A 121896-nucleotide genomic window follows, 5' to 3' on the forward strand; every position below is an offset into this window, starting at 1 on the left:
TTATGAAAGTTTGCAATTGTCGATTTTCTCAATATTATACAGGGCGAGTCTTGAATAAGTGCAAATATTTTCAGAGCTGGTAGAACTCGATAAAAGAAACATATTTTCTTTTTACCGTTTTTCAAATAACTCCAAAATAACGGAATTATTTTACTTTAAAATTTTCCCAATAAAAATAATTTTTGCTTAAATTTTGAGAACCACTGGATCTTACTTAAGACTCGCCCTGTATATCTTTTCAAAAAAATTGATTTTGATATTTTTGACTTATTACACATTTTTTACTTAGGAGCCGTCAATAGAGTAATTTCAAGAGCAGTTTTATTCTCTTTAAATATTATTATGTATTTAAAAAAAACCGATTTTTATTTTTTCATCCCCTGTATGACACACTTTGTACACCAGAAATAAAACTTTTAATTAGACCCGTCTGAAATAAATAATCTTAATAATTCTAGAGGATATCGAAAACAAAGTATTTCAAAAAAGTTCAATTTTGGTTCCAAAATGATTTTGAAATCTTGCTTTTTAACACTTTTTTTTCAAATTTACGTTGACTTCACTCATTCAGCTACTTCCATTGACTGAAACTAATTATGTATGTTTGGATAGAGGGTGGATTGCGCCCTTCTGTGGCGGTTTTTTATTTCTTAATTATGTATAGGGTGTTTTAGAACTCGAACCAAATTCGAAATTTTGCCAAATCTGAAAAAAGAAAATCTCTCGAAAATAATAAATAGTGACATGGCTATTTACCCTCTGTGGATAGAACCCTATTTATGGCCCCATATAAACTGTATTACTAAAATAAATAGCTTTGACATATAAAGTTTTCAATTGAATATTTGAAGTTTTCAATTGTCGCTTTTCTTGATATACTCCCCTAATTTTTTTAATTTTTCCAGAGCACTAAAACTCTCTTTATAAGCTATTTTTTATTCCTAGAAGGATGATTTGAAGAAGAAATATTTCGTTCATATTATTGATATCACTAAATAAACCTTTTTGTAAAATGTTATACTTCTAGATGTTATAGTAATGCAAATTCGTACAGCAAACTTTCATTCCCTATTCTACTCCCTAAGGGTATGAATTTCATAAATCCGCTATATCCAAATATTTAACTGGTGTCTTTTATTAAATGATCCTTTGTGCAAATTTGTATGTGTATAATCCCGAGGTTATGAAGGTTTATAGAAATTTTTACTAACTTTACCCATTTGGTTGATGAATTTCAAAAATCTCTTCTAATTCTTTCTGTAGAATTTTATTCTTCTAGACCAGATAAGTAAGGAATTTTCATACAACAAATTGTTCGATATAATTTTACACTCTAAGAGGATGAATTTTCCAAAATCGCTTTGCGTAGCTAATTCACTAATTTTTGTTCTGTTAAAAACCCCTTGAAAATCCTAAGATTGTTCTTAGACAGTTGGAGGATTTCCACTCCAGATCACGGATGGTGTCTTTATTCTTGAGTTCCGCCCTAAGTTCGTTTCTACTTGGGAAGCAGAACGGTTCTGGTCGAGTTAGTGAAGTGTTTTTTTTTTCCTTTTCTAGCCAGATCGTTTGCTATTTCATTGCCTTCTATCCCTTGGCGGGTTGGCACCCAGAGTAGAAGGACTTTATTTTCTATGCCTAATTTGTTCAGATCCTCTAGGCATTCTTTGACCAACTTCGAATTGATGGTTACTGAGCTGATCTCTTTTAAGGCTGCTTAACTATCGGATAATATAGCTATTTCTTGTTTCCGATAGTACCTATCTAAGATAAGTTGTACGCATCTTTCGATGGCGTAGATTTCTGCCTGAAGGATCGATGCTGGGGTAGGTGCCTATTGGTTCGGAGTATTTAGTTTTCGACCCAATAATTACTCCTATCCCTGTCTGATTTTAGAAGCATCAGTATACCAGGTTATGGTATGGTCTTTTACCTGCTGAGTAAACGTTTCTTTCTTCCAATACTACAGTGAGGTGTTTCTCAAAGATGTACATTCTTGGTATGTCATCCACTGGGAGTTGGAGAAGTAGGTATAGTCTGTGAAGCGAATAACTTTGAATTTGACAGTTCCCGCGGGCTTTTCTAGTGTTAATTTTATTAGGTTAGCAACTTGCAGCCCTTCTGACACAATGCCGTCTCTAATAAAACAGCCTCACTTGACTATGGCTGAAATCGCACATCATAGTCAATATAGATAGTTTTAGTGTTAAGAATAATAATTTTAAAAAATATGTGGTCATCTTTTGACAAGTTTATATTAGTTTATTAATTGTAGTAAACATTATGTGGTGTGTGGTGTGAATATTTTATATGTAATTTTTTGGATTATATTCGACACTATTTTTTTCATATGACACAACACTTATGAAAGCTATAATGTTACCCGAAACTTTTTTTTAACCAAATAAAAATAATGAAAAACTAAATCCCAAGAAAATCAAAAATTTTAGAATAATTTTACATATAAAATGACAGCGATCTTTATTTCATAGCTATCACTGACGCCTTTTTTTCTATGATATTGTATTTATTTGCAAATATAATTTTTCGAACATTGATACTTACAATATACACATACTTATACAAAATATACATATAAATTTTGAATGTGAATGCAAATAATAATACATCACTATTAGTAGATATTGAATGTTTTTTGTTAAATTAGATCGATATTCAAACCCCAAAATTTAAAATATATTTTACATTTTATCCATTATCTGATGTACCTATTCATTATTTGTATATTGTAAAACATTTGCTGCCTTTGTTTGGTTCATAGTTTATTTGCCAAAGTATTTATTACTATAAATAGGTATATGTATTGTATTTATTAATTGTATATTATGTATATTTCATGTAAACTATATCATTTTTAAAATACAGTGTTTATGAATGAACATGTATCAATAATAATGTATCATGAATACATGTTTTCCATGTATTCTACAACATATTTATTAATCCGTAGTATCTAACTGGCGTGACGTCATCAATCTCTCTCCGAGGCTGTTCTATTGGAGACGGCATTGGTCTGATATTTAGAAATGTCAAAAGCTGATGACATTTTACTTTTGGCAATTATGACATTTTGTGTTGATTTTTGCAAGAAGAGGAAGAACTGTCACTTGTTTTATTATTTTCCTTTTCTATTTCACGAAAGTAAACAGAGTTACCTATCTGTCAGTATACCACGTTATGGTATGGTCTTTTACCTGCTGAGTAAACGTTTCCCTCTTCCAATACTACAGTGAGGTGTTTCTCAAAGATGTACATTCTTGGTATGTCATCCACTGGGAGTTGGAGAAGTAGGTAGTAATAAGGTCTGATACATTGATGTTAAGGTTTTTTAATGTTAACAATTTGCAGTCGTTAATAGTTGTGATACTAAATTTTTATTTTAAAACAAGAAAATTGTATTGATACATATTGTCATATAATTTCTTTTTGTCTGCATCAAATCGGAGTGAAGACTCAACAGCATTATATCTTCTTGCTTCTATGGATACTTTTTAGAGCCTTAAAACTACCTGGCTACTTCCAAAGAAGTATATTAATTATGAAAGGATCGTCGAACAGCATCCATTCGTCATCCACGACGATTTGAAAGTCAAATGGCGCGTTTGACTGATGGTCGGAGATTTTTCTAGCGTCCGATCGCCGCGGAGTGCAGGGAACGCTTTTGACAAATAACCCGCGCCTCTACTTAACATATTTTTCAATACAGGTACTCCAAACGATCAATATAACAACGCGTTGAGTTAATGGTGTAAATACCGTAAGTGAAAAGCAGTGTAGGAAACTAGGAATGTTGAGAAGAGATTGAAAATACCGACTACCGTAATTAAAGTAATAATAAGAACGTAATGACACTTACAGTCGAAATATCAATTCCGGATTAGAATAATCCACTGGACTATTCTCCACCTTTTTACAAACTATGCACTGGCGAACCATCGTAGATAGTTAAAAACTACTTTAAATAGTTTTCTTTGCAATAAACACTAATAATTATTAGAAAAAAATTGTTCAAACGCTGCAAAAACTTTCAACTACCGCAGAAAACTCACAACCGCGCCCTGTCAAATATAAGTTGAATGAAAACAAATGAAAACGTCAAATGTCAGCGTAATTCCTACAGATTTCGACAATTTCTTAGTAAAGATGAATCCACAGCGATGCTGCTAGTTATCATTGTAATTTCCCTAATATAATTGAATTAGAAAACTAAAATTTCAAAGGTATAATCCTGGCACAATCTATGTATATTAATTAAAGTTATACACCTAAACAAATATTTAGTTTAACGTTTCTATAGGTACCCAAAATACATTAATAACAATAATAACATTTGGAACTCGAACCGTATTCTATCACATATACCTCGTAAACCTGTCATCAACGATTTTTGCGGAACACGGTTCGTGATCGCGATAAAATGTAAATTCTTTTATCCCCCTTTATTTAGATGTCTTTGGTAAAGACGCTAAGTGTGTCAGATGAGGATAGCCGTTTAATTTTAATGTGTTTAAAAGTTACAGAATTCGAGCCCAGATTAGCCTTATAGCAGCAAAAAGGAGACGTTAACTAAGATACTCTACTCTATTTTTCCTAACAGAAAATAAATGATTAGCAAAGATACTTTCTAATAATCTAACTCGTAATTTACCTTTAAATAGTTCAATCTTTTATTAATTCAACGCATAACTTTTTAATTACGCATAAATATCTACGCCGGTCAAAATCATATATTAAACGCTGCCATACCATAAATCATCGGATGTAAACTGGGGTTTACGCATCAAATATGACCATCGTCGGTCGTGACAAATGATTATTTCGTCTTCGATCTGACATTGGCAATAAAGTAATCCTAGTTATAAAGATGGCGACGTCGCCGGTAAACGGGCAGTCTTAAAATCGCATAAAGGCAGTGGCGGATTAGCGGGCTTTCTCACGTGTAGGTTGCGTAAGATAGTAATTAAATGTCAGTTTCTCACCAACAACTAAAATCGTAAAAGGAAAAAGTCGAACGTACTGTTTCTAGGTTTGTTAATTTATCGGTGATCTTATCAGCTCAAATATCAAACGTAAAATATGGTTTCAGTATTTTTAAATTATATTATATATGGGTTCTTACTTTCACGTTTAAGGATTGTAGGTATGTTACCTCGAAACCGCTTCAAATAATAGATATTTATTATAAGATTTAAAAATTTAGAAAAATATTCTAATATTTAGAATGCTCTACGATTTCTCCAATAATTAAAGCAAGCCAGTCACTAGGAAACATGTGGATGAATGAAGTTTTTGTCAATAAGTTTGCTAGCGTATATGTTGGTTGGTCAACATGTTGCTAAGTTGCATAATGGTGTGTGTGTTGCTTCGTCAACATGCTGTTAAACACCTCTAGTGAGTGGGGTGCTGAAGAAGTGAGACTATATTAATGTTTGCATTAGGTCAGTAGCTGTATAGTCAAATTCCACAAAGGCTATTCAGATATATCAGAGATATCCATCCTGTCATTAGACCAAAATATTTAGTTATATAGTCATTTCACTTTAAAAAAATATGTTTTGGGTACACTAGAGGGTGTTGGAGTATTTGATTACTCTACAACACCAAGATGTTAATCGAGTAATTTCAAAGGTTATTTGAATCGAGTACATTATAATCTAGGAGTATATCTCTTTATACGCGAGGAGTACGTTTGGAAGAAACTCAATCATATTCAAATCTAAAATGCCACATTGGAAATGGTTAAACAGAATTATGGTAATTTACATATTATTCTAAGTGAACATTTGATTTAGGCACGTATATACTAATAAGATCCTGTCAATTTGAAAGAGGCAAAGAAAGTCCCAAAAGAACCGTTTTAGAGAAAAAAATCAAAAATAGAGATAGTGTACACACTGTATGATGCTATAGAGATAGTGTACACTGTGAATGCGGTGAGTCGTACACTGGAGAGACAATGCATCTTCTAAACTACGACTTAATGAGGGAATACTTGTACATCTAAAATTTGAAACATTAACGTCGGGTATTGCAGACCATGTGTGGGTCAAGCAGTGCAACATAAAGTGGTTGCAAACCAGCTGTGTCTACAAGGAATCTCATTAGAAAAGCGGTTTTTATAACAAACTATAACAAAATCTTTAGCAATCAGGTATGGAAAGTTTAAGATAGGAACTATCGAAAACAGGAAACTGCCATCCTATCCGATAGTCAAGCAGCACTAAACGCGATCAACTCAGTAACCATCAATTCGAAGTTGGTTAAAGAATCCCTAGAGATGCTCCACAAATTAGGCAAAGAAAATAAAGTCTTCCTACTCTGGGTACCTGCTCACCAAGAGATAGAAGGCAATGAAAAAGCAAATGATCTAGCTAGAGGAGCGAACACTTCACTAACTGGACCAGAACCGTTCTGTTTTCCAAACGGGAACCAACTGAAAGCGGAATTGAAGAATCTGGAAGACTCCATCCGTAACTTGGAATGGGTGTCCTCCAACGGTCTAAGACACTCGAAAAAGTTCCTCAGAACTTATGACCGAGAAAAATCAAAGGTTTTCCTTGATTTAAGTAAAAACAATCTTCGGATTGTCACGGGGTTTCTAACAGGACACTGTCTCCTCAACGAACACTTCAGTAGGCTGAAGCTGAGAAACAACGACGAATGCAGATTATGTGGGGAAAATGGAGAAACACCAGAACACCTTATCACTGAGTGCGCCGAGACGACGACTATTCGTGCCATGAACTTTGGTATGGCTGATGTCGAGGATGGAGAGCTGGCCTCTGTGGAGCCGTCTCAGATACTGGCTTTTGTTAAAGCGCTGAGACTGTATGATGAGTTATAACTCGTTATAACTGAAGAAAGGGGAACACACAATAGACATGTAATTTCGCAGTGATTAACTCTCCCCCTAAACATTCTACATGGAATTTTAGCAATTTTGCAACCACTTATAAACCCACCAACGCTGGCCGTACACAAATCGCCTATTATTACATGACCGATAGAACTTGTTTCTCTTCTTAAACGACCTAGAAGGTACCCAAAACTCAAGCTACCTCCTGTAATCCGCTTCGATTTCTCACCGGACGGCGCGGCGCTATCGATCGTATTTTTCGATATTAATCCGTCCCCCTTACCCCCCCCGACGGCGCTGCCCTGCCTCCACTCGCCCATCCCTCAGTCGATAAAGTGCATAAAAACAAAAACTTTTATGGCGAAATTCTTCTAGAAAATTACGAACCGTTCCGACGACTCGAATTCATAACGTCGTTAAAACGGAGAATTTTCAATAAATTCAATAAAACCGTCACAACACAAAGTACTTAAATTCTGTTATTAAGTAAGTAAGAACGTAATTTTCCAATGAAATGATGGCTTTGTAGGTATTCGATATGGGGTATAGGGAGTTGTTGCGTTTTAAAGTTGGAGAAATATCGGTTAGAATATGCGCCCTATACGAAAAATGTGCTGGGACTTACGAAGTCAATTATTGTCAATCCTAGTATAGAAATTACAATATTTTTTTGTTTTCACTCTTGGCTTTAGGTCGTTGAGAAGAGTGAAAACAAAAAAATATATAGTATACAGGTCAAACGAAACGAAACAAAAAAAAAAAAAAGAAATTACAATATTGCCACCACTTATAAATATACCACACATACCAATGCTCGCGACCTCAGTGGACAACGTCACACTTGATTGCATCCAACTCCAAAGTATCTATAGATAATACATCAGTATCTATACAATGTTCTAGTATCTATATAATATCTGATATCTGAAGTAAATTATTTTCATATCGAAAATAGATTAGCTGTGCTAATGACCAGTTCTTTTCATATATGTCAAAGACAGGAATGTATCAAGGAGTATACATTGTGGATCTAGTGAGTGAAAATGAGTCTAAGAAGTTTCTCTGAAACTATAAACCCAGAAGCAATCTAAAAACCATTCTTTGAATGTAGTAGACAATGATTCAGAATTGAAACTAAAAGAATTTTGGACTTCCTTGTCTTTATTTATTTTGACTTGCCCATTGTTTCGGTTCAATTATTCACTATCAGTATGCTGGCATATACAGGGTGGTCCGAACTGTATTCCGGAAACTTCGGCAGCATATTCTGCAGCTAAAAATAAGTAAAAAATGTTCGTATAAAGGTATGTCCTAAAATGCTTACATACTTTCGGAGATACCGGGTGTAGAACTTTCATTTTTATTACGATTTTTTTCAAATAATTTCTGAAGTAACGTCAATATTTGGATGAAAATTGGTGTCTGTGAGTTTTTTTGACATGAGACATTTGATTTTGATGTCAATATGACTCCTATTTGTAGAGGGCGCCACCAACTCTTTGTCAGTACCTGTATAAAACTACTGAGTAAAAAATATACATTTACGACGCTTTTTATGTACAAAAGGTCTCTTAGTAAAAAATTGCTACGAGTAATGGTTCTCGAGATATTTGGAATCGAAATTTTCAATACCAGATATTCAATACCATAATTGACATAAATTGAACATATTGACTAAATAGTTATTAGACTGAAATCACAAATTTGAAATGTTTTTGTGCCAAAAGTTCAATAGAAACTGGTCCATCGCCATTTTTTCGCAGAAAAAATTATGATTAATTAAAAAATAAAACTTTCTAAATTCATTCTTTTAGTCAAATGACTATCTTACTTATCGTGTTTATTTTTTGTCAATAAATGACATCTATTGACATTTCTATTCTAAATATCTTGAGAACGGTTGCTGGTAGCGATTTTTACCAAGAGACATTTTTTACGTAGTTTTATACAGGTACAGATAAAAAGTTATATATTGACATCAAGATCAAATTTTTCATGTCAAAAAACTCCCAAACATCAATTTTTATCCAAATATTGACGTTACTTATATACTTTGGACCACCCTGTATATTTACGATACTTTTATAAACTGGAATGGAACTGATAGACTGTTGGATTCGTTTCTGAATCATCAAAAATTGACTCTATCAAATTTACGATTGAGAATGAGCAAAACCTCTGTCTATCGGTTCTAGATCTTTTGATTAGTAGAAACGGAAGATCTACTAACGCTTCTGCGCATAGAAAATCGACATATAATGTGGCAGTATTTAAGTTTTCTCTCAAACCATCCTCAAGCCACATCAAGCAAAAACACCATATAGACATGCAGCGACCAAATAACATTTAATGCTGAATTAAATAATATTAAAACGAATCAAAATGGTTACTCTGAAAAATCCGTAGACAAAGGTATATCGAACTGTAACAGACTCATTAGTCCACCAGCCTGAAGTTCTTTCCCAAATCCTTCTCTCTTGACTATTTCATATGCAAAAGTAACATCAAAAAAGATCAGGCGAATAGCCAAACAATATGACATTAAGACTGTCTTCAAATTTTTTGCTGGAAGTTAAGAACATAACCTGGTCAGGAAACAACTGCTCCTATCCAAAGAAGGCAGCTTTTGAGGAATAAAAGTTCATATGAGTACCTACTCTTTCTTATTTTCAACAACAACAGGCCCATTACAGTTTAATATATATTTGATCAATCCGCGATGTTTTAAGCTTAGTAGCTCCCTAATCACAGATTCTGCATTATAACATAATAAAACCCAAAGCCTCGTATATACAAAAATAATCGTATATACAAAAATGAAAAAAAATCTTAGTGAAGTAGTTTAATTGACCAGCAGGACATCGGATATGTTTGAACCGTGATTTTACGATAACGCAAACTTTGTAAAAAAACAACAAACCAATCCAACCTACCTATAAACAGAGAACTACACAAATAAAATACTTTACGATATAGCCTGAACGTAGAACACGCCTTATTTTTACATTTCAATAAAATAAAATTCATTTTTCTCGTACGGAAAGATTATATTTAGAAAATTACCATTTTTGTGGGCATATATACAGAAAGATCAGGAGATCTTTATCACAAACGAGCCGAAGTTAAACTAATGTTGGAAGGAAAGAAGGAACAAGCTCAGAGGGATAAATGATGGGACAATTTCGGGTAAGGTATCATAAATATCGGGTTGTGTCACCGAAAACAGCCATTGTGTGGTTTTAAAACAGAACCTTAATAGCGTCGGAGGGAGATAAAGTTACCTGATTTATAAATATTTTTATGTAGTTATGGACTGGAATTACTAAAACGGTCTGTGTTGGGTTTCATTTAGTAATTAGGTTTCAGTTTATACTACATCCAATTAAATCCACTACGTCTTGTTTTCAAAATAATATTATTTTAAGATTACAAGCGGTTACTAACTTAAAAAATGATAAATTGTATAATATAGTAAAGTATTTTTTAAGATAAAATAAGTATCCATGAATTGTTTTTCTTAAAAAAGGATATCTGAACCCTTTGATGCAAAAAGTAGGCTTGTGTGTGCCCTTTGTTCTAACCTTTTGTGATGTAAATGATGTAGCTCTCAAAATTTGCTTGCTTCCTCTACAAAGGATCCTTCCTGGGCGGATATGTTTTAATTTCTCTAGTTCCAGATATTTGTCGCCCTAGAATTTTAGTCTATTATGAACAAGGAATGCTAGGTATGTCTTTTTTGGGAAGAAGACGTTACGTTAAGTTCACAGACTATATGTATGATCGACTTACTGTCTTCGTCACAAGTAGTGATGAGAAACACCGATTAATTTCAATAATCGAGTACTCGAGTCTCAAGCGATTTTAATATTCGAGCGAAATTTCACTCGTAAAAATACCGTTTTTCGCCCGTCGCTTGTTGTACTCGGAACGCCAAGCAGTAAGTTGATGTTTGATTTAGTTTAAAGCAATGTCGATGTTTCTTTCTTTGGGATTTTTAGCCATAATCTTCCACGTTGACCAAACGTCTTGGAAGATTGGATTTGATACAAACAGGGAAATTTGGACAGATTTGGATAGGGACTTTGTTTCCCCTGTATGGAATTAGGAGATAAACCAAGGCTCATGTAGGCAGGGGCGCATCCCTGAAGTAGATCTTTCACCTATCGGGATCATAAATGAGTATCTACTCGCTACCTTCAGAAACAAATGGCTGCACTGTTCATTAAAATGTTGCATCCTATGTTATAGGGCTTGTTTGTCTCTACAATTTCCTGTCTCACAATGTACCGTTTGTGTCCAGGAAGGGTTCATAGTTTCATAGTTGTCGATTTTCGAAAGAAATCAGTACCTGTACAATATTTCCTATATTTTTCATTTTATTGATTTTATGGAAAGCACTGTTCATTAAAATCAAATCCTATGTTATAGGGCTTGTTTCTCTCTACAATTTCCTGTCTCACAATGTACCGTTTGTGTCCAGGAAGGATTCATAGTTTCATAGTTGTCGATTTTCGAAAGAAATCAGTACATGTATATTATTACATATATTTTTCATTTTATTGATATGCACTGTTCATTAAAATGTTGTATCCTATGTTACAGGGCTTGTTTCTCTCTACCATTTCCTGTCTCACAATGTACCGTTTGTGTCCAGGAAGGGTTCATAGTTTCATAGATGTCGATTTTCGAAAGGAATCAGTACATGTATATTATTACATATATTTTTTAATTTTATTGATTTTATGGAAAGCACTGTTCATTAAAATGTTGTATTCTATGTTATAGGGCTTGTTTCTCTCTACAATTTCCTGTCTCACAATGTACCGTTTGTGTCCAGGAAGGATTCATAGTTTCATAGTTGTCGATTTTCGAAAGAAATCAGTACTTATATATTATTTCCTATATTTTTCATTTTATTGATTTTGTGGAAAGCACTGTTCATTAAAATGTTGTATCCTATGTTATAGGGCTTGTTTCTCTCTACAATTTCCTGTCTCACAATGTACCGTTTGTGTCCAGGAAGGGTTCATAGTTTCATAGTTGTCGATTTTCGAAAGAAATCAGTACCTGATAGAGTTAAGGGAGGCTTTTGTTCAGCAGTGGACGGTTAAGCTAAATGATGATGATGATGCATGTCGATGTAGGTCGTACATTTTTTGTCACTCAGATACGCAACGGATAAAGTCGTATAAATTTACTACCTGCTATGGAGGCGCATCAAATTTGTTATGCTCTTAATAATCTAGTAGGCGAAAATATGGAATTTTACGTTAGTATCACAAATTATATTTGACAATAAGTTTCATAAAACTTTAAAATCATCAATAATTTTAAAATTAATTAAAGTTCTGGTTTATTTTTGATTGATGGCCCTCTAACGGACAAACGAAGCACTTTTGTATACAGTAAAGACGTGGTGGGTGGTTTGATTTAAGTAGGAACAATCTTCAGATGGTCACGTGGTTTTTAACAGAACACTGTCTCCCCATGAATAATAGATAATGTAGAATGAGTAAGAGGGGGGTTAATCACTGCGACCTTAAAGATCTATTGTGCCCCCCTTCCTTGAGCCATCACACAGTATATAATCCATCATACCCCTGTTGTAGAGGGGACAAGGTATTTCCCATTCTCCTCTGACAACAGTTCTTCCTCCGAGGGTACACACCCTTCTACGGTTGAACTTTGGCCCTCCGTGCTGCTCTTCACAGTCGAGGAGCTTGCCTCCGGCTGAGGAACCCGTGAGGTGGAGGCTGGAGAATCTGTCTCCATTTTCTCCACCTCTTTAACTTGGTCTCTCCTTAGACCTGATACCGGTGTTGTCCCGTATCTATAATAGAGGATATGTTCCTCTTTCTCTATTGCCTCCTTGGATTTGAGGTCAATTCTTATTGTGAGGACCTGATCATGACCCTCGTCCCTCGAGTTAATGACTCGCCAACTCGATGTCCTTACATTGAAGTTCTGACCTTGGATAAGGCTCAGCAGGTAGGTGGTGTCTCTCCCCTTGCTCCTCGGCAGAAAGACCGTTATTGCCGCCTCTTTAGGGATATTTCTCCCTTTACTGCAACCAGTTCCGGCCCTTGTCAATTTTTAAGCTTAGGTGCGACTTCCATCAACCAATTCGCCAATTATTGAGATACACAATCTATGAGGGTCATGCCCACCCGAAAGTGTATCCCCGCAAAACGCAGCTGACCCATATTTTGTAGATCGTTGTGTTGCATCCGATCGCCACTACTTCGTCCAGTAGCGCCTCTTCTGGAGACGTTTGCTTGTCGGTGGTCAGAGCAACCTCTGGAAAATCCTTTGGCAGCACCGCCATTTTCACTTGTCCAGCAATAGCAGCAAAGCTGGTGATACGTCCCTGCTTGCCTCCCGATGTTGGACGGCTTTCCATCCTGGCTTTTTTTCCCTGTCGGTGAAGAGGTGAGAGGTTCTCACTCCCTCTCTTGCCCTTTGATGCTCCCATGAATACGTTCAGCAGATTGAAGCGAATAGACGACGAATGCAGATTATGTGGGGAAAATGGAGAAACACCAGAATAACTTATCACTTATCACTGAGTACGCCGAGACGACAACCATTCGTGCCATGAACTTTGGGTACGACTGATCCGGAAATGGAGAACTAACTTCTATAAAACAATCGCAGATACTGGCTCTTGTCAAAGCCCTGAAACTGTATGATGAGTTATAGCTCGTTATAATTCAAGAAGGGGGAGCACAATAAATCTGTAAGTCGCGGTGATTAACCCCCTTCTAATACATTCTACATTCTACATGAAGTAAAATAAAATCTGAAATATAATATTTGATATGGAGCTGGTGCAGTTGTCCACCCTGTATAAATAGAAATTTGCTTTTCTCTGTATGATATTCGGAAACATTTTTGTTTACCGGTTTTCAAAACGTCACCAACATAAAGCCAACCATAACAAATATCCTGTGCCATAATGACTGTAAAGTTTCGTTGTATCTTCATATCTTCAAAGGCACGCCCCCAGCAGGTACGGTCGTCCCTATAGGGCCTTATCGAGCGGGACATCGTCGAAAATTGATGTTTTGCCAGCTTTTTAGGGCCCCATCTCGTCCCTTTCGGCCTTTGGATAAAGGATGGCGCGCGTTTTTTACACCGATTTCACTGGAAATCATTATAACTCATTCGGCGGGCGACAGCGGATTTGAATTTAAATCGAAAAATTTTTCGTCGTTTCGGACATTTTCGAACAAACAACCGCGGAAGATTTTGGGGGTTGATAAGACGGAGAAGATGTGGTTTCGGAATTGCCGCACTAATTTAGTAGATACCTTGTAAGATATTTTATTGTCATCCTGCAGCGTTGACATTAATTTATTTGAATCGAATAATGCGCTGTTAAGAAGGAAACAATTAAAATGCAATATTGGAAATACTATATATTAGAACAGAATATTAAAATTGTAAAAAATCTAGCAGACGCCTGTTAGCATTTTTTGCCACCTGCATAACTTAAAATCTTTCTTCGAAATTAATAGTTCTGGTCTTATACATTTTTCATTATTTTCCTTAGTAGGAAATGTATAGATCATACCAAATGAACTTTTAGTCACGTGATTAAGCTTGACCGGCACAGCGTTGCCCACTTTTACATATTTTATTTTAATCAAAATATTTTAGGAAACAAAAATAAACTAATTATAAATATATAAACAGTTATTATTTACATCAACAAAACTCACCTCATTAACAGCACTTAAGAGACATAAAGGGTCATTATTACCTATTTCCCGTTCAAAATATTCTAATAAGGTTGCGATGAGTTTTTTGCAACGGCTATTAAGCTATCTTGTACACTTCGCACTAGAAGAGGTTCTAAAAAGAACAGTGTTCGACTGCAAGGTCTGCTAGTAAACATTTTTAAGCTTAATCGGAAACACAATTCATTTAAGCCAAAGACTAGTAATACAAAACTAAAGTGTCAAACCGAATGACAAGGTCATGAAATAAATAAATAAATGTAGCAACTTGACATTTTTCACAGCATAACTACCACCTGAATCCCCAGCGGAAAATTTAAATTTCAGTTAGTCAGCTCGGCGCCGAACATGTCTATGGTTGGCAACAATGAATTTAAAAATCGCGCCCTCGATTACATAACTAAAAGTTTAATTAATTGTTATCGCTTATACTTATATATCTTTATAAGGTACTAAAGTATCAATTTTTTAACAATATTTAAATTATTAACGATAGAACCATAAATCTGAGCTTAATAAAGTGAAAAGGAAAAATCAAAAATAATTAAGAATAAAAAATGTATATCACCGGGTGAATTGGGATATAAGTTTCTGTTTTGTAGGCCATTTAAATTTTATGATCTTCCAGATAGGTTCATTCATAATGCGCCTGGCGTATATTAAACCGCATTCAAAAGTCCGTATGTAAATATTTGGTTTTTATAATTTGTTGAGGTTCTTTTCAATGTTTGACTATTGCAGTGTGTAGAGTCAGCAACTTATAATATATTAGATGTGTTACAGTAGACTGTGACCTGTTTGCTATATATGCTTTATTCACAACTAATACACTGTGAAATTAAAGAAAGCTATAGAAAAGAACAGGGTTGGCATGATATATATATATATATATATATATATATATATATATATATATATATATATATATATATATATATATATATATATATATATATATATATATATATATATCAATGATAAAAAATAAAAAAATAAAAATATATAAATGATATATCGGATATATATCATTGATATATATCATGATATTTATACTCTATGAGAGACGAAATACGGAACAGCCATATACGTGAAAAAACAAACAGACAGATGCCGTTAAAAGAGTGGCAAGCCTGAAGTGGCTATGGATGGGACCTGTTGCGCGACAGGATCCAAACCGATGCCGATGGCTCCAAAAAGTCATATTATGAAGACCAAGGGGAACCAAAAAACATGTGGGCCGACCAAAAAAGAGATGCATTGATATACATTACGATATACAGCTTGCTAATTTGTTCATTACTCGCGGCAAGAGCTTTATGGTTGAAATATGGCAACCTCGGCCCGCTAGTCGATAGACGACACGACGGACGGGACGAGTCGGCAGAAAAATCAATAATGCATGCGATCTCAATAGGCAGTGTTGCCATTCTGTTCCCCTATAAGTAACTGTCGAGTTAACAACCTGTATATACATGTACGATGTTATAACAGTAGCAGGAAGACAATGGAGGAGATTGGCTAGAGATCGCATAGCATGGAAAACCCTAGAACAGAACTACCTAGTGCGTCTCAAAAATGGTTCACCCCCTATAACTTTTTTATTTTTTCAGATAGAACATCTAGATTTGGTATGTTAATATATGACATAAATTGGAATTGATTGACATATTCATTTTTTTTCGGTCACTTCCTGTTTCACCGGAAATGATTCCAACTTTTTAATATTTAAATGGCACTCTCGGTATTTTTTTACTTTATTCGATAGAAAATGACACTGAATAGAATGACATATCGTATGTCAACTTTTGACATTTTCGCATATGGTTTATTTGAAATTACAACATGCGATTCATAACGACAATTTGACTCGAAATACTAAGTGTGTGGTATCAAATTATTCGTAAAAAATATTTTTTCCAAATATGCTAATGAACCATCCTCGTTCCCTTTGAAAAAAGTGAGATATGATCAAAAATACGATTTAGGCATCTTTTAACCGGCCAGGACAAGACACTAAAACATTTGACTATCAAATCTATTTTTTCAAGGCTCCTTGATTAAAAATTATTGTTTTTAACACAGCCATGGCACTCTAGATTGAAATTTAAAATACAATTTGTTTTTGACATATGATATGTCATTCGATTCAGAGTGTCATTTTCTATCGAATAAAGTAAAAAAATACCGAGTGTGCCAAATCAAAAGTTGTAGTCATTTCCGGTGAAACAGGAAGTGGTCAAAAACAATAATTGAATACGTCAATTATTCTTAATTTATGTCATATACTAACATACTAAACCTCGTTTTCTTTAGCTGAAAAAATAAAAAAGTTATTTCAGACGCACCCGGTATATCCAACACTGGATGGAGTGGATGAAACCAAGCTGAGAAAGAAGAAGAAGAACGATATTCTCAAATTTAAGATATTTTTCGGAAAATACGTACGCACACTTACCGATTAACAATCATTGAAGGAATATCTTCTCTTAAAATGTTTCTAAACCAGTTTAGTTCTGTGCAACAGTTTCTGGTCTACGAATTCCAATAGTCTATGGTTTACGTTTCAGATTATAATTTTTTAAACGTTGTTATGTGATTACGGCTGAAAAATACGACCAGGGTCTATCGTATAATAAAAACGAAACGGCTCCAAGGACCGATTATGATTTCTAAGCCGCTCGCTGCCATTGCGTTAATGACAAATTAATTTTTTCGGTGATTACATTAAAAAGGAATAAATTGGAGAATTAGACGGAAAATATCCAAACACTATGAAAATATTTTACGGTATAGATAAATTGATATTTTTCTGAAATAGTGATTTGGTATTGTCTGGTGAAATGCTTATGCTTGACAGTTAGGTTAGTTTGACATCTATACAGTGGCGGTTTCCAAATAACTGCACTTTATGATGCCGATTTTTTTTTTAAATGTACGCTAGCTTATTCTGTAATAGTGATCCAGGCGGAGGCAAGAATGGGCCTCTCTATATGGACAACAAAGTGTGTTGTCTCTGGGAAATATGACAAAAACAAGACACTTAAAGTTGGGGGATTCTATCAGGGGACTTCTACTTCAAATGAGATCGGACCAAATGACTCTTCTTTATCACTACAACGAAGCCACAAACAATTCGAGGTGAACAAAATGGATCGAGGAATATAGACAGACCCAATAATTAATCAGGATGGACTAACCAGGTAAACAGACAGATCAAAGAGCGCTTGCAGAACAGGAACTGGATTTGGGGAAAGATCAAAGGCAATTTTTTTCCTTGGGTAAATACTCAACCGTATTCCAGAAAGAAATCTTCATCATTCTACAATGCGTGAAAGAAAGCAACAGAAGAGCTTACTCATCAATATATGCTCAGATAGTCAGGCGACACTTATGAACTTATGAGCCCAAAGGTATCGTCGAGACTCGTCAGACTCGTCTGGGAATGCCTGGGTCAACTATGGGCTCTGGCAGAAAGGAACAGAATTAAATTATTCTGTGTGCCGGGCCACAGAGGCATCCAAGGCAACGAAAAAGCCGATGAACTAGCAAGGCAACGATCAGCTAACTGACTCTAGACCAAGATAGGATCTTGGTCCAGAGCCAGTACTGGGAATACCCATATGTATAACCCGTAGTGCAGTTAACTCTGGATCTGGGGAAAGCAGAATGTCAGCCATAGCCATAACAAGGCCTTCATCCAAGGACCTAACTCTAAAACTACAAAAGAATGCTAATGTTTAGTAGGAATAAAGTGAAGCTGAACCTGTATCAAGGAATTCTTTGCTGCAGACTCTGCGATAATGATCCTGAAACAACGGAGCACATAATATGTCACTGCGAGGCTCTGGATCGCAAGAGACACTTTCTATTTGGGAAAGCAAGGCTAGAATCGGAGAAAGTATGCTCCCATCGTATTAAGAACCTGCACAAGTTGGTGCAGGGACAGGGATAGGAGAGTGGGTACAGACATAGAAACAAAAGGGACAAACAAAATAAGCCGTACAATTCGCAGTGTTTTCTTACAGTGATGCCAACATCGTGCCATTCGTGGGAAATTCTAAATTAATGTATTATTCGTAAAAAGTAGTTATCGTTTCTCAGCAAATTCACTAAATTCAAACTATTACCACAGATTAGGTATCCTATAAGTATACAGATAAAAATCTTGTCCCTAATTTGTGGTACGAAAATTGTTTTTTATGACGATGTGCAAACAAGTAAAATTAAACTCGCGTAAAATAACATTAAACAGCGTAATAGAGAGATATCGCTAAACCGAATAGCGTGCATGGACGTTAATAAGGCCAGGTGTTATTTCCTTTACGTGAGGTGGTATTAATTCTCTTCATTTATAGTTATCGGATCGGAAAGAATTCTGTACGCGTCACGTCCGCTATTTAAACTTAACCTAACTTTGAATTTAAACGTTTGAAATTGTTTTGTTTACTAGGTATTTTAAAACTAAAGGGCTAAAATGCTTATTTCCAGTGCTTTATTGTTCAACGTCTGCCAGTGGGTTTAGGGCAACAAGCAACAAATTCTCTTAGAAGGGCTAAGTCGTCATCTGCTGTAAACCTAAGCCTCTTTATAGGTTCTTTAATATTGGAAGAGGTGGAATCCATATTTTGGGCCATATTTATTTAATTAAAACTAATCCCAGCTATTATAATTACCTAATAAAATTACAGTAATAATTCAAAACAATTCAAACATAACCTAAAATAAAAGATCTCGCCGGCTGGCCTCGGTTGTCAAATACCCGCACAGGCCCATTTAAGCAATTTTTAAACGTTATTTAGAAATAGCGCTTGGTGTAATTGATGCAAATTACGTCCGGCGGTAACGTTATTAGCGGGTGTTGCGTTAAAAATTGACTCGCGCATATCGTAACCATTATAAGGTACGCGTAAATACTGCATGACGCTATTCGGTTTTCCGATATCTCTCTAATAACTGTGCCGGTCAGGGTGCGGTCAGGCGCTGTGCATAATTTTACAGGCCATAAGTGGGCGTGATATGTGCGCAAACTAGTAACCTAACTAGTGCCCGATTCCGAAAATTGAAACCACGAAAAACAATAAAAAAAACAAAGTTTATAATCTGTATAATCTGTGCTATTACCACACGTTTTCGGTTAGCATCAGACATTATTCTTGTACTCCTTTTCTCGAATACATGGTAAATTTTAAATAAGTGCAAATATTTCTAGGGATATGATATGTACATTTTGATTCCAGAAACACGCCTATGAGGTTTTTAGCGAGAAAAAAATGAAAATATTTCGAAATTTGTTTTACGTATTTTGTTGACGACACTAATATAGGATTTGAGAACTTGTGGGAATTTTTAGAAAAAAATAGGAAATTTTGACCGTCTTTGTTGGAAATTCTATTTCAGAAAGTCGGCAACACTGACCCCTTATTACTCAAAAAAAAAATTCTGTAATAAAATTGGAATAAAAATCTCAGAAGACCCTGTCTTTGTAATGTAGTCAATATTTTGGATCAGACATGTATAGTCAATGTTACGATATTGTCACTATTTATTATAGTTCTAGATTATAAAAAATGAACAATCTTCGTGTCTATACATTGTTCCTTCTCTGCTAGTAATGGCTGTCCAAACCCGTACCGGCCGAATAAAAAATGACCGCGCTCGTATAATTTAATAAAACAAAATTGTTGTTTGAGCTCCGATAGATATTTTACCTGACAGGGCTCTCCGACTAAGATTAATGCCGCAATTTCTGGAAGCCATTACCAGTAAATGCAGCGGCGGCGCCAATGACAATGGCCGACGTCGAACGCCCCGGAAAAAAGGGGAAAGCGAGGAGAAAAGCCGTGGAAAAATCGACGCTCGTCTATTTAAGTGGTGGCGGAAATGTACGAGCAAAACTGGGATATTTTCTTTTTTCATCTAGTGTGAAAATTGAAACAGATGTGTACAGGCCAGAGTAGTAATAGTAGAACTCTTTTTTGTGATTTACTCAATTTAAAGATTGACTACCTGTAAAGAGATTAGTCGTAGACTGGTGGAAATTTTTACACTAAAACTTTAGAAATTTTCTTGTCTGGAGTATTATTTAAAAGAAGGGAATTTTACAAACCATCTGTTTTCAGTCGCTCTGCAAAATGCCTAATCCGAATTAGGCATATTAGGTAAACAGTGATGATATTTGCTGTACATTTCAGCAAAAAGACCGCTTGTTGACAAAGTCATTCCTCAAAATGCCAACTCATCCCTAGTTGTCATTCCTCAAAATGCCTAGTAAAGACTAGTCATATACATATAGCACTAAATATTTTACGCGGTATTGGATTAACTAACCTAAATTTATCCAAGAAACATTTCTTGGACGCGTCTCTTTCAAATTTAAGAAATAATAACAAAAAAAAAATTTCTTCGAATTCTAAGGGGGTGAAACCACCCCTCAAATATTAGAATATTTTTATTTAACAACCGGTGAGTTTTTCGGAAAAACTCTTAAACACGTATATTTTATTTTGTTGTTTTACATATTTTAAGATTTTTTAAAAATGTATACAGGGTGTTTCATAAAATATGACCATTGAGTAATCATGATTCTGCTTAAACTGCTTGACGTTTAAAGCTGATTTTTGGCAAACGGATTGACTGTGGGGTGTAGAGGTTCGATAAGGAGGTGTTTCTCGAATCTCAAATTCCAAGAGGGTGAAAACGCCCCTTAAATATTACAATATTTGTTATTTAAAAAACGGTTAGTCTTTCGGGAAAACGCTTGGATACGCATAATTTATTTTGTTTTTTTACATATTTTGAAATTTTTTAAAAAATCATACAGGGTGTTCCAAAAATTGGGTAATTGATTAACCACGATTCTGGTTAAACTGCTTGACGTAAAAAGCTTATTTTTGGCAAACGGATTTTTCGAAAGTCAAATTCCAACGAGATGAAACTACCTCTCAAATATTACCAAGTTATATAATTATTTATATAACTTTATCATCACCATTACAAATGATTAATTCGACGCGAACGAAGTCGCGGGTACACGCTAGTATGCTATAAAAATAAAATCGTGAATATTCGTTTTTGTTCAAAAATCTTCGGATATGTTCGGAATTTTTAATTTTTAAACTTTTAAGGGTGCTATCAAAGGGTGGTACACTTACTTATTGATTAGCAACAAATTGCGCGCAACTTTGCCTCCATTTAACCGACCTCGTATCTCTTCTATCTTCTATCCCAACGATGAAGCTCGAATTTGCAACAACCTATACAAACAAGTTTAAGATTGCCATTCCTAAGTTTTCATGTATCTAGTTCTGTGTTTCTTTGCTGCAATTCAATTCTTTTCTTAACAACAGCACCATAAATATAGGGTTATATATAGGGTATATGTCAAAAAGAATCTACGCATCGTCGATAAAAGCGCAATCTTGGCAGGTCGGATTTTCTTCCTGCCGGAACAAGCTCCTTAATTAAAGTTTTAATTACGACATCCCGCTCGTAAATAAGTAGCGAAATTAATTAATTTACGTCGGTCGGCCGACTGAGACAATACCGGCGTTCGTCTAATTAAGTTATAAGTTCCTCCTGTTAATTACGAATACAGTTTTTGTTTCGGGCCGTCGTGGGGCGTTTACCGATCACCAGTGGCGCCCCCCGGTACGTTTACAACGGCTATACACGTCGAATACAATGACGCTAATTTATTGTAATTGAGAAAAATATGCAGCTAAGTACCATATCATGTCAGTCAATTGAATTCAATCAATTCAAAATTATGTTACCTTAGAAAAAATTGAGTAGACCTTAAGGCGCATTCTCACGACTGGTGTACTTGACAAACATTTGTTATGGCGGATTCTCACGACTGGCGTACTTGACAAACATTTGATATTGGAATATACTTGCCATGTCGTGAGAACGGGTTCCTTGGTCACTTGTCGCGTCCCCACTCTCTGTCGGTAAATATAGCCCGAGTCAAACGATTAATCGTACACTTGCCAAGTATACTTGGCCAGCCTTGTTTACACTTGCCGAGGCGCAAAAAAACGACTGCGCAAATAATGTTACTGTTATAGCGTATGTCCGGTTTATTTCCGGATCGTACTGTTTTTCGAGTTAATTGCGGATAATTTAAAACGTTAAAACAATAATAGTTTATGTAATATCAAATTTACATTAATAACTTCAATATTGGCGGCATACCTAAATCGTTTTCACAGCAATAAATGGAGTGGACAAATGAAGACTACACGGGAAAAACCAGATATGTCACATTTTCATAGAAATTAAGATACAACTTTATAGACAGATGTTAACGTCATTCGAAAAAAGAAAGCAATAATACGCTTAGTCCCAGAGATATTACAGCTTGGTTATGTTGCCGTACAAAAGAAAAACCAGAGTAGTCCACGCGTAAATGGCAAAAACCAGAGATGTACTTACGCATGGGCGACAAGCATGTATCTTGCAATTAGTATTATATTATTAAAACAAGGGATATTACAGAAAATAAACGTCGAAAATCAAAAACACAAACAAATTTATTCCGCTCGAAACTTGCCGAAGCTTACAATAAACAACAATAATCTCGACTGACCGAAAAACATAGATGAATCAACAAATCTCTCAAAAACATCATCTGACACGATCGATAGAAAAATATTATCCTTATGTAACAATCTTAAAGGTATACACATACGTAATTAATTTATGTACGCATATACGGAATATTTTTTTCGTTATCAATATGGTTATAAATTTATGTATGGTAATAAAAACCTACTTAAATATAAATTTTCAACAAAAAAAATAATAGTTTAGATTTAGGTTTTATACAACCTTTAATTAATTGAACATCTCTGGTTTTCTGCTGTTTTGTTTTGCATTTTGACTATTTTTTTTAGATTATCTATTTAGATTTTTATTTCAATATTTCAGAATATGGCGATAATTCACAATATTAATAATTCAGAATTGGTAGTAATATAAATATTTTTCTAATTATTCAACCGAAAATAACATATTTCCTTAAAAACACTAAATTGCATTTTTCTCGGCTCCAATTAAAACGGACAAAACTGGGTTTTCCCGTGTAGTCTTCAAATGATGTTGTTTTGGAATTTATGGATTTATACGAAAATGAGCCCTTCATATGGATGGCCAAACATAAAGAACATAGAAATCGTATTGCAGTGTACAGTAAAAGAACTTAAAAAGAAAAAAGAATCACTAGCAACGACAATTTCCGGACGACCAGTATCCATCGATGCGACTATACTGTTTACTTGCCAAGGATTGTAGGGGTACTTGGCAAATACGCAAATATTGGCGTACTTGCCAAGTACACTTGCCAATGTAGTACAAAGTGGAGACTGGTGGGGATACTTGCCAAGTACGCAAATATTGGCGTACTTGTCAAGTACGCCAGTCGTGAGAATCCGCCTTTACTGGAGTATACTTGCCATGTCGTGAGAACGGTTTTCTTGGTCACTCGTGGCGTCCCCACTTTCTGTCGGTGAACATAGCCCGAGTCAAACGATTAATCGTACACTTGCCAAGTGTACTTGGCCAGCCTTGTTTACACTTGCCGAGGCGCAAGAAAACGACTGCGCAAATAATTGTACTGTTATAGCGTATGTCCGATTTATTTCCGGATGGTAGTGTTTTTCGAGTTAATTGCGGATAATTTAAAACGTTAAAACAATAATAGATTATGTAATGTCAAATTTACATTAATAACTTCAATATTGGCGGCATCTAAATCATTCCTACAGCAATAAATGGAGTGGACAAATGAAGACTAAACGGGAAAAACCAGATATGTCACATTTTCATAGAAATTAAGATAGCGACGTTGAGCGATACAACTTTATGGACAAATGTTAACGTCATTCGAGAAAAAAGACAGCAATAATACGTTTAGTCCCAGAGATATTACAGCTTGGTTATTTTGCCGTACAAAGGAAAAACCAGAGTAGTCCACGCATGGGCGACAAGCATGCATCTTGCAATTATATAGTATTATATGTTATACATTTATGTATTGTAATAAAAACCTATTTAAATATTAATTTTCTCCTTACAACAAAAAAATAATAGTTTAGATTTAGATTTTATACAACCTTTAATTGGACATGGTTTTTCCCTGTTTTGTTTTGCATTTTGACATTTTTATTTCGGTATTTCAGAATATGGCGATAATTCACAATATTAATAATTCAGAATTGGTAGCAATATATATTTTTCTAATTATTCAACCGAAACTAACATATTTCTTTAAAAACACTAAATTGCATTTTCTCGGCTCCTATTAAAATGGAGAAAACTGGGTTTTCCCGTGTAGTCTTCAAATGATGTTGTTTTGGAATTTATGGATTTATACGCCCTTCATATGGATGGTCAAACATAAAGAACATAGAAATCGTATTGCAGTGTACAGTAAAAGAACTTAAAAAGAATCACTGGCAACGACAATTTCGGGACGACCGGTATCCATCGATGTGACTATACTGTTTACTTGCCAAGCATTTAAACAATGTTTGTGCTGACGTACTTGTTGAAATGGACACGTCGCGTCGTGTGAGCACCACACTTGCCGATGTTGTTTACAAAGTGGGGACTGGTGGGGATACTTGCCAAGTATGCAAATAATGGTGTACTTGCCAAGTAGACCAGTCGTGAAAGTGCGCCTTTAGAGGTAAAAAACGAGTAGAAGCAATATGGTAGTGAGGGAATGTCGAGCTGAGCATCAACTCAGACAAATCTGGATTATAAATTTTGGACTAGTGAGCGGCAAACGCTCTCATGATATGCGGAAGACTGGCGAAAAATAGATGGGACTGTACCCCTAGCATTTTGCGCTGCATGCATACCATCATAGCAAGACCCTATGATTACCTATGGAGCAGTTGCTTGGTACACAAAACTAGAGCAACATACAGCAACGCAAAACCTGTGCAAAGAACAGAGACTGGCATGCATCTGCATCACAGATGCCATGAGAACATACCCAACAGCAGCAATGGAGGTCATTCTAGACTTCCTTTCTAGACATTGTATTACGAGTTTTTGGTTCAAATAAATAGTGTTGTGATACTTTGAGCTTGAAAATGTTTACTAGCAGACCTTGTAGTCGAACATTGTTCTTTTTAGAACCTCTTTTAGTGCGAAGTGTACAAGATAGCTTAATAGCCGTAAAAAACACATCGCAACTTTATTAGAATATTTTGAATGGGAACGCGGTAGTAATGGCCCTTTATGTCTCTTAAATGCTGTTAAGAAGGTGAGTTTTGTTGATGTAAATAATAACTGTTTATATATTTATATTTCATTTATTTTTGTTTCCTAAAATATTTTGATTAAAAGAAAATATAGAAAAGTGGACAACGCTGTGCCTGTCAAGCTTAATCACGTGACTGAAAGTTTATTTGGTATGAACTGTACTAAAATTGATGTAGAGGTGAGGGTGAGGTGAAAGTCAAATGTTAAAGCACTTAGCAAAACATAGACACCAAAAATTTCATTCAAATCGGAATAATGGTTCTTAAAATATCTGAAAAATGTGTTTATTTTATAAAGTTTGATGCCCTCTAACGGAGAAACGAAGCAGTTTTTTATACAGGTAAATTGTGTCCAATGAACTTATTTTGATTCCAAAAATACGTAGTAGTTCTATGTCCACAGAATATTGGAACAGCCTGTATTTGATGCCTTTATTGGCTTATTGCCTTTTTCCTTTAGATCGTTTATTTAAATTGCAAAAAATATGAAAATTTAGAGTAACAAAACTAATACTATTTAGTACAAACAACTAACAGTAATTTATTTAATATTTTGTCATATTCTGGTTGTTATTAATGTTACGCCTCTGCTTTTATGCAAATTTTTGTAGCACTGTAATTAAAACTCTAAAATAAGACTTTGTTAATCTTAGCCCGCATAAGAAGCCATTGTACGATATTCTTTATAATTAGAGGCTCTAATTTGTTTTCGTCCTTTTATTTATCGCACGTAGGCGAGATTTGGGATTAAGAAAATTTAACGCCGGGGTGATATTATATTGTCATAATTAAAACATAAAATTATAATTAAGTATTCAAATTAAAACAGCCTTTACGTATTTACGTTTATAAATAGATTTTATGTAAGGCTCGTAAACATGGTACCGTATGATCGAAAAAAAAACAGCGTCAAAGTCAAAGATGGCTGGGGAATTGGGGAATGACAATCGATGGTAATTTTAACGCGGTCAGTCGCTAGACGTCAATTGCTAAAAATTGATATAAAACTTAACACTAATTATAGAAAGATTAAAAAATTATAGAACGTTTATAGACACCACAAATCTATTTGCAAAAAAATATTTCTTCTCGAATTTCAAACTACACCATTAATGAGGCTGATAAGGGGCGGCATTTTTTAAATTTCAAACTTAAACTTGAATTTTTATTAGTTGAAGGGGGCGGCAAAATAAATGGCGCCTAGGGTACCAAATCACCTTAACGCGGCCCTGTCAGAGACAATTCTTCTGAATTGGTCGATGACATAGAATTTTTGATTGTTGTCGCGGAACAATATTTATATGGTGGGAGTCAACAAATGCATCCCCTAAAACGTGAAATATTTTTACTAATGATTCAGATCTATACTATCTATACTAATCTTTGAATAAGAAGACTAAGGAAGGAGCATATCAAAAATCTTAGGTACACCGCGATGGGCCTCAAATATGGCCGACTTAAATTCCGGTTTATCAGTGTCGTTCTAATTTTATTTAAAAAATGTAAAACTATGATGTAGGGTAGACGTGGGGTAGACTCAATAATTTGTTGTTTTATTTTACGTTGTGAATAAATGTTGGTAGTTATTAAAATTGTTATAAAAATATATAATTCTAATAAAAATAGATAAGTTATAATAAGTATTTATTAACACAAACATCCGATACGCTACAGAAGCAGGTAAGTCAAATTAACGTATCTAAATTCTTTGACATCTAATCTTTGACAAGTAATAAATAAAAGCTAAAATGCAAGAAAAATATATAATTTAGTTAATTTAAGTGAATTTCATAAATGATCGGTTTACTACACGTATGTATATTATATAGTCACTTACTAGCGAAAAGTTGTTCCATTATTTCACTCAATTTTTGCCGAGATCTACCGCACGCTACACAACCAACTATTTTAGAGTCTTTTTCGATAAATCGCGATAGTGTCACTGTTAATTTAAGTTCTGCCACAATTTCCATCTAGATTTACTACCTTTATACAACTATCAGTAGTAGAATAAATAATAAATAACATAAAATAACCTCCATAAAGACTGACAAATCCACAAAATTTCAAATCAAATTCAAATGTGTCAAATGAATCGTTAAACAGAACTGTCAAGGATCCCCACCCTAGAGAGCTTTTATGGTGCCTTTTCCGCCCACCATGCATGAATACATGGATAGCATTATGCTCCTTCCTTAGTCTTCTTATTCAAAGATACTAATATATAAAATCCTTAAGTGACTGACATACTGATTAATCACGATCCTGCTCAAACCACTCAACGTAAGAAGCTCAATTTTGGCATACAGGTTGATTCTAGGGTGTAGAGGTTGGTGGGAAGAACAGGGTGAAACCAGCCCTTAAATATTACAATATTTTTTATTTAAAAGACGGTCAAGTTTCCAAAAAACGCTTAAACACGTATATTTTATTTTGTTTTTTTACATATTTTAAGATTTTTTAAAAATGTATACAGGGTGTTTCGAAAAATCTGATGATTGATTAATCACGATCCTGCTTAAACGCTTGACGTAAAAAGCTGATTTTTGGAAAACGGATTGACTTTAGGGTGTAGAGGTTCGATAAAAGGGATTTTTTGAAACTCGAATTCTAAGGGGGTGAAACCACCCCTCAAATATTCGAATATTTTTTATTTAAAAACCGGTCAGTTTTTCGCAATAACTCTTAAACACGTATATTTTATTTTGTTGTTTTACATATTTTAATTTTTTTTTTAAATGTATACAGGGTGTTTTATAAAATATAACCATTGAGTAATCACGATTCTGCTTAAACTGCTTGACGTTTAAAGCTGATTTTTGGCAAACGGATTGACGGTGGGGTGTACAAGTTCGATAAGGAGGGGTTTCTCGAATCTCAAATTCCAAGAGGGTGAAAACGCCCCTCAAATATTACAATATTTGTTATTTAAAAAACGGTTAGTCTTTCGGGAAAATGCTTGGATTTATTTTTTTTTACATATATTGAAATTTTTTAAAAAATCATATAGGTGTTTCAGAAAGTTGGGTAATTGATTAACCACGATTCTGCTTAAATAGCTTGACGTAAAAAGTTTATATTTGGCAAACGGATTTTTCGAAAGTCAAATTCCAACGAAATGAAACTACCCCTCAAATATTACCAAGTTATATATAATAATATCACCATATTGTTTTTTCTCACGCTGACATAAATGTGAGAAAATTGTATCCAGTTTGTATGTTAATGGAAATTCTTGCTTTGCTTTATCATCACCATGACAAATGATTAATTCGACGCGAACGAAGTCGCGGGTACACGCTAGTTTGTTTATAAAACCACTGAGAAGTTGGTTTCTAACCCATCAGTAGTCAAAATTAGAAAAAAAAGCAAATTAATAATCTCATACATTTATTCTATTATATTTTTTATGATACAATAGTACCACAATTCCCCCCTCCCATACTCTCTCACTCTACGAGCCTTATTTATTTATGAGCAAATTATTGTTTAATTTATCAGCGACCGCTGGACGTGGAGACCAAGTGATTTATGTGGAGGCCCCGGGAGGCGGGCAGGAGGCGGTTCGGACACGCCCTTTCATTCCCCCCTCGATACCACACACCCCCGCCTGGGTCCGGCAGTGTAACGGAAGCAGGAACAGCACGCAACACGTGAAGAACAAGGGTGCGATCGACGGTAACACTTTGTTTGTGTTAACAGGTTTGAATATGATGTTATTTTCGTTTACTTGTAACGCTCTGGTGAGTGATCGGTAAAGGTTATGATCACTAAATTTTTTAATTTAAAATACTTGTGGTCGGTTTTTCTTCTCAATGAATGACAAAAGTTTTCACCTTAAGGCCGCTTTACAGTTTGCAATGTTAGTTGTATGCAAGAAAAATTGCCGCAGTTAAGTTGCAGTTAACTTTACAGTCAGCAATTTTTATTGGAATATTTTTTTGCATACGTATGACCGACCAACTTAAAGGAAATTAGATGATTATTAGCTGCATCGAGTAATTTGTCAATTTCTGTCAGTCTGTCCTTTCTGTTAGTTGGCTTATTTTTGGTTGTTTGAATTTGATATTTATTGTTTGTTCGTTTATTAATGATAATTAATTAATTAATTAAAGTAACTTACTACAATAAACTAAAAATATAAATATGAGGATATATTAAGCAACTGGCAATCTGAAAATATCTACAGAAATAACTTCTCAGGTCGATAAACCAATGAATCAGTTAAAGCTCACATTTGGCATACAGGTTGATTCTAGAGGTTCGATAAGAAGGGATTTTTCGAAATTCCAGTTCCAAGGGGGTGAAACCACCCCTCAAATATTACAATATTTTTTATTTAAAAAACGGTGAGTTTTTCGGAAAAAACTCTTAAACACGTATATTTTATTTTGTTGTTTTACATATTTTAAGATTTTTAAAAATTTATACAGGGCGTTTCATAAAATATGACCATTGAGTAATCACGATTCTGCTTAAACTGCTTGACGTTTAAAGCTGATTTTTGGCAAACGGATTGACTGTGGGGTGTAGAGGTTCGATAAGGAGGGGCTTCTCGAATCTCAAATTCCAAAAGGGTGAAAACGCCTCTCAAATATTAGAATTACAGTACAGAGTAGTTGTTATTTAAAAAACGGTTAGGTCTTTCGGGAAAACGCTTGAACACGCATAATTTATTTTGTTTTTTTACTTTTTACATATTTTGAAATTTTTTAAAAAATCATACATACAGGGTGTTCCAAAAAGTTGGGTAATTAATTAACCACGATTCTGCTTAAACTGCTTGACGTAAAAAGCTTATTTTTGGCAAACAGATTTTTCGAAAGTCAAATTCCAACGAGATGAAACTACCCCTCAAATATTACCAAGTTATATAATAATATCGCCATACTGTTTTTTCTCATGCTGACATAAATGTGAGAAAATTTTATCCAGTTTGTATGTTAATGTAAATTCTTGCTTTGCTTTATCATCACCATTACAAATGATTAATTCGATGCGAAGTCGCGGGTACCTACACGCTAGTTTGATATAATTTTATCTAGGAGCTTTCCAGATCCATCATTCTATTTAAATGTGAGAGCCATCCCTATAGGGTAGAAGCACCGGTTGTGGACAGGTTAAGGGATTTTTAGAGTTTGACTTATCAGAAAAAATATTTCTAGTTAATTTTGGAGATAAAACAAAATTTTTGGTGCTTCTCCAAACATTTTTCTTTCAAAGTCTGCTTTTATTGTAAAGATCTGTATTCTTAATAAACAGAAAATAAGCATTTTATGAAAATATGCGATTTTTCCCATTTGTGGCCACCTTGTGCCAAATGTGTATTCTCTATATTGCATTTTGCAGATAACTAAGCAAATAATATTATATTTTATTTATTAATTTCTTTAAAAAAAGACAAAAGGCAAAATAATATACTGCGTTGGTTTCTGTTTGTCATTCCTACTAGGAGGATCTTTTTATTTTCTTTAAATTTTATTTTAGTTGTTTTCTTTTTTGTAAAGTTTTCATTGCCAGTTTGTGTTTTTTTCTCCTTTCCCTTCATTAATTCAATTCACTTATCATAGGTAATGACTGATGGTAGATGTAGCCTCTTTCTTTTTAAAGATGAACATCTTCCCGGGCATCATCCTTAGGTTCACAATTATTTCTAGTCTTCTTTTCCTGCATGGTTTGGTCCTGAATCATCTTCCTCTGAATTCTCATAATTTTTATTTTCATTGCATTCGTTCATATTTATTCCATTTAGTTCTATATATATCTATATTATTTTCTATATTCGTTTTCTCATCTGAAGGAAAACTTGATGACGGTATAGGTTCAGATTGGTAATCTTGGCCGATAATTATTGTATTTAGGATATTATTATATTTAGGTCCTATTATTCAGCATTTATTAAAATATGAATAATAACAAATAAAATGTTCTTCATATTATGTTGTCCGTCGTTTGCACTTACATTATAAAGCTAAATAATATGTGGCCACAACTAGATTTTGATTGCACTATTTTTGGCCATAACCTGGCTACAAGTAGAACATAATTAAAATGTTATTACACCTTTTGTGGCCACAGAAATAATTCCTAAATATTAATTATTTAAATATAATAAATTAAGAAAATAGTTGTATAATATTTCAGATGTATAATATTTATAAAAATCATGGAAAATTAAACCCCAATAGAGATTATTGTTAATAATTTGAGTTCTACTTACCCAGCTATCCTTAAGAAATGGGTTAAGAAAACAGCATCTAGTAAATATGTGGTACTACTTTTTGGTCTAACGGCCGACTTTTACACCAAATTTGAATATTTTCTATTGGATATGGCGCAGGATATATCCATTTAGAAAATTATAGATGCACGGTTGTCACAACGGCGCGAAAAAGCTTAATTTTTAAGATTTTTTAAAGAAGTGGCTACAACAGGGTTAATGGCCACAAATGGTGCGTCTACCCTACTCTTCATTTGTTCAGAAGAAAACAATAAACTTTCTACTTCTTTCTTTTCCGAATAGGAATAAACTAATATTTTAACGGGAAACAAATTACATCCCCGTCAAGCCCATTTAAATCGTATCTCTGCCAACTGCGATTTCTATACAAACTTCTTCTCGGAACCGAACTATTTGTCCACTTCTTCTTCTTTTTTATTTCTTATTCTTCCGAGCGTATACAAATACTTTACTGCCGATATATCTATTTCCATTGTGACAGGTCGAGGGGTGACACTTTCGTACTCGGGGTTGTTTATACCACCCCATTTCATGGGTGGTCACAGTGCATTCGTAGGTCGATTCGGCTTTACGATCCTTCGTATTGTGACCAGTCGAAAACTTAATGAACGCGTAACGCTCCGCTGACGGATTTAGGACTGTCATAAAGCAATTTGGCCGTGATTTATACTAGACTTAGTTTTCACTATTTTTGGAATCGAGGAATTTTGATTTACGGACTTCTTGTTCGTGTCGAATCGATTGAATAATAATGCTAAGGAGGTCACTTCGCATGGATTCCATAAAATGTAAAAAAAATCTGTAAAGATGTTAACCCTTTTAAATTCTAACTGTATTTTAGTAGGGTTGTATTTTTTAGGATCTCTCTTGTTTATATCATTATCTATTTGCTTGTTGTTTTGTTAAGTTGACTTTAGTTGCCTTTATTTCTTGCTGAATTAATATAAGTTTATATCGTTTTGGATAGGTTAGGTTCGGTACCAAGAGCTACATCTTGTGTTCGTTTAGGAAGGACCTGTAGAAGACATACGACAGCGTTCCACTTGTGAGACTTTGGGAAGCTATGAAAAAAACAATATAATCGTGAAGCTAATAAAAGCAGTAAAATAAACAAACAAAAACTAAATGAATGAAAGTCGGCAAAAAGTTAACAACAGGATTTAATGGAACCAAAGGTCTGAAACAAGGGTGCTGTGTTTCACCAACACTGTTAAAGATCTATCTCGATAAATTTGAGTGTTATTACAGAAGTATATACCTAAAAAAATGAAGAGTAAATTTTAAATTTCGATAACAGCTACCTAAATTTTAGTTGACCTTGTTTAGCTTGATATTTATTTAACTACAGTAACCATTGTATGTTAAACCAAATTGAAATTTGACCCTAAAAGTTATACAGGGCGAGACAAAATAAATATGGAACATTAGTCACTTTTAAAAGCAAGTTACTCCTTTATTTTAAACGGAACACTTAGTATATTATTTCGGTGTTCAATGGGGAATTTATATATCTTCAAAATATTATTAAGGTTGCCTACCCCATGTGACAAAAATTAGCTAGATGAAATCAAATGCTCAAAATGCTTCCTTTCCTGTTAACTACATAAAATGATTGTCTTTTTACAAGGATCTTTTCATTTTAAAAAGCATATGTATAGTTCTACCTCGAAAAGCAGCTACAATAATTTCTCTCATGTTGTCGACAATACTTGGTCAAGTTTTGTAAACACTGTCTTTAACATATCCCCATAAAAACACCCAGACTAGACAAAATCAGGAGCATTTAAGTATTCTATTAATTGGTGAATGCGCACTGCATTCACCAACTAACAGAATCATATCAATTCTCTCTGATGTAGGATAAGTTTACATTTTCGGCAAATTTCTGAAAAATGTTTTTGTTTTAACTGATACAAAAAGATAACTAGTTTTTAAAGTTGGACTAATTAGACAGCTATGTTGAAGTAACGTTAGACATATCACAGTCACCTAGATTTCATCAAATAATAAAGATCTACTCAGATCAAATCATGTAAATAAAAATATCTAGGAAAACGTTTGTTTGAGGGGTAGGCAACCTTAATAGTATTTTAATGAATTCTACATTGAATATCAGAATAATATACTGGGTGTTCCATTTAAAATAAAAGAGTAAAATACTTTTGAAGGTGAACAATGTTCAATATTAATTTTGTCTCACCCTGTATAACTTTTTGGATCAAGTTTTAATTTGATTTAAAGTACAATAGTTAATTTAACTACATATTAGGTTATACCGGGTAATTCCAATTTAGGTAGCTTTTATTGTAATTTCAAAATTTTTAGAAAATGTTAAATATGTCACAAACCTTACATTTTAGTCATATACTTCTCATATCAAACTCACCTTTATTTTTCTCCCAGAATGCAAAAATCAATTAATATATGGGGTGATCCATTACAAAAAACACAACTTTGATATGTAACTTTTTTGGGGGACACCCTGTGGAACTCTCTATATTTTTAAAAAGTGCTCTGAATTAACCTACATATGCTCACAAAATTTCATTTCAATACAAACTATCGTTCCCCTTGGAGCCTCCGCGTATGAGAGGCGCCACCCTGTATAATTTAAATAAAACTTTAAAATTTACTATGTTAAAAGCTTATTTGCATATAAGAAACATTAAACAAATTTGCAAAACTGGAGAAGGGCTCTATTCTGTAAATGTTTCTAAAATAATAATTGTACCATACTAAAACAATTCATCAACATCTTTGGCCACATTACAATTAGAAACTGAACAACAGATACAACAACGAAACGAAACAGATCTTTAATTAGAAGACAGAAAAAATAATCGAACAATAATAACAGATCACCACCTTATGTTCTTCCTCTCTGCCATACCAAATTAATTCTTTCCATTATCACCGTTGTCGGGCAAAAAATAAAGAAGAGAAAAAAAAGAAACTACATTAATTCGCATTATCAAGAAGAAACGGGGCAGATGTTATGTCACTGCAACCCGCGGTGGCGGCCGCGCCCCCCGCGTGCTCAAGGGTAGTTTTTATTGTGGGTCCCGACAATGGGGCCCTTTGTCATTAATATTATTTTTATATAACACGAATATCGGCTTAATTTATAGCGCGCTTTATCTTCGTCTAAGATCGAAAGCGGAATAATCGTAATAATAAAAAATAAAGGGAATGGGGAAAGACGATGGACGCCTATGGCGCGAAATGTTTTATTTAAGTAGTTTTACTTTTCCAAAATTAGTTTTTTGTAGTATTTGTTTATAAGTTGTTGGTGACAAACAATTAAAGATTTAAGTAGTAGGTAATACAAGAAACGTTGGCTTAACTTCTTCTTCTTCTTTCTCGGTCTGGTTCCATGCAGTGTTGGATGCCTCTTCTAGGTTTTTCAATGCTACGCGATCTCTAACCAATCTCATCCGTTACCTTTCTGCCACTGTTTTGACCTCATCGACCCATCTCTTTTTGATGGAGCAATATAGTTCTTGTAGTTTCTCTTGGCCTCCATGATATGACTTTACCTCATCGACCCATCTCTTTTTGATGGAGCAATATAGTTCTTGTAGTTTCTCTTGGCCTCCATGGTATGACTTTTTGGGTCATTGGTCTTGATCCTGTGTTGCCACATGTCCAATCCATTGTCGCTTCAGACTTGCGACTCGTTTAACAATATGCATTACTTTTGTTTTTATCACGTATGTAGGTGTTAGGTTAGGTTGCAGTATTTTTTCTCTCAGGCTGAATCCTAACATAATTCTCTCCATGACTTTCTATGCAACTCGTAGTTGTTCTGATGTTTTTCATGTAATTGATGCCATAGTTTCTAAGTCATACTTAAGCACGGGTAGAATGCAGCTATCGTATGCCGTTGTCTTTAGGATAATGACCTCTCATTTTAAGGGCTATTTTCTGGGATTGACCATTTAGCTTCTTTAGCATGGTGTTCAGTTCTTGAATGTCGGTGTCCAGCAAGATTATATCATCTACGAATTTAAGATGGCTCAGACCTCTATTTTTCCATTCAAGTTTCTTAAAGACATTTTCCAATGCCAGAGTTAATAACTTGTGAGAGATAGTATCCCCTTGCCGGCACGCGATTGCCTAGTTGTTGTTTTTTCTGTTTTCAGGTTATTATCTAATTTAACGTGGAAGGTTGCACTATCATAGATATTCTTAATAATGAAATAATATCTGGAATCGATTCTCGCGTCCTCCATTGCTGCTGGAAATGACCAAGTTTCGATGCTGTCAAAGGCTTTCTGATAGTCTATAAACGCCAAATGTAGCGATATATTGGATTCAGTTTTTTTTTCTCAATGCCAATATCAAGCCAATACAAGACCAAGACCAAGACTTCCTTGGGCTTGAAGTCTAATAACCGGTCTTGCAGGGTTCACTTCTGGTCTTGGTCTTGCTGTAAGTTTTGCACTCTTTTAACACATTTTTCCTAGAAGCACCTTCTACATAAAAAATCATTAAATAAATAATTTTTTAAGTAATTTCATGCAAATATAACTTTAAAGAAATTCGGCTCCTTTCTGGAAAAAATAAAATTAATGAAAAAATTAAATTAAATTTTTTTTTTCTCAACAAGTTAAATTAAATTTGGGGGTTAACGTGCACATGTGCATTTATTGAGGAATCGCCACTGCTTCCGATTTATGAGACGCACACATCCACAGTAATAATTTAACATTTAGTTGAAAAGAGAAAGCGGAAGTAATGACCCTTTATATCCCTTAAGTGCTGTTAAGAAAGTGAGTTTTGTTGATGTAAATAATAACTGTTTATATATTTATAATTAATTTATTTTTGTTTCCTAAAACATTTTGATTAAAAGAAAATATATAAAAGTTGGCAACGCTGTACCGGTCAAGCTTAATCACGTGACTAAAAGTTTATTTGGTATGAACTGTAGTTTTGGTACTTAGGTCGACTCAGCCTTAAATGAGTACACGATTAGTAAACTTAGGATTCACAATCCTAAGGTAATGGTAGGCGGTTGAAGCGTTAGTGCCTAGCCATATTACATTACCCTTCCTTGAATACCGAATATCACTGTACCTTGCTACTCCCAGGGCGTTAAATGCCATATACGGGAGCTGGGGAACTGTTATATTTTTTTCATACGAATTCGTAATCCATCCAGATCCATTTTTAAAAACGATGTTACTACTTACCCGATTTCTAAATTACCAATAAGCTCATTTTAATACAGTACCTGATGAATCATTCAACTGGAAACGGAAAAATCTATTTTTCTATTTATAAGGTGGTTCTTTAGCGATTTTGTAAAACATTAATTTAAACCGAATACGATTTGCCTATTTAAAGTTCCAGACCTCCGGGCAGCGTTTATTCCCGTTTGATTCGATTACAACCCGACCGAAAACCATTTAAACACGTTTTTCCGTTTATTATCCGTACGCCCCCTTGTACCCCACACGAACCGCGCCATTCAAACGCGCAGCCCTTAACCGCCAATTACCCCGGGCCGCCGCGACAAATTCCACTCGTTATTGCGAATCGCGCCCCACAGGGCACTCGTAGGCCCTGACATGTGGGTCTTTTTAGGCCCGTGCCCCCTTCCACGCGGACCTTTCTTCTGGCTCAGGGGGCGCAGGGACTCCCCACGTCGACCCCCCACGCGGCCTGACCGGCTGCGTCGCTGGCTCGTCTTGTTTAAAGTCGAAAGTTCGAGCCCCCTCGTGTTGACAAACGGACGTCAAGGCGGGCGCGCGCCCCCGGCCGGCGATTATTTGCCGTGAAATCGGGCGCGAGAGATGTCGAAAAGCGAGACAAACGAGTTCGGATTCGGGAGATAACGAAAAATTTAAACGTTTAAGGGGGACATATCTCTCCCACCGCCGTCGTCAAAAACAAAAAGAATTAAAGAAAAACTGTTTAAAAGTAGTGATGGATAACTCGAGCGAAAATTCGCTCAAGTACTCGATTATTGAAATAACTAACATCGCTCGATTATGAACGATCGATGCAAGGGACGAGTTAGAGCGCTTGCACACACACCGGCAAAATCGCTGCCGGAGACGGCGCCGGCTTTGCACAGGTTCCGACAGTTGTATTTAATTCTATTGTATTTGCCGGTCTACGACTACTTTACCGGACCGGAGTTTATGTGAACGAGCTAATTTATTTATATTGCAATCGATTTCAGGACCGGCACCGGCACCGATTTTGCGGGTGTGTGTGAAAGCGCTCTTACGAGCGACGAACGCAAGCGATCCTAGAATGAAATAAATTGAAATCCGATTTTAATGTGAAATACTCGATAAAAAGCCGAGCAAATTTTCTACATACATAAATATATCAAATGTTCAAAAATGAAATGTATCGATTTGTTCGCACATTTGCTCAAATTACTTGAAATCTATTAGAGATATCATTCTGCGGTTTTTGTCAGTGGATTCTATGTAAATTATTATTTATATATTATACATATATTATAAATTATATATGTCTATTAGCTATCGGTAAGTATATTATAGTTGCAATCTGAAACATTTTCCTATTTCACAAAATCGACAGGGGGTGTCGAGATTTTGGAGAACTGTTTTTGATTATTTTATAATATGTTGTAGACCCAAACTCGTACTTTACTAAACTGTGTCGTTTTTGAGATTTGCACATTTTGTTCTCGAGGTATTCGCTGCTAAATGCATCGATTTGTTCGCACATTTTCTCATATTGCTTAAAATCTATTAGAGATATCAATCTGCGGTTTTTTATCAGTTGATTCTATGTAAAATTAGCTATCGGTAAGTATATTTTAGTTGCAATCTGAGACATTTTCATTTTTGACAAAATCGACAGGGGCCGAGGAAATTTTTCGACGAAAAAATTTTGAAGAAGCGATTTTGATTATTTTATATTATGTTGTAGACCCAAACGCGTACTTTACAAAACTGTTTCGTTTTTGAGATTTGCACATTTTGTTCTCGAGATATTCGCTGCTAAATGTATCGATTTGTGCGCACATTTTCTTTATTTCGTACTGAATTAATATAAGCTTATAATATCATCTTTGTTACGCTAACCATAAATAGAGTGATAACTCCCTTGAAACATTATTAACGGGAGTTAAAACGCCATCATTCCCTTTACCTTTTATAGGTAACAACCATGAAAGGCATTAAAGACATTCATCTAACTACTCTAATAATTTATTTAGGTACATCATTAATGGCATATGTTACATATAAAGGTGCGTCCAGACCTGACGAGACGAGAGCGAGACGAGCGCGAGACATCAAAGGCCAATTAAAGAAAGCTCGCGGCACAGTCTGGACGTGTTTATGATAGGTTCGTTCGACTGCGAGATATTAGCTCTGACTTATGAATTACGACTATTTAAAATGAAATAATTTCAAATTTTTTAAATGGTACGACATATGTATTATCATTTTTTCCGATAAAATTTACAAATTTTCCGTCACTGATAATTTTTACCGTACCGAAATCTTTAAACAAATTAAATTATTACAAAATCTATTAATTTTAGATATACAGGGTGTCCCAGAAATAAGTGCAAGTATTTTAAGGGGCGGTAGATCTCGATAAAAGAAACATATTTTCTCTTTATCGTTTATCAAATAAGTCCAAAATAACGGAGTTATTTTACTTTGAAGATTTCTAATAAAAATTATTTTTTGGTAAAATTTTGAGCACCACTGGATCTTTTCTGGATTTTCTTTCTTGTAAATTTAATTTATTTCCTATGTTGCCATATTATCCAGAAATTATGTTTTTAACTAAAAACTAAAAAAATACCAAAAAAATTTTCGAAAAAAACCTCATAGGCGTGTTTCTGGGGTTGAACTATACTACCAGTTTATACCATGATAGTAAGACCCATGATTACTTATGGAGCAGTTGCTTGGTATACAAAACTAGAGCAACGTACAGCAAGGCAAACCCTGCGCAAAGTACAGAGACTGGCATGTATCTGCATCACAGGTGCCATGAGAACATGTCCAACAGCAGCAATGGAGGTCATTCTAGACCTAACACCACTGCATATTGTCGTCGGCAGTTATGCCAATGCGACAATGATTAGAATGGTCATTGACGGAAACAGTACTGGGAGAATTTTCAGGTCGGGGGCTTGGAACACCCTCAAAAATAAAATTCCACTTCTCCACCTCCCAGTGGATGACATACCAATAATTTACAACTTTGAGAAACACCTCACTGTAGTATTGAGTAATAAAAAGAATTGGAAGAAAGAAACGCTTACTCAGCATATAAAAGACCATACCATCACTTGGTATACTGATGCTTTCAAAACCAAAGCAGGGACAGGGATAGGAGTATTTGGGCCGAAAACTAAATACTCCGAACTAATGGGCACCTACCCCAGTATCCTTCAGGCAGAAATTTACGCTATCGAAAGATGCGTACAATTTATCTTAGATAGAAACTATCGAAAACAGGAAATTGCCATCCTATCCGATAGTCAAGCAGCACTTAACGCGATCAACTCAGTAACCATCAATTCGAAGTTGGCCAAAGAATGCCTAGAGAAGCTTAACAAATTAGGCAAAGAAAATAAAGTCGGTGTAGTTTGGGTGCCTGCTCACCAAGGGATAGAAGGCAATGAAAAAGCAAATGATCTAGCTAGAAAAGAAGCGAACACTCCACTAACTGGACCAGAACCGTTCTGTTTTCCTAACGGGAACCAACTGAAAGCGGAACTGAAGAATCTGGAAGACTCCATCCGTAATATAGAATGGGTGTCCTCCAACGGTCTAAGACACTCGAAAAAGTTCCTCAGAACTTACGACCGAGAAAAATCAAAGGTTTTCCTTGATTTAAGTAAAAACAATCTTTGGATTGTCACGGGGTTTCTAACAGGACACTTTCTCCTCAACGAACACCTCAGTAGGCTGAAACTGAGAAACAACGGCGAATGCAGATTTTGTGGGGAAAATGGGGAAACACCAGAACACCTTATCACTGAGTGCGCCGAGACGACGACCATTCGTGCCATGAACCTTGGCACGTCTGATGTCGAGGATGGAGAGCTGACCTCTGTGGAGCCGTCTCAGATACTGGCTTTTCTTAAAGCCCTGAGACTGTATGATGAGTTATAACTCGTTATAACTCAAGAAAGGGGAACACACAATAGATCTATAAGGTCGCGGTGATTAACTCCCCTTCTAAACATTCTACATCTACATACTACCAGTTAAAATACTTGCACTTATTTCTGAGACACCCTGTATAATATCATATGCAAAAAAAGTTACCGAATTGTACGTAGAATCTAATAATAAAATAAAAAAATGGCGCCGGGAGGCACGTAGAGCCGCCCATACTAAAATAATATATGTTAAAAAAAAAAGTTGGTAGGCAGTTCTTTTAGTTTCAAAGTATGTAAATGAATTTTTTCAATTTTTTTTATCTCAAAAACTGCGACTTTGACTGATTTTGATGTTATTACAAATTTTGTTGCGAATATTATTCCTAATCTTAAATTGAAAACCGCGTTTCGTTAGCTACTGTAATTTTGGAGTTACGATTTTTTTAAATTTTTAACACCCTCCCATACCCCCTACCAACCCGCCACCCCCACCAAAAATTAATGGCCAGATTCTCGGGTGCCACAGTATTTTTGTACCAAATTTGGTTAAAATCGGTTTAGCGGTTTTTGAGTTATCGTGTTACAGACGGACAGACAGACAGACCATGAAAATATTTTGTATTTAGGTCATTTATGATCCAAATAACTCATTTTGAGTGAAATTAAAAAAAAAAATTTTGTCGATCTTAATAGCCTACCATACCTGTTGGTATGGTCGGCTAAAAATAGGATATTCCCATTAAAAAATATGTTATATCCGCAACACTTTTTTGAAGTGTACTCTACTACAGTAATGTTGCGAGCCGGTGTGGACTCGACCTAACCTCACAATATGGCCCGCCCTCGGATGACCTTAACATCGCACAGACACCGCAATGATTCATTCGTTCGAGAAGAATCGAGACCCACTAGAATGGACTCGTACATACGAGAACATTCGAAAACCTTCTCTGCGCACCTAACGATCTATGGACTATTCTAGATTTCTTTTGCTGTAGATATAAAAGCCGGCGGCAGTGGCCTAGAGAGGGCAGTTATAAATATACCAGTGCAGTTGACGCGCTAAAATTCAAAATAAATTCTTAGTTATAAATCGTTTGTAAATAGTTCTATAAGTCTTTTATCGTTATTGTTTTTGTTAATTAGTGTTAAATAAATAGTGTTTAAATAAATTGTGACTTTCTATCCACACGGAACCGACGAAAAACGTAACAGTAATTTTAAAATGTGTTTCTTAAGTCTTCCTATAATTTTGCTATTTAACATTTTGTTCTAAAAAACATTAAAAAACGCATTTTTTAAAAAACGTCGTGTCTCGAAACACATGAAGGGTTAAAAGGGAAAACAACCAAAAGGGAAAAACCGACGATGAATAAAATACGACGAACCAAATAACATGTTAAACATACAAAAAATTATTACTGAATGCGTTATTATTTGGCCATCGTTTGATATACATTATTCAATTGTCTCGTGGCAGACTTGCCTCAAAAAATGGATAGAAGATGTCTCGCTCTTGTCTCGTTCTTGTCTCGCTCTTGCCTCGCTCTCGTCTCGTCAGCTCTGGGCGCACCTTAATAAATTAACAAGAGAACAGTTTCATCGACATCCCCTGCTCTTATATTTTTCTATCCCAGCCACTGAAAGTACCGTATGATCGAGAAAAAACGGCGTCAGCGATGGCTATGAAATGAAGATCGCAGTCATTTTATATGTAAATTTATATGGGAAAAGTCATCGATCGTCATTTCCCGGCCAACTGGACGCCGTTTTTTTTTTCGATCATTTTCCAAATTTGGAAGTATTGGCGGAAGTAACGTTTGTCGTGCTTCTTCATTTTTTTCTTCTGTTTTAATCGAAACGGTACTCGAACGTGTGCAAAATTGGTGCACAAGGCGTTTTTTGGACAAAAACTGAACTCGATTGACAACCTTATTTTTTAATAAATAGGTAATTTAATAAAATAGTAACCTGGCAACAAACACAGTTCCTATCAGCAAAAAAAATAGAAATATCGGCAAACAATAATTGTTTATATAGTACAATTCTTTTAAAAGTTCCTCAATATGGCCGACCTAGTTAGGAAAATTGGTAATTTTTTTTTTAATGAAAAATAAGTTGGCGTTAGCGAATTAAGAAATTGATTTAGTCTTTGGTTAACAATAACATTTTTCAGGATTGTCAAGTTGACGTTAAAGTTAGGTTATTAGGTGGTTGTCATAAATAAAACATAGATTATTGAAATTATTTAATAAGAATAAAGGTATTTTACAGCAGATTCGAAGAGATTTTACTTAAAGGTATTTTATAAACTTTCTCAGTGAGAATATTAACTCCCCTGTTTCTTATATTTCAGTTAAAGGACGTAAGAACTATAGGAAGTGAATTTTTGTTTTCATGTTTTGACGATATCTGAGAGTTCCTAGAATTATCAAGATTATTGAATAATTATAGCTGTTTAATAAGTGAAATTAATAGAAGACTTGGAAATAGGATGATTCGTTTCATGTTATAGTTTATAGATTACCTCATTTCTCTTAATTTGTTTTTATTTCAGTACAGTTAATCACAAATTGAATTGATGTGTGCAATAACAGCTATATATTTTCAAACATCTTATTTAAATAGTTCTTTTATATACTGTTAAACTGTTTCAACTACAAAGTCTTTAGCAAAAGTTATAAGGTAATAAATTTTGTAGATATAATTTATGAAAATTTATATATAAAGTTTAGAACACAATCCTCTGAGGGAAAAAGACATACTCAAAACTCATTAAATATACTTTATTAAAAATAACAACATACAAAAACAGCCATGCAAACTGTAATAATCAGAACATTATCCACATACCTTTATTAAATATGTTATGACACTCCTGTCAAAGAAAGCCAGAAATGTTTGTTTAAATATTAACTTATTTTAAATTGCCAGAAACACATCAGAATATGTCACAACCACAACTATAGGTTTGGAATCAGTACTAAATTTTATACCTAGTAAGTAATGTGTGAACTAACAAGTATAGGATAAAAAGAATTATTAATATAGGTGTACTATACAATGTCCTGCTTATTTATGAAATTACTTTCCTTTCAAATGCGAGGAATACCAGTAAAATAAAACATAATTTTTGATTTGGTTTGGTGTTTGATATTCTAACTACATCTATTACAAACCTTAAGTGCTTTTAGTGAGTAACTGTATTTTTTATTATTCTTTGTGCATCCTGTAAAGTAAAAAATATATATTTTAAGAAATATATAAAAACAATGCAATAGATATCAAACAGATTCATAAAAAACTACTTACAATTATTGTACATATTATATATTTCAAGTGTTATTTGATCTTTGGTCCCATTACCAACATTACCTTATTTAAGTCTTCTCTACTAACTCAACTTTTAAACCTGTTTTAAACCTTCTTTATATTTTAAAATTGATTTACAACAATCTGTAATGCCCGCGCTGTTTCCTGAAATATAAGTTTTAATCTATTTATTATCATATACATATTACAAACCTGAAAATTACTGATACGAGGAAACTTCTCAAAATAATTAGAGACCTTTTTACAAACATCTGGACTAATTTATTTTCACGAATTTGTGGACGAGTCAACATTTTCTAATACGTTTTTAAGCGTTTTACATTTTTGAATATCTTCCAGCCTATTCCTCAGTTCTTGATCGGTGAAAAGATTATTTATAACTTATAACTATATAATTAGTACTGCAGGCTGCACAAAGAACAAAATCAAGTAGAAATTGTGAATAAAATCTCAAAAAATAATGAAAATATTTAGAAAAAGGAACCGTAAACGTCAATGTCTGTCAATGTCAGCCAAGTGTCAGAGGTCAGAGTTCAATTGGATTTACCACAGATTATCAATTTGAACGATTTGAACTACAGTCTTATTTTTTAATAAATAGGTAATTTAATAAAATAGTAACCTGGCAACAAACACAGTTCCTATCAGCAAAAAAAATAGAAATATCGGCAAACAATAATTGTTTATATTTATATTTGTTACTTTTTATATTTGCAGTGGATGAAAACTTGAGTTTAGATGGTCTACTGCCATAAACAAAATATACAGCAAGCTCTACTTAACCTACTCTATCTCTATGACTTCGTCGACCAACGTCCTGTGGATAGAGCCATCATGATAACAATAATTACCGTCATACGACAAACGAAGTGATTTGTTAGCCAAGTTTGCAAGATGTTTTCGGTTAAGCTGCCCCGGCCGGCTTTCGATTAATTTCGTGTTTTACGGTCCTAGGAGTTCTTTATTTTCGGACGCAAATGTCCGGAAACTTTTTGACATCTTTTCAAATGGGACGCAGTAAATTTTGATGCGCCGTGTGGCGTGCCCACATATCTGTATATTACGTACGGTGGTCGGTTTGAGGGTAGTTTATGGCCGAAAGATGTAAGTTTCTATATAAATTCTGATCTAGGAGGTCTAAGAAAGATGTTAGGAAATTCTGCGGGTGGTATATGGGGTACTATTGTTATCTGTCTTCGAAGGATTTTAGGGTTATTGTTGGATAGCAAATTGAGATTTCATGGGCGTATTATAGAAATATTATTAATAATTTAAATTATTGTTATTTTAAATTCAGGCCTATATACAGGTTGAGTCTTCAATAAGTGCAAATATTTTTAGGGGTAGTATATTTCGACCCCAGAAACACGATTGTGAGTTTTTTTCCGCGAAAAAAAAAATTGTTTAGTTTTTAGTTAAAAAACACAGTTTTTTTGATAATATGACAACATAGGTAGAGATTAAATTTGCAAGAAACAAAATCCGGAAAAAATCTAGTGCCAGTGGTTTCCAAAATTTAAGCAAAAATCATTTTTTCTACGACTAGCCTAGAAAATGCAGTTTGACACACGGAAAACTCGATCTGAAATTGGCGTTTTGTAAACTGTTGTGTGCTAAGGATTTAGGGCACGACATGTGTCGTCTTAGTTATTCTATGTGTGTCATTTTGCACACGACATGTTCCAACTTTAACATTTTTAACCTCCAATGTTTAGCTGAAACGCCAAACGCAACGCAGCCATCAGAAAAGTGTCATGCTAATTTGTAGTCGTAGAAAAAATAGCGTAAAAAACTCGTTCGAAAACTTCTTTGTACACTCGTTCGATTTGTGGCTCTTGCCTGCGGCTCGAGCCAACAAACTGTCGAACTAAATGTCGTTTTTGAAACTCGTTGTTTAATATACTATTTTTTGGAAATTTTCAAGGTAAAATAACTTGGTTATTTTAGACTTATTTGAAAAATGTTAAAGAGAAAATATGTTTCTTTTATCGAGATCTTCCAGCACTTAAAATACTTGCACTTCTTTAATACTCACCCTGTATATTATTTAAAAAATCGAAACCCAAATAAAATGTTCCTATATCTAAACTTTCTGGTTTCTTCGGTAAAGCCATTTAAAAGAGAATAATTCTATTATAATCTGTAAATATTGTAATCACCCTATACAGAGTGGTCCAAACTGTATTCCGAAAACTTTGGCAGCATATTCTGCAGACAAAAATATATAAAAAAGTTCGTATAAATATATATCCCAAAATGCTTAGTTTCGGAGATACAGGAAGAAGTTTCATTTTTATTTCGATTTTTTCTAAATAATTTCTGAAGTAACGTTAATATCTGGATGAAAATTGGCGACTGGGAGTTTTTTAACATGAGAAATTTGATTTTGATGTCAATATGACTCTTATTTTTAGGGGGCGTCACCTACATGTGTTTTAACTGTTTTGAAGAGTAATAACTTTTCGTCCGTACCTGTATAAAACCAGTGAGTGAAAGAATATACATTTTCGTGATTTTTTACGTAAAAAATGTATCTTGGTAAAAATCGCTACAAGCAACCGTTCTCAAGATATTTAGTATGAAAATAGACAATACTTGTCTTTATTGCCAAACTTTTTATTCTATTAAATTAATAATATTTTTCTTCAAAAAAATGATGATAAAACAGTTTCTGTTAAACTTTTGGCACAAAAACATTTCAAATTTATGATTTCAGTCTAATAACTATTTAGTTAACATGTTTAATTTATGATGACCGATATTGATAATTTTGGTTCCAAATATCTCGAGAACCATTACCCGTAGCGATTTTTACCAAGAGACCTTTTTTACGTAAAAAACGGTGGAAATAAATGTATTTTTACTCAGTAGTTTTATACAGGCACCGACGAAAAGTTATTGCTCTTTAAACCAGTTAAAAATATGTAGGTGGCGCCCTCTATAAGCAGAAGTCATATTGACATCAAAATCAAATTTCTCATGTCAAAAAACTCCAAGGCACCAATTTTCATCCAAATATTGATGTTACTTCAGAAGTTATTTGAAAGAAATCGAAATAAAAATGAAACTTCTACACCCTGTATCTCCGAAACTAAGCATTTTAGGACATACATTTATACGATTTTTTTTACTTATTTTTATCTGTAGAATATGTTGCCAAAGTTTCCGGAATACAGTTCGGACCACCCTGTATATTGTGTATTGTCATCATTGTGTGCATTCTGACCGAGGAGTGTCTCACAATTGGATTACATATACATTTTCTTGGCAGTCGCTGGCAGTCATTGGCAGTCTTACGGCAGTCACCCATAGGTAATAATTACATGGCAGTCATAGGCAGTCTTCTTCACAGTCATTGGCAGTAAAATGATATTTTGGCAGTACATGTACATTTTTTACCCAAGTGAGACACCCCTCGATTCTGAACCCAGATGGTTTGGGTTTTGTATTTTCTATACAAAATACCATGGTCTTTAGTTAATATTCGGTGACCATGTGAATATAATAAATTTTATACTAGTGAAACATCTAGACCAATGAAACATCTATTTTGACCGATGAACACAAGTTTTAAAAGGAATATTGTATTGAGTTCAAACCTGCCGCAAATCTGAAGCAATTAAAACTTGACAAAGCCCAAATCGAAAGAAAAATTACCTTTGGACCGACAAAAGGATTGAGTGTTGCTTGTATTCGTTCGTCAAATAAAAAAAAATCTTTGTCGGCTGCTCGCCTTTAATAACTCGCGTAGAATGAACGCGCGAATCATTAACAACAGTTTCTATTATTGAATAAAAGTCGAAGTCGGCGGGGGATCCCAACCGAGGAACGCTTCGATTGAGATCTGTTTTCAAAGGGCCGCCGTCACCTGACCTCCACTACTTTCCATTAGGAGGAATAATTAATAAAAGTTGGAGAATCGTCGCTGAAAGCTTGCACCTGAAACTCGGTTGGAGGTCCCGACAGAGCAGGCGCAACAAAAAGGAGTGAAATTGAACAACAAAATGAAGACGTAATCTAAATTCTATACAAACGTCTCAAGTCTCAAATTAAACTATAGGATTGGTGCATTTCAGTTGATTTCAACAAATTGCGATCGCAGCGCTTCAACGACAGAAATCAGAAATTATCAGTATGTATTTCACATAAAAAATAAGTGGAAAAGAATTTCAACTAGACGTCGCAGTCGTGTTTGTGACAATTTCAAATATTAATAAAATTGCCGAAAAAATGTTAACGCATAAAGGAGAACGTAATTACGGCGCAATAACATTCAATAACTCAACTTTCTCGGATATTCAACTCTTCCGAAACAATATTACTATTTATTAACAATAAACTTATTTATTTGTCATCAGGCATCATAGATCGAGAATTTTGTCACACTGTATTTTTTATACCGGGTGCGTCTTAAAAGTGGCTCACCCCTATAACCTTTTTATTTTTTCGAAAAACGGGATTTGTTATATGACATACATTAGGATTGATTGACGTATTCAATTGTTTTCGGTCACTTCCTGTTTCACCGGAAATTACTACAACTTTAGATTTGTAAATGGCATCCTCGGTATTTTTTTACTTTATTCGATAGAAAATGACATTCTGAATAGAATGACATATCACATGTCAACTTTTGACATTTTTGCTTACTAAAAAATCGTATTTCAAAATTCAATCTAGAGTGCCGTGACTATATTAAAAACACTAATTCTTAATCAAGGAGCCTTGGAAAAATAGATTTGATCGTCTAATGTTTTTAGTGTCTTGTCCTGGCCAGTTAGAAAATGCTCAAATCGTATTTTTAATTATATCTAAAATGTTTCAAATGGAACGAAGGTGGCTCATTAGCATATTTGGAAAAAAAAAATTACGGATAATTTGATACCACACGCTTGGTATTACGAGTCAAATTTTTGTTCCGAACCGCAAGTTATAATTTCAAATAAACTATACGCGAAAATGCCAAAAGTTAACATATGATATGTCAATCTATTTAGAGTGAACTAAAGTTGTAGAAAACAATTGAATACGTCAATCAATCCTAATTTATGTCATATACTAGCATACCAAATCTCGTTTTTTTTTTATCTGAAAAAATAAAAAAGTTATAGTGGTGAGCCACTTTTGAGACACACCCGGTATATTACCAAATACAAAAAAATAATTGAACGGAAATAAAACAGATAACTAGAGATTTAATGACCAATTTTAACAAAAAAGTTATTAACAAAAGTGCCAAGTAACCGTAAAAATATAAAAACCATTTTTTAACGTAATAAAATGTATCATTTGTTGAAAGCAACCCTTTATCACAGCATAGAGCATTTTACACACCTCGATACATCTAATGTATACACAAGTTTCTTTGTCTAGAACACTTCAAAGCTTACTGATGTAAGAAAATAAGCTCAACTAGCTACTTGAATTTTTATTACAGTGTATTTTTTCCAATTTCTGCACCATTTGTTCTCTGAAGGGGTCTAGTTTTTTTCTTTATAAACTATTATGATGAGAAAGTACTTCATGGCATTTTAATTGTTTTTATTACAACAACCAATGTAACTAATTTCAGATAATTACTACAGTAAAAATATCTGCCTTCATTTCTAATTATTGATTTACTTACATGGCTTTATAATTTCACCCCTTACTAACCAGAGGACGCTAGTGGTATTATTATAGGAGAAATAAATTATTAACTAACTACTATTCATATAATATATCTGATTGGAAAATTTAAAAGATTAAAATTTGCTCTATTTTTAGTCTTCTATTTTTTCATTATCTATAGTATTTCCTTCTACAATATGAATAACGATATAGCAATAGAACTAATTCTAACGACATAGCAATAATAGGTACATTTATGCGAGATTAATATTCATTAATAAATAAAAATAAAGTTCATTAATAGAAAATACCTGAAAGTTTAAAACAGTATACTTAATTTATGTTGCTGGTGGAAACTTGTTGAAAATATTTTCAATATTCTTATAGATATTTCTGATTATGCTTGAAGTAGATGTCAACTTGATTATTTTAAATAGATCATTTATTTATTGATGCACACATATTTATAGATATTTTTTTAATTATACGTTAAATATAAATATAGTATAATATATTATTCCTAAGTTTAACTGATTTTAAATTGTTTTATTTAGAGCAATCTACGTAAGCTCAATTTCTTTAGGGGGCTAATTCATTATTCATCATATTTTCGTAATCATAATTTTATTTTTGTAACATTATTATGTCCTTACGTTTTTCAGAGTTACATATCATAGGGATTCGATAATAAAAAGGGTGGAAAGCAAGCGCACCAACTTTTAATGATAAAAATATTATTCTTAACTCAATAATTTCCTGATATTCCTTCTGATTAACGAATATAAATTTTGTTATTGTTGTGGAGCTTCCGGTGTTCCATTAAATCATCGAGTTATTATCCTTACACAGGAAATAGGCAGAGCCGGATTAGGCTGCAGGAGCTAAGAACCATAAGATAAAAAAAACGGCGTCAATGACGGGTGGGGAATGATAAACGATGATAATTTTGGCGAGGTCAAATACTAGACGTTATTTACTTGGCCCGTAATATTTTTATTTTTTATTGGCGCTTACTGCCAGTTGTCCTTATTGATTATTTTTTAAATGGTGTAGTTTAAAATTCGAAAAACAATAATTTTTTGAAAATAGATTTTTGTCTGGAAACTTTCAATCCTTTTTTAATCTTTCTATAATAGTGTTAATTTTTTGAAATTTTATGTAAATTTTTAGTAAATGACGCCAAGAGACAGACCTCGCGAAAATTATCATCGATTTTCATTTCCCAACTGTCTTTGACGCGTTTTTTTTTTCTATCATTCGGTTTATAACCCTAGTAAACTATCAGCAAAGTATCAATAACTATTAAATAATAAAATATAATATAAATATAAACTGTATTTTTTTGGAAAGCTGTCGCAATCTTTCCTGGCTTGTTGGACTGACTCTAGTATTTTTGAGTTTATTTTTTTTTGAATATATGTTTTCCTTTTTTTCTAAATCCGGATCTGGAAATATCATGTATTTAAAGGATCATTAAAAGACAATTCATTTGAACCAAGGACAGTTACCTTATAATTAATGTCTAAGACAGATTCGATGGTAATCAGTCTAAAGATTCCATCTAATAAACACTGAATTTTGAAAAGACATTAAAAGTATTTTATTCGTATCCAACATATAGGGTGAGTAATGTAATTATATACCTACTATATAAAAGACGTTAAATTCCAGTAGAACGTTTTACTTTTACTAAAATTTGATAAAACTTTGGCATACTTGGTCAATTATTAAGAGTTAATATAGTAAGTTTATAATTTAAAATCTGTGTAGTATACTCTAAATAGATAGTTAAACTCTTTTAATTATAAGAATAATCTCTTTAATACATAATTAAATTTTATACCAATCCATTAAATTATAAAAATTTTATTGTGTATTGTGAAAAAAAATCTAGAATCAATCTGAATTATTTGAGCCACTCTTTATATTCACCGTAATGCTATCTAATAATCAACTGACCATACATGCCATATATTTATCAGAAAAGATAGATGAAACGATTAAATAATACTAGTTTCGACTAGGTCACGCATATATGCTGGCAATTACTTGAATTTCCCTTAATTCTTTTACAGCAAATGATCCACAGCGAGGGCTAATTGAAAAACGACTAATACAATAGAAAGTTACTTTCGAAAAAAGGAAAATTCAATCATAGAGTAAGAAGACAAAAAATTACAAACCCGTGCATTATAACAGTTCATTTCATTCATTTTAGAAATTATAGGACAATCTCTACAAATAATATTAATGAAATATGACGTCTAACGAACATAATATGAATAATAAACCAAAACTTCACAGTGGATGGGCTGTAGACCAAATCAGACCACAACGAAATGCTGGTTTTAAAAGAAAACAAAATGATTTTGGATTAGCGTTTCCTGTAACAAACTTAAGGTATACGATTTTTTATGTTATTTTATTTAATTTAATTAAAATAATACAATGTATAAGTAATTAAATACATAGCATAATAAATAAAAGAATCTATACATTTTTGCATAAATCAAGAAACAGTAAAATAGTTTTTAAAACTATGGACCTCAGTATACAGGGTCCGGCAATAATGCGTCGGGCATCCTTAGCTTCTAGAATAATATATGTACAAGGATGTATTTCAGGAAAATATGTTAACTTCTATAGGATGGCTCAAAAAAAGTGTGCGTGAATAGGGATGATTTTTTTTTAAATGGAACACCCTGTATATTATTGCATTTTTAGCTTCCTTTCAGATCATTTTACATAATCCTAAGATATGATTAAATATATTTTGATAGATTCAGAGATATTAATAAATAAATAAAAAATATATATTTTCAGCATTTCTTAAAAAAATTGTTATAAATACAAGAACTTGTCCTGAAAATAAAAACTATATTAGGTATTTACTTTAGATAGTTTGCACATATTGTGGTATACATATGGTAATCGTAAATCATACAGGATGTTCAAAATTCTATGCCAAACTTTGTAAAATATAAAATTTTCTTCGTTTTTTTTTTAATAGGAATACCCTGAATATTATTTTTTCAATAGATGGAGAATTCAAAAATGAACATTTTTTGTACTTGGAGTATTTCAAAATTTTTAACGATTTCGCAGATATTCGCGGTTTTATATTTCATAAGGCATTTTCTACAGTAAATGTTTATCAAAGCCACCCAATAATTCTTCCCTCGTATTTTACCGTTGAAGGAGCCATATGAAATAATACTGAGTGTATCTACCATGTGTGAAACCATATAATAATATACAAGGTGTTACATTTAAAAAAAACAAAGAAAAATTACTTTTTATTTTAGAAAGTTTGACGTAGAATTTTGAACACCCTCTATGATTTAAGATTAACATAATTATAGAAAAGTAAGTATAGACCATCTAAAGTAAATACCTAATATAGTTTTGATTTCATTCTTGTATTTGTAATATTTTTTTTAAGAAAGGTTGCAAAATATATATTTTTTATTTATTTATTAATATCTCTGAAATTATCGAAATGTACTCACTTACTTTAGGATAATGTAAAGTGATCTGAAAGGAAGTCAAAATGCAATAACATACCGAGTGTTCCTTTTAAAAAATTATCCCGAACGAATCATGCACGAACGATCCCCAGAAATGAACGAGTCGCATTGTGATCCGATTCAATACTTACAACTCTTTTTTACGACTCGTTCGTTTAAATTTTATGGATCCGTGCTGGCCACGATTCAATTGAACGAACCGTATTGTAAACAATGAATCAATTCTCACGACTCTTTGAACGAACGAGCCGTAGAAACGAACGAGTCGCATTGTGATCCGATTCAATTCTCACGACTCATTCGTTTCAATCTCACAATTTCGAACAAATCGAATCTCACAATTTATTTTTAATACTCATTCAAATTAACGACTCGTTCAATCTTTGCCTACCTCTAGTGTACATTCTTTGCATACATGTTTTTTATTAGTATTATTACGGATTCCGTGGGTCCACTATTTAAACTCACGATAAAATACTTAACGAATTTATTTGTCTCACTCTGTACACAGAACTTATACTATTTACAACACAATTTATGCAACTACTATTACTCTAACGGTATTTCGCGGTATTATCAAACTTCAGACTTCAGACTATCTTCAGACTATCTTCAGACTGGTCCAACTGTCAAAGCGCGGGCCTTATATACCCCCTGGCGATGGTTTCTGGAATTTTCTAAAGAATTCTGTAATTTTCTTTTACTTTCTGGCGAATTCGCCAGGTTCCTCAATGCACGTTGCGGTTATGTAGCAGTAATGCAGTTATGCAACCAGTAATACACCTTGACCTTGACAGTATTTTACATAAAAAATATTCATAACGCATGAAGGTACCCTATGATAAAAAACGACGTCCAGTTGACTTGGAAATGATTCGAGCCATCTCTGACGGAGTTTTTTTCGATTGTATATGTTTGACGGAGTTTTTTTCGATATTGTATTTCAATACTTTCTATTAAATAACTGCAAATATATTAAAAAATTTAATTAATAAAAGTCTTTTATTCTGTAATATAGTAAAGATTGTAAAACATACGATAACAGAGTAAACGTTTTAAAATATATTATGGTTTCTTTTATGAACCGATGATGATATCGTCGTATTAAACTATTTTCTGGAAAGCTATTTTAATGTGCATAAGAGCTATAAAAAGACTCATATATAAACAAAACAAACTCATTTTTTTATAATGTGTAAACTCCAAGATCAAAATCTAAGCACGCAACTATAATAAAATTAGAAGAAAAAATATCTGCCTTATTTAAACAATAGATAACACATCATATATTTTTTTATTTATAGTTACAACATACGAAATATAGAAGTATCTCAAAAACATATCGAAACTCAAGAAAAGAAACATTCAAAGTTTCGTAAAAGTGTGGTAACTCAACTGGAGAAATACTGCGAAAACACCACTTTACATGGCTTGAGATACGTAGGAGATTCCCATTTAACCATTGGTGAAAGGTATGTTCTATAAGCTATTCATTTCAGCCGGTCATTTTAACCTCATGAAATATTGAATGATATAAAAAATGTCTATAATGTGACGGATTCATCTGCAAGAAAATCTACAAAATAAAATAGAACATAATAATATAATAATTATGTTCTTTAAAATCAAAGAAGCGATTGTCATATATTACTAACATCTCAGATGCATGAGAAATACATTTATTTTTATTAGAATGTATTAAAAAAGCCTCTTTTATTTTTCTTTTAGAGGCTAACGCTTCTTTCATTATAATTTTGGCGTTATTAAAATTTATTGTTATTGCCCCCTAAAAATCTCCCTTTCTGTTTGTTGTTTCACCAATGTAAAATTTATCGCATTCACATGGTATTTTATATATTACATTTTTTGTTTGTTGTTCTGGGTATTCATTGGTTTAGTATGTAATAAAATGGATCTAAGTGTATCTTATTCATATTTTTTCTTAGTAACTTTCAAATTAACATTATGTTGTTTTGTATATATTTAAGCTATTTCGTTGTAACAATATTCACTTTTACTAAAGAAAATTTTTCTAGGATTTTCTGGTTTATTTCATTTTCCCTGGCCATCATCTTTGCATCGTACTACATTTCCAACATCTATGCAAAATGGAAGTCCAGTCCTGTCATCATCAGTTTCAGTCCTTTCGATGCGGAATTGAGTTCGATTCCCTTTCCAGCCATCACTATTTGCAATATGAATCAAGCTAAGAAGAGCGAAGCAGAAAGGATTCTTAAAGAAGGGTATAATTATAACATTACTAGTATTAGTATTAATATTACTAAGAATATATACATGGTATCTCTTTAAAACTCAACTTACTTATCGACAGTTATGAGACAGTCGGGAAGTGCTTTTTGGGTTTACGATATCTTATAAAGCTATTACTCCTATGCAACTTATTACCTATATGCAACCTTAAAACTAAATAAAAAGAAAAGTTGGGCCAGAATTTCTAAAATTGTAGTATAAAAAGTTATGTTTTGAACAACATTTCGTAGTTATTAGTCTATTTATTAAATAGTATTAAATCATTAAAAAAGAATTGCGAATCATATCAGCTTCAGTTATGAACGAATTTAAAATGAAATTTAAATTAAAATATTTATTTTATTTTCTGCTAAACCTGGTATGTGATTTAGAGCGCAGTATATTTAATAAATAATTCAGTTTTAATATAATATTTTAACCATACAAAAATCCTAAACGTTTTAAATAAGTCATATTTGTTTACGACCATAAAACTAGTATCGTAATTGATATTAAAAATATATTTAAAAATGAAAATTTTTTCTATTAAATATTTTCTATTTAGCAAGAGGTTTCTCTAGACTAAGGCTGGAGGAGAACGAAAAGAGCAAAACACTTTTAAGTCAAAAACGTTTTTGCATAAAACAGTTCTGGTCTTTCTCTATGCGTCCAGTCGTATATTAAACTATCCTTTTCAGATCAAGTATTGAAAGAAAACTATTAGACGATTCTTGCAATGGAAACACGTCGTTTGATAATTCCGAAAATATCAGCTGGGAATCCCTAAGAGATTTTCTAGTAAAAGTAAGTTGTTCTCTTACACACATATGTAATTTTGATGATGTAAATTGTTTCTCTACAGGTTGGCAGTTCCTGTGCCGATATGTTGCATTCCTGTCAATGGGGCAGCGAAAAATTGGACTGTAATGATGTGTTTAATAACGACTTGACCGACGAGGGATTGTGTTGTTCTTTTAACAGACTACCGCCTGAAAAGATTTTTAGGAAATCGTACGTACTGCAAAATGCATTTTAACAATATGCATTAAGTAGAACTTTAGTAACTATGGTCTGTCCAACTAGAGAATAGTGAATAGTATATAACTTTCGACATTGACAGTTGTCTGGTTAGCTATCTCTTGACTTACTGGACAGATTTTAGATAGATAGTTCTCATTTCTAATTGATAGATGTGTGATGCAAATGTTATTTATTAACTACAACTCTGTTGATTTTAGAAAAGATATCAGTATATTAAACCAAACTTATCCCAGTAATGTATACGACTGGAATCCAGAAACAGGGTTTACTGAAGCAGACACAGGAGACTCTATTCCAAGAAGACCATTAGGTAAATATTTTTTTTTTATTTAAGCTCCTACAAAGTTTACTAAAAACGTAAATTAATTTTAAGGTGCTGGAGCACATTTAGGTCTATCAGTTATTTTGGATGCTAATATCGAAAACTATTATTGTTCTTCAACACATAGCACTGGTTTTAAGGTAACAGAGAACCTTATTTAAACAATAAAATAGATGTAAATAAATAGATATAATAATATTCGTTCAAATTTTCTCTTCCAACTGCTTTAAGACAGATATAAACTGATGTCAGCAAAATTCTAGTTCTTTATTACCAAATAATGTACTGTATGATAAAAAAAAGTGGCTTCAAAGGAGGCTGCAAAATGACAATTGATGGTAATTTTGGCCAGATCGCCATAAGCGCCATTAAAAGTAAAGAAGAGTATGGGCTTAGTAAACGATGCCTAGGGCTTGACCTCGCCAAAATTATCATTGTCAATCCTCAGCCGTCTATGACGCCGTTTTTTTTTTCGATAATATGAGATAATATGTTATATTTAAAGGTTATACTTTCAAACCCTATTGAGACTCCGAAAATGGCCGATTACGGTTTTCTAATAAGTCCAGGATTTGAAACTAGGATTTCTATCGATCCTTCTGTAAGAGAAGCGACTAGTGCTCTAAGAAGTATACCTATAGAAAAAAGACAATGCTATTTTTCTAATGAAAGGCCGTTACAATATTACAGGTAAGTATGAAAACATAACCAAAATATGATACATAATATAGGTATTAATAAGAGCTAATCAGAAATAATATAGACCGTATATCTAATATTTTTTAATAATTCGTCATTCTGAGTTTCGGTTATTACTATGACTGTTATTTAGTTAGTTAGTGTTATTTAGTTTAGTTAGAGTGTTATTTAGTTTAATTAGTGTATGTAGTTATTTAAATATCAAAGAGCTTATTGCACAGAATTGTCATGCAATGATCTACCCGTTGCAAATCAGCAAAAATGATGCAACAGTCAAACCAATACACTACGAGACTTGTTGTCAAGCCGTGTATGGACTATTTTAATCTCGTTATTAGGGTATTATCTCCCAGTGGCGCACCAGAAAAAAATACAAAATTTAATTTTCATCCAGTCAATAGTGATCATAAAATTATAATAATATTAAGGTAAGTAGGTATAGTAATATAGTATTTTTATAAACATATTTTTTAGAACATACACCAAGATGCACTGTAAATTAGAATGCAACAGGATTCGTTCTTATGAACGATGTGGATGCATACCTTATTTTCTACCACGTAATAAGCGAAAATAAATAATTTAATGGCTGGTTCATACTTCCTATCTTTACTCTAACACTAACGTGGGTCTTAATTTAAGAATACGAATGAACGTAAATAAATGTACAGTGTGTCCCATTATTCATGTCCTTTCTAGGAATCTTCGTTGTTGAATATAAAGGATTGCCGAGGTAGTCGCAAACGTTTGCTACATTTTCGTCAAATCTATTATCATGAAATCAAAGTTGTCGTACCCTTCGTTTATAAGATACAGTTAAAAAAATTTAAAAGTTTGCATTTTGATCCCTCGTATCTCGGTTATCAACTTATATATTTTTTATTTAATAAATAAACTTATCATTATTTAAGATCAAAATATTTTAAGTTACTGAACGTTTCTTTTTTGTTGCCAAGGCTTACCTACTTTGTTTACGTCGATTTCAAACCGCGGTTCTCGGCCATATCATTGTCAATAACCTACCGACTTGGCGAGTATCTAAATCTACTCTTACTCACGAGATATCCGATCTCATCCGGCCAAGATTGAGCGGTGTGTGTCAATATATTTTGCACTCTTGTAGTGGAAAAACAGCACAATAGAGTTTCCAGATAGTTATCCGTCCATCCACTCGCATCGTCTGAGGTCGTTTAACTTCGGTGATCTATAGGGAACCGGTATTTTGACGTAGTTGCCCCTTATTAATATATTTTAGACGAAACTTTAAAATATAGAATAAATGATCATTATTTGTGTATGATAACTTCAATAAAGATATGCTAATCATATACAATAAAATTATGCTATACAGGGTGTCCCAGGCTGAGCGTGCATTAGAAGTTTCTAGAGAACTACAATATCTAGATCGGAGATTTTTTGCATATCATTGTTTCACAACGAGATCTACAAATTAAAAATATTTTTAATATGGCGGCACTTCCGGAAATACCGTTATTTATATATTAATACAGGAAGTTGACAGTCTTATATTAAATGAGTATCCCAATTTTTTATTACATACTTAATTCTCTGTAAAATTTTATGAATTTTGATATCAAACACTCTATACCTAACATTAACCGTTTTTGAGAAAAAAAAATATTTGGAAAAAAATTCCCTTAACGCTTACAAGATCGTAGGTGTCACGAAAAAGTTTACAACCAGCGAAATCCGCAATCCTTTAGAATCAACGACGGAGATATCTGAAGGCTAGGGGAAGAACGGCATTATTCCATTTTTGGGAGAAATTAAGCTTATAGTTTATGTTTTATATAGCATATAGTGGATATTATCATGCCCTTCAGTGCACAAAACGATGAATTCCATAAAACAAAAAGTGGAGAAATGCAAATAATATACATTGGTTTGTTAAAATTCCCTGTATAATATAAAGTCAAACAAATTTTGTAAAATGCTTAAAAACAGTTGTATTTTAGCTTTCATCTAAAAGTAAAGACTGTTCAGGCATCGTTCAACGTTACGTCAGCATTATTAGCCAAATATGAGTTGTAGGGTGTGTCTGAGATCAGTTTATGTTGTTTAGAAAATTTTAAGTAAGTTCCTATATTACTGATTGAACGAGTTCCATTTTTTTCGGCATTTATTCATTTTTTCCTAAACTCTTCACCAGTTATGATCCCTTTAATTCCAATCCTTTGGACTGTTGAAATTCCGATTTCTAAAGCATCAGTAATTTGCTACATTATGTAAAAACGCTACCAATTTTTATTGTACATAGGAATATTACACATTCATTATTATTAAAATAATTTATATCCTTAGCAATGAGCTCTTGCACATTTTGGTTAAATATTTGAGGCATTTTTGCAAAAAAAAAATGTGTTTTACAGTAACAATCAAGTTGTAATTTTGACATTGATCCCCGTTGTCAGTCAAAATTGTAACGCTAAATCAAATGACAATGGCGATTACTAAAAAGAATATGCAATAATTTACGAAATGCCGTAATGGCGTCACGAATCTCTTCCATCTGGTAGGCACTTTGAATAAGAAGACTAAGGAAGGAGCATAATGCTATCCATGTATTCATGCATGGTGGGCGGAAAAGCCACCATAAAAGCTCTCTAGGGTGGGGATCCTTGACAGTTCTGTTTGACGATTCATTTGACACATTTGCATTTGATTTGAAATTTTGTGGATTTGTCAGTCTTTACGGAGCTTATTTTATGTTATTTATTATTTATTCTACTACTGATAGTTGTATAAAGGTAGTAAATCTAGATGGAAATTGTGGCAGAACTTAAATTAACAGTGACACTATCGCGATTTATCGAAAAGACTCTAAAATAGTTGGTTGTGTAGCGTGCGGTAGATCTCGGCAAAAATTGAGTGAAATAATGGAACAACTTTTCGCTAGTAAGTGACTATATAATATACATACGTGTAGTAAACCAATCATTTATGAAATTCACTTAAATTAACTAAATTATATATTTTTCTTGCATTTTAGCTTTTATTTATTACTTGTCAAAGATTAGATGTCAAAGAATTTAGATACGTTAATTTGACTTACCTGCTTCAGTAGCGTATCAGATGTTTGTGTTAATAAATACTTATTATAACTTATCTATTTTTATTAGAATTATATATTTTTATAACAATTTTAATAACTACCAACATTTATTCACAACGTAAAATAAAACAACAAATTATTGAGTCTACCCCACGTCTACCCTACATCATAGTTTTACATTTTTTAAATAAAATTAGAACGACACTGATAAACCGGAATTTAAGTCGGCCATATTTGAGGCCCATCGCGGTGTACCTAAGATTTTTGATATGCTCCTTCCTTAGTCTTCTTATTCAAAGGGTTGGCAAGTGATTGAGATAGTTCGACAAAATATATGACGTGACGTTGAAGGATGGTTGAACATTCTGTATACCTATAAGATCAATAAGAAGGAATAGTCAAAAAATGATCATCAGAAATGTTACAATTTATGTGACTGGTGAGATTAATTAATTTGGTGAAGTATGAATCAACCATTAAACATTCCCTTACAGAATGTTTATTTTTTTTAGATAACACATCCCATAAAATATGTTTATTTCGGAACAGGTGTATAGAAAGAACAAGAGGTAATTAATTAATTGTGTTTTATGGGTAAACTCAGCATCATCAGAAAAACATTTATTTAAAGTGCAGACACTAATAACATCAATTTCTTTCTAGATATCCTAGACAAGAAAAACCATTTAAAAATGTTCTTTAGGGGTAAAAGGTAGAACATAGATATTAGTTATAATTTATCTTACTGATTGTCTCTTTTGATCCAGTTTTAATTGCAATTGTCTTCAAAGCTGCGATCACATTCACTATTATTATTCAAAAACAGCAAGCGTTGCTTGGCCAGCAGGTACTTTCCGGATACCTAATCATACAATTGAGGAAATCAGGTAGAGTGATTATTAAAATGTTAGAGAAGATAGAAATAAGACGTGCATTTTTTGCAGAAATAATTTTGCAGTTATGAATATATATTTTTCGTCTACCAGGTATCCGAAAATTACCAAAAAGTTGATATATCTTTTCAACGATTTACTAGGTAAGAATAATTAGGTTAGATCATACAGAGTATCCATTTGTGTTCACATTCACACCATATGCGTTTTCAACAACTTACCGCTCAGTTTTTTTTTATACATATGTATAATTCGACTACTCTTTTGTATTCTATTCGATTTTAGCAAACACTGGTGGACTTTTAGGACTCTTTGTAGGCTTTAGTCTTCTTAGTGCTGTAGAATTGTTCTTCTATATGTTCTGGTTAATATGGAAATCATATTTAATGAACAACAAAATAAACAACAGATTTGACAAGAATAATGACAGTCCCATATACCCATATATTAATTAGAAATTATAACACACTGGTAAACTGAAAAGATGATCTGCTTAATACAAATTTAAATATTCAATAAAGAAATTGAAAAATGTACTATTTTTTATTGACCGTTATAGTTACTCTTTTGAGTTTGAAATTTTCAATCCAATTTTTTTATAAATTACGGTTAAAAAACACACGTTAAATAAGGGATTATCGTACTCGTATTTTATCCAAAATGCGACACTCTGGCCTCATATATTACCTATTATATCTTACACTATAAGGAAACAATTTTATCGAAGCCATAAATTCTGCTTCGTTCTCCCATAAATCTGAAAATGAATAATTACGAACCCCATGAGGTTCGTAAACGAAATTCGAAAATTTATCGATCGTACTAAATTAATTTTATTAAGTAATTCGATTTTTATTATACAGCGCTTACCATTTTAACGCAATGATATATTGGGATGTGATTTATTATTTTAGAGCTTATACTCAAACAAATTGTTTTTACGAATGCCAATCGAACTATACGTTTAAGAGTTGTTTCTGTGTGCCATATTATCTACCAAGTAAGTACCACTGCTTTATTTTTTTCGTGTTTGCCCTATAAGGACCATGAATGTAATATTTTTATTTATTTCGACGTTCAAATGAGAATATTTTCTAGATGATATAGGAATAATATTTTTTGAGGACCCTAAATATTAAAAAAATGTTCTTTTAAAATTTCTTAATATTCACATTTAGTGAATTTTGAACAGGGATGTAAGTGTGCCTCACCAATGCACTTTTTGCCTATAATGTTAGGTAGAGATGTTCTGCAACAACACATACAGGGTGGCATCTCTCATAAGACGTGGAGGCTCCAAGGAGAACGACAGTTTGTATTAAAATGAAATTTTGTGAGCATATGTAGGTTAATTCGGAGCACTTTTTAAAAGCATAGAGAGTTCTACAGGGTGTCCTCAAAAAAAGTTACATATCAAAGTTGTGTTTTTTGTAATGGAACACCCTATATATTAATTAATTTTCGGATTCTGGAAGAAAAATAAAGGTGAGTTTTATAAGAGAAGTATATGACTAAAATGTAAGGTTTTTGACATATTTAACATTTTCTAGAAATACAGAACAATTTTTAAATTATAATAAAAGCTACCTAAATTGGAATTTACCCGGTATAGCCTAATGTATAGTTAAATTAACTATTGTACTTTAATCAAATTAAAACTTGATTCAAAAAGTTATACAGGGTGAGACAAAATTAATATTGAACATTGGTTACCTTTAAAAGCATGTTACTCTTTTATTTTAAATGGAACACCCAGTATATTCCGATATTCAATGGAGAATTTATGTCTCTTCAAAATACTATTAAGGTTTATCTTTAGTGGTTTTCTACAAACGATGTCTACTACGGTCTAAGTAATATATAAGGTGTTCCATTAGAAAAAACACAACTTTGATGTGTAACTTTTTTTAGGTACACCCTGTATAATTCTATGTATTTTTATAAAATGCTTTCAGTTACATATGCTGCCAAAATTTCATTTCGATATAAACTACCGTTCTCCTTGGACCTTCCGTATGAGTGGTGAGAGGCGCCACCCTGTATACGTATATCTAATGTATCTCTTTTGAAAATTTTATAGTCGAAATACTAAAAATATTAGGGAATATAAAACTTTATTTTATTTATTATTAATTTTTAATATTTTTATATATTTTTTCCCAAACGTTGCTGAGGAAATATATGTATGATATATTTTAGAAAACACGCACGTCAACGTTTGTAATAAAGCAGATGATGTTTGCACTAATATGGCCAAAAGAGAAGTAGAGGATTTAAAAAATGGAAGGCAAGTAAATAATATGTTGTTTGTATTATTTATTGTTAGATTAATATTAACATACCAAAATATCTATTTAATACCATACCTAGTGAAACTCATGAAATAAAACTATGATATACCTAACATCATCATCATCATTTTCAGCTTATTCAACCATTTCCAATTATGGTGTGGCCTCTCTCACATATTTAGATAATCTTTGTAGTTGGGCCCATTGTTGTTTATTGTTGGCTATTGCCAGTTGTCCTGCCCATGACATCTATTATCTGGTCCATCATGACATCTATTATCTGGGTCTTTTGTCGTATCCACTCTATTCTTTTACGGTCTTCCTAGGTTATTTCAAGCATATTTTCCATTGAGCGTTGAGCGACCTGCAGTTTCCTTATAATGTCTGTTTTGTGTCCAGATTTCGCACGGATAGGTCATGACTGGTAGTACCCATTGGTGGAATGTTTTCTTGTTTAGATATAGATAGAGACGATAAATATATAAATAGATATATTTAAAGGACAATATTTTTTGTATTTTCTAGTTTTTTAGATGGTGAATGTGATTGTAAACCAGGTTGCTTCGAGTTGAATTACGAGAACACACACGGGGGTGCCCCAATCTGGTCAAAAATGTTACACAAAAACAATATAACAGCTAAACGTACACCAAGGTATTTCATAGATTATCTAAAATTTAACTAGTACATATCATGATTACAATATTTACCAATCAGTGTTTCTTATGTTCATACCTTAATAGAGAAATAACAAAATAAATGTGAACATTAGGTATATACCAGATTTCATACCGTACGACAAAAAAAAGCGTCAAACTACCTTAAAAATTAAGTTTAATGTCATTTGATGTTTTAAATTTTATGGTGAATTTATTCGATTGTCATTTCTAAGGTAACTTGACGCTTTTTTTCGATTATACGATACATATATCAACAATTAAATATTTTTTAGTCTCGCCATTGTCCATTTTTATTTCAACGAGGAATCATATCCCAGACGAGTTAAGAGCTATTTATATGGATTTTCAGAAATTTTATGTAAGAATATTCGTTATTTTAATATAAATATTAACGTGTATTACGAATCTAAAAAAAGCATTAACTAATTAAAATAAACTAATAATAAATATATTTTTAAAACTAGGAATCCTTTATTATAACTCGTCAAATATAAGATATCCAGTGGCGTAATCGAATCCAGATCTGTCTCCATTTTCTCTACTAAAATTTTCAAAACAAAAATGACCAAATATCATCCTATGTTTGACGAGATATACATACTTGGCTTAAAGAGTAACTGGTTTCTATTAATACCCAAAGTTCCACAAAAGTGGTAACCATGTGGAAACTGTCAGGTTCATAACTAAACTTTGACAGTTAATACATGCAGCAACAGGCTGGATGTAATTGACGATCGCCAATGAAAACAAAAGGGTGTACCATTTTTTAACCTTTATCATATTTAACTTGAAACTTGATTAACTTCCAGTGCAATGCTTTAAGCACAGAATATACCGGGTGCGTCTCAAAAGTGGCTCACCCCTATAACTATCTTATTTTTTCAGATAAAAAAAACGAAAAAAGTTATAGGGGTGCGCCACTTTTGAGACGCACCCGGTATATTAGTATATATTCTGTGCTTTAAGGCTGGATGAAATTTGGGTCGTCAATACTTCTAGCTCTGATCATTCATTACATTTTTTTACTACGTTCTTTAACACCTTGTAATTAATTTAAATATTTTTTTTTGTAGAAATATTTATGATTAAATTTTAATTTACTCTTGCAGCAAATTTCGGAGGAATACTAAGTCTATGCTTAGGCATCAGCTTCCTCAGCGTCATAGAAATGGTCTACCACTTATCTTTGAGATTATATTGTGTCTATCGCAATGATTCTTAAATTTAATTTCAATTTTTAAGTATCTTTCTTAATATATTAAATATCTGCATTGTGTACAACTGTAATTATAAAATAAAACATTATAATATTCAAGGCAATTTGAATTATTTAATATTTAACATAAGGGAACTACTATACAGGGTGTCCCAAATTCGTAATATGATCACCCACGAATTCTAGATACATCTGGGATAAATCTAAAAATAATGAAAGTATTTTAAAACTGATAAATTTAAAATGATTTTTATTAGTGATTTGTGTTTGAAAATCGAGAATATATACTACAGCTTTATGGAAAGTCTGTATCAGCTGTAAATCTGAGAAACTCAAAAAATTTGAACAAACGCTTAAAAATAAACATCAAAATATCTGTTCCTTCCTATTAAGTAGAAAGTCACCAGATTAGGAATACATGGGAGACAAAAATGGTCAGTAGCTCTTTATTTATACTTAATATACAAAATTTTCTATAAAAAAACATTTAACGTCAAAAAGGAATATAAAAAATTGCACGTCTTAACATTGTAAGTTAAATAAATGATTTTTTTTTAATAATCCTATTCCTTCTTCTTCTATGCCTATTTACTTGATAACAAAAACCTCCTAGAACAAAATAAAATACTATCACACCACTATACACCAAAACACTACTTTTAGCATCACCAGCAGATGATTAAAACTCAAACAGCTCAAACTCACCTCCAGTATTAAAGTGTTTGGTATATAACTCTACTAAAAACTTTCCTATGCCCATTAAAATAAATACTTCTTTAACTGACATGTACTTTTATGCAATTTTTCCTCTTATGCAAACATCTACCTATTTCTTCTTGAATTACAGTATTTGACAATGTTATCGCTGCAATAAAAAATACTGAAACGACAATTAAATACCTTATCAAGATAATTTATATAACTGCACACAAAATGCACATTTACTACGCATCGGTTTAATTTTTTTAGTTATTAAAAAAAATAATTTCTTTGTTAAATAAAACAACTCATGCATTTTTACTTACATTTACATACAAAATGGTCTACGAGACTTCTAGTACCCTTATAGACTAAAAGTATATGATATACTTATTTTCAGTTACAAATCGTATCGATTGTAATTCTGATTAGCTCTTATTATCTGCTAACGATCATTTAATATCCGGTTTGGAATATAATTATTCAGACTGACAATGAAATTAAAGAAAATTTATTATGTGTTACAAGTAATTTCTAATAATTATACTTCTAATTTTCAGGTCATACTCTCAAAGAAATTGTTTATTGGAATGCCAATCAAATTACACTCTAGACCAGTGTGCTTGCGTACCCTATTATTTACCAAGTAATTTAGTTAAATATGAAATTCATTAAGAGTCCGATTTTAAAAGTGGTTTCAAATTGTTCAAATTATTCTATATACACCGGGTGTTTCTCAAAAGTGGCCCACCCCTCTAACTTTTTCATTTTTCAGAGAAAAAATTAGCGCCGGGAGGCACGTATAGCCGCCCATACTAAAATATGTTAATAAAAAGTTGCTAGGCAGTTCTTTCAGTTTCGATTATCTCAAAAACTGCGACTTTGACTGATTTTTATGTTATTACAAATTTTGTTGCAAATATTATGCCTAATCTTAAATTGAAAACCGCGTTTCGCTAGGTACTGTAATTTTGGAGTTACGATTTTTTTTAATTTTTTACAAAAATTTACCTGTTTGGTATGGTCGGCTAAAAAACGAGATTTGGTACGTTAGTATATGACATAGATCAGGATTGATTGACGTATTCAATTATTATCGGTCACTTCCTGCTTCACCGGAAATAACTTTTAATTTTTAAATGGCACCCTCGGAATTTTTTACTTTATTCGATAGAAAATGACACTCTGGACCGAATGACATGTCATATGTCAAATTCCGGCGAAACAGGATATAACAAAAAACAACTAAATACGTCAATCAATCTTAATTTATGTCATATACTAACATACCAAATCTCGTTTTTTTATTTGAAAAAATACAAAAGTTATAGGGGTGAGCCACTTTTGAGACGCACCCGGTATACTCATTTTGGTGTAAACAAAAGTTTGCTGAATTAGATTTTTTGACATATGGTAGAATTATACCCATTTTTACAATAATGAATAATCCTTTTTAAAACATTAATTTTTATAGATTTTTGTTTTTACTCATTAATTTTTCAGAGGATAAATCAATAAAATATTGTGGAAAGACAGAGAAATCCTGCGTATCATCCGCAAAAGAAGATATGGAAACTGAAGCTGGAAATGGGTAATAAAAATATTAATATCAGGTTTACGTATTGCTAAGAGCTATTTATATGGATTTTCAGAAATTTTATGTAAGAATATTCGTTATTTTAATATAAATATTAACGTGTATTACGAATCTAAAAAAAGCATTAACTAATTAAAATAAACTAATAATAAATATATTTTTAAAACTAGGAATCCTTTATTATAACTCGTCAAATATAAGATATCCAGTGGCGTAGTCGAATCCAGATCTGTCTCCATTTTCTCCACTAAAATTTTCAAAACAAAAATGACCAAATATCATCCTATGTTTGACGAGATATACATACTTGGCTTAAAGAGTAACTGGTTTCTATTAATAGCCAAAGTTCCACAAAAGTGGTAACCATGTGGCAACTGTCAGGTTCTTAACTAAACTTTGACAGTTAATACATGCAGCAACAGGCTGGATGTAATTGACGATCGCCAATGAAAACAAAAGGGTGTACCATTTTTTAACCTTTATCATATTTAACTTGAAACTTGATTAACTTCCAGTGCAATGCTTTAAGCACAGAATATACCGGGTGTGTCTCAAAAGTGGCTCACCCCTATAACTTTCTTATTTTTTCAGATAAAAAAAACGAAAAAAGTTATAGGGGTGCGCCACTTTTGAGACGCACCCGCTATATTAGTATATATTCTGTGCTTTAAGGCTGGATGAAATTTGAGTCGTCAATACTTCTAGCTCTGATCATTCATTACATTTTTTTACTACGTTCTTTAACACCTTGTAATTAATTTAAATATTTTGTTTTGTAGAAATATTTATGATTAAATTATTAATTTACTCTTGCAGCAAATTTCGGAGGAATACTAAGTCTATGCTTAGGCATCAGCTTCCTCAGCGTCATAGAAATGGTCTACCACTTATCTTTGAGATTATATTGTGTCTATCGCAATGATTCCTAAATTTAATTTCAATTTTTAAGTATCTTTCTTAATATATTAAATATCTACATTGTGTACAACTGTAATTATAAAATAAAACATTATAATATTCAAGGCATTTTGAATTATTTAAGATTTAACATAAGGGAACTACTATACAGGGTGTCCCAAATTCGTAATATGATCACCCACGAATTCTGGATACATCTGGGATAAATCTAAAAATAATGAAAGTATTTTAAAACTGATAAATTTAAAATGATTTTTTATTAGTGATTTGTATTTGAAAATCGAGAATATATACTACAGCTTTATGGAAAGTCTGTATCAGCTGTAAATCTGAGAAACTCAAAAAATTTGAACAAACGCTTAAAAATAAACATCAAAATATCTGTTCCTTCCTATTAAGTAGAAAGTCACCAGATTAGGAATACATGGGAGACAAAAATGGTCAGTAGCTCTTTATTTATACTTAATATACAAAATTTTCTATAAAAAACATTTAACGTCAAAAGGAATATAAAAATTGCACGTCTTAACATTGTAAGTTAAATAAATGATTTTTTTTAATAATCCTATTCCTTCTTCTTCTATGCCTATTTACTTGATAACAAAACCTCCTAGAACAAAAAATAAAATACTATCACACCACTATACACCAAAACACTACTTTTAGCATCACCAGCAGATGATTAAAACTCAAACAGCTCAAACTCACCTCCAGTATTAAAGTGTTTGGTATATAACTCTACTAAAAACTTTCCTATGCCCATTAAAATAAATACTTCTTTAACTGACATGTACTTTTATGCAATTTTTCCTCTTATGCAAACATCTACCTATTTCTTCTTGAATTACAGTATTTGACAATATTATCGCTGCAATAAAAAATACTGAAACGACAATTAAATACCTTATCAAGATAATTTATATAACTGCACACAAAATGCACATTTACTACGCATCGGCTTAATTTTTTTAGTTATGAAAAAAATAATTTCTTTGTTAAATAAAACAACTCATGCATTTTTACTTAATACAAAATGGTCTACGAGACTTCTAGTACCCTTATAGACAAGTATATGATATACTTATTTTCAGTTACAAATCGTATCGATTGTAATTCTGATTAGCTCTTATTATCTGCTAACGATCATTTAATATCCGGTCTGGAATATAATTATTCAGACTAACAATGAAATTAAAGAAAATTTATTATGTGTTACAAGTAATTTCTAATAATTATACTTCTAATTTTCAGGTCATACTCTCAAAGAAATTGTTTATTGGAATGCCAATCAAATTACACTCTAGACCAGTGTGCTTGCGTACCCTATTATTTACCAAGTAATTTAGTAAATATGAAATTCATTAAGAGTCCGATTTTAAAAGTGGTTTCAAATTGTTCAAATTATTCTATATACACCGGGTGTTTCTCAAAAGTGGCTCACCCCTCTAACTTTTTCATTTTTCAGAGAAAAAATTAGCGCCGGGAGGCACGTATAGCCGCCCATGCTAAAATATGTTAATAAAAAGTTGCTAGGCAGTTCTTTCAGTTTCAATTATCTCAAAAACTGCGACTTTGACTGATTTTTATGTTATTACAAATTTTGTTGCAAATATTATGCCTAATCTCAAATTGAAAACCGCGTTTCGCTAGGTACTGTAATTTTGGAGTTACGATTTTTTAAAATTTTTAACCCCCTCCCACACCCCCTTACCAACTCCCCACCCCCACCAAAAACTAATGGCCAGATTCTCGGGTGCCACAGTATTTTTGCGCCAAATTTGGTTCAAATCGGTTTAGCGGTTTTTGAGTTATCGTGTTACAGACGGACAGACAGACACCATGAAAATATTTTGTATTTAGGTCATTTATGACCCAAATGACTCATTTTGACTGAAATGATTTTTTTTGCCGATCTTAATAGCCTACCATACCTGTTTGGTATGGTCGGCTAAAAAACGAGATTTGGTACGTTAGTATATGACATAGATCAGGATTGATTGACGTATTCAATTATTATCGGGTCACTTCCTGCTTCACCGGAAATAACTTTTAATTTTTAAATGGCACCCTCGGTATTTTTTACTTTATTCGATAGAAAATGACACTCTGGACCGAATGACATGTCATATGTCAAATTTTGACATTCTTTTGACAAATGTCATTCTATTCAGAGTGTCATTTTCTATTGAATGCTTTGAATATCGAATGAAGTAAAAACATACCGAGAGTGCCATTTAAAAATCAAAAGTTGTAGTCGTTTCCGGCGAAACAGGATGTGACCAAAAACAACTAAATACGCCAATCAATCTTAATTTATGTCATATACTAACATACCAAATCTCGTTTTTTTATTTGAAAAAATATAAAAGTTATAGGGGTGAGCCACTTTTGAGACGCACCCGGTATACTCATTTTGGTGTAAACAAAAGTTTGCTGAATTAGATTTTTTGACATATGGTAGAATTATACCCATTTTTACAATAATGAATAATCCTTTTTAAAACATTAATTTTTATAGATTTTTGTTTTTACTCATTAATTTTTCAGAGGATAAATCAATAAAATATTGTGGAAAGACAGAGAAATCCTGCGTATCATCCGCAAAAGAAGATATGGAAACTGAAGCTGGAAATGGGTAATAAAAATATTAATATCAGGTTATAGGTAGTGATGGGCTTATGCAGGGCGAGTCTTAAATATAAGTACACATATTTTGAAACGTGGTATATTTTAATCTCACAAACACGTCAATGAACTGTTTTTCGCGAAAAAAATGAATTTTGAAAATATACAATTTTTTGAAATATTTTTATAAACGTATCTCGATAATAATGGCAACATAAGTAAGTAGATCAAATTTACAAGAAATAAAATCCAGAAAAGACCCAGTGGTTCTCAAAATTTAAGCAAAAAATATATATTTTTTTTTATTTTCAAAGGTTAACTCGCTTATTCTGGACCTTTTTTTTTAATTTGAAAAACGGTAAGGAGAAAAAAATATGTTTCTTTTTATCGAGATCTACCAGCCCTAAAAATATTTGCACTTATTTAAGACTCGCCCTGTATAGACTGGGATGCAGAAAACGTATTCTAAGAATAATAATTGTTAAGGAAGAACTAAAACTTTTATACCATGTAGGTATGGTGTATGGTAAATGTTCAAAATCCTTTTTTTTTGGATGTACGGTATTGTCTATCTACCTGGTCATTTCTGAAAAAAAAACAGAGTATTTCGCCTCCAAGAAAGAATTCTAAAAAATAGTTATTTTTTGTAGGATATACCACTACTTAGAATCCAAATGGAAACTATAGTTTCTTGGTAATCTTAGATCAAATATAATATTTTTTTTGTATATGTATTCTTATACAGGGTGAGTCTTAAAAAAGTGCAAATATTTCAGGGGTATTATATGTCGACCCCAGAAACACAATTATGAGTTTTTTTCGTGAAAAAATTTTGGACAAGAAAACAAATTACAAGAAAGAAAATCCAGAAAAGATCCCGTGGTTCTCAAAATTTATGCAAAACATTTTTTTTGGAAGTTTTCAAAGTAAAATAACTCCGTTACTTTTTTATTTGAAAAATGGTAAAGAGAAAATATGTTTCTTTTATCGAGATCTACCAGCCTTGAAAATATTTACACATATTTAAGACTCACCCTGTATAAACAAAGATTGGGGGGAAATAACTAACTTAGAATAGTAACTGAAATTAAAAATTCGTTGTAGGTCCAGTTGTCACTGTTTGCCTTCATGTTTTTCAGTCAAATTTTTCAATATGATATCCTTCGCTCAACTTGCTCCTCAAGTTAGTAGCGACTTACCCCATTTATCTCCCAAGTATATAGTGTAAGTTTTTAGATATTTTACTAGGAAATTCTTCTTAAAATAATTCCATTTTTTCATTCCATCATAATTTCACAGGAACAATATGGCACTTCTTCAATTTTACTTCTACGCTAGTAAATTTACGAAAGAATTAAAAAGCGAACTATATGGTTTTACAGAAATATTGTGTAAGTTGATAATATAGCACAATGTCGTTAAGTTGTTAATCTGTTTAATTGTCTTTATTTCCAGCAAACATTGGTGGATTACTAAGCTTATGCTTAGGCTTCAGCTTTCTGAGTTTTATAGAACTGATCTATTTTCTAACTCTTAGGGTTTCCTGCGATCTGGCAAAGCGACATACATCAATTAAACAAAAAATGAAAAATTTCAGAAATAGATCACCACCATATCCGTTTTTAAGATAAATAATTAGTCCAAGTTTTTTAAAACTACATAGCATTTATTAAAATGTAAATAAATTTTGATAAATTTAAATAAATACAGTAGATGTACTATAATCTGAGTTAATTATTTCATGTTTAATTGGAACTTCTGTAACAAGCGAAAAATGAAGATTATACACGGTGTCTCAATATTCCGTGGACTTCGAGCTACTAGCTACTACGTATTTTTATCAAAATAAGTTCATTGCACACAATTTTCCTCTATACCATAAAGTAACTAAAATATTTTAATTAATAATTTTATTATTTTATATTTTCTCTATGCTAAAGTGCTTTGTTTGTCTGTCAGAGGACATCGGGACTTTTAAAAAAATAAACACATTTTTAAGATACTTTAAGAACCGATAATTTGAATGAGATTTGGAAATGGATTTGGAATGCCTATGATTTGCGCTTTATCATTTGTTTTTTTTTGCCGCGCTTGAGTAATTCCAGACAAAGAGTAAATCCCAAAATCCCCGCTTGGGCCAAGGATTTAGGCTCCCTTACTATGCTATGGCCCTTCTATGGGTCACACCATAGATAGGAGGTGAATGGATCAATGAGTCTATAGTCTATAATCTGTGGTTTGCTAAATTTTTAAATATCCACAGAAGAAAAACTTGACCTTTTTTCTGTTAATCTGTGGTAACAGGGTATAACCTAAAAATAAATTTATTGTTTGATTTTTAAGAAAAGAACATGGAAAATATGGAAATTACATTTTTTAATTAATATAGTGGCTGCATTATATATATAAAAGAATATTCTTTTGTGACTTAGTTATTTCACTAATAGACTACGTACTGGGACTATAAATTCGCCATGTCTGAAGCCGGTGTTTGCAAAATTAAAACTCAGTATGTTGAGATTTTTTTGAATTTTAATTATATTTAATTACCCATTTATTAATCCTTCTTAGATACATTTTACCAGAACAAACAAGAACGGCAAATTTGAATTTAGTGTCGGAAGAAGATAAAGAAAAGCTGAAGAATGATGAGACTTCACTAAATATAGAACCAGAAGCTAAAAAACCACGTTTATCGAAAAGTGAAAAAAAGAAACTCAAAGGTCAAAATAAAAGCAGAGGTCCGACATTCGTATGTGACAGAAATAAGGAACTATGCGATTATTTTATACATGTTGCTGATGAAGAAGAAATTCCTGCATGCGAGAGAAATAACTGTCAAAATATACACAGTATTCCAGAATACTTAAGCATTAAACCCCCAGATATACAAGAAACTTGCTATTGTTTTGAGACTTTTGGTAAATGCCCTCGTGGTTTAGCGTGCAGGTTTGGCAAAATTCACATATCAGAAAATGGTAGAAATATTATTAATAAAGAGAAATATGAAATATATAGCAAGTCAGAACCTTATACTAAAAATCAGCTTAGTAAGGATGTTCAGTGGTCTCTTAGAAAGAAGACATATAATTTTGACTTGAGTGAAAAACTAATAAACTACAATGATTCGCTTAAAGAACAGGTAAATAATATTTCTTATATCTATATAAAATCTTTTATTCTGAACATACTTTGAAGAATCAAAACAAACAGTCAAAACCAAAGAAAACTTATGGATCAGTTACAGATGAAGATATTATCACACTAAAAAATAAGGAAAAGAAAAAGATAAACTGGAAAGATAAATTGTACTTGAGTCCTCTCACAACTGTTGGGAATTTACCATTTAGAAGAATATGTAAGGAATTTGGTGCAGATATAACTTGCGGTGAAATGGCTATGTGTTCTTCCCTTTTACAGGGTGCTCCACAAGGTAAATGTTTTAATTAGGTAGATAGCAACCAGAAATAATACAATAATTATAGAGTGGGCTTTGGTCAAACGTCACCAATCTGAAGATATCTTTGGTGTTCAACTATGTGCCAATAATCCACATCTACTCACAAAATGTGGACAGTTATTACAGCAAGAGTGCGAAATTGATTTTGTTGATTTGAATTTGGGATGCCCAATCGACCTAGTTTTTAAGCAAGGAGGAGGTACTGCTATACTAATATGATGACTTGGTAAATATTATGTAGTGTTTGTTTTTAGGTAGTGGTTTGTTGAATCGGAATAAAATTTTAGAATCATGTGTTAAGAATTTAAGCGATGTTCTAACAATACCTATGACTGTAAAAACAAGAACTGGAGTGTATAAAGATAACAGTGTTGCACATATTTTGGTAAAACATTAAATTAAAATAAATTTTGAATCTTTTATAATGTTATTTCACAGGCCCCTAAGTTTAGAGATTGGGGAGTTTCACTAATAACAATTCATGGAAGATCTAGGGAACAAAGGTATACAAGATCAGCAAATTGGGCATATATTCAACAAGTTGCACATTCAGCCTCGCCACTGCCTGTATTCGGAAATGGTGATGTTTTAAGTTTTGAAGATTATAAACAATTTAGAGAAGAAGCTCGAGATGTTCAAGGTATCATGATAGGCAGAGGAGCCCTAATAAAGCCTTGGATATTCAATGAAATAAAAGAACAGAAAATATGGGATATTTCCAGTAAAGAAAGATTTGATATTATTAAAAAATATGTCAATTATGGATTAGATCATTGGGGTTCAGATAGTAGAGGTGTTGAAAATACAAGAAGATTTCTATTGGAATGGTTATCATTTTTGTATCGTTATATTCCAGTAGGTTTACTTGAATGCCCCCCTCAGAAAATAAATGAGAGACCACCATTTTATGTTGGGAGAGATGATTTGGAAACATTAATGGCCTCACCATCTGCATCTGATTGGATTAAGATCAGCGAGATGTTGTTAGGTACTGTCCCAAAAGGGTTTCATTTCTTACCTAAACATAAAGCTAATTCATATAGTTAAATTAGTTTTTATAATCTATTATTCTGTTTGATACTATAAATAAATAACAATTATTACTAAAAAGTCTAGTATTATTTATCTTTGATGCCTTTTTGGTGCTGTAGATAATCAAAAAGGTCGTTTAAACCGCTAAATTCCGTCCTGCCTTGAGGCGGATCATTTTTAGGAATCTTTGGTAGTATACTTCCCATTTTTAGCCGAAACTCCTCCAACTAAAAATAAATATTAAAATTACTGATTAAATAATTTCATCAATATAAATTAGGCACATTATGAGCTCCTGATATACACCAGATTCCATAGAACAATAATCCACAACCAGTCACTGCATATAACGTTCCCCGACCTAGAGCTCGGAGCGCTAAATGTGCCCCAGTTTCAGGTACTTCCCGTGTAGGAATAAAACCTTTGTCAAAATATACAGGGTCTTGTTTTTTTGCAGCAACTATTGTTGCTCCAAATCCAACTATTGCAGATATTCCAGATACTGCGGCTAGAAAAAATCCAGCTGTAATTGAAAAGTAAAAGTTATTTTTTAAATTATACACGAGCTTAAACAACATCACCTTTCATTTTAAATTCTTTTGAATATCGGGGTTGTTGAACCAAATCGATATCATTCTTATTACTCATATTAAATAATAGTTATATATTGGTATTTAACTTTACATTCCTACATTATATTTTTCAAAATATTTTTTTAGGTTAATAATAATACACATGAAATTAGACGCAAAAAAGAGATCTTCTTATTGCAATATATGGATACTGCTGCTACAGTTCATATATCATATAAAACATATATAATGCAATAACCACAGACGCCAAAATTTGTGGAACACGTTTGATCTAAAACTTTGAAAGTATCATATATAAAAAAGATAAAAGATCTAAAATTTGTTTTTCTTTTAGGTTAGGTTTTGTAATCTACTGGATTTCTTTGAGTAGTGTTATTTTTTAAAAGTGTACGTTTTAAATGTTTGTGAGCGATTCATAATTGTTTTATATCAAGAAATGGGGTCTTTAGTTCTTGAAGAGGCCTTTTCCACATGGAAAATGTTCGATGAATGTGTTGGGGAGCTTGAGAAAACCGGACTCTATTGAAAGAAATACAATACATAAATTAGCAAATATGGTAATGTCTAAAGAGTTTTCGAAAACCTTTTTATACTATAAAGAACCAGGAATTTCCATTGGAGACTATGAAAGCATTGTAGATAAATATCATACTTTTACTGCATGGCTTTTACAGCAGTTTTTCTATTTTTTAAGCTGTGATAATGATGAAATAATAGTTGATGCCCAATTAAGTGTTTTGGATAAATTGTCAAAGACACACTTACATATTTACGCTAACTTTACTAAAGAATTCTGTAAAGCATTTGATATTTTGTGTGATTATCAAAAAAAACCTCAAAATAAAATAGAAATAAGAATTTTCAACATGAAGAAAAATGCAGACCTAGAACAAAAGCTAAATCTCAAAGAAGCCTTTATAGAAGTTACCAATGAAGTGGTTTGTTTGAATTTAATTGAGAAGCTGTTGAAAATTTTAAAGTTCATATTGTTGGAAAGCATCAAGTTTTACAGTGTAGACCATTATATTCACAATACGCTTGACAACCTTTTGTACCTTTTAGGTAACAGAAAATGTGAACTTTTTATATTTGAGATCTTTATTGAATTAATCACTTTAAATTGCCATTGTAATGATTGGGATCCAGAATTAGAAAAAAAAGTATTGGCCTTTATTTCATTTTTTGAGCAAATGGTTTTTGACTATTTTTTTGACAAAAATCCAGCAAACATTGATAAAGGTTTATTTGAAAATATTCTTGAGAAATATATCACCTGTTGTAAGGATATGAGTTGTCACATAGCAACCAAAAAGACCACAATACCAAACTGGATTATTAAACATTCCGTAGAGTGTGCAGGTTGTATCATACATCCTTCCGATTATTTACTTAAAATATCCTTTGAAGAAGTTGATAATGTAATGCAATTTATATTATGTGGGAATATTGATGAGAAGACCTTAGCGAAAGAATTATTAAGTGAAAATAACAAATATGTATTAAAACAGTTTAAACGACAAGTGCTAGAAGAAATTTTTGAGCACTTGCAAAACAAAGTCCTGATTAATGAAATTGTTTTTTGTAATATATCTAAAACATGGTCAGAGTTTCATACAACCTTTAGTAGTTGTTTGGATAATTTAAGATGTACAGAAGACTATTGTGAAATGCAAAAGAAATATATTCAATTAGATGGAATTATTGAAACGCTAATGGATGTTATTTTTAGAGTCAAGAAACAATATGCAAATAAAAATAGTATTCCGGTATTTTTTAATGAAGATTCTACACACATTGTATTGAAAATTATATCTAATACAGCAAAACATTACCAAAATTGCAGAAAGTTCCTAGATCCTTTGTTATTCTTAAGAAACTTGATTAAGTTACTTGTAATGTCACAAAATCAAAATATTGATATTATTTATCATCTTGTTGCAAGCCCGTTTCTAGTACCGTTGTGTTATAAGTCGGAAACATATTTTCCATATAACTTTGAGGGAAATTTTAGCCATAATACTGTAAATTACAAATCAGATCTAAAAACACTTTATTCGTGCCTTAGAAATGATACAAATTTAAAAAAACATGAGTTATTTGAAATTTTAAATCAGTTTTTCAAATGGATTTCAAGTGGATTATTACAGCTTTTGAACCAAGCTCACATGAAACAAATTGAGCTATTGCATCTGAAAGTTTTGAAAAACATTCTCAATTCAGAAGACGCCCCTTTGCTATATCAGGTATAATTGAAAGTTTAAAAAGAACTAAGATCAACTCAAATGGACCCCTCATTTCCCACTTGGTCATGGAATTCAGGTTCATATATTAATCTACTACACAAAGAGTTTCATTAATTGTGGTAATTTTATTATACCGAGATACTTACATATATTATAGAATATTTTTACTACTTTCTTACATACTTTTTTGTGCATACTTTAGAGTTATTATATTATTAGTGCACATAGAACTATAGGCTTGGTTCTGGCCTTATTCTCCGCTGGTGCTGCCACCATCGGAGAATACTGTAAACAGCGGACTAATGTGCACTTTGTTTACCCACTTGTTTCGTCAAACCGCTTGAATCCATTTTAGCTTTTGATCAAATCGGTGTGAGACACCGTGAAGCTATAAAAAGTTATTTCGGGAGAGTTGAATATCCGGGAAAGTTGAGTTATTGGATGTTATTGCATCCAACAACCAGGTAGTTACGTCTTCCTTTACGCGTTTACATTTTTTCGGCGGTTTTAACATTTGAAATTGCCACAACATAACGCGACGCCCAGTTCGGGTTCTTTTTCACTTTATTTTTACTGATCGAAACAGCGTTACATCACAAAAACTCTGCACCTGATTTATAGTTAAACACAGTGTTTTATAGTTAAAATAACTGCACTAATAAAAACTAAAATACTTAAATATTATGACAAACCCATGATTTTAATATTATTTCAAAGCGATCGACATAAACGGCAAAGAGACTGCGTGAAATACTTTAGTCGGGCACTTAATTTCTGTCGTATCGAGCGCTGAGGTCGAAATTTTTAAAATCAACTGAAATGCACCAAGTCTATAATAAAACACTTACACAATTCTAATTACTGTAAACTTTCTTTTTAACATTTCATAATTTCCTATAAAAATATAAATATTAAACATAATAAACCATAAGTCCTGAAAGTGTCACCACACATGTTTTTTAGTCTATTTTTTTTAAAGAATCCTCACAATTTTTATTGTTAAACAATATTGAATTATTCCATGATTAAGGAGTAAATAAGGCTTGTACTTTTAGGTCAACCTCATTAAGCTTATTAATATTTTTTAGGTGATAGATAATATACCACTCTTATTGAATATTTTTTCGAATACTGAAGAATTATTATCAAACATTTTGTTACTGCTAATGTCTTCCTCGAAGGAACAGATTCAGCACAAAATTCTGGAAGTAATCCCAAAGATTTTATGCATATGTTCAGGAAGTATCTTCAAATGTATCAAACAAGGGCAAATAGAAATAATCTGTGAAAAATGCGATTTAAAATCTGACACGCCAGAAAATATTAGCGTTGAGGAATATTCAAAAGATGAACCAAATATTGTAGTTATACAGGTTTCCAGTAACAAGGTAGACTTTTCTTCTATAAAATCTCACATATTGAAGCTTGTACTACGTTATCTTTTGGGTGACGATTTTGAGCTCCAATTACATGCCTTAAATTTGTTACCTTACTTATCAAAACATATTGTAACATTTTATAATCCTGATACAACAAGGATTTGGATTGAGCTTGCTGGTGATCCTAAACAGGAGATTCGAAAAAAACTCGCCGAAATTATATGTAACACTATAAAAAATGGTCAGGTAAGATATGATTTTTTTTCTTTCTACTAATCTATAGTTGTATATACCGTATAATAAAAAAAGGGCTGACTTGGAAATGACGACATAATTTTACATATAAAATGACAGCAATCTTAATTTTATAGCCATCGTTGACGCCATTTTTTTTTCGATCATATTGTATAGGATAGTACCATATGATCGAAAAATAAATGGCGTCAAATGACCGTCGACGATAATTTTGGCGAGGTCAATCTCTAGACATCATTTACTAAGGATTGACATGAAACTTGTCAAAACCTTGCAATAATAATAAAAAGATTGAAGAAGGATTGAACGTTTCCAGATACACAAATCTATTTTCAAAAAATATTTTTTCTCAAATATTAAACTACAACATTTAAAAATTATTTTTACTCATTATAAAAATAAATTTCAACCTTCTTGAGGACAACTGGCTGTAAGCGCCATTAAAAAATATATGACCTCGTCAAAATTATTATCGATTGTCATTCCCCGCCCGACTTTGACATCGTTTTTTTTTCTTCGATCTTATTATCATTAGTAAACTATAGTACCGTATGATCGAATAAAAACGGCGTCAGCGATGGCTATGAAATGGCAATCAAAGACATTTCCCATATAAATTTACATATAAAATGTCTGCGATCTTCATTTCATAGCAATCGCTGACGCCGTTTTTGTTTTTTCGATCATGATCATACGGTATCTGCTCTATGTATAGTCTGTCCAACGGGAGGATCCCTGACAGTGACAATTGTGCATATCATTTTAAGCTCCGCCCTTTAACTTGCATTTACTTGACGATTGTTGCCAACTTACCGGTTTCCTCGCTAGATTTACCGGTTTTTTTCTCAGGTTAGCGGCATCTCCAATCGCAATAATCTCCCTTTCGGCTATTCTTGGCATTTAAGTCACTTAAATGCTTAAAGTAATATTAGTAGTATTAATTATTATGAACATTTTAAACATAAACTTTTATTATTATAAGATTTTTTGAGGTTGGAGCTAGTGATGAGCAAATGCAATATGACCCTCTTGGTCTGGGTCTTGCAATCTAATAAGCATTTTTGCACTTGTAAGTCTTGCACGTTTTCAACAGATTTTACTAGAGGCAGTGTCTGCGTAAGAAAGTATTTAAATTCATTATATTATATAAATTAATTCTATTCAAGTAGTTTAAAGTCAATGAAACTTTAAAGAAAGAAACAATATTTTGACTATTGCAGCTTTCCAATAAATTAAAACAATAATTTCGTTTAAATAATCTCGCTCATCACTAATTGGACCAATTACACCCCAATAAAACCATAGACCTTAACGCAATTTTCTTTTTAGTTCAATACAACTATTTCCAAAGAAGCGAAGATTAAAGTAATTGAGGTAGTCTGCTCTACCTTATTGAAATTAACAAAGAAATCATTGAAATATTCCGATTACGATCTCCAAAACACTGTATTGCAAACAGTCACGGAACTTGCAGATATTGAAGTTGATTCAATTAAATTAGAATGCATGAAAATCTTTCTCTACTTTATAATGATTCCTACATCAAGTCAGACCTATATAGCTATAAATAAATGCATGAATTTATCAAAGAGGGATTCGTTGGGCAGAATGCAATTATATAGGCACAATATAAAAACCCTTTGTGACGTTATCGCTCACCTGTGTAGTGTCAATCAGCAACTTGTTCAGTCCTCACTTCAAGAGAGCCTCTTTAAAATTTCGGTAGTGTTAGGATATGATGGAGTTAAAGAATATCTAAAAAGAGAGGCAGAGAACTTGCTCCCATTTTTGGTAGCTAAAATATTAAAGAATTCAAATATTCCAAAACTTATTATTGAAATGGCGAGTATTGTCGAAGCTGAGGTTTCTGAACTATTGTCTTTAAATTATGGCAATATATTTCTACATTTATATTTGGGAGATATGGATGAAAAACAATCCAGAGAGTGTTCAATGTTCGTAGAAAAATTGACGGGAGTCACTGGTAGGAAGTTGAGAAAACGAAACTTTAAGGTAAATGAAAAATAAAAAAAAATTGTTTGTAATGTGTGCGCATATTTGAACTGAAACTTCTTACTTCCGTTTGTCTGTCTGTTCCTCTGAGGACTCCATTCGGGTACCTCTATCCACGTGCCGAGTTTAGTTGCAAACGACCCATAATTAAGACAAATCCTGGCGATTTCGTCCATTTAGAGGCATCGGTTCGAAACGTCGAGGGCGTCATTCTGTAGCCTGTCCCCAATTATGTTGAAATCGACCCACATTTTTCTTCAGTATCAAATCTCTTCTTCTTCTTCTTCGGGTTCCATCTCCTAATGGAGGTTGGAAATCATCATGGCAATTCTAAATTTGTTAACGGCTGCTCTGAATAACTGGTTTGAAGTCATTCCAAACCACTCTCTCAAATTCTTGAGCCATGATGTTCTTCTTCTTCCTTGGTTCCTTCTGCCCTTTATCTTTCCTTCTATTATGTTCTGCAGTAGGGCATATTTAGGTCCTCTCATTATGTGTCCAAAGTACTCAAGTTTTCTCTTTTTAAGGGTGTTAATCACCTCTTCGTCCTTCTGAATTCTGCGTCGCAGTTCTACATTTGTAACCTTGTCAGTCCATGCAATCCTCAGCATACGCCAATAACACCATCTTTCGAATGCCTCGAGCTTCTCCATGTCGGCCTTTTAAAGTGTCCAAGCCTCATAGAGTAGAGTTGCAAATATGTAACCAATTAGCATTCTTAATCTAAGCTTTAAGTTGATGTCTCCACTGCAGAGACATTTTTTGAGTTTTACAAAGGATGCTCTTTTATTTCAGCTGATTGATCCAAGGTTTCGGTCAACCAACTGCCTAGATATTTATATTTTTGTACTCTCTCCATAGGTGTATCATCAATTAGAACATTGGCTTGGACATCCCAAATCTCTTCAGTATGTCACAAAGTCCCACCCTGATGAAGTTGTAAACGAAACGTCGTATCCAATTGTGCAGGGTGGGACCGTGTGCACCGTCGCTCACATAGTCTATCCACCAAATTTGATCGCGACCGGTCGACATCAACTTTTGACGTTTTTTACGTCAAAACTAACTGTCACAGTGACACGTATCGTACACGGCCAAGTGGGCTTTGGTCCAATCTGTCGACATACCAGATTTCATTTAAATCGGACGATATTTTGATTTGATTTATTGATGATGGGGTTTCGTAGAGCACAAAACGTTGTCAAAATGCCACGATAAGAGCCGCATCTACCTTCCGAGTTTCATCCCCCTAGCTCTCATAGGCCCGAATTACGACGCTCTAAGATCGTTACCACTTTTCCTCTCGCAGTCTCGTGTGTCATGGCCTTCAGTTGTTACACCCATCGCGCGTAAAGAAGTTTCACTTCAAAAAATGAACGATCTATAAAGAATATATTTTATTTTAGGTTATTCTGAATAAATTACTATTAAACTTCCATGAGAAAAAAAGCAGAGTCCTTAAAATCTTAAGATTACTTCTAAATGAAGATTCTGTAAGCCAATCTACGTCTATCGAAGATTATATTCTACCCTTCTTCTTGGCCTTTCTTTTATATTTTGACTTAGAATTATCATCCGAATATTCAAATAAAGAGAACATTCTCTTAAGTTTAGCTGATTTGCTAACATTTCTTGGACCGAATAGAATAATGCCCTTAAGATTCAAAATTCTGGCAATGCTGCAAACGTCAAACTACATCAAATATCCCGAACTCACCTGTACTGTATGGAACTCGTTTATAAAGAGCTGTGATATTGAATGTCTTGGACCTCACTTAGCCACCATTTTTATATCAATGATGCCGCTTATTGAACAATGCCCATCACAAGTCAATATGTTACTCCAGTACCTAATAGTGGAAAACGAACACGTTCTTAGAAACAATATTTCTGATCTGTTTTTTGTAAACAATTCTTTTCTGAATTCATCTATCACGACTATAGTTAAAAAGTATCTTAGAACTTCTGAAAACTTTTGTTTGAGAGACAAAATAGAGAGGTACTTGAAATATATCAAGCATGATAGTTTGGAAGTTAAGATTCAAAGTCTAAAACAAATTAAAATCAGTTTGGAACGGAATAGGGAAGAACTGGACCAAATGATTCTGGGCTATAATGGAATCGATTCCATTATAGTTGAATTAGTTGATGTCCTTACGATGGGCTGTAGAGAGAAAGATGAAACCTTGAAATTAATGTGTGGAGAAGTTTTTGGAGAGTTAGGAGCTATTGAACCTAGTCATCTGCCCAGGAGGTACATAATTTGAATGTACAGAAAAGGCATAATTTCATATTTTCATAGATAAAAAACAACATTCGGTTTTTTTTCTGGTTACTATGTCTCAAATTGTATTGTATTATCTATGAAAATATAAGAACCTGTTTACCCTGTACCATATAGCGTTTTATCCATTTTATATTTTTACTTTTTATTTCATAGATATGCTAATTGTGAAAACTCATTTACCTTCTTTATGAATGAAGATACATTTATAGAAAGTGCCCTAACTGAACTGATTAAAGCATTTCAAACTGACAAAAATGCTAGAGTAAGTTTGGAATCTCTATTTTCTATACAGGGTGGTCCGAACTCTTTTCCGGAAACTTCGGCAGCATATTCTGCAGATAAAAATAAGTAAAAAAATTCTTATAAATGTATGTCCTAAAATGTTTAGTTTCGGAGATACAGGGTGTAGAAGTTTCATTTTTATTTCAATTTTTTCCAAATAATTTAAGAAGTAACATCAATATTTGTATGAAAATTGGTTTCTAGGAGTTTTTTGAAATTAATTTTGATGTCAATATAACTCCTACTTGTAGAGGGCGCCACCTACATTTTTTTAACTGGTTTGAAGAGCAACAACTTTTCGGCCATACCTGTATAAAACTACTGAGTAAAAAATATACATTTACGACGTTTTTTACGTAAAAAAAGGTGGAATAGACATTATCAATATCAATCATCATTGACATAAATTAAACATGTTGACTAAATAGTTATTAGACTGAAATCATAAATTTGAAATGTTTTTGTGTCAAGAGTTCAACAGAAACTGTTTTATCATCATTTTTTCGCCGAAAAGTTTATGATTAATTTAAAAAAATAAAAATTTCCCAAATTTATTATTTCAGTCGAGTAACTATCTACTCAACGTGTTTATTTTTTGTCAATAATGACATGTATGACTATTTCCATTTTAAATATCTTGAGAACGGTTGCTCGTAGCAATTTTTACCGAGAGACATTTTTCCCGTAAAAAGTCACGGAAATGTATATTTTTTCACTTAGGTACGGACGAAAAGTTAGTACTCTTCAAAACAGTTAAAACACATGTAGGTGGTGCTCCCTATCAAGTTTCTCATGTCAAAAACTCCCAGACCAATTTTCATCCAAATATTGACGTTGCTTCAGAAATTATTTGGAAAAAATCGAAATAAAATTGAATCTTCTACACCCTGTATCTCCGAAACTAAGCATTTCAGGACATACATTTATACGAACTTTCTTATTTATTTTAATCTGCAGAATATGCTGCCGAAGTTTCCGGAATACAGTTCGGACCAACCTGTACGTTTTTTTTAAACTGGTTATTTATTTTAGAATACTGATAGGGTTGCTTTAGCTATTCAAGAGATACTAAAAAAATATGATATATCTCCTAATGACACTAGTCTGCGCAATTTCATGTGGAATGGATTTTCTGAAGCTCAAAGAGAAGTTATGACTCCTCTCCTTTCTTCAAAGTATATTTGTGTTGAAAAATTTGTTTCATATCCTTATCCCTTGTACGGAAGCAATGCTGGAGCCAACTTCCAATCTTGGCTGTATAAGTAAGAACTTATAGAAAGTAAGAAAATTATTTGTTGATAAAAATGACTAAATTTTGTCTTTGTATTTTAGTATCACATCTAATCTTATATTAACCTTACCAGAAGACCAAAAATCCTTACTACAAAATTGTTTTCCTAGCATGAAAATGGACAAGAAAGTTCTGATGCATTTTTTACCGTATATTTTACTACATTCGTTGTTAGAAAGCTCTAGTGGATCAGAGACCCATTGTTATACAGAATTCCAAACAATTTTAAATAGTTTCAATTGCAACAAAGCTGTTGCGGACGAAGTTTTGAATGTATTTTGAATTGAATAATACCGTTGATTGAAGAAATAAGAAGATGCGCAACCTTATGGGCGACTTCGTGGCGCAAAACCTGTCCGAGATGTAGCTGGCGATACCGTCGCCGCTAGTCAACCTGTCCGAGATTAGTTTACGCCGTTGCTTAGCCATACGCCATAGCGTTGTTTAGCCGTACGCCGCTGCGCGATGATAGTCGTTTACAGCGCAGCGGATAAAGGATACTGTACCGTAGTTCTGGTTTCAGTCGACAGAGAGAGTTGTTGCCGGAGACAGTGTTGCCAGAACTACGGATTAATCCGTAGATTTACGGATTTTGGGTACAGTTCGTTGATAATACGGATTTCCTACCGTTAAACAATTTAATATAATATTTTATGATTAAACAAGGAGTGGCGTCAGAGTTGACTTGGAAATGAAGATCGCTGTTATTTCATATGTAAAATATTATGGTAAATGTCAATAGTCGTCATTTCCAAGTCAACTAAACGACTTGATCTTACAAAATATTCAGTTTATTCTATGTTTAACACGAATAAATTTTCAATACATAAAGGCGGATTTTTCACCCAAAGATATTTTCGTCAAACGTATTACACATATCACACATTTTAATATGGCAACACTGTCGCTTTCAGTTTTGCATCGTCTTCGATATGCCTTCTCTAGCCGAATTAGAGAAAATAAGTGTTTTATGCGTTAGCCGTAGAACGAGTAGAGGCTCCACCGTACAGCACTTGAGACGTAACGGGAAATCAAATCAGCCTTGTCACGAATTTGTCCATTAGGTTGCGTATCTTCCCAATTCTTTCAATCAACGATAATACTTAAAAATATGCTTTAAATGAATAATTTTAGACAAAAGCGTTACAACTTCGTGGATCGACTCCTTCAGTAACGCGCGATATAACTGGCGAAGACAAAATGCAAATGCAAGCAACCAGAGTTGTTTTTATTTTGCTGGATTTTCTGGATAGATGGCTTAGAGAAAGGCATTGGTCTAAAGGGTATAATGCAGAAACAGACGCAAATTACAAAATTATCAGAAGGTATGGTCACAGTATAAAGTCACTTATAGATCTTTTACGCAAAGTATAAACTACTGAACTAAACTGATAGCCTTTCCCTATTACCAAAGAGTTGGACTTGACTTAAATTTCAGTGAGATTATGAAGATCATTTGATTTTTTTAGTCTCCCAAAGACATAAAGTTTGTCCAACGAGAGAATACATGCCACTGACAGTTATTTGTCATTTTAATTCAGAGGTAAATTGTATTTTCAGTCATTTTTTGGATGTCGTCTGTCGAAATCTTCCCTAACTCGTTGGACAGACTTTGGCCACTTTATAATATTGTCAATATGTAATACATAGTTTTGGATTGCAAATAAATATTGCAGAACGCTAAATTGTATTACAATTTTTGTTTAAATACGGAACTTCCAAAATACATTACTTATTTGATAGAGGAATGATTTTCAATTACTACTATTTTTGGTGCCTCATTTTAAATTTTTGGTTATTTACACTTTTTTGTAGATTTATGAAGAAATTTTGTAAATTGAAACTAGCAAAATGTAATTACAATTGTGGAGAGTATTCTAGAGCACTGATGTACTTAGAAGATTTTATAAACCAAAATCCATCAGAAATATCAACGCAGTTGTCATTCTTGGCAGAAGTAAACTTCTCCTCCAATTTTTGTAAATAAGTCCAATACAATAAACTTATCTTTTCAGATATACGCTCAGTTAGACGAATCTGACGGAGTACTTGGTGTAGAACCATTTCAACAAGCCGAGCCCTCGCTAGAACAAAGAATTTTGTCTTTGGAAGTTTCAGGAAAGTTGGCTGACGCAGCTGCTATTTATGAGCACATGCCTAGACCTTTGAAACTTCAACACTTACAAGTAATGAGTTCTGATAAAAAAAAACATATCTTAATATCATGTATACAAAGTGGCACACTGTTCCAAACAACCTTCCTCTTAAAGTCTATCCTCCGAATCAGGGGTGATTTCGACGACAATATACAAAAAATTACAGAAAATACAGTTTTCCTCGTTTACCTGTAAATTTAATTGACAGACACAACTGTCACTGTCAGGTATTCCCTCGCTGGACAGACTATATGTTTCATGTTTGAGTTTTAACTTTATTTTTGACAATTACAAATTTCAAAAATTAATTACGTTAAATTAAAAATATTTTTGTTAATATGGATGACTCAACTTTATTTCGAACCACACGACGTAGTCAATGTACTTTTATAACTCGTTTTCTAAATGGAATTCTGTATAACTTTTTTCTTGGTGGATTACTTATTAGTGATTAATTATAATTAATAAAGGTTTTGTAAAATATGATATAGAAAAAATTACAATATACATAGGTCCAATTTAAAAAATTGAAAAAAAATATATTTTTTCATAAATTCATAAATTATTTTGTACGTCCTGTAGCATTTAACTGAAATATCTTTACATATCTTTTTTTTTTCATCTCTATAAAACTCTCTTACGAAATTTTTTTTTTCAGTTAAACACTCAAAACAAATTTCAAAATATATAGAAGATATAATCACCCTGTATACTGTATATTCGATAATAACTTTAAACTCTATTTTAATATTCCCTAAAACTTCTATTTAACAAATTTGTCAGTACTTAAAACAAATAAAATACAACAGTTTTGTCAGCGTGTTTTACAGGGTTTCTCCTTTATGAATTAAATCTTTGTATCTCTACAAAGATTTGGTTTTCACACCACTATTCTACTTTTTTATGAAACTAAAGATGCTACACACAGATTTGTCCTAGTCCCCTTGATTTCTGAAATACAGGGCGAATTAGAAAGTGTTGCATTTTTCGACCCCCCTCGTATCTCTGTTATCTTATATTATCTTATTGACAAGGTGAAAACTGAGTACCGTAGAGTGTTTTATGTAGAAACCAGTAGCGTAATTAATTTTTCGCTGGGAGCTGTCATTTTCTAAATATGACTGAAACTTTTTTTTTAAATGTTACACTCTGTATATTATTTTTTAATTTTATTTCCCTTGTTATGTGCTTACTAAAAATATAATATACTCTCAGCTCTTAGCAAAAAACTAGTTACGCAGCTTGATTCTACGTGAAAAACTCTATGGGTCTTAGTTTTCACCTTTTAGATTATTATAGTTACAAGATAACCGAGATACGAGGGGAGAAAAATGCAACAATTTCAAATTCGCCCCGTATTTCAGGAACTAAGAGGGCTAGGACAAATCTGTGTGATACGAAAACCGCATCTTTGTATCTCTACTCATAAACCAGAAACCCCATAAAACAGACGAAAATGGGACACCCCTTACAGGGTGATTCTCTAACTTGTAATAAATCTGTTTTTCCTCTAAACTTGAATATCTGTTTTTTCGGAAATAATTGCAAAAGAAATCAGATATCTTCGATTTACTGAATTTACTCCATCACCCTGTATTTATTTATTTAAAGGGCCTAATTCACTGCTATCTGGACTTGGACAAAGTAAACACAGCACTCTATTTTGCGGAAGGTGCGCTTGATTTACAGCCCGAATTTGGTAACATGCTTTTGGAAGTTCAAGCGGAACCATTATGGAGATTAGGAAAATATGACGACTTGGAGAACCTCCTTAACAAGCCCGATCTATTAGAAAACAAAAGCTGGGGAGTTCAAGTCGGTAGAAGTTTAGTTTACATCAAAAAGGGTGAACGGGATCTGTTTAAATCAACGCTGGAGTCGATAAAAAGGCAGCAGGTTGAATCGTTTGGTTCGGCAAGTTTAGAAGAAGGAGCATACCAGCACGGGTACAATTACATAACTCGTCTCCATTGTCTTAACGAACTAGAACAAATAGAAAAGACCCTTTCCGAGCTCTTTCTCAAACCCAACGATAAGAACTATGCGGAAAAGATAATGAAGAAACTCTCCTACGAATGGCAGCTGCGAATAAAAGTAGTGCAAACGAGCGTTCGGATTTTAGAGCCTCTGCTATGTGTTAGAAGAGTCGCTTTGAATTTGGGAAGGGAAATTGTCAAGAAAAAAGTACCTCAGGCGGTTACGTTCTTTGACGGATTGCTTGGCGAAAGTTGGTTGCAAAGTGTTACAGTAGCTCGAAATGCAGGGGTAAGGAAATATTTTTAGTACTGTTCATATTTGCGTTTCAGGTTTATAGTAATTTTACTTGTTAAAACAATCTTTTTTGTTTTCTTTTAATAACTGAGGTTCAATCAACTGACATATTAGTGAGACAATCGAAGTTATTTAACCTACAAAACATATAATTAGGTAGTCTAGGGTCTTTTTGTCAGCCTCTCGAATATTCTTCAACCTTCCACGATTGTACGTGTCTTCAACTCAGTGACGTTTAAAAATTTGTAGTCTCGGAGTCACAGATAACAGCCCTTATTATTTTCTTATTTCTTCTTCCTTGCTACGCAATTTGCAGTTGTTTAAACAATATACTGGGTGCGTCTCAAAAGTGGCTCACCCCTATAACTTTTTTATTTTTTCAGATAATAAAACGAGATTTAGTATGTTAGTATATGATATAAATTAGGATTGATTTACGTATTCAGTTGTTTTTGGCCACTTTCTGTTTCACCGGAAATTACTACAACTTTTGAATTTTAAATGACACTCTCGGTATTTTTTTTACTTTATTCGATAAAAGATGACACTCTGAATAGAATGTCAGATCATATATGTCAACTTTTGACATTTTCGCATTTATTTGAAATTGTAACATGGGGTTCATAACTATAATTTGACTTGAAATACCAAGTATGTGGTACCAAATTATTCGTAAAAATGCTTTTTCCAAATATGCTAATGAGCCACCCTGATTCCATTTGAAAAATTGCGATATGATTAAAAATACGATTTAGGCATCTTTTAACCGGTCAAGACAAGACACAAAAAGCATTAGACGATCAAATTTATTTTTCCAAAGCTAATACGATTCTTTTTAAGTAAAAATGTCAAAAGCTGACATATGATATGTCATTCTATTCAGAGTGTCATTTTCTATCGAATACAGTAAAATATACTGAGGGTGCCATTTAATTTTCCAGACTTTTCACAGTGAGCAAAGTTTTGTCACATTTAGGGAACATTAGGAAACAGTTACGTATCTGCGTTTTATTGCTTTTTATCAGGCACAACAAGGGCCTGGTAACGTATCAACGACATCACCATTCCACACATTTCCTTTGAAGGAATAAAATGCTCACTGGATTGCCCGTCCATATATCCGGAATCTAGTATCGCTTAACTTTGGTGATCGATCGGGAACCGGTGTAGCCGTAGTTCCTCAACTTTCACATTCATTTAATACACTATGTGTTTTTTTGAATTGCCGTTACAAAAAAAAAATGTTTGCTGTTATTGACAACTCAACAACTATGTTAACTTGAATATTGTATTATATAGTTATAGATACTTAAAAAATTTCAGGTACATCAACAAGCTTATACCTACGTACTTGATGCTGAAAAATACGCCCCTCCTAAGTTATTCATAGAAAAAGCGAAATTGCATTGGTTAAGAGAAGAGCATGAAGAAGCTTTGATAACATTAAAAAGAGGTTTAAATATGTATATTCCCGATAATACCAGTAGCCAAATCATAGCCAATCTCAGCTTAGATAACAAGTAATATTTTATATTTAACTTAAATTGCATTTCATTGTATTTTAATATTTTAGGAAATTATGCGCAGAAGCTCGCTTACTTATAGCAACATATAATGATGACATTTGTAGCGTTGATGTTGAAGTTAATCTTCAACAATACAAAGACTCCTGTGAGGTTTATAGAGAATGGGAAAAGAGTCTTGTATGTTTATCATCATGTATTTTAACAATTTATCTTATCCTGTATAATTTCAGGTTTGTTTAGCTCAGTATCAAGATCGTATTTTTCAAAACTATTCAGATGAGGATAAAGATAGCAAAAGTGACCTGCAATTGCATATTGTAAATAATTTTGGAAGATCTCTATATTACGGGACAAATTATATTTACCAATCAATGCCCAGATTATTGTCTATATGGTTTGATTATGGTACGAAATTGTTTGGTTTAACGAATCGTGACGTCAAAGAAGAAAGACGGAATTACCTAGTAAAGCTGACCAAGCTTATTGATGGATTCCTAACGAGACTGCCATCGTTTGTATTTTTAACATCATTTTCTCAAATTATTTCGAGAATATCTCATCCTCAAAAAGAGGTCTATTTGGAGCTGAAAAATATAATTATAAAACTTTTGGAACATTATCCTCAGCAATGTTTATGGATGATTAGCTCAGTAATAAAGGTAATAAGTAATAAATTTTAAATATACCTACTCTCCAGCATACAAAATTCCGCCACCCTAAAAGTTTGACTAAGTTTGATGTTTCATAACTTTTTATTTTTTAATTCGATTTTCATGATTATGGTATCGGTGTGAAGATGAATTTATTGGCATTATTTTTTATTATTTTAATGGCTTATATTCTTCGGTTAGATGGATTTATACCGGGGTAAATCAAAACGTTGTTTTTGCAATAAATTCAAAACACCCTGTGGAAAAAATGAGAGGGCATTTTGGATAAAAAAAAACACTTTCCTGTAATCTTAGATGTATTCCTAACATTTAATTTTTTGAGTTATCCCGTTATCTCTATTCTTTTATGAGCTAAATAAAACACTAAATCACCACAATACATTTGGTATATTGTGGTGATTTAGTGTTTTATTTTGCTGTGTAACACCAAATGTTCCAACCCCCAACTGTAATCTTTTATAAGCTAAACATTTTTAAGTAAAATATTAATTTTAGAGATTCTTTTATTGACAAAAGCAATAATTTTATAATAATTTTAATAGCGTGTAGTTATTCTTTCTTGGTCTATAACTTGATGAATATCAAGTTATAGATCAAGATAATAACCGTTTACAAGAGCTAAGGCTAGCCATAGCTCTTGTAAAGCTTGTGGTAGAATAGGACAACGACGAACAGCTCTTTTAAGTTCATCGCACAAATGTTCGATAGGATTGAGGTCGGGACTACAAGGAGGCCATTTCATTCTTCGTAGTCCAACCTCATCCAAGTACTCGTTAACTACTCTTACTCATAACTCGTTACCCCGCGCAACGTGGGACCTGGCATTATCATGCATCACTATAACGTGATTTCCAATGCAAGGATCAAATGGAACAAAATGGATCAAATGGACAGAACGTCGTTTATATAATAAATAAGTTGGTAGACATCCTCAATATAACGGTGGGCATTGAGAGCTCCATTTTCAACAAATTCAAGATTGTAAAAATATCAGTACTCTATTGCAAAACACGAAGTTTTTATATACCCCGGTATAAACCCACCTAATCGAAATATATCGGCCATTAAAATAACAAAAAAAATGCAAACAAAATTTATTAGTGATGAGCAAAACTGTTATTTTTAGATAACAGTTGAAACTGTTATAGTTATTTATAAAAAAACAGCTTAAAATAACAACCTAAAAATATCAGGTTTCTTTATTTTATTGCTAAATATCTGAAAAAGTATGAGGCGGTCACCGCCAGGCGTATTGACGCAGTTGCAAGTTGCAACAATGACGTGGGTAGTATTTCCAGGGTGTCAAAACATTTCTAAATATCGATTGTTATCTAAAATACCTCTCTAAAAACGGTGGTTGTTTACAAATAAGCGCTGTTTACAAATTGCGATATAAAAAAGTCAAAATGCCGCCACTCGTCTATACCTATACATTCGGATCTACCTACGCCCTGCCCCTCGATCCGCCTGAATTGCGTAGTAGTGTACAGGGTGCATCTCACTCGATGGGCAAGAAGCTCTTAGTTATGATTTTACCATTTGCGGTCAAAAAATAGCAATATAAGAAAATGTGTAGTATATCCTTTATAAGTAAACCAACTACACATTAGAGTTCGAATTAATTTTACACTTAAATTTGCCAAGGAGAATTTCTACTTAGGTATTTATTCTGAAAAATACCTAAATATTGAAACTTAATAACTAAATACTGAAACATACAGCGCCATAATATCTCGACCTTCGCCCGTTATGCTCGTAACAGGTTGAAAAACAATGTATCTAAAACAACTGATGCGTTATCTCCAACCTGTTTCGAACCTCCATCGACAATCGGCCGATGCAGCAGCGTTACTTTCCCACTCCGATTATCTCCACCGCCGCCTGTTATGCTCGTAACAGGTTAAAAAATAACGTATCTAAAATGACTGCTTATTTTCTATACGTTATTCTCCAACCCGTTGCGAGCCTCCATCGACAATCGACCGATGCAGCAGCATTCCTTTCCCACTCCTGTTATCTCGACCGCCAGGCGTTATGCCTGCAATCTTTCAAAAAAGCTGCTTCTATATCCTATTATTTTTAAGCTGTTGCAAGCCCAACACGACTTCGTTTCACGAACGGTCGATCTCTACGTGTCGTTATTTTATATCTGTTATTTTTTAGAAGTAGTAACGGTTACGTTATGTTATTTCTAAATAATTGTTATAAAATAACAGATAGTTAAATAACAACCCATCACTAAAATTTATCTACAAACTAATATCATACTCATAAAAGTCGGATTACAAATTAAAAAGTTATGAAACATCAAACTTAGTCAAAATTTTAGGGTGGCCGAATTTTGTGCCGAGGAGTTTATTTATTATAATATTAAGTCCTCAAAAGTTTGTTGAAAATGTTGAATGCTGTAAGTATTTTTTTTTCTTTTCTATAGTCAAGTTATCCAATAAGGGTTCAAAGATGCTCAGAAATTCTAAATGATCCTAAACTTAAGATTCACACAATGCCAAAACTAATTAAGGATTTTACCAGTTTGGCCGAAAAACTAATCGAATTATGCAATAAAGACATTCCCCAAGATGTTAAAAACATTAATGTCAGTATGTTAGTTAGATCGCTTCCAAGGTAAAATTTTCTATCTCTATAAAAAAAATAGTCGATTCTAATTTTGTGAAAATTTTAGAATGCTAAATAAAGGAGATTTCAGCGAAATAATGATGCCTACTCATAAATTTAGAAAATTAATATTGCCCAACCCCGACTTTAAGAACTCTCAACACAACCCCTTTCCAAATCGATACGTTTATATCGCCGGCATTGAGGAAGAAATGTCAATTTTAAACAGTTTGCAGAGACCGAGGAAGATTAACCTAAGAGGATCCGATGGAAAAAAGTTAGTATTAAATTTGCATTTGCATTGTTCTGCTAATCTTTATAAGAAGTATACGATCGAAGAAAAAACAGCGCCATAGTGGCCTTTAAATGGCAGTCACTGGTTTTCTGTTTCACCGTTGTCGTTTTTTTTTCATATGTTGTCTCTAGTATACCGACCTGGTCATCAAAACTGCGTGGTCTGAATTTTAACGTATACACGTTATATCGACATCACTGTCATACCTGTCATACGACAGTGATGTGGATAGCTTGATGGAAAATCAAATGTATTAAAAAGAGACAAAAGTTGGGTTGATACATTTCTTCTATGCGGTATTGCCGGATTTTGCATCAAAGTTTCAAACCGCACAAGTAGGCGTTTATGAAAAACGTTACATCTAGGGTTGGAACTTTATTTTTCACAATTAGTTACTCATTTTACTACAGCTATAATAGATTCTTAAACAACTGACATGAGACATCTGTTATTTTATTTCTCGCACGAATCGGCAACACTGTATGCCGCCATATTTATATCTGTCGTCTGCATTAAAGTACAGACCACGAAAATAAAGTGACCAGGGCTAGTATATTTAATTCTGCTATTTGAGTCTTAATATAAATGTCTTTTGAACTATTTTAGATACACCTTTATGTTGAAGCCTAAAGATGATTTAAGAAAAGATTTTCGTTTAATGGAATTTAACGATATAGTAAACCATTTGCTACTCTGCGATCCTGAAGCCAGGCAACGCAGACTGAATATAAGACTATATTCTGTAGCGCCGCTAAACGAGGAATGTGGTCTAATTGAATGGGTGCCCAATTTACTCGGCTTAAGACCGGTTCTGTTGAATTTGTATCAACAAAGAGGTGAACATATTTCTTGTAGACATCTAAGTGCCTACAATATATTTTATTTGTACTTTTTGAACGTTGAGTTACTGTTAGTTCATTTATAGGTTTGGGAATGAAAGCAAGAGAAATTAAAGAAGCGTGCTGTAGTGTTAAAGATCCTTTATCAAAAAAGAGGGATGTCTTTGTCAATACATTGCTTAAAAAACATCCGCCAGTTTTGGGTGATTGGTTTAGGAAACATTTTCCAGATGCGCAGGTAACATTACCTATACAGTGCTGGCATGTTTTGCAATTGGGTCGGTATTCACATGTGTGGAAGTGAATCGCGTAGGGATATTATTAAGTTGGAGTGAGAAAAATGCGACGCTGTGCTGTTGCGGCGTTGCCACATTTGTCGGTGCGCGTTTCCCTGGTCGAGAGGTGTCCGTTAAATTAATATTCCATTAATTAAAAAATATCGTTATGGTGTCCATTTTTTAGGGTTTCGTACCCACAAAGGGTTAAAATGGGAACCCTTTTACTAAGACTTCGCTGTCCGTCCGTCCGTCTGTCACAAAGGTCTATCTTATGAACCGTTATAGCTAGACAGAAATTTTTACAGATAATGTATCTATGTTGCCGCTATAAGAACAAATACTTAAAACAGAATTAAATCAATGTTTATAAATAAAAAAGTTTTCACTAAACATTATCTTTTAAGTAAGAATTTTACATAGAATATTTCAAGTCCTCGGTGGCCGCGTGGTTTAAAGCGTTAGTACTTTACGCTGCTATGACGTTGGAGCCGTAGTAAGTCAGGTTCGAATCCTAGCCAAGGCGACTTTTTTTTAATCGTTTTTTTTTTTAATTTTTACATATTTATTTTTACTTTTGACATATTTATTATTGATTAATACAATTTTTAATAGTGTTTCTTCATTTTTTTTAATAACGTCATTTTTTCAATCATATTTTTTAAACTGTAACACAAATAAATAGCAAAAATATCAAGAAAATCATAAAAAATTGGGATTAATTAATTATATTTTTATTTAAAAAATATATAATAAAGTAAAATGGTTATATTTTATTTATAGAGTTGGTTAACAGCAAGAACTGCGTATATAAGAACAACAGCTGTTATTTCTATAACAGGTTATATATTAGGATTGGGTGACAGACATGGCGAGAATATACTGCTGGATTCCACATGTGGTGATGTAGTTCATGTTGATTTTAACTGTCTCTTTAATAAAGGTATGTATTATATTTAAGTTTGATTTTTATTGTAATACTGGCGAGCATATAATATTATATTCCCCTGGCAAAATATTATATTCAACAGACAACTTGTAAAGAATGACAAAAACAGTCTGTTTTAGTATTAGACCGGCAGACAATTCATTTGTCAGGAGTGTCACATTTTCTCGTTTGCTGGACAGCCTGTATATACATACATACTGTCATTACTCGCTGACGAGTATTTGACACGCATCAGAAGATGGTCACGCAAGGCGTTTTCTTTCATGAGCTTTTCTGTGACTGAATAGTCCGATACGTGATGTTATCTGTCTACCGCACTCCGGACATTCAAAAATCTCATTGCTTTGTTGCCTCTTTACTTTTTGGTTGTCGCTGTTAACTGAGTTTACAATTCTTCTCCTTTCCATTCTGTTGTGAGCTGCTTCTTCCCACTCATTCTGCTTGTTAATCCCCTTTAAGTTTTCGTGAAAAATATCCTTGTACCTTTTGAGTTGTGCACCCGGCCTCCGCTTACCGTCTACAAGCTCACCGTAAAGCAGAGATTTTGGTATGCGGTTTTCTTGCATTCGGCATACGTGACCAGCCCATCTTAAGCGGGACTTTGTAATCATGACTTCAATACTCTCGCTAGTTAGCTTTTTCAAGGACCGATACGTCTGAGACATGATGAAATCATTTGATTCTTAAGAGTTGTCTAAGATGTCTCTGTTGCAACTTGTTTAATGCGTTCATGTGTCGGCGGTATGGCACCCACGTTTCGCTTCCATATAACATGGTGGGAATTATTATAGCTCGGTAAACTGCAAGTTTCGTTTTTGTGCTCAAGTCATGATTGTAGAAAACCCTGTCTTTTAATTTCCAGAATGCTTTTGAGGCGCTGCTAATCCTGTGCTGAATTGCAGAGTCGATATTGGCCTTTTCCGAAATCAAACTGCCGAGGTAATTGATTTCCGCTACATATTCCAATAGTTCTCCGATTTTTATAGCATTGTTGTGATCTTCCGGGGAAGTGCACATGATTGTAGTTTTATCGATGTTCAGCTTAAGTCCCAAAGCTTTGTATGCCCATGTATATGTGTTCAACAGCCTGTATATGCATGTACAGAGTGTAGTTGCCAACTTAATGTTATCTTTGTATTGCCTATTATTCAACTTATCCTATTTATCCTTAAATTTTACAACATGTGGCAACCGCGCTAACCGAATCTTTCAAACTCACTGCTATCGTCCAGGGAATGCTAGCATTCACTAGTAAAAGTTGGTTTCAAAAATAGCTGTTGAACTTTGATAATTTTATTTAAAATTGCTTTTTTTATGTGTTTATTGAACTGTACAAGCGAGTTTAATTGTCAAATATATGTGCCTTGGAAGTCAAAAAATTTCAGACACTTCAAAGAGGCGTACGCTAACTGTCGCTTCCGTATGGCAAATTATTCTGCGCAATCATTGTAACAATTTTTTAGGTGAATCATTTGAATGGCCAGAAAGAGTTCCATTTAGGTTGACTCAAAACATGGTCTCAGCAATGGGACCTCTGGGAGTTGAAGGTGTGTTCAGAAAATCGTGCGAATTCACGTTAAGGGTTCTAAGGTCAAATGCGCCAACATTGATGTCTATCGTAACACCTTTCGTCTACGATCCTTTAGTTTCTTGGCCCAGGCATGTCGCAGCCGCAGCACAAAGCTCGGAGAGAGTCAATGAACAAGTAAAATTCTTTGTATTGATATACAGATAATATAAATGTTAATTTTGTAGGCATTAGAACATATAAAAAATATCGAACTTCGACTACAAGGTAAAGTTAAAACGAGAAGCCGTTTTATGTCTCAATGTTTATCAGTGGAAGGACAAACTGATTACCTAATCAAAGAAGCTATGAGTATAGATAATTTATGCCAAATGTATTTAGGTTGGATGCCATATCTTTAGGCTTTAAATATGTTCGTAATTTTGTATTTGATGTTTTTTTTACATATATTTTAGTATTGTTTTTTTTAAATACATTTTTCATATTAAACAAGTTCTTTCTATCAATTTTCCTCTATCAGATAATAGTAAGTTTAAATTTAGAAAACTGAAAAAGAGCCAGTTATTTTATGCAGGGATGCAAAAAGTTCACAACACATAAATTTTTTGTTATTAAAAAAAGTTTAGGGGAATCATCTCTTAGGCGTCTTTGTTTAAAAAAGTGGTCACCTAAAAGGGGAAATTAAGGGTTCGCTGAATGACGACAGTGGCGCTAATAAGCAATAAGGGATAGAATTTATTCCATAAAATGTAACAATATACCGCTTTGTGCAACTATTTTGTTTTGGTATACATGAATAATGAAATCAATATTTTAAATAGTCTTAATCTTTTATTTTAACATCTCTATACACTTATAGTAAAAATACAGTTTGGAAAATTTAGACCTTACCTAACTTAAATATTTAAAAGTAGTTAACATTTATTACACAGTATATACAGTTTTACACCACAAAACAATAGCTGTAAATTACCTATAAATTTGAGGTCTATTCTTTATACAAAAATAAAGCTGTGCTAATCACAAGAGGTCAAAATTTAAATAAATGTAAGTTTTGATTATTTCAGGCTTTCACGAAATGAGAAGCGAATAAATGGATTCTCAGATACTTATAATGTTGACTGGTTAATTTAAGGCAATAGCCTCATTAATAGAAATTGTATATAAAGTATTATGTATATAATATTGTATAAGGTAGTGTTACTACACAATAAATAAAAAAATCTAAGGGTGGAAGAGTTACATTAAGACACTAAAGATTGAAGCTACATCATACAAACATCTTGACGGTTTTATTGGCTTTCCTTGACAAATTTGAATTTTTGTCTGTTTGATGCGCTTTTCTACGTTTATTTTATATTATACTTTTGTTTATTTTATAATTGATTTAAGGCAAGTATATAAATCTGGAAATAACATTACGGTGAGGCTTGTGTTCCAGTGAAATTCTTATGAATCTTATAAAAAGTTTCAAAAATAGTTACTTAGCCAGCTTGCAATGGTTGCAAGACTAAAAACATGAAAAATAACACCTTTTGACTAGTAGTATACCGGGTGCGTCTGAAAAGTGGCTCACACCTATAACTTTATTTTTCAGATAAAAAACGCGATTTGGTATGCTAGTATATGACATAAATTAGGATTGATTGATGTATTCAATCGTTTTCGGTCACTTCCTGTTTCACCGGAAATTACAACTTTTATTTTTAAATGGCACCCTCGGTATTTTTTTAGTTTATTCGATAGAAAATGACGCTCTGAATAGAATCAGTCAATTTTTGACATTTTTTGACACAAATGCAGGATAATAAACGTTATGTCTTTATTTTATATTGAGAAAAAATATTAAACATAACATTAAACGATAATGTCTGTCATTTTATTTATAGAAGAAATTTTTATAAAGATTATAAACATTATATTTATTTTTAGTAAATTATATACCAAATAATAGTAAAAAATGTGTAAAAAAGTATTTTTAAGTCCATTTATTTACTTCTCAATTCTTTGTATTCAACGTCAGAAGGAAAAATTGTAAAAAAAAACTAACGAAAATTATTATTCCGGATTTTCTAACTCGGCTTTTCAATTTTAAATTTATTTCTGTGTGTATACTTAAATCTTTTGAGCTCTTGCCTAAAATATTCGACAGTCTTATGCAACCCGGTATTTAAATCTACTTTTGGTTCCCAGTTCAAATAAGTCTTTGCTCGCGTTATATTCGGTCTTCTTCTTTGAGGATCGTCTTCCACTTCGCTTACGTGAATAATTTTGCTATGGCCTCCCACAAGATTTTTAATAATGGACGCAAATTCTACAGGAAAAGATTAAATTCTAAACCTATATAATTACGAAAAATAAACAAGTTGTAGAAAACATAATCGAATTGAACGACCCTCTATACCTATTATATTTTCAAAGCATTGCATTTTCAGTACATTATATTTTTTCAAATTATAATATACAGGGTGGTCCGAATTGTATTCGAGAAACTTCGGCAGCATATTCTGCAGATAAAAATAAATAGAAAAGTTTGTAATAATGTATGTCCTAAAATGCTTTGTTTTATAGATACAGGATGTAGAGTTTTCATTTTTATTTCGATTTTTTCCAAATACCATTTGGATCATAAATGACCTAAATACAAAATATTTTCATTGTGTCTGTCTGTCTGTCTGTCCGTGTGTAACACGATAACTCAAAAACCGCTAAACCGATTTTAACCAAATTTGGCACAAAGAGAATCTGGCCATTAGTTTTGGGCGAGGGTGGGGGGTTGGTAAGGGGGTATGGGAGGGGATTAAAAATTTCAAAAAAATCGTAACTCCCAAATTACAGTGCCTAGCGAAACGCGGTTTTCAATTTAAGATTAGGAATAATATTTGCAACAAAATTTGTAATAACATCAAAATCAGTCAAAGTCGCAGTTTTTAAGATAAAAAAAAATTCTTTAGTTTGAAACTAAAAGAACTGCCTACCAACTTTTTATTAACATATTTTAGTATGGGCGGCTATACGTGCCTCCCGGCGCCAATTTTTTATTTAATAGTTTTATTTCCAAAATTGAAAGCTAACAAGTAAATTCTTCTAGCCATCTGCATGTGGTTTATTGTTTACAAATTTGGGTTTATGAATTGGCATGGACACAGAGATAACGGCAGGGATGGGAGGTTATAGGTACAGTAACCAGAAATACAATATAGGCGAAAACAGCGACACTTTCGAAGCCGGACCCTCAGACGCGGTATTTCTCTGGAACGGTTGCTATTGTGACTCATGTGGAATCGTTATTCCCATCACTATTCTACACCCTGTATCTCCGAATGTTCTGTCTTTATCTGCCGAATTTTCCCGAATACAATTCGGACCACCCTGTATAGCTTTAAGCTCCGTCTCCACAACGTTTTACTTGAACTGAATTAAGACTGAAGATTTTTTTTGTCTAGAAAACTAAGGGATCATTCAGTTTTACAGCAAAACTAGTTTTGTCTACACTGAAAAAAATATAAGTAAATTTACAAAAAAATATATGGATATTATTGCATTGATCTTTAATAAGCAACTTTTAAAAATATAATATTTTTTCATAGTTTCAGGAAAGAAAAAAAATTTAGAGATTTTTATTGTTTAGTAAATAATACACAGTTCACTAAACACAGTGTTATATCTGATAAAAGCAGTACTTCCAACATGGTCTTTACCAAAAACTGATCTAAAACCGCACGTCAAATATCCAGTGTTATACTTTAATCCGTCTTACCTGACCCTTTTAACTGACAGGTAAAATATAATGTGCAGACGGGGCGAATATCGAAATTTCAATGAATATCATATATTGTTTGATGAATATCACTTACCATTTATAGTATGTTCTACAGGATTTCCTAAGTTAACAGGCTGCGAATAATTCGAATTCATAAGTGATATCATCCCTTCAACTAAGTCCGATACATATTGAAAGGAGCGCGTTTGTTCACCAGAGCCGTACACCTACGTTAAAAATAATTACTTTTACTGAATGTTATCACATCTCTAACACCTACAGTGATGACATCATTTTGTAATGCTTGCAAAATAAAGTTTGAAACCACTCTGCCATCGTTCATATGCATTCTAGGGCCGTAGGTATTAAAAATTCTGGCTACACGAACCTGCATATTTTCTTGCTTTGCATAAGCATACGTCAATGTTTCTGAAACCCTTTTACCTTCATCATAACACGCTCTCGGTCCTAATAAAAATACAGAAATATGAAATTAAAATTATAAATATTTCTTTAAATAAAAATGTGTTAATCTCAGATTTTTATGATTTACATAAATGATAAATTAAAATTATGAATATTTTTCTAAATATAAATGTGACATAAAAATGAAATAAAATTAAAAGTATTTCTCTAAATAAAAATAAAACCCAAAGACTACATATCACCTGAAATTTTCCTGATATACAATGAACATTTATTTAAGTTTAAGAATATTAACCTGATCATTGTAATTATATGTATAGACTATTTTATTTACTATTTCTTACCAATTGGATTTACATGTCCCCAATATGTTTCGGGTTGTGGGTGAATGTCTGGATCACCATACACTTCTGATGTGCTGGCTATTAAAATTTTTGCATTAAGCCTTCTTGCTAATCCTAAAAGATCCATTGTAACTTTAAGATATTCAAACCTTATAAAATCTACTAAAAATTCTTGCCTAAAATATTTATTGTTCCTAGTGTGTTGGTTTTAATAGTTTTAACTGGATTATGCATATAGTGAGGTGGACTAGCGGGACTAGCTAAATGATATATTTCATCAACTTCAATAAACAAAGGATTAACTATATCGTGATGTATTAATTCAAAATTCTCATGTCCTATCCAGTGCTCTACATTTCTCTTTCTTCCTGTGAAAAAATTGTCCACTACTAATATTTCGTGACCATCCAACATTAAACGGTCCACAAGATGAGATCCTACAAATCCAGCCCCACCTGTGATCTAAAATAAGCACCAATTAATAATAGCATTAAAAAATATTAAAGAATACTTTGAAAATAATAAATATATGTTTATTAAACATGTAAAGATTCTAAAAATTTAATAAATATCAATGCAATGGGCAGCACAATATTTGTACTCAATATTGCATCATAAAACTTTGCTATCCAAAACTTTTGTATGTCTGAGAACATTTGTTTTACAAATAGGTATACAAAAGCAAACATATAAAGATACAACTATTATTGTTGACTACTCATTGAAACTCACTAATATCCTTTTCCTTTTCAAGTAATTTAAAAAATTGACATCTGGATAAGTCTTAGGTACTCGGCCTTCCAGCGAGATAATTTTTTCTTCCAGAGCTTCTATCTTTCGATAAGCCTCATTTAGTAGATAATTTGCATGATTCACGTCCTCTGGAAACTTCCATAAATTTTTTTCAGTGTCATTTTCGTATTTCCCATCGTTTAAATTCCTGGCGAGGATTACAAACAAAACTACAATGATTGTTTAAAACAAAACCTTATGAAAAAATATATAACAAATTACCTAGAATTAATACACAAGTCAAAATTATGTATTTATATTTGAGAGTGACTTGATTCATTGTACATCTTAAAAATATGTGAGAAAATTTACATCTTATCTAAAAAGGATTAATAAAACAAATAATTAGCCATAACCTCTATTTACCTATTTTTATTTTGTTTTTTATATTTTGTTTGTCACAGAAAAAGAAAAATAAATAATTAAGAATCATATATAATATATAATCATATATAATTCTCTTAGGGCATAGCTAGACTGATATAAGGAAGGAAGATGCAAAAAAAGGTTGGCCAGGTGAGGAAGAGCCAGAAGGCCAGAAGCCAGGCAAAGCATCATTGGATTGGCATAGATATCTGGTAGATAATCGCCACAGAGTTTAAAATTACCACTTGCTATCCTTATCTATACCCAAAGTCATTTGGGGTTGTCAATATGATGTCAATATGTCAAAATACATTGTTTTGACAAAAAGGAAGTTAAAATAATTGTTTTTCTGTAAAAAAGGCCGTTAATTATAATATCAAAATTTAAAATATTGTAATACTCTAATTAATATTCCATAGTGCTGCAAAAATTGCTTATGGCTTGAGTTATAGGATAAAGCATTTCCAGGTTTAAGTAAGACGCAATTCAGACAATAAAACTAATCAGATCTTGACAACTTTTCTTAAAAAAATACACCAATTTGTATGATTAATCATTGCTCATTTTTCTTACATCTTGTTTCAATCTTTTGATTTTTAGATCGGATGGACAAAAACATTAGATTACGTAGCAGTCATAGCAATCTTCTGTAAACTATAATCTTGTACAAAGATTATGATGTAATTAAAACTTTAATAAGAAACATCATGCATCTTCAAATCATATTTTTAGTTTGTATTAGTATTTTACAATTAAGCGATGCTGAGATATATGCTATAAAATTTGTGAGTATGAATTAATACATATTACTATAGGGCATGTGATAATAAATGTTTCCTTGAACCATTTTATTGATAATTTACCACATTTAATTACTTCCTTGTTTTAGAACTCTGATTTCTATTTTGAAGAATTTGCTGATGAACCAGCAAAATTTGGTCCTTCCTTAGATGGAGGTGAGTGATAAAATTTGTTTACTCTTTAAAATTGTTTACAAAGTAATATTGGCCAGCTATATTGTAGACAGTAATAAATCATTAAATTCATATTTGAGATAGGTACTCCAAAATATATTAGGGATAATAATACCACCCTGATAATCTTTTTGAGGGACAAATTAATATTTTTCTCATTATACTTTATCTGGAATTTCCAGTAAATATTGATAAAAGCTAGTAATTTTCTTTAGTATTATTAGGATACCTATAAAAAATATTTTTAGCTGTGAGGGGACTTTTAACAAATGCTGATCCTCCCAGTGCTTGTAATAGCTCCTTACAACCACCTAAACCATATAATTCTACAGTAAATGAGTTGAAAAATTGGATTTTATTAGTGCCCAGATATACTGATGATGAAAACTGTACTTTTGAAGTTAAAGTGCGTATGGCACAATTGAGAGGGTATACAGCTATATTATGGACAAGCTTATCTGTGATTTTTAACAATATTTTTTAGGTATAATGCTGTGATTGTTTATAATGTTGGTTCGGATGATTTGGTGCCAATGTCATCAACAAATTCAACTGGTATTAATATACCATCAGTGTTTGTTGGTCAGACTTCTGGGATAATGTTAAAGGAGATGTACACAAATAAAGATTACTTTGTAGTAATTACAGCACAAAGCCCATTCGATATTAAAACTCATTTATTGATACCGTTTGCCATTGTTGTAGGAATTTGTTTTATTGTAATGATTATTTTTATGGTAAGACTCAGTAATGTCCTTTGTATTTCTTTTGGAGTTAAACCATACTCAAATTTAGGTGGTAAAATACATCAAAGACCGAAGACGTCAGAGAAGACATAGATTACCTACATCACAACTAAATAAATTACCAACATGTAAATACCAAAAAGGAGATAGGTATGAAACTTGTGCTATATGTTTAGAAGATTACATTGAAGGTGAAAAACTGAGAGTATTGCCATGTAACCATGGTGAGTTGTTTTCTATATTAGATGATTAAGTATTTTATTAGTTAGTGTTATATCACTCTTAATTGAGTTTACTGAACAATTGAACATCCTGTATTAATGACATAAAATGCAGGGTGTTCAATTTGTAATGGTAATTCTGGATCACCCTGTATCCTGTATTATTATATAATATATTTTATTATATATATATATATATACTTATATTATATAGTATTAATAATTTTAGTTTATCACATCAAGTGTATAGATCCTTGGTTAACTAAAAATAAAAGGGTTTGTCCGATTTGCAAAAGGAAAGTCTTTGCCCAAAATGAGCCACAGGTAGATTCTGACAGTGACAGCGACACTGACGATACCACCCCTTTGATTAGAGCAGGAAATAGAGGAACGCAGGGTGGCACTTTTGAGGTACGATCTAATCTTTTGTTAAAGATTTTGGTAAATATTTAACTCTTTTGGTTTAATTAGGTACAGAATGAGAATCCAATCCAGAGAGCTGCAAGGTCTGTTTCACAACAATCTGGTGCTGGAAATTTTGTCACAGCTTCTGACCATCACAGTATCAATGGTGATAGAGTTAGTACTTTAAGTAGGGATACCTCAGGTAACACACAAGATTGATTGTTTTCTATATATATTCAGCAGGGTTGAAATAATCACAATTTAAAAAAAAACATCACAAATTACAGTTTTTTTTTGAAATTTTATTTTGAAATATTAATTTTGATTTTTTTTTTCTATTTTTATTGACATACTTACAATAATTGTATTCTTTGTCAATTATTGCCAAAACTACTTTCAAAAAAATCTACTTTCAACTTCGGTTAACTTTACTTGCATACTGATTATTCTTGAACAACTTGGGCAAGTACTTACAACACTGTTTACACAGTGGCGGCTCGTGGGTATAAAAATAGGCGAAGAGATTTTTCTAAATTGCGAAAATTTTTTTGGCGCATTCACCATTTACTAATTTTTATAAATCAGCTCAATTCTTCTGTTCTTTATTGATGCAAACTTATCAGTAATATCGTCATAAAACGGATTTTCACTCATAAGTTCATTTAAAAGTTCTTTGTGAAGAAAATTAACAAGTTTAAATCAACAAAAACCATTAACAAACAACAATAAATATTCAACAACAACTTTACAGTCTTTACACGGTTAATTACTCGCCGAAGTAGCCGAATATTAGCATAAAGGAAGACGAAGCGAACTGCCCAAAAATTTATTCACATCGGTCGCCGATAAAAAATTTCGGGGCGGGGGATTTACATGCTGCCGCTAGGCTGACGTCACGTTACCATAGAAATCGTGCAGCCGCTTGGCTCACAAATATTTTCACTTCACTTGTGGCTTCGTCGAAACATAGGCGCGTGCGGGCCAATAATGCTACTTTTTCGGTCGGAATCTGTGGCCGGAATTAACGATGGGGTGGACCTATTATGCAGAGGTCCGCCCGGAAAAAAATAATTTATAAAAAATTACCATTTTATTATTGAGATACATGTAAATATATTAAACTAAATTAATATTTTAAGCAGTAAAGTTTTTTCTTTAATTTGAGTATTTTTTTCGGTGAAGTGCCCCGTCACCTACTGCACCTGACGAGCAGCCACTGTGTTTACATTGTTCAAATACTTCAAAATAGGTATTCAAGGTAGAAATCAAGTATTTAGGCAAGCAAAATTTGCATCGTCTAAACGCCGCTTTAGCGCAAACTAAACTGAAAAAAATTGAAACTGTTGAGAGTTGCACAACTCCAGACACTTGCGCAAAAATTTTCCCACGCACGTTCAATATATTTGCGCAAGTTTAGTGGCAAAATATGACAAACCGAAGTAAAATTTGGTTCACGCAAAAACACAAGCTACAATTAACTAAAATAAACAAAATTTACTTACAGTGCTTTTATTTTTGTGACATAAAAAAACATTCATTAACAGTTTTTATTTTATCTTAATTTTAACTTAAAAAGTTTAATTTTAACCACAAACCAACCCTGGTTTTGAGTACATAGTACGTTTTAAATACACGCGATTATTTTTAGATACCGTTGATACCGAATCATCTTCAAATACGAATCAATTTGCCGAAAATCAAATCTTTAAAGATTTGGAGGTCCACGTTCACCAGGCCGATGCCCAGAGTCAGACGAGTAACAGCGACATTAACGTTTAACGATATTGGTTAGTCTCTATTATGTTATGTTCTAGTCGATGTAAGAGAAACATCAAACACCCTGTGTATAGTTCAAAATTTTAGACTACGATCAATTTTGACTAATAGAGGGTGTCTTATAAGTAAAGGTGCTATTAATGACGATTTGGTTTGTTTTAAATCTCTCATATTTTAAATCAATTAACTAAAAACATATACAGGGTGTTTTACTCTAAAATTATACATTTCAATAATATTAGTTAAAAGAACTTTTGTTTATATTGTTATAAAACATTTATTTGAACTAAATAATAAGTAGTTATATTTGATTTTTATTTTGTTACATATATTACCATTCTTAGATAATTAAGCTGTAGATATCAACGTTTATATTTTGAAGATGCATTTTCTGCTTGTTGGATGTATTCTTATTAATTTATGAAACAAGGTAAAATATCCTGTAGATGCTGGTAATCTGGCAAACAGTGCCAAATATTTTAATAAAAAAAAACTGATAAAAATAAGTCAGTGATATATTTTTTGTAACATGGAAGTATCAAATATAACCATTATTTATTACTATGCCTATAATACAATATGGTCGAAAAAAAAACGGCGTCAGAGGCGTTGAAGAAATGACGATCGCTATCAATAAATATGAAAAATCGGAAATGTCATTGATTGTTATTTCCAAGCCATTTTAACTCACTTTTTTTGAACATATGGTACCGTATGATCGAAAAAAAACGGCGTCAGCGATGGCTATGAAATGAAGATCGCTGTCATTTTATATGGGGAATGTCATTGATGTTCATTTCCACGCCAACTGCCGTTCTTTTTCGATCATACGGTATTATGTACATGTATAAATCTAAGTACTTGACAATTAACTGACCTATCAATACATTTTTTTAATTTGTGACTGATTTTCAATGGATATGCACTTTTGTGGCCAATCAGTTTTTTTCAGAAATTATTAACCTATTAAAGTCTGGTATTTTTTAAGTGTATCTCATGCAGAACTAAAATACAATACGATGGAAAAAAAAAACGGCGTCAGGGATGGCTTGGAAATGAAATTTTATTTTTAAAGTTTATATGGGAAATGCCATTGATCGCTATTTAAAAGTTTTTTTAGGACGCCTTTTTTATGCTTAGTGGTATTCTATAATAACATATGGCAATATTAAGAGGTTAAAACAATGTATAATCACTGGCATAGAAAAACAAAATAAAATTATAACAATATGGAAATGTTTATATTGAAAACTTTTTGACCGCAATTGTACATATTGCTTGTTGATATTTATGGTCTATTCAGCGAGGGAATGAGAGATTTCGACAGACGACATCCAAAAATTGTCAGAAAAAATAACTTACTTTTTAATAAAATTGACAACAACTGTCCCTGATGTTATATATTTTCTCGTTGAACGGACTATATCTTTTTTTCAGCTCCAAAACTACTTAACATTTATTTTGATTATCAGAATCTCTTGAAATATAAATATATTTTTGTTACATTCCGCAATTAATATCGTTAAGACGTTATTCTTTTTTTTTGTTGTTTATTAAGTCATTGTATTCACTTTCTAATAATAACATTCTAAAGAAATAAATATATACATATTGGACGTTTAAATGTTGTACTCATGTTGTACCATACAATTGAAGAAAAAGCGGTGTTGGAGATGGCCAGGAAATGAAGATTGCTGCTATTTTATATGCAAAATTATATGGGGAATGTCATCGTCATTTCTAAGTCAACTGGGTGCCGCCTTTTTTTCAATAATAAGGTACTATACACAACTTTTATCATTCCCGTAAAATGCTGAAAGCTGCAACTTCTTAAATGTTTAAATATTTCTTAAAATTAATATATAACATGTAAATAATAATAGATATATAATATAAATACTGGCTAGTCTCATTTAATTAAAAAAGAAATGTTTTATTCTACTGGTCTTTCATTGTTGGCTCATGGCTGGCTCCTATGGCTGGCTCCTTTTTCCAAATAACGTTTTTAATTGTGGTAAGAAGATATGCAACCAAAAATACTTCGAAAATGAAAATATCAGAATATCACTGAATTTAATATCTATCTTTTTCTTACTGCCTCTCGAAATATATCTATTTCATTTTCTACATTAGTGAACTACTTCCATCTCTCTTAATCGTTTGAAGTGAATATTGAATAATCTGTCAAAATTAATCCCCCTAAAATGTTCAGGTAGAAAATCCCTAGGTGTTATCCAGCAAAATTCTTGTAGGAAGGCAAAATTTCATAATGGCTTCTTGTTGAAAAAAAGGCGGTGGGTGGCTAAGAATTAACAATTTCGTTACAAAAGTGGTGCCTGCTAGTTAACGCGAGTTCCAGGAGTAATTCTAGATCAATTTTTTATAGTGTGTAGTGATACATATGCCTTTTCGAGCGGTGTCTCGTGTGAAAAGATGCTGCTAGCTTTCAAAACAAGGGCTCTGTTTTTAGTATGAAGATTTGCATACAGAAAATTTATAAAACTTGTACTAATTATATCGTAGTTACCTCCACTTATTCAATGGTAAGTATTTCTATAAATGTGGCCACATTATTGATAATTTGAGAACAATTCTATTCTAACAAATTAATAGGTAATAATGTGATGTTTGTAGTATCAAAAATCCTGTCTGTGCTTCATAAATAACACATGTGCAGCTAATATGCCTATTATTCTTTAATTTAGCTACTTTGAAAATTATCAGTAACTTCCTTTCTTTGTAGGAGGCAGTAAACTATTTCTCTCAAAATGTTACATTTTATTTTGAGATAATATGCTTATAATTTTTTCAAATCATATTACTTTAAAGTAAAAACAATTTCATTCGTTAGTAGTTAAGGTATACAGTAGCTAAGTTTAATTTGAATATGAAAATTATGGTATAATTTTGGTTATATGAAATTTTACTCTTTTTACTCAATATAATAATTATTGTAGAAAGCAGAGGTAAAAATAGTTTCGTTTAAAGTACATTACTTATAACTTTACAGGTTACACTTTTATGCCTGTATAATTTGTTATATTTTAATTTGTTAAACATCATGATACATCTTGAATATATAGCATTTTTACCTACCACAATATAGAGTTACTTTACCTACTATTTCAGCAGTGGCATTATTTCTAATTTTGCTTGTGATGTCTATAAAAGTAATTAATGCACCACAGTTGATGATTCACAAAATAATTCAATTGTTTGGCACTTTTTTTATAATTTAACTAATTTATTACCATAACGAATCATCATTAGAACTTAAAATGTCATTTTATAATTAATGACCATCTATCTTAGTGTGTTCTGTGATCTATCTATCCATTTATTTGCTTTTAAATCTATCTAAAAAATAATTTTTTAAACATTATTGATTACTACAAGCAGAAAACACTGTAGTATCAAAAAATAATGTCCTCAAGTTGGTTTGGAAATGATTCCAAGTCCATTCTAAAGCCATTTTTTTTCTCATTTTAATATAAAGTAACTTTTTAATAAGGGTTAATTTAAGTAAAGATATTCCTTGTTTATTATTAGTGTTAAAGTATATTTTTTCTTACTTTAGGTAATCACTGGAGATAACTGAACAAACAACATGGCTCGTAAAGGAGAATCTATCCGGACCATCAACGTAGCAGTAGTAGGACTATCCGGAGTGGAGAAAGACAAAGGTCATGCAGGAATCGGTAAATCGTGTCTATGTAATCGTTTTATTAGACCTCACGCGGAGGATTACAACATCGATCATATCTCAGTATTAAGTCAAACTGACTTTAGCGGTAGGGTGGTCAACAATGATCATTTTTTATATTGGGGTGAAGTTTTGAAGTCTTTAGACGACGGAACAGACTACCAATTTAGTATAATAGAACAAACAGAATTTATAGATGATGCATCTTTTCAACCATTCAAAGGTGGAAAGATGGAACCTTACGTTAAACGGTGTACTGCTACTAAAATTTCGTCCGCGGAAAAGCTTATGTATATTTGTAAGAACCAATTAGGAATAGAAAAAGAGTATGAACAGAAAGTTTTGCCAGACGGCAGATTAAGCATAGATGGATTTATATGTTTATTTGATGTGAGTGTTGTTCCGAGTCGTAGCATTGACAAGCAAGTTGATTTTTGCGCCGCTATCTTTAACAATATTCTCAAAACAAAAAAGCCAGTTGTAATGGTTACAACAAAAAATGATGAAGCTAATGACAGTTTTATCAGGGAGGCCCACAAATTAGTTCAAAGAAGTGAATATAAGGGAAACATTCCAATGGTAGAGAGTTCAGCTCATGAAAACGTCAACATTGATTTAGGATTTTTGCTTCTTGCACAGATCATTGATAAAACCAAAGTTCGATTGAAAATTCCTCCCTACACTGAGGCTGCTCTTGCTAGGAAGGAAATTATGGATTCAGCTAGTGATGCTTTCATGAGATTGATTCGCGTTCATGTAACTGACTGCCACGCTCTGTGGTCACAAACTCAAAAGAAACTTAATAATCACAAAGAATGGATTCACTTTGTTCAGTTGTTTGGATTAGATGGGACTCAAAGACTGTTTAAGCGGCATATCAAGAAACTGAAAGATGAACAAATGGCTAAACAAGTGGCAAGATACATGGAAATGCTTCCAGATGTCTTACATGATCTGATTCCTGGATTTAATACACTACAAGACACTGATTGGACTTCTATTCAACAGTACATAAAAAATCATCCTAATTTTTCACAGTATTTCTTTGAACGTCCTGAGGATATGCCTTGGTCAGAGTGTGTAGGCTCAGATAGCGATGAGACCAGAATACCATTTGATGTATTAGACACCAGTGAAGCGGAAACGGTATTTAAAAATCATATCAATGTCTTACAGCAAGAACAAAAGAGATTGGAGTATAAAAAACAGTTTAAACAATTGCTTGAAGACACGGGTTATGTTACACCTGGCAAACACTTGAGTGAAGTTAGAGTCTTATTTATGGGGAGAGAATGTTTTGAAGCACTTTCTGAACATGATTGCCAGCAAATCTATGATGCACATCAACGCGAACTAATTGAAAACGCGAAACACAATTTCCAAGAACTATTGTTGGAACACGCAGATTTGTTTTACCATTTCAAAAGTATAGCACCAACAGGGACAATTACTCAAGATGATATTAAAGAAATTACTGATACTCTGCAAGAAGATTTTAGGTATAAGATATTAGATCGCCTTGATCAAGACAGAAAATTAACTCTCTTCCAACATTTGGGTTTTATTCATTATCCTATTAAGGAACACTGTCCAGCTTTTCCTAATTGCATGGACTCATTAATTGAAAGAATTTTAGCGACAAAAGCGCATAGACCTTCCTCCTGGAATCATAGTAATCAATGGTTAATGAGTTCAGAGAATAACCAACTGAATTTGCTAATTTTGGGACTAAATAATTTAGCTGATAATCTGGCGGCTAAAATCAGAGCACAGTGTGACGATGACGAATATGAAATTGACTGTCAGTTTTATAGCTTAGACTATAGAATCATTAATGGAGATGTCAGTTTGCCACATAATTCTTTTAGAACTTCTGATTTTATACCCCACGGTAGTTTCTGTGTATATTCAAATGCAGAATCATTTGAATATATCAGAGAAAGTTTGGAGAAAAAACTGTTATCTAATCTAGAACAGGATGATAAGTTACCTTTTCAAGGACTACCAATAGTTCTTTTATATTTACAAGATTCTTCTTCTGATGAAAAAGAAATTCTAAGGCTTAAAGAGGATGGTCAAAATTTAGCTGACTCTTTACAATGCCCTTTTATGGAAGTTTCTTTGGACCAAATATCAGAAGAACAACTAGTATCCGATGCTCTGCACCAATTAGTTCAGAGTATTCATCACAGATCTGGTTTTTTAAATATTAATCAATCCGTCATTGAATGTGTTGAGCCAGATATAAGAGTTATCATGTGTATGTTCTGTGGTGACCCATATTCTGTTGAAAATGTTTTGTCACCTTTACTTAATCATCAGTTTTGCTTCTTGTCTTCTCCCCATAGTGTAATTTTAGAGACGTTTTTAGGAGATTCCAAAAGAAAGGTAGAGGTGATTGTTTCATCATTCCATGGTGCAAATGCATTCCGGGACGAATTAGTTCATGGTTTTATTCTTGTTTATTCTACAAAGAGAAAAGCATCTCTAGCTACTTTAAACGCCTTTTCCATGAACATTCCAAATCTTCCTATTCAAATTCTTGCAGTTACTGATTCTGGCAGCGCCACAGCATTTTTTAACGACGATCTAAGTCAAATGCTTATAACTGAAGGTAACTCTACCGCTGATAGGCTTGGAGCACATTTTATGACATCTTCAGCAGTAATGCAACCAAAAACTGCGTTCTTTACACCTTTCTTTAAAGAAGTGTGGGAAAAGAAACCAGAAATTGAACAAGCTTTCCATATGGAGGAGCCTTCAGGTTTAGATAGTGGAGAAGGAACTTTAGAAAGATCCAGGTCAATTGGAAGACATGGGCATCCCATGCCACCACCTAGAAACGAAAGTTACTATCTTAAATTAGGTAATGAAGGCAGTGAAAGTGAAAACTTTGACCTTAGCGGACCCGATGATAAACTCAGTTCCAGTGATCACAGTGATAGATTTTCAAGTATTTATATGTATGGAAGCGAAGGTTCTATGGGAAAGAAAAGACATAACCACTCTGGGTTACAAATATATCCGCCACCGGCAACGCCGCCTGAGCCTGCGCCTCCTGATAATATAGGTTCTAGATATTCCAAGAAATCTTTGATGTCGTCACAAACTAGTTTGGATGATGTTAATTATGGAGATCCAGGTATATCAATTCCTGGTAGCACATGGAATAATTACCAACAACACGCCTTTACAACTGGAAGGAGGCATATTCCTTTATCAAAGTCTCGCTCTAAAGGCATATCACAAACTCTGAAACAACCGGGAAAGTTAAATATGAAGAACTATTCCGCAGTTACAGAAGCAATCGCTCGTATGAACATGAGCGATGGAAATTTTGGAAGTGCTCCGTTAGCCACTCCAGAAACTGTAGATTTGGGTAGTGAATATGCTCAAGTCAAAGATATGGTGCATATGTATCCTCCTGATTCTGAATACATGTACACTATGGTTCAGGACGCGATCAGTGGTAAGACTAAATTGAGACAGCGCCGTGAAAAGGGACAACCCAGTTATTCCGATTCTGACAGCGAGTGGTCGAGTTTAGAACGAAGGCAAAGAGCTAGTGAAATATATTCAAAAGTAAATCGAAAAGGCGGTACTCATAAACGACAAAGGAAGAAACGCACTGCCATACCTGTTCAGCCTCCCAGGGTACCTCAACTGGGAGCGTTTACGATGCCCTCTGTACATTCACCGTCAGTCGAAGGTGACGAAAAGGTGAACGTAGCTACCGAATCTAATTCCGACTCGTCTGAGGCTAGCGAGGGTGAACAGTTCCCTCAAACTAATATCGGAGACATTCGACATAAATTCGCCCAGAAACGAAGCCAAAGCCTGAAAAAACGCATGCCCGATCTACCTAACGCTCACAATTTTAATATTCATTTAAATTCGTTAGATTTGTACACCGGACAAGCAAACTCGTATGGGCTCATGCACGAAGACGAGTCGAGTCTTGACGTGTCGTCACCGAGAGATAATAATTCTCCCATGTTCGGCGTGTTTCCCAAGATGAAGGAAAGCGACATCGAAAAGATTCTACGGAAGAGGGAGAAACAGAAAGCCAAGGACGACTCCAAACTAGAGAAGAGGCGGTTAAAGGAGGAAAAATTAAGAAAAGTTGCCGAGGAAAAAGACAGGAAGCGCCAACAAAAGACGAAACAGAAGGCCGCCGTTTTACCCAGCGGAGTCCCATCTAAACTGACAGATTACATTCAGTCTGACAAAAATTATATTCCTATCTTTATGGAAAAATGCGTAAAGTTTATTGAAGCGGAAGGACACGATTCAGAAGGAATATACCGTGTTCCCGGCAACAGAGCCCATGTCGATTTGTTATTTCACAAATTTGAGGAAGACGCGAACGTAGAAATTCACGAACTAGATATACCTGTCAACGCGGTGGCGACAGCATTGAAAGATTTTGTTTCAAAACGTCTACCGCCTCTATTCGACGAGAATGTGATGTCAGAAATGGAGGAGATCGCGGGAACACGCATGAAACCTATGGTTACTACCACCGGCAACATCGAAGTTAAAGCGGACCGAAGTTGCAGACTTCTCGCGCTCAGACAAATGTTAGACAAGCTGCCGCCCATCAATTTCGCCATCCTCAAGTTCATGTTCCAACATTTCGTTAAAATCACCGAAAACTCCAAGTTAAACAGCATGGATTCGAAGAATATGGCCATTTGCTGGTGGCCCACGTTGTTGCCGATTGAGTTTAGCGACATGGGTCGTTTCGAGCAAATGCGACCGTACCTGGAGGACATCGTACAAACCATGATCGATCAGTACCCTTTCTTGTTCTGTGGGAAGGAGGCGTTCGTTATGGTGTAAATTCGTAACGAATTACACTCCGATCGTTACCATAGAAGTAGTTTTTTACGAGAGACAAACAGAATGATGCAAACGACTCTAAAAGACGCACAACTTGCCCAGTCAAGGCTCCGTTGAGGTCGTGCGACCTCTTTGTTAAACAATTTTAGAGGCCTTGGTGTTCTTAGCGATGAATAACTAACTGTCTTATGATGCAGTCTGCGTTTATTCATTTCTATTAAACGCAAACTGTTCGTTAAAACGAACGCTGACCGATCTGAAGTCAATATTATGAAATTGTTTTGGAAATATCAATATACAACGTATAAACTATAAATACTCGATGTAATAATGTTGTATTTTAATTAACCAATATTTGCAAATGTATACTATACGATCTATATAAAAAAACCTTTAGTGTGGCCTTTGAAGTGACAATCGCTTATAGTTTGTTTTTCCCACCGCTATCTATGTATTATTTATTCAAAATTGACATAAAAACTTGTCAGAAATTACTATTTAAATAGAAATAAATTAAAGATTCCAAACATGTAAATGTTGAGAGAACAGATTTGTCTAGAAACTTTTTATTTTATTTCTAAAGTATATTTTAATTTTCGGTAGTTTCTGTCAGTTTGTAATAAATGACATATACCGATCTGGTCATCGAAACTGCGTGGTCTGGATTTTAACGTGTAAGACAGTGATGTCGACAGCTTAATGGAAAATCAAATGTATTAAAGAGATAAAAATTGGGTTGATACATTTTTTCTATGCGGTATTGCCGGATTTAGCATCGAAATTTCAAATCGCACAAGTAGGCGTTTATGAAAACTGTTGCGTCTAGGGTTTGAACTTTATTTTTCTCAATTAGTTACTCATTTTACCACAGGTGTAATAGATTATATTTAACTTAGATATATTATCTTCATTTCAGTAGTATACATGAAAGTTTTTAAAATAGTTTACTTGTTTCTACACACATTTTCCTACAAACGTAAAAACTGGCAACCCTGTATGCCGGTTTTAATTTTGTCTCTCTGTCTGTCAACCGATCATTTATATTTATCTCTGTCGCATGCATTAAAATACAGACCACGCAAGTGACCAGAGCTAGTATACAGAGGTTGGACTGACAGAAATGATCAGCAATTGTCATTTCAAGGGTCTCTTTGACAGCGTTTTTTGATCTTACGGTAGTTTAATTCTTATTTTAAAATATAGAATAATTTAAAAGGTTGCAACAATTTCATACGATTTTACATGAAAAATATACGTATTTATAGTTCATAAAATTAAATTGTAACTTAAATGTGGATCTGTGATTGTCTATAAATTATGAAAATGATGTGATATCAGTGTCTTCGAAAGTATACAGAAACACCAATGGTCAAATAATTAAAATTATACTTTGATAATAAGTAAACAACAGTTAACATAAGAACAGTTTACAAGTACTTTCGATAACACTAATGTAGACATATTGACCTGAGTATTGTAAACGCTATGATGCGCCACTGAATGTACATAGTGTTGACTTCACAAATTAATGTAAACCTTCTAATGGGTTGTGTATTTATTAAAAAAAAATAGTAGAATATAGATGGATGTTGTATCTTTTTCAAATATCAACGAGTAAAACGGTGTCGTGCCGAGTCCATTTTTGTATTCCTCGGTGTCACAATTTGTCATTTGAAAAATACTAAAAAAAAAGGAAAATATCACATGTTTGTGGTTCCATATACAAAAAAGTACCCAAAGCTTTAACGTTTTTAAGATATTTAGGTGTAATTGTACGATGGAATGTTTTCTAGTAAGTTGGTGTTGATGTTTTTTAGCTCTTGAAATGAAATGTCGCATTAAAAACTTTTTTTAAACAACATAATGAGACAATAAATGTGATAAATCAATTTGCGTTAAATTGCCCCTCCTATACTCTTTTAATTGCGGGGGTATTAGAGAAAAAAAATATGTTTTCACTTCTACTGAACTTGAATAAAAATTGTTTGGATCATGTCTTATTTATCTCTAGATCTGGCCTAATATAAAAAAAAATTCAGTTAGTTCGCGCATTTTTCGATTTACTAAAAGAAATAATTTTGGCAACGAGAATTTGAAAGGCGGTATGGAAGTTATTAGGGCCTAAAATGGTGCCAGTAATTTCTGCTGGGAAGAATGAAGATTTGTTTTTAGTTATAAGTTTTTTGCGACTCTTTATCTAAATGTACATTATATTTTATTATTATATTCATTTTAGATATGCGTAAGTATACCCAATGATTCTTTTTCATATTATATTTTAATAGTATTTTTTTCTTTACTCGAATAAGGAATATTTTTGTAGCGAGAGCACAAAAAAATCTTAAAAAGATTTTTCAAGACTGAGTCGCATTTAAAATTACTTGGTGTGCCAAGCAATTTCTAGTCTGCAATAATAATAAAGATGAATATATAAATATCCCTTCCGATTTTTTTACTTGTATATTGTATATTTTGATATTAATGGCACCCTCGGTATATTGCTACTTTATTCGATAGAAAATGACACTCTGAATAGAATGACATCATATGTCAACTTTTGAGATTGCCGCTTAAAAACAAATCGTATTTTAAATTCCAATCCAGAGTGCCATGGCGGTGTTAAAAACACTAAGTTTTAATCAAGACGCCGTGGAAAAATAGTTTTGATCGTCTAATATTTTTCGTGTCTTGTCTAGACCGGTTAAAAGATGCACAAATCGTATTCTTAATCATATGTCAATTTTTTCAAATGGAACAAGGGTGACTCATTAGCATATTTGGAAAAAGCATTTTTTATGAATATATTGATACTTAGTATTTCAGGTCAAATTGTCGTTATGAACCGAGTGTTACAATTTCAATTAAACCATATGCGTAAATGTCAAAAGTTGGCATATGATATGTCATTCTATTCAGAATGTCATTTTCTATCGAATAAAGTAGAGATTAGGGTGCCATTTAAAAATCAAAAGTTATAGTAATTTCCGGTGAAACAGGAATCGACTAAAAACAATTGAATGTGTCAATCAATACTAATTTATGTCATATACTAACATTTTTGGAACGCACCCGGTATTATAAAGATAGTACAGGTTCTGGTGTACCGAGAAAAGAAAGACAGTGTTGCATTTCTCGTCAGAGTCATCAGGGAACGACCGTTACGACTGAGACAACCTATATATCGCTCGTGTCGCACTCGTTAGAACCTACAACAATAACATGACATTGTCTGACCGCATTTTCCAGTGAGATGCTCAGTCTATATTTTATTTTAAGTCTATGGTTATTGCCGTTTAAAGCTAGTAATTATTTAAAATAAATTTTTAGACACTCTCTATAGGGTAGTATTATTTTTATTATTGTAACAGAAAATTTAGCGAATAGAAAAACTTTAGTACAATATTTGGTTTTAAAAACTTAAATACGTCTAGAGAAATGAAGCATTAATTGTTACTGTATTTTTACAAAATCGTATATTTCAAAAACGGTAAGATTAAAGTGCGATAAACCTTAATTAAACTTACCTTTATTTTAATTGTAGAAATTAAAATTGTAATAATA

The 121896-nt window shown here is 32.9% G+C and overlaps 8 protein-coding genes across 11 annotated transcripts; 6 read left to right on the forward strand and 2 right to left on the reverse strand.

The window, feature by feature from the left end:
* The first annotated feature begins 52832 nt into the window (after window positions 1–52832).
* Window positions 52833–73712, forward strand: LOC115875428 (pickpocket protein 28-like). The gene is made up of 15 exons (XM_030890884.1): window positions 52833–52846; window positions 55017–55184; window positions 55749–55955; window positions 56661–56766; window positions 56825–56973; window positions 57201–57313; window positions 57377–57465; window positions 57831–58015; window positions 67437–67522; window positions 68380–68467; window positions 70625–70728; window positions 71939–72026; window positions 73121–73240; window positions 73316–73407; window positions 73472–73712. Exons 1-15 carry the CDS (start codon window positions 52833–52835, stop codon window positions 73645–73647), a joined length of 1785 nt encoding a protein of 594 aa, XP_030746744.1. The 3' UTR covers window positions 73648–73712.
* LOC115875403 (pickpocket protein 28-like) lies at window positions 60446–62508 on the forward strand. Of its 2 annotated transcripts, none has more exons than XM_030890848.1 (7): window positions 60446–60557; window positions 61407–61536; window positions 61610–61666; window positions 61761–61809; window positions 61865–61984; window positions 62042–62133; window positions 62276–62508. In XM_030890848.1, the coding sequence occupies exons 2-7, from the start codon at window positions 61503–61505 to the stop codon at window positions 62443–62445; spliced, it is 522 nt and encodes a 173-aa protein (XP_030746708.1). In that variant the 5' UTR covers window positions 60446–60557; window positions 61407–61502; the 3' UTR covers window positions 62446–62508. The 2 variants fall into 2 exon arrangements, with proteins under 2 accessions (XP_030746708.1, XP_030746709.1); XM_030890849.1 differs by having other exon boundaries at window positions 61449–61536.
* Window positions 73713–74328: 616 nt separating the features above from the next.
* Window positions 74329–76586, forward strand: LOC115875405 (tRNA-dihydrouridine(47) synthase [NAD(P)(+)]-like). Its single transcript, XM_030890853.1, has 6 exons — window positions 74329–74525; window positions 74588–75158; window positions 75215–75449; window positions 75502–75675; window positions 75731–75861; window positions 75915–76586. Exons 1-6 carry the CDS (start codon window positions 74491–74493, stop codon window positions 76521–76523), a joined length of 1755 nt encoding a protein of 584 aa, XP_030746713.1. The 5' UTR covers window positions 74329–74490; the 3' UTR covers window positions 76524–76586.
* Window positions 76515–77243, reverse strand: LOC115875406 (transmembrane protein 242). Its single transcript, XM_030890854.1, has 3 exons — window positions 77090–77243; window positions 76793–77031; window positions 76515–76735 (listed from the first exon to the last, which is right to left on the reverse strand). Exons 1-3 carry the CDS (start codon window positions 77154–77156, stop codon window positions 76595–76597), a joined length of 447 nt encoding a protein of 148 aa, XP_030746714.1. The 5' UTR covers window positions 77157–77243; the 3' UTR covers window positions 76515–76594.
* A 215-nt stretch (window positions 77244–77458) lies between these two features.
* On the forward strand, window positions 77459–100454 carry LOC115875404 (serine/threonine-protein kinase ATR-like). 2 transcript variants are annotated; one of them, XM_030890852.1, is made up of 22 exons: window positions 77459–77658; window positions 77796–79344; window positions 80433–80969; window positions 82308–82991; window positions 84398–85245; window positions 85432–85540; window positions 86593–86822; window positions 86893–87124; window positions 87986–88176; window positions 88667–88808; window positions 88867–89037; window positions 90619–91272; window positions 92602–92798; window positions 92852–92981; window positions 93035–93463; window positions 95910–96100; window positions 96159–96368; window positions 96993–97222; window positions 97312–97463; window positions 98284–98443; window positions 99913–100154; window positions 100205–100453. In XM_030890852.1, the coding sequence occupies exons 2-22, from the start codon at window positions 77968–77970 to the stop codon at window positions 100376–100378; spliced, it is 7290 nt and encodes a 2429-aa protein (XP_030746712.1). In that variant the 5' UTR covers window positions 77459–77658; window positions 77796–77967; the 3' UTR covers window positions 100379–100453. The 2 variants fall into 2 exon arrangements, with proteins under 2 accessions (XP_030746712.1, XP_030746711.1); XM_030890851.1 differs by having other exon boundaries at window positions 77459–79344; window positions 100205–100454.
* A 334-nt stretch (window positions 100455–100788) lies between these two features.
* On the reverse strand, window positions 100789–105663 carry LOC115875408 (UDP-glucuronic acid decarboxylase 1-like). The gene is made up of 7 exons (XM_030890856.1): window positions 105525–105663; window positions 105243–105472; window positions 104687–104972; window positions 104511–104624; window positions 104021–104208; window positions 103835–103967; window positions 100789–102291 (listed from the first exon to the last, which is right to left on the reverse strand). The coding sequence occupies exons 1-7, from the start codon at window positions 105580–105582 to the stop codon at window positions 102050–102052; spliced, it is 1251 nt and encodes a 416-aa protein (XP_030746716.1). The 5' UTR covers window positions 105583–105663; the 3' UTR covers window positions 100789–102049.
* A 271-nt stretch (window positions 105664–105934) lies between these two features.
* On the forward strand, window positions 105935–111687 carry LOC115875409 (E3 ubiquitin-protein ligase RNF13-like). 2 transcript variants are annotated; one of them, XM_030890858.1, is made up of 9 exons: window positions 105935–106142; window positions 106269–106453; window positions 106558–106624; window positions 106891–107071; window positions 107127–107379; window positions 107438–107612; window positions 107839–108020; window positions 108081–108216; window positions 109663–111687. In XM_030890858.1, the coding sequence occupies exons 2-9, from the start codon at window positions 106376–106378 to the stop codon at window positions 109791–109793; spliced, it is 1203 nt and encodes a 400-aa protein (XP_030746718.1). In that variant the 5' UTR covers window positions 105935–106142; window positions 106269–106375; the 3' UTR covers window positions 109794–111687. The 2 variants fall into 2 exon arrangements, with proteins under 2 accessions (XP_030746718.1, XP_030746717.1); XM_030890857.1 differs by having other exon boundaries at window positions 105948–106211.
* A 311-nt stretch (window positions 111688–111998) lies between these two features.
* LOC115875407 (rho GTPase-activating protein 190-like) lies at window positions 111999–120811 on the forward strand. Its single transcript, XM_030890855.1, has 2 exons — window positions 111999–112333; window positions 113368–120811. Exon 2 carries the CDS (start codon window positions 113398–113400, stop codon window positions 118333–118335), a length of 4938 nt encoding a protein of 1645 aa, XP_030746715.1. The 5' UTR covers window positions 111999–112333; window positions 113368–113397; the 3' UTR covers window positions 118336–120811.
* The last annotated feature ends 1085 nt before the right edge of the window (window positions 120812–121896 follow it).

Source organism: Sitophilus oryzae, unplaced genomic scaffold, assembly GCF_002938485.1.
Source record: "Sitophilus oryzae breed Bouriz unplaced genomic scaffold, Soryzae_2.0 scaffold_1385_pilon_pilon, whole genome shotgun sequence".
Taxonomy (NCBI): Eukaryota; Metazoa; Arthropoda; class Insecta; order Coleoptera; family Curculionidae; genus Sitophilus; species Sitophilus oryzae.

Excerpts from the sequence above, each read along its gene's own strand:
- LOC115875405 (XM_030890853.1), top strand. The coding sequence starts at position 74,491 with ATGTCTGAAGCCGGTGTTTGCAAAATTAAAACTCA. Across the intron at positions 74,526-74,587 it reads GTTTGCAAAATTAAAACTCA|ATACATTTTACCAGAACAAA; the intron begins GTATGTTGAGAT and ends AATCCTTCTTAG. Across the intron at positions 75,676-75,730 it reads AGTTTTTAAGCAAGGAGGAG|GTAGTGGTTTGTTGAATCGG; the intron begins GTACTGCTATAC and ends GTTTGTTTTTAG.
- LOC115875408 (XM_030890856.1), bottom strand. The coding sequence starts at position 105,582 with ATGAATCAAGTCACTCTCAAATATAAATACATAATTTTGACTTGTGTA. Across the intron at positions 104,973-105,242 it reads TGAAAAGGAAAAGGATATTA|ATCACAGGTGGGGCTGGATT; the intron begins GTGAGTTTCAAT and ends TGCTTATTTTAG. Across the intron at positions 102,292-103,834 it reads TGTAGAACATACTATAAATG|AATTTGCGTCCATTATTAAA; the intron begins GTAAGTGATATT and ends CTTTTCCTGTAG.
- LOC115875428 (XM_030890884.1), top strand. Across the intron at positions 56,767-56,824 it reads TAAGAGATTTTCTAGTAAAA|GTTGGCAGTTCCTGTGCCGA; the intron begins GTAAGTTGTTCT and ends GTTTCTCTACAG. Across the intron at positions 70,729-71,938 it reads CGTACCCTATTATTTACCAA|AGGATAAATCAATAAAATAT; the intron begins GTAATTTAGTAA and ends TTAATTTTTCAG.
- LOC115875409 (XM_030890858.1), top strand. The coding sequence starts at position 106,376 with ATGCATCTTCAAATCATATTTTTAGTTTGTATTAGTATTTTACAATTA. Across the intron at positions 107,380-107,437 it reads TTGTAATGATTATTTTTATG|GTGGTAAAATACATCAAAGA; the intron begins GTAAGACTCAGT and ends ACTCAAATTTAG. Across the intron at positions 107,613-107,838 it reads AGTATTGCCATGTAACCATG|TTTATCACATCAAGTGTATA; the intron begins GTGAGTTGTTTT and ends TAATAATTTTAG.
- LOC115875403 (XM_030890848.1), top strand. The coding sequence starts at position 61,503 with ATGATCATCAGAAATGTTACAATTTATGTGACTG. Across the intron at positions 61,537-61,609 it reads TGTTACAATTTATGTGACTG|ATAACACATCCCATAAAATA; the intron begins GTGAGATTAATT and ends TATTTTTTTTAG. Across the intron at positions 61,985-62,041 it reads CATACAATTGAGGAAATCAG|AAATAATTTTGCAGTTATGA; the intron begins GTAGAGTGATTA and ends CATTTTTTGCAG.
- LOC115875404 (XM_030890851.1), top strand. The coding sequence starts at position 77,587 with ATGAATGTGTTGGGGAGCTTGAGAAAACCGGACTCTATTGAAAGAAAT. Across the intron at positions 85,541-86,592 it reads AAACTGACAAAAATGCTAGA|AATACTGATAGGGTTGCTTT; the intron begins GTAAGTTTGGAA and ends TATTTATTTTAG. Across the intron at positions 100,155-100,204 it reads CGGAGAGAGTCAATGAACAA|GCATTAGAACATATAAAAAA; the intron begins GTAAAATTCTTT and ends TTAATTTTGTAG.
- LOC115875407 (XM_030890855.1), top strand. The coding sequence starts at position 113,398 with ATGGCTCGTAAAGGAGAATCTATCCGGACCATCAACGTAGCAGTAGTA.
- LOC115875406 (XM_030890854.1), bottom strand. The coding sequence starts at position 77,156 with ATGAGTAATAAGAATGATATCGATTTGGTTCAACAACCCCGATATTCA. Across the intron at positions 77,032-77,089 it reads AAAAGAATTTAAAATGAAAG|CTGGATTTTTTCTAGCCGCA; the intron begins GTGATGTTGTTT and ends TTTCAATTACAG. Across the intron at positions 76,736-76,792 it reads GTATATCAGGAGCTCATAAT|TTGGAGGAGTTTCGGCTAAA; the intron begins GTGCCTAATTTA and ends ATTTATTTTTAG.